General features: G+C 42.4%; 2 protein-coding genes and 3 pseudogenes across 14 annotated transcripts; 4 read left to right on the top strand and 1 right to left on the bottom strand.

The window, feature by feature from the left end:
* Positions 1-48,007: 48,007 nt before the first annotated feature.
* Positions 48,008-48,889, top strand: LOC108585351 (annotated as a pseudogene). Its single transcript, XR_002521416.2, has one exon. The product of XR_002521416.2 is annotated as a peptidyl-prolyl cis-trans isomerase A pseudogene (transcript).
* A 4,483-nt stretch (positions 48,890-53,372) lies between these two features.
* Positions 53,373-82,239, bottom strand: RIOK1 (RIO kinase 1). 2 transcript variants are annotated; one of them, XM_021936976.2, is made up of 18 exons: positions 81,943-82,058; positions 79,038-79,127; positions 78,705-78,906; positions 76,852-76,942; positions 75,216-75,285; positions 73,266-73,308; positions 70,942-71,034; positions 68,306-68,418; positions 68,124-68,204; positions 66,997-67,083; positions 66,149-66,286; positions 65,678-65,781; positions 65,347-65,453; positions 60,427-60,492; positions 59,409-59,528; positions 57,939-57,992; positions 56,385-56,537; positions 53,373-53,739 (listed from the first exon to the last, which is right to left on the bottom strand). In XM_021936976.2, the coding sequence occupies exons 1-18, from the start codon at positions 82,011-82,013 to the stop codon at positions 53,629-53,631; spliced, it is 1,794 nt and encodes a 597-aa protein (XP_021792668.2). In that variant the 5' UTR covers positions 82,014-82,058; the 3' UTR covers positions 53,373-53,628. The 2 variants fall into 2 exon arrangements, with proteins under 2 accessions (XP_021792668.2, XP_003897068.2); XM_003897019.5 differs by lacking the exon at positions 79,038-79,127 and having other exon boundaries at positions 81,943-82,239.
* Positions 82,240-82,613: 374 nt separating this feature from the next.
* Positions 82,614-143,289, top strand: CAGE1 (cancer antigen 1). 10 transcript variants are annotated; one of them, XM_031666894.1, is made up of 14 exons: positions 82,614-82,763; positions 85,140-85,357; positions 86,465-86,552; positions 93,286-93,689; positions 98,147-99,205; positions 102,256-102,405; positions 103,505-103,549; positions 106,453-106,533; positions 106,761-106,868; positions 116,478-116,582; positions 117,499-117,569; positions 138,212-138,280; positions 140,102-140,141; positions 143,048-143,289. In XM_031666894.1, exons 1-14 carry the CDS (start codon positions 82,751-82,753, stop codon positions 143,087-143,089), a joined length of 2,493 nt encoding a protein of 830 aa, XP_031522754.1. In that variant the 5' UTR covers positions 82,614-82,750; the 3' UTR covers positions 143,090-143,289. The 10 variants fall into 10 exon arrangements, 8 of the variants coding, with proteins under 8 accessions (XP_031522754.1, XP_031522751.1, XP_031522756.1 ...); XM_031666891.1 differs by having other exon boundaries at positions 103,505-103,615; XM_031666892.1 differs by having other exon boundaries at positions 82,734-82,844; positions 103,505-103,615.
* LOC103883441 lies at positions 129,085-131,499 on the top strand (annotated as a pseudogene).
* On the top strand, positions 132,243-133,179 carry LOC101008240 (annotated as a pseudogene). The gene has a single exon (XR_160504.5). The product of XR_160504.5 is annotated as a 40S ribosomal protein S3 pseudogene (transcript).
* Positions 143,290-144,179: the final 890 nt, after the last annotated feature.

The raw sequence follows: 144,179 nt of genomic DNA, 5'->3' as shown, positions 1-144,179 counted from the left end.
GTTGCAAGTGATCTGCTCTCATGAATGGATTAATGCCATTATTGAGAGAGTGGGTTCACTTATTCCTGTTCTCTCTCTCTCTCTCTTTGCCCTGCCACTGTTCACTATGGGATGACACAGCTAGAAGATCCCTGGCCGGGCACAATGGTTCACACCTGTAATCCTAGCACTTTGGGAGGTGGAGGCGGGTGGATCACTTGAGCCCAGGAGTTTAAGACCAACTTTAGCAACATGGTGAAACTTCGTCTCTACCAAAAATACAAAAATTAGCCAGTCTCATAACTCAGTCTCTAAATAAGTAGATAGGTAGATAGCTGACAGATAGATAGATAGATTTTTTTTTTTTTTTTTTTTTTGAGATGGAATCTCCCTCTATTGCCCAGGCTAGAGTACAGTGGCATGATCTCAGATTCAAATGATTCTTCTGCCTCAGCCTCCTGAGTAGCTGGGATTAGAGGCATGTGCCACCAAGCCTGGCTAATTTTTGTATTTTTGTATTTTTTTTTTTAAGTACTGATGGGGTTTCGCCATGTTGGCCAGGCTGGTATCGAATTCCTGACCTCAGGTGATCTGCCCGCCTTGGCCTCCCAAAGTGCTGGATTACAGGCATAGGCCACCACGCCTGGCCCAAGAGATAGATTTTTTTTTTTTTTTTTTAAAGAAGAAGATCTTGAAAGATGCTAGCCCCTCAATCTTGGACTTCCAAGCCTCCAGAACTCTGAGGAGAGAAATTTCTGTTCCATATAAATTACCCAGTCTGTGGTATTTTGTTATAGTGGCACAGAACAGACTAAGAAAACCAGAACTGCCAAGTAAGTGTCTGCCCTGGGAAGGCAGGGACCTTGTTTCTCTTTTTTACCTTTGTATTCCCAGCACCCAGCACAGCACAGTGCTAGCACATAGCAGATGCTCAGGCAAAAACATGAAGCAAATGTCAAATAAGTGAATGAATAAAGGAATGAGCAAATGCATGTTCTCCCTTTTGCCCTTTTTGTCTCTTGCCAGGATAAAACAGATTCCTAACAGACCTCCCCATTCCCCTGTCCAATTTATTTTCCACATTTGGGTTAGAATGATCATTCTGAAAAAAAAAAAAAAATGTAATCATGACATGCCCTGGTATAAAACCGACGTCTGTGCATTTCTAACAAGATAAATTACAGACTTGGCATAGGTTCAAGGCCCTCCATGAATGAGCTCCTGTCCACCTCTTCTCTTACCCTCCCACCCCACACTAACACTCAACTCCAGCGCTACTGAGTGATTCTTTTTTTTTTTTTTTTTTTGAGACAGAGTCTCGCTCTGCCGCCCAGGCTGGAGTGCAGTGGCCAGATCTCAGCTCACTGCAAGCTCCACCTCCCGGGTTCCTGCCATTCTCCTGCCTCAGCCTCCCGAGTAGCTGGGACTACAGGCGCCCGCCACCTCGCCCGGCTAGTTTTCTGTATTTTTTTTTTTTTTAGTAGAGACGGGGTTTCACCGTGTCAGCCAGGATGGTCTCGATCTCCTGACCTCGTGATCCGCCCGTCTCGGCCTCCCAAAGTGCTGGGATTACAGACTTGAGCCACCGCGCCCGGCCTACTGAGTGATTCTTGATTCTTCCCACAAATTGGCTCTCTCGGCACTGAGACGTTGCACATGCTCCTCCTCCTTTTCTCCTCCACCTGGCCCACTCACTGATCTTCAGGACTCAGTTTAGGAGTCATGTCTCGCGAGGAGCCACCTCTGAGCTCTCAGTTCCCTGGCGAACAGAAGTAGGTCCCTCTCTATGGCTCCTATTGCCCCACATGCCTTCAATAGGCCTCCAGTCATAGCACTCATCAGCCTGTAGATGCCCAGCCTGAGATTCAGTTTCATTGCTCTTGAGAGTTCAAAGGCAAAGTCTTTCTTCTTCTTCTTCTTCTTTTTTTTTTTTTTTTTTTACATTTTCTTTTGCTTTTTTATTTCTTTTCACATTCAAAAAAGTGGAGAGCTGGGTAGCCCTCGCAATACCTTCAGTCTCTCTCTCACTTCCCCTAACCCTACTGGGAAAGTTTCTCAGGCCTTCAGGCAGGCAGGAACTGCAGCATTTATCTGGTTATCTTTTACTGACTAATAATCTTTGTTTATTTTCCTGGTGAATTTTTTTCATTTATGGACATACCTGTATACATTTCTACCATTATATTTTGCCCCACCTTTCAGGGTTTTGTTTGTTTGTTTGTTTTTTGTTTTTTTTGAGACGGAGTCTCCCTCTGTCACCCACACGGAATGCAGTGGCACCATCTCAGCTCACTGCAACCTCTGCCTCCCAGGTTCAAGCGATTCTCCTGTCTCAGCCTCCTGAGTAGCTGGGACTACAGGCATGCACCACCACACCCGGCTGATTTTTGTATTTTTAGTAGAGACGAGGTTTCACTATGTTGGCCAGGCTGTTCTCAAACTCCTGACCTCAGGTGATCCAGCTGCCTTGGCCTCCCAAAGTGCTGGGATTACAGGCGTGAGCCATGGCACGTGGCCTTTTGATTGTTTTTCCTCTTTTGAACTGGGGTTTTTCCTCCCACCCCACTCTTCCGTTGCAATTCTGGAAATTCTTGGTTACCAGATACTGCCAGGGCAGGTATCAGCTCCTATAGATGCTTATTCCAATGCAGTCCCATTTTCACGTGGCTTCTAGAGCAAAAAATACTACCTTAACTTCCCCGTAAGCCATGAAGAGCAAAGTCTTTCAATCCCAGCACAGTGGCTTGAGTGAGAAGAGTAACAGAAGAAGTGACATTGTTAACAAAGAGTATTTTCCAAGGGTTTTGAGGGCAATTGGGATTGCGGATAGCAGTCCTGTGTTAATATCTCAGCAGCCACATTACACTGAATGTCTGTGGTGAGAGAGAACCGGACAGGCACCGGCAACAGGGAGGAGGGGTGGCGCCCTGCTAGACTCAAGATGAGGCTAACCATGAATGAAGAATAATAATTAACTTCACTTTCTGCACTTTAACCTTCATCCTACCTTTAAAGTATAACTAGGAAATTATACACATTTTACTATATTGTTTATTCTAGCAGTCAAAATTTGGGGACTAGATTGTTTTTCAAAGAATAATTCTATTTTTAAACATTGGTATTTAAGAGAAACCAGACATGGCCAGGTGCGGTGGCTCACACCTGTAATCCCAGGACTTTGGGAAGCTGGGGCAGGTGGATCACTTGAGGCCAGGAGTTTGAGACCAGCCTGGGTAACATGGCAAAACCCTATCCCTGCCAAAAATACAAAAGTAAACTGGCTGTGGTGGAACGCACCATGGGCCCAGCTACTCAAGAGGCTGAGGCACGAGAATTGCTTGAACCCAGGAGGCAGAGGATGCAGTGAGTCGAGCTTGTGCCATTGCAACTCAGCCTGGGCAACACAGCAAGACGCTGCCTCAAAAAAAAAAGAAACAAAGAACCCAGACACTTCTCAATAACATTCATTAGGATGGCTACTAGCAAGATCCAAAACAAAGCAAACAGAAAATAACAAGTTTTGATGAGGATATGAAAAAATTGGAACTAAAACAGTATAGTGATTCCTCAAAAAATTAAAGATAGAATTATCACAAAGTCAGGAGATTGAGACCATCCTGGCCAACATAGTGAAACCCCATCCCTACTAAAATACAAAAAATTAGCCAGGTGTGGTGGTGCACGCCTGTAGTCCCAGCTACTTGGGAAGCTGAACCAGGAGAATCACTTGAATCCAGGAGGCGGAGGTTGCAGTGAGCCGAGATCACACCACTGCGCTCCAGCCTGGCAACATAGAGAGACTCCGTCTCAAAAAAAAAAAAGAATTATCAGGCCAGGCATGGTGGCTCATGCCTGTAACCCTGACACTTTGGGAGGTCAAGGCAGGAGGATCACTTGAGGCCAGGAGTTCAAGATCAGCCTGGACAACATAGCAAGATCCTATTCCTTAAAAAAAAAAAAATAGCTGGGTATGGTGGGATGCACCTGTAGTCCCAGCCACTTGGGAGGCTGAGACAGAAGGATCCCTTGAGCACAGGTCAAGGCTGCAAGGAGCCAGGATGGTGTTATTGCACAATCAAGCCCGTGTATGAAAGTGTGAGACCCTATCTTAAAAAAACACAAAAAAATTACCTTTTGATTTAGCAATTTCATTTCTGGGTATAAACCCCACACAATTGAAAGCAGGGACTGGAACACACACTTGCAGGGACTGGAACACACACTTGCTATACACCATGTTCATGCAGCATTATTCATGGTAGCTAAAATGTGGAAGTAACCAAGGGTCTACCAACAGAAAAATGGATAAACAAAACATGGTACACATGTATCATGGAATATGAAGTCACTGGCCTTACAAAGGAAGGTAATTCTGACACATTATTACATGTATGAACCTTGAGGATATATGATGAGTGAAACAAGCCAACTGCAAAGTACCATAGGATTCCACTTATAGGAGGTACCCAGAGTAGGCAAATTCACAGAAACAGAAAGTAAAAGGGTGGTTACCAAGGGCCGTGGGGAGGGGAATGCAGTTTCAGTTTGGGAAGATGAAGTTATGGAGACGGATGGTGGTGACGGTTGCACCACAAGGTACATGTACTTTGTATTACTGTACTGTACACCTAAAAATGGCTAAGATGGTAAATTTATGTTATGTGTATATTCTGCAAAAGAACAAGAACCCAGAACTGGTTCCCCTTGTGAAGCAAGTGATGGATGGAAACTCAGGGGATTCCAACATTTAAGGTTCAGGCAGAGGAAGAGGACTCTGTAAAAGAGGCTGGGAAGGGGCAGTTAGAGGTACAAGGAAGACTCAGAGCAAGAAACCATGCACTCTAAAGATCTCCAAAGAAGAGGGTAAGGTCAAGTGTGTCAAATGCCTTGGAGAGGTTCGGCGAGATAAGGATTGAGAAGTGGCCATAGAGTTTGGCAAGGATAGTTTCAGCAGACAGATGAGGGGGGCAGTGGGCCGACTGCAGTAGGAGTGGGTGGAGCCGTGGGAGGTGGGGAAGAGACTTCAAGTCAATGAAGTGAGGAGGCCAAAGCCATCCTTGATGGTAGAGAAGTGTCGAAGCCAGCCAGGGGTGGGTCAATGGAAAGACAGACTGAGTCCATGGCTGCAGGAGGAGAATGCTAGTAGTTAAAAAGGTGAGACCCAGCTAGGGGAACAGAAATGTTTAGGGGTTAAAGACGAGTGCTTCTGGCTGGTAAAGGATCCTGAACCACCGAGCGCATTCATTTCTGTTGCCCTTATTAATCTTAAGCATTGATTATATTCACCTAGACAGGAAGCAAGAGTTCTCTAAGTGTTATTTAAGTGACCGGTGAACAGGAATTATTGAGCACTTACTTTGGGCCATGTGCTGGAGTTACAAATGTAAATAGGTGCCTACTCTTGAGTATCTCATATCCTTTGAAATACCTGCATCGAAAAAGGCAGAGTAGGCCAGGTGCGGTGGATCACACCCATAATCCCAGCACTTTGGGAGGCCGAGGCGGGCAGATCACCTGAGATCGGGAGTTCAAAACCAGTCTGATCAGCATAGAGAAACCCTGTCTCTGCTAAAAATACAAAATTAGCTGGGCATGGTGGTGTATGCCTGTAATCCCAGCTACTCAGGAGGCTGAGGCAGGAGAATCACTTGAACTCAGGAGACGGAGGTTATGGTGAGCCAAGATCATACCATTGCACTCCAGCCTGGGCAACAAGAGTGAAACTCCATCTCAAAAAAAAGACAGAGTAAACCTGGATTAATTTCCAAAGCATAAAAAACAGTAAGGAATGAATAATACTAATTTTATAATCTGAGAAAAGATGCTATTTTTCTAATGCAAAAGAAAATATCAAAAAGAGGCACAATACCGGGAATGGTGGCTCATGCCTGTAATCCCAGCACCTTGGGAGGACAAGGCAGGAGGACTGCCTGAGCCCAGGAGTTACAGGCCATCCTGGACCACAGCAAGACCTTGTCTCTACAAAATATAAAAAAAAAAATTAGTTGGGCATGATGACATGCACCTGTGGTCCCAGCTACTCGGGAGGCTGAGGTGGGAAGATCACTTGAGCCCAGGAGTTTGAGGTTATAGTGAGCCTGTGATAGGTTTTGCTCTGGGAGCTGCACATTTGCAACCACTTCCTCAATAGTGTCATTCACAGACATTTTATTTTGTGCTTGTGTCTAAAAATTACTTTGAGAGTCATAGTCATTTACTCACCTCCATCGCTACGTGTTGACACATGTGTGACAGCCAATCTGCTGTTTAATAATGTCTTTCTGCAATTACCCCTCCCACAGTGCGGCTGGGGGACGTGGATACGCGGTCCCCCCTCACAGCAGAACAGGGACGTGGGAAACTCGTGCTCTTTTCAGTCATGGGTGGGAGTGCCCGGGCTCTGACTCATCCATGCACCAAGCTGCTTTATCTCGTCCTCCCTCGCCCTACGTCCTCCCCATCCCTTCCTCTGTAGAAGAGAGGAGCTGAGATAAAAGTGGGCACACTTCTCCCCAGCTGTGAGGAAGCTGCGGAATTAGGAGCCCGCCTGGAACTCACAGCGCGACCCTGATAAGCTTCGCGCATGCGCCATGACGTTCATCCCAGATTTTCGGAGCCCTTTAGAAGCACTAACTTAAGAATCCTCCTGCAGGCCCTAGGAAGTGATCTGGGCTTGTCAAAGTGGAGAAAACTGTGACGCAATGGGGCCCAAGGTCATGATGAGTATCTTGCAAGGGGATGCTCCTCCAAGAACTCAGGACTTACGCGTTGTTTTTTAACCCTTCCATCCTCATCCTTCTTCCTGTTATTTTCTGGAATTCAGCTCATATTTTCAATGAGTACGGGAAACAGAGTAACAATTCAGTACAACATATCCATAAACAGCAACCCACTCATTCCAGACAGCCCAGACAATCTATGTTCCAGCGGCTTCTAGCAAAGCTTTTCCTCCTTAACTCTGCCAGGAGTATCTGATCTCTCAGGTTTAATTTCTTACAGTGCCAGCACCCTTTTGGAAGGCCATTGACTCACGTTGTAAGATTCAGTGTTTCTCAGACTTAAATGTGCATAAAAGTCACTTGGGATCTTATTAAGCTGCAGCACCTGATCCAATAGATCTGGGTGGGGCCTGAGGTTCTGGATGTGGAAGAATCTCTCAGAGACTGCTGCTAGTCCACGGACTACAATTTGAGTGGCAAGGAGCTGGATCTAGGAATCCACCTGTAGACCATACCCCTCTTGATAAATGACATCTGGAGCCTCACAGTTCCTCCCTCACTTTCAGCTTTCTGAAAGCTTAATTATTCTGCACCTTAAATTATTCCAAGTTTAATCCTTTGACTCTTTTGAGTCTTGCAAACCACGCTAATGTTAGCATATCACAGCACTGTATAGAGGTAAGAAAATCATGTTTGTTTAAAAGCCTGTACTGGCCGGGCGCAGTGGCTCAAGCCTGTAATCCCAGCACTTTGGGAGGCCGACACGGGTGGATCACGAGGTCAGGAGATCGAGACCATCCTGGTGAAACCCCGTCCCTACTAAAAAATACAAAAAACTAACCGGGCGAGGTGGCGGGCGCCTGTAGTCCCAGCTACTCAGGAGGCTGAGGCAGGAGAATGGCGTGAACCCGGGAGGTGGAGCTTGCAGTGAGCTGAGATCCGGCCACTGCACTCCAGCCTGGGTGACAGAGCAAGACTCCATTTCAAAAAAAAAAAAAAAAAGAAGCCTGTACTAACTTGGGAACCAGTATTTAACTTGGGAAACAATATTATCTCTGATTGCACTCCACACAATTAATAGACATGCTCCTTTGAGGAGTAGCACCAGGTATAATTGTTTGCTAAGCAACATTCCAATGCAATAGACTGAAAAAAGAACAAAATTAGGAGGTAATTTGGGAGTGAAGAGAAAAATTATCTTTCAAAACAACCATCCAGTGTATCCAAGTACATAGTCCAGGTATCTAAGAGGTTTTACAATATCGTTACAGTGTCCAACATGACCTTTCACCTCCACTGTGTTGTTTATTGGCCCCGCAGTTGTCATGGCAACACTGATAACCAGCTTCTCAATGCCCAAGGAATGCCAGAGTCATCAAAGCAATCTCATTTTTTTAAGTCTTCCAGCCTGTCACTCTATAAACTAAGAGGCAGTTGAGGCTCGGAGGCACACTTTCTAAATAAGAGGGTAAATGGCAAAACAGGAACCTCCCCTGACTAAAGACCTCAAGGCCCAGAACAGGAGACCATTACCAAAGGAGGAGCCTCGGTTGTGCCCCTCTGGCTCAGATACCACCTGTGTAGCCTCTAGGATAAGGACAACGTTTGCATCCAGCAGCATCTTACTGCCCACCAGCACTTCCTGAGATGAATCTACATGGGGAGGACCACGGAGACAGGGTTATCAACTCATCCATCATGTTCCACCCCAAGGTAGGTGGAAGAGGAGGAGGAGGCTGAGGGGTGAGTAAGCAGCTCTCTTGGCTCTGGTTTCATCTGTACAGCAGAATTTCATTCTCTGCACTAACTCCTACAGCCCGATAATATAAAACTTCACTTAGTTCTTTAGTATTGGGAAATATTTCACCTGTACAGAAAAGTGCAGCTAATATTGCAAATATGTCTGTGTCAGCTTTATCAAACATGAATTTTGTTTAAAAGAAACAAACCTGTATGGGTATTGTTAATATTCTCTGGGTCTCCCTTCCAATCCTCTTTCTCTTCCTCTTTCCAGAGCTAACTACTATCTTGACTTTACTATTTATCATTCCCATGCATATTTTATGCTATTGCTTCATATGTTATATGATAATAAAAATGTGTTATTGTTTTGCATGACTTTATAGAAACAGTATCACATTGTATGCATCCACTTGCAAACTTGATTTTTTTTCACTCAACGTTATGTTAGTGAGATGTATCCATGGTAATACATGTAACTCTAGTTCATTTTTTTTTTTTTTTTGAGAGGGAGTCTCGCTCTGTCACCCAAGCTGGAGTGCAGTGGCACAGTCTCCGCTCACTGCAGCCTCTGCCTCCCTGCAACCTCTGCCTCCCGGGTTCAAGGGATTCTCCTGCCTCAGCCTCCCAAGTAGCTGGGATTACAGGCGCCCGCTACCATGCCCGGCTAACTTTTGTATTTTTAGTGGAGATGGGGTTTCACCATGTTTGCCAGGCTGATCTCGAACTCCTGACCTCAAGTGATCCACCCTCCTCAGCTTCCCAAAGTGCTGGGGTTACAGGTGTGACCCATCGCACCTCGCTGAGTCCATTCATTTTTATTTGCTGAACAGTAATCCATTATATGAAGGAAAATGATTGACTTATTCATTCTCCTATTCAAGGGCATTTAAATTTCTTATTCTTTGGAGTCAATTTGCAAACCACGCTAATGTTAGCACATCAGAGCACTGTATAGAGGGAAGAAAGTCATACTTGTTTAAAAACCTATGCAAACTAAGGAGGCAGTATTATCTCTGATTGCACCGCACATAATTAATAGGCATGCTCTAATGGATAAGTTATTGCTTAAATTTTTCACTCTTCCAAATAACGTGTTCATGAACATACTTGTAAATGTCTCCCTGTGCCCATGTCCCCAAGTTTCTTACCTAGGAGTGGAATTGTTGGGACACAAAGTAGGCATATCTTTAACTCAACTAGATGCCATTCTTCCTGGAGTTCTCAGTGTTCCTAAAACTTCTGGACCTTTTAAAGTCCAATTAATTTGCTCTTCCAACATGCACCAACTCACACTTCCACCAGCAGTAGTGAGAGTAACTATCTCCTATCTCTCCAGATCGTCACCAACACTTAGAATAGTCAGACTTTTTATTTTCTGGTAGTCTAGTGGAAAGCAAATGCCATCCCCTACCCCTTTTATAAATTTATGTTTTTTATTTTATTTTGTCTTTCTTTTTTTTTTTTTTCGAAGCAGAGTCTCACTCTGTTGCCCAGACTGGAGTGCAGTGGAATGAACACGGCTCACTGCAGCCTCAGCCTCCCAGGCTCAAGCAATTGTCTCAAAGTAGCTGGAACTACAGATGCACACCACCACATCCAGCTAATTTTTGTGTTTTTTATAGAGACAGGGTTTCACCATGTTGCCCAGACTGGTCTAGAACTCCTGAGCTCAAGCGATCTGCTTTCCTCAGCCTCCCCAATGTGTTGGGATTGTAAGCATGATGCACTGTGTCCAGCGTATTTATTTCTTTATTTTTAATTTTTGCAGCTTTATACTTTGTCAAGGCATACTTGACAAATAAAAATTGTCTATATTTAAGTTATACAACATGATATATATGGTAAAATGATTACCACTATGAAGCTAATTAATATATCCATCAACTCAAACGGTGATCCTTGTGTGTATGGTGAGAACACTTAAGATCTATTCTCACAAATTTCAAGTATACAATACAGTATTATTAACGATGTCAGCATGCTGTATATATGGTTTCCATCCTCCACTTTTTAAAAACAGCTTTATTGAGATATAATTTATATACCATACAATTTACCCATCGAAGGTGTATAATCAGTGACTTTTCATATGTTCACAGAGTTATGCGTCCATCACCACAATTAATTGTAGAATATTTTCATTACCCCCAAAAGGAATTTCATTCCTCTTAGCTGCCACCTGCAATTCCTCTCCTCTCCTGAAGCCTCCCCTGCCTTAGGCAACCACTGATCCACTTCCTATTGCTATAGATTTGCCTATTCTGGACTTTTGATATAAGTAGAATTATATTTTCAGTTTCTTCACAAATTCCTATAACCTGAAATGTAACACATCACACATCTTTTTTTAAACATTAGGAAATATTTCAGTATTTTATTGGTACCTATATTAATTTGAATTTGCATTTCCCTAATTGCTAGCTAAGTCTAGCAATGTTTTCAAATGTTTATTGGCCATTTGGAATTCCTTTTTTTTTTTTTGGAGACAGGGTCTCACTCTATCACCCAGGCTGGAGTGCAGTGGCACAATCTTGGTTCTCTGCAACCTCTGCCTCCCAGGCTAAAGTGATCCTCCCACCTCAGCCTCCTGAGTTGCTGGGACTGCAGGCCCACACCACCACACCGGGCTAGTTTTTGTATTTTTAGTAGAAGTAGGATCTCGCCATGTTGGCCAAGCTGGTCTCGAACTTCTTACCTCAGGTGATCCACCTGCCTCAGCCTCCCAAAGTGCTGGGATTCCAGGCATGAGCCACCACGCCCGGCCTCCTCTTCTATAAAGTGCCAATTTACATTCTTTTATCCAATTTTTGATAGGATTGCTCACCTTCTCCTTATTTGTAGGAATTAGCTAATTAATCATATATGAATCCTTTTTGGTTATATATGTTGCAGTTCTTGTTGGAAGGCCATCCTCCCTGGAGCTCTCAGTGTTCCTGAAACTTCTGGACCTTTCTGAGAAACAGAGAGTGACATGCTAAAAAGATAAAGAATGCCTCCTTTTCCCCAGAACCATTTGCTTGCATTCCAAAGGATTGCAAAACCCCAGAGACCTTCCTCTCCTTTCCCCAGAATGGATTTGTGTTTACCTTGGAGATCAAAGGCTTTCTCTCTGCCTCCAGAGTGGGTGAGAGGCCCAGATGCGCCAGCAGCATCTGGCTGTGCTCTAAGATGCATCCTTTCCAAGCTCTTGCCTGTGGTATGGAGGCCTGTATGTGCAGGGTACCTCTGGGTCACACTGTGCTGCCCTGTGGGAAATTGAGGGATGGGGAATTGGCAATCGGACTGCTAGTCAAGCAAATAATTGGTCTGTTTTCTGATCCAGAAACCTTGTGTTTCCAGATGGGATAAATCAATGAATATAGATATAAAAACCAAACAGATGTCTTCTCCTAGTCCATAGCTTGTCTTTTCCCATTGTTTGTGTTGTCTTTTTTAAATTGTGGTGGCAAAATATACATACATAAAATTTACCATCTTAACTTTTTCTTTTCTTTTTTTTTTTTTTTTGAGACTCACTCTGTTGCCCAGGTTGGACTGTAGTGGTACCATCTTGGCTCACTGCAACCTCCACCTCCTGTGTTCAAGTGATTCTCGTGCCTCAACCTTCTGAGTAGCTGCGATTACAGGCCCACACCAGCACATCTGGCTAATTTTTGTTTTTTTAGTAGAGACAAGGTTTCACCATGTTGGCCAAGCTGGTCTTGAACTCCTGACTTCAGGTGATCCGCCCGCCTCAGCCTTCCAAAGTGCTGGGATTACAGGTGTGAGCCACCGCACCCGGCCTTAACTATTTTTAACTGCACAGTTCAGTGGCATTATGTACATTCACAATTTTGTGCAACTAACACTACCATCCATCTCCCGAATTTTTTCTTCTTCACAAATGGAAACTGTCCCCATTAAACACTAACGCCCCTTTCTCTCCTCCCCACAGTCCCCTGGCAACCATCATTTTACTTTCTCTCTCTATGAGTTTGACTACTCTAAGGATCTGATTGAAGTGGAATGACAGTATTTGTCCTTTTGTGTCTGGCTTATTTCACTAAGCGCAGTGTCCTCAAGGTTCAACCATGTCGTGGCATGTGTCAGAATTTCCTTGCTTTTTAAAAAATTGTGGTAAAATATACATCACATAAAATTTATGTCTCAATCATTTTGAAATGTACATTTCAGGGGCATTAAGTCCATTCACACTGTGGTGCTACCATCCCCACCGGCTATCCACGGAACTCTTTTTCACGTCGCAAAACTGAAACTGTAACATTAAATGATAACTCCCCATTCTCCCTTCCCCCCAGTTCATTTCTTTTTAAGGCAGAATAATTTTATTTTTATTTTATTTTTTTAGAAATAGAGTCCCTCTGTTGCCCAAGCTGGGGTGCAGTGGTGCGATCATAGCTCACTGCAGCCTTGATCTTCCCCGGTTCAAGCAGTCTTCCTACCACGTCTGCCAGGTAGCTGGGACTACAGGCAGGCACCACCACACCTGGATTTTTTTTTTTTTTTTAGACAGCGTCTCACTCTATCACCTGGGCTGGAGTGCAGTGACACGATCTCAGCTCACTACAACCTCTGCCTCCTGGGTTCAAGCGATTCTCTTGTCTCAGTCTCCTGAGTAACTGGGATTACAGGTGCCTGCCACCACTCCCGGCTAGTTTTTGTATTTTTAGTAGAGACGGGGTTTCACTATGTTACACAGGCTGGTCTCAAACTTCTCACCTCAAGTGATCCACCTGCCTTGGCCTCCCAAAGTGTTGAGATTACAGGCGTGAGCCACCACGCCCGGCCTAATTAATTTTTTTTTAATTTTTTTTGTAGAGACAGGGGTCTCCCTATGTTGCCTAGACTGGTCTCAAACTCCTGGGCTCAAGCATTCCTCCTGCTCGTCCTTCCAAAGTGCTGGGATTACAGGTGTGGGCCACTGCGCCCAGCCCCAAAGCTGAATATTGTATCTATTGTACGCGTCTAGCACATTTCATTTATCCGTTTATCTACTACTAGACAGACATGCGGGCAGCTTCCACTTTTTGGCTATTGGGAATAATGCTGCTATAAAAATTGGCATACAGTATCTGTTTGAATTTCTGCTGTCTTGTTGGGGTGTATTGGTGTGATCACAGTTTACTGCAACCTCTGCTTCCTGGGCTCAAGTGATCCTCCTCAGCCTTGTTTATGCTGTCTTTTGACAAAGAATAATAATAATAATAATAAAATAAAATAATATTAACACATTTACTTTTTCTACCCTTTCCTTGATGGTCTGTGCTTTTTATGCCCCATAAAACATCATTTTTAAATGTACTACGCTTGCTTGGATGGCCTGCCTGGTCTCTGGTTCCCACTGCCCCATAGTCATAATGCTGAGACTATTTACCCCCAACTCAGGACCTAGACCAATGCTGGCTGAATCACAGCATTGCTCTCACAGCCATCAGCCCATTGGCAAACACAGAGCTCGTTAGCGAGTGGCTAGTAACACTCAAGCCTCATGTCCTGGGTCCACTAATCAGCCTCTTCTGTCAGCATTCCTTGGGTCCAACCCCAGCTGAGTAACTCCGATGTCAGGCCCGGTTCCTCTTAGCTGAGCCTCTGTGTTCTCAGGGGTTCTTCTAATGAATGGAGTCTTGTACCTGAACTCAGTCCCAGGATTGAGTGTGGTTGTTTCCTGTGCCTGGACCCCCATAAGCCCTGTTCAGATCATAATTATCTGCATTCCACTCACCTACCAGGACTTTCTCCAACTGCTTGTGCCAGAAATCTTTCCTAAGCCTACTTCCTGGGTCAGTGAGGGTTAGGTGACCAGAGTCCTGGGGTCACAGCCTCCTCCCCATGCTGTTTAGACTATAACGAGAGGTGCCAACATTCCTCAGGTGCACAAAATAATCATAGTCATTCCACAGTTTGTATACCATGTACTATGTGCCAAGCACTGCTTGGATGCAGACAGATAACACCCACACCCTCATGGTGCTTACAGCATGGTTGATGCTAAAATAATTAATTGGGAGGTCATTAGGGTGAGGATGCTCCAGCACCCTGGGTTCCTACCTAGCAAACTGAAACCTAGCTCCCTGTAAATGGTCATATTCTAGGCATCAGAAACTGCTAACTAACCTCTGACAAGATTTTACACAGAAATGTATTCTTTGCCTTGCTTCCATGTTCACCCTGTAAAAGCCTTCCCCTAGTACCTCTTTGGGGGAAGCCCCAAATTACTTGTGGTCTTGGAACTGCCAGATTCATGAATTACTATTTGCCAAATAAACTCCCTTTCTTTTTTTTTTGAGACAGAGTTTCGCTCTGTGCCAGGCTGGAGTGCAGTGGCACAATCTCGGCTCACTGCAGCCTTTGCCTCCTGGGTTCAAGTGATTCTCCTGCCTCAGCCTCCCAAGTAGCTGGGATTACCAGGCGCCTGCCACTGCACCCAGCTAATTTTTGTATTTTTAGTAGAGATGGGGTTTCACCATGTTGACCAAGATGGCCTTGATCTCTTGATCTCGTGATCCACCTGCCTCGGCCTCACAAAGTGCTGGGATTATATCCATGAGCCACCATGCCCGGCCCAAATGAACTCTTTAATATTTTAGTGTGCTTCAGTTCACCTTTTAACATGGAAGATCAGACAATAAATAAGTAAACAAAGGAAATTGTTGCAATATAGGCTAAGACTCTAATGGTTCTAAACAGGGTGTTAGGCTAGCGAATAACTTAGCCATGGAGATGCTGAGTCTAAGGTGTTTGGGGAATGCCTCTTTGAGGAGAAGATATGAGATCTGAGAGCTAAATGTGGGGAAGGAGCTGGAGGAGGAGCGTGCTAGGCAGAGGCTGACAGGAACTGCAAAGGCTTTTCAAAGCCAGCTGGAGAGTCAATGTGCTGCTGCCTGGGCTGAACCACAGCTCCCAAGCCTATGCCAAGGAGCCCCAGTTCACCGGCAGTGCAGCCAGCTTTGCGATCTCCACGGCACTGCCTCCTTGTTTGAAATCCCCTCCTCTCCACCTGGCCCTCCCAAGATCTCATCTCCAAGGTGGACCTCAGCCAAGCTGCTGTGACCATTGCTGTTTCCAAGATACTAATTTGACAAGATTTTAGGAGTGAACAGAGGATCAGCCTTGAAGATGCAAATGTAAATAAGCAAAAAATTGAAAGCAGGCCCAAGGCAGTGGCTCATGCCTTAACCCTAGCACTTTGGGAGGCCAAGGCAGGAGGATCGCTTGAAACCAAGTGTTGGAAACCGGCCTCGGCAACATAGTGAGACCCCATCCCTACAAAATAAGAAAAACTAGCTGAGCGTGGCAGTGTGCCCCTGTGGTCCCAGCTACTCAGGAGGCTGAGGCAGGAGGATCACTTGAGCCCATGATCACACGACTGCACTCCAGCCTGGGCAACAGAGCAAGATGACCCTGTCTCAAAAAAGAAAAGAAAATTAAAAGGAGAGTCTTGAAGACATATTTGTCCACTGATGTTCACAGCAGCATTCTTCACAGTAGCCAAAAGATGAAAACAAGCCAAGTGTTACACATGGATAGTTACTATATTCAAAATGTAATATTGAAATGCTTCAGACTATAAAAGGAAGGAAATTCTTTTTTTTTTTTTTTTGAGATGGAGTCTCGCTCTGTTGCCAGGCTGGAGTGCAGTGGCGCAATCTTGGCTCACTGCAACCTCCAACTCCCTGGTTCAAGTGATTCTCCTGCCTCAGCCTCCTACATAGCTGGGATTACAGGCACACACCACCACACCCAGCTAATTTTTATATTTTTAGTAGAGACGGAGTTTCACCATGTTGGCCAGGATGGTCTCAATCTCCTGACTTCATGATCTGCCCACCTCGGCCTCTCAAAGTGCAGGGATTACAGGCGTGAGCCACCATGCCGGCAGGAAATTCTTACAGTCTACAACATGGATGAATCTTGGAGAACATTGTGCTCAGTGAAATAAGTCAATCACAAAAGGACAAATACTGCATGATTCTACTTATATGAAGTTCCTAGAACAGTCAGATTCATAGAGGCAGAAAGTAGAATTGGTGTTTTCAGGGGCCAAGGGGAGGAGGAATGGGGAGCTATTGTTTAATGGGTACACAGTTTCACTTTTGGAAGATGAAAAAGTTCTGGCAATGGAGGGTTTTGATGGTTGTACGGCAGTGTGAACATACTCAATGCCACTGTCTTGTGAGAACCGCAAAAACTCTCAGCCTGAAAAACTTCATCTAAACCTCTCTCAAGAGCCTTGAGCAGACTCTCACATTGCTTCTAGCAGCCTACAGCCTGACCTCTGGGAAAATCCAGCCCCGCTTGAGTTCCTGTCTGGAAAAACTCAAGGCTGACAACTGATCTGACTGTTCCAGGCACCTAATGATAGACCTCTGACCTCCCTTTCTTAGTGCATTTACTTAGAAAAAAAAGAAAAGTTTACAATTGTAAATCTTTCCTCTTTCTCTCTCTCTCTCTTTTTTTTTTTTTTTTTTTTTTTTTGAGACAGAGTTTCTCTCTTGTTGCCCAGGCTGGAGTGCAATGGCATGATCTCAGCTCACTGCAAACTCTTCCTCCCAGATTCAAGCAATTCTCCTGCCTCAGCCTCCCAAGTAGCTGGGATTAGAGACGCCTGCCACCACACCCAGCCAATTTTGTACTTTTTGTAGAGATGGGGTTTCACCATGTTGGTCAGGCTGATCTTGAACTCCTGACCTCAGGTTATCCACCTGCCTTGGCCTCCCAAAGTGCTGGGATTACAGGCATGAGCCACCATGCCCAGCCTGACAGTACCCTCTTTTAACATTGCCATCTGCAGATGGATGGCGTAGGTGTGAACCAGCTCAGTGGACCTGCTGCCTTTTTGCAAGGACAGAGGGCCAGTGTGACAGCTTTCTGTATCCCAAGCTCTTGTCCAGTGTACTGGAAGAATCAGGTCACACATGGACTTGAAAGATGAATGCAGGGGTTTTACTGAGTGCTGGAGGTGGCCTTCAGTGGGATGGATGGGGAGCTGGAAGGGGGATGGGGTGGGAAGATGATCTTCCCCTGGAATTTGGCCACCCAGCAGCCAGTCTCCTCTCCGACCATCCACAGCCGAACTCCTCTCGGCATTCAGATGCACCTTCTCTTCTCTCTGCCGCACCATTCTGCGTTTGTCTGCTAGTCTCCTTGTCTGCTTCTGGAGCCTGGGGTCTGGGATTATATAGGTACAGGATAGGGGGTGTGGCAGGTCAAAAGAAAGCTTTTGGACACAAAAACAGGAATGCCTGTCCTCACTTAGGGCAGCAGGTATCTAGGCTTCAGGATGGGACTTCCCACCCTGTCCCCCTTCCAGTTCCCCATCCGTCTCACTGACAGCCACCTCCACCACTCAATAAAACCCCTGCATTCCTCCTTCAAGTCCATGTGTGACCTGATTCTTCTAGTGCACTGGACAAGAGCTTGGGATACAGAAAGCTGTCACACTGACCCTCTGTTCTTGCTAGGGAATCTCCCTCTTCTACCCAGTATTTCTCTGTCTCCTGTCTGTATCACTACTACTCAATTAGGTAGCATTTCAGAGCTTTGAAATTAGGAGTGGCTGGATGCGGTGGCTCATACCTATAATCCCAGCACTTTGGGAAGCCAAGGAGGGTGGACTCCTTGAGCTCAGGAGTTGGAGACCAGCCTGGGGAACATGACAAAACCTTGTCTCTACAAAAAGTACAAAAATTAGCCAGTTGTGGTGATGCATGCCTGTAGTGCCAGCTACTCGGGAGACTGAGGTGGGAGGATTACTTGAGCCTGGGAGGTTGAGGGAGGCTACACAGTGAGCCTGTCATCCAGCCTGGGTGACAGAGTGAGACCCTGCCACCAAAAAAAAAAAACCAATTTTTTTATTTTTTTATTTTTTTTTTTAGTGCAATGGTATGATCTTGGCTCACTGCAACCTCTACCTCCTGTTTCAAGCAATTCTCCTGCCTCAGCCTGCTGCGTAGCTGGGATTACAAGCACCCGCCACCACGCCCAGCTAATTTTTGTATTTTTAGTAGAGATGGAGTTTTTCCATGTTGGCCAGGCTAGCCTCGAACTCCTGACTCCTAGTGATCAGCCTGCCTCGGCCTCCCAAAGTGCTGGGATTACAGGCATGAGCCACCACGCCTGGCCAGCAAGAAAAGAAATTTGGGGTACTGCTATACTCCTGGCACATTTGCACCCAACCATGGGTGATGCCAGAGGCACAAGGGCTTTGGGTGATTGAGATTCATCCCAACTGTAATTTCTACAGAGATTGTGTTGTTCTATTGCTGTATAACAAATTACCCCAAAACCGAACAGCTTGAAACAACAATAAACACTTATTAGCTCACACAATTCCTGTGGATCAGGAAGTTTGGAATGGCTTGTGTAAGCAGTTCTCGCTCAGGGTGGTTCGTGAGGTTGCAGTCAAGAATCAACCAGGGCTGCTGTCATCTAAAAGCTTGGCTAGGGCTGGAGGACCTACTTCTGAGATGGCTCAGTGGTATGGCTACAGGCAGGAGGCCTCAGTTCCTCACATGTGAACCTCCTCGTAAGGCTGCTTGAGTGTCCTCACAACATGGCTGCTGACTTATCCCAGAGCAAGTGGTTTGAGAGAGCAAGGAAGAAGCTGCAATGCCTTTGTGACCTGGTCTGGGAAGCCACACATCCTCACTTCTGCATACTCTACTCGTTGGCAGTGAGTTACCAAGTCCAAGCCAAACACAAGGGGAATTAAGCTCCACCTATTAAAGAAAAGAGTATCAAAGAATATGCAGACACCACAGGGACCAGTTTCTTTCTCATGCTAAGAGAGAAGAGGGAGGGAAAACAGGGGAGGAGGAGGTGCTAACACTGACAGTGCTGAAGGTGGGAGGACAAATAGAGCCACCAGTGAGACTGGTATCCAAACCACCAGCCCTGCAATTATGCTTTAGTCTGGTGAGATACTTAGATGCTTGATTTCAAGATCAGGAGGGAATCAGAAAAAAATCAGTAGGTGGTAGTCTTCTTTATAGAAGAAAATTGGGAACATATCAGAAGGTCTTATAGGATAAAGCTATTCAATCAAAGACCTAATGAAATGCTCCAAAGAAGACACCCAGAGAACCAGTGTCTGGGGATCATGAACACACAATTATTAAATACTGGTTAGTATTTGAAAAATTTAAAAGCAAGGAATTTTGTTTTTTGTTTTTTGTTTTGTTTTTTTTTTTTTTGAGACAGTTTTGCTCTGTTGCCCAGGCTGGAGTGCAGTGGTGCAATCTCAGCCCATGGCTCACTGCAGCCTCCACCTCCTGGGTTCAAGCAATTCCCATGCCTTAGCCTCTTCAGTAGCTAGGATTACAGGTGTGTGTTACCACACCCAGCTAATTTTTTGTAGAGATAGAGTTTCACTATGTTGCCCAAGCTTGTCTTGAACTCCTGGGCTCAAGTGATCCACCCACAGCAGCCTCCCACAGTGCTGCAATTACAGGTGTGAGCCAACTGAGACACATTTATTCATCATTTAGTTTGGCAGGGTGAAAATGCTAACAACATATTGACAGCATCTAGGGACAGGCACATTCATCCATTGCTGGTGGGAGTGTAAACCCACACTTATATCTATGAAAGGAGACTGGAAAATATCCACCAAAACTACAAGTGCACATACCTTTTAATCACAATCCCACTTCTAAGAATTTAAGCCTATATATAACCTCCGTATGGGTGAAATCATATATGAAGGATATTATTCACTGATAGCTCATAGAAAAGGCTCTTCACTTCAGAATCTCTGTCAACTTCTCTCATAACAAGACTGGGCCAGTTAAGCTGGGCATGGTGGCTCATGCCTGTAATCCCAGCACTTTGGGAGAATGAGGCAGGAGGATCACTTGAACTTGGAAGTTAGAGACCAGGCTGGGCAACAAGGAGACCCCAGTCTCTACAAATAATTTTTTAAAAATTAGCCAGGCATTGTGGCCTGTGCCAGAGGTCCCAGTCACTTGAGAGTCTGAGGTAGGAGGATGACCTGAGCCTGGGAGGCAAATGAGAGAGTTCCCTGGTCCCCCCTCACAGGGCATGTGACAGGGGTGCAGCTCTCTGTTCGACTGCCCACAGCAAGCTCAAACTCCTTGCAGGAGGGGGAGCATGCAGATGGGCAGGTGCAGGAGCCAGAGCGAGCACTTTGGGCTCCAGCCCTGCAGTAGTGTAGTGTCTAGGGGTAGGTGCCTGCAACCCCAGTGTTGCAATGCTCTTTTAGTTCTGCCATCCACAGACAGCTTAAGTATTAACCAGTTCAGGGCCCCTCTGCCTTTCTGCAAGGGCAGAGGACCAGTGTGACAGCTTTCTGTATCCCAGGTTCTTGTTTAGCATCCCAGGAGAATTGAGTCACACATGGACTTGAAGGATAAATGTAGGACTTTTACTGAGTGGTGGAAGTGGCTCTCAGTGGGATGGATGGGGAGCTGGAGAGGGGATGGAGTGGGAAGATGATCTTCCCCTGGAGTTTGGCAGTCTGGCAGCCAAACTCCTCTCGACGTTCAGATGTTCCTTCTCTTCTCTCTTTATCTGCTCCATTGTTTTGCTGTTCATCTGCTTGTCTCCTCATTGCCTTGTCTCTCTCTGGAGCCTGGAGTTTGGGTTTTATATGGGTACAGGATAGGGAGTGTGATGGGCCAAAAGGCAACTTTTGGGGTGCAAAAACAGAAATGCCTGTTTCCCATTTAGGGCCATGGGTATCCAGGCTTGAGGGTGGGGCCTCTGCTGGGGAACTGTCCTTTTCTACCCAGTATTTCCCTGTCTCCTGTCCATAGTAGGAGGTTGAGGTCACAGTGAGCCATGATGATCACACCACTACACTCCAGCCTAGCCAACAGAGAGAGACTCTGTCTCCAAAAAAAAAAAAAGAAGAAGAAGAAGAAGAAGAGTGGGTCAGTTAAACAAATGACACATGTAATCCAAAGGTACTTGTTTGGACAAATGGCAGAGATCTGCATGCACTGATATGAGCAAGGTTTCAACCAAATGTGTTAGCTAGTGAAATAAGCAAGGTACAGAACCATGTGAATGTCACTATTTATTTAAAAAAGAGCAAGGGAAGAATATTTGTGTGTACTTATTTGCTTGTGTACACAAAATCTGTGAAAGTCACACAAGAAACTGGTAATATTGCTTACTTTTTGAGTAGCTTCGGAATGATGAGGATGGGAGAAAGAATTTTCACTTTATATCCTTTTGTATCTTTTGAATTTTGAATCATGTGACTGTAATACTATTTCTAGGAAGAAAAAAAATTAAATACAAACAAAATGAGTAGAGCCAAAGTTGAAAAGTATAGTCACACAAACACAAAATTTTTTTAAAGTTGAAATAGTAGTCACATAACATAAAATTCACCCTTTTAAAGTGTATAGTTCAGTGGCTTTTCGTGTACAGACACAGGTGTATACAACCATCATCACTGTGTAATTCCAGAACATTTCCATCACCCCAAAGGGAAACCCTAAACCCCTTAGCAGTCACTTGCCATTCCCTCTTCCCTCTAGTCCCTGCCAACCACCAGTTTGTCCTCTGTATCTATGGATTTGCCCATTCTGGACATTTCATAAAACGAGAATCATACAATATGTCATCTTTTGTGGCTGACTTCTTTCACTCAGCATAATGTTTTCAAGATTCAGCTATGTTGTTGCATGTTGCAAAAGAACTTACTCATTTTTAAGGCTGAATAATCATCTGTTGTTTGAATACTCACATCCATTTATTAGCTGATGGACATCGGAGTTGTTTCTACTTTTCAGCTATCAAGAATAATGTTTCATCCGGGCACGGTGGCTCATGCCTGTATTCATGGCACTTTGGGAGACTGAGGCAGATCATTTAAGGTCAGGAGTTCGAGACCAGCCTGGCCAACTGGTGAAACCTGTCTCTACTAAAAATACAAAAATTAGCCGGGCATGGTGGTGCATGCCTGTAATCCCACCTACTCAGAAGGCTGAGGCAGGAGAATTGCGTGAACCCAGGAGGTGGAGGTTGCAGTGAGCCGAGACTGCGCCACTGCACTCCAGCCTCGGTGACAAAGCAAGACTCCATCTCAAAAAAAAAAAAAAAAAAAGAAAGCAAAGAGTCAAAGTTTTGCTTAAGGCAAATCTTTTCTTTCCTGTTCCAAACACCTTTCACCCACCCTCCTCGGGTCCTCCCGTCTTTTCCTTTCTCCTTCTGCTGCTGCTGCTGCTGTCCTCAGATGCCCCTTCTCTCTCCCAGTCCTTCTCTCCTCTCCCTCCTACAGAACACCTTCCTTTCTTCCTTTACCATGCATTTTTTCATTCTCTCCTCTGTTTGCCAAGATGCACAATCATCATTGCCAAATTAAGTCATCCTGGAAAAAATTAAACAGCTGGCCCACCCAAGCTTTATTTAAACCATCATTTTTGCCATGAGCTCTTTGCCTGCAGGCCAAGAGGTTTGTTGAAACCCGTCCTGCCCCCAGTCTTGGGGAAGTGTGAAGCTGTGGTATTTTTCAAGCCCTGGCTTACTGAGCACTCAATCTCGCTCTTTTTTTTTTTTTTTTTTTTAAAGACTAGTTGAAGCTGGTCAAGTGAAGCACTGGGAGTGGAGAACCAAGACTCTCTTAACAGAGATTAGGGTCAGCAGCAACTGGACAATGTTTAGCTCCTGATAAGTTCTGGAGAAGGTGCCGGGCACAGTGGCTCATGCCTGTAATCCTAGCACTTTGGGAGGCTGAGGCGGGTGGATCACAAGGTCAGGAGTTCAAGACCAGCCTGACCAACATGGTGAAACCCCATCTCTACTAAAAATACAAAAATTAGCCGGGTGTGGTGGTGCATACCTGTAATCCCAGCTACTCAGGAGACTGAAGCAGGAGAATCATTTGAACCTGGAAGGCAGAGGACTGCATCTCAAAAAAAAAAAAAAAAAAAAAAATCTGGAGGAGCAGATCTAGGAAAAGTCACACACATGTGCAGACACACAACACACACATACACCTGTACACACATGCGCCCTCCTGAGGAATCTCTGCTGGGAGTCTCTCCTGGGAGTCAGAGTAAACAAAACCAAATCATTAACACAAAAGATAAGGGCTCCCAGTCTTTCATTCCCATCTGATTTCCAAAGAGAATTTCACTCACAGGGGGAGAGAAGCCTGAATTTACAAGAAAGGCATCCTTAGGAGTGAAAAGTCAGTTTCAGATCAGTTCTTGTTCAGAATATGAGGCCATTCTACTATGGCCTGAATGAAACTCATGTGGGTTTTTAAATTATAGGCAGTAGCTGGGCGTGGTGGCTCATACTTGTAATTCCAACACCTTGGGAGGCCAAGGCAGGAGGATTGCTTGAGACCAGAAGTTGGAGACCAGCCTGGCCAACGTAGTGAAACCTTATCTCTATAAATAATTAAAAAGTTAGCTGAGCATGGTGGTGCGCACTTGTGATCCCATCTACTTAGCAGGCTAAGGTGGGAGGATCACACAGTTGAGGCTGCAGTAAGCCATGATTGTGCCACTGCACTTTAGCCTGGGCAACAGAGCAAGATCCTGTCTCAAAACTAACAAAAAAATAAATTATACATGTCATTGCCCTATCAGTGGCTAAAATATTCTTTTTTTATTTTTTGTTTGATTTATTTTTATTTTATATATATATTTTGAGACAGAGTATTGCTCTTGTCACCCAGGCTGGAGTGCAATGGCATAATATGGGCTCACTGAAACCTCCGCCTTGAGAGTTCAAGCAATTCTCCTGCCTCAGCCTCCCGACTAGCTGGAATTACAGGTGCCCACCACTATGCCCAGCTAATTTTTGTATTTTTAGTAGAGACGGGGTTTCGCCATATCGGCCAGGCTGGTCTCAAACTCCTGACCTCAAGTGATCCACCCGCCTTGGCCTCCCAAAGTGCTGGGATTACAGGTGTGTGTCACTGTGCCCAGCCAGTGGCTAAAATATTCTTTAATGGAAGATAGACACATTTTTTTAAACTGCATCTTTTGCTTTGGGAGTGGCAGTGTCATCTCCCCTGCATTATTGGGACAGTCCTAATTGGCCTCTGCTCCTCTCATCTAACCCAGTCCAGTCCACTTCTACACAGCGGTGCAAGCTGACCTTCCCCCCGCATTGCCCTGTCAATCCCCTGCTTCAGAGCACTCTGTGACTCTCTGGTACCAACAGGACAAAGTCCCAATTCTCAGCCTGGTGTGTGGACAGACAGGACCCCGGCTGTCTTTTCACTGTCCTCCCACACACACCTGACTCCAACTCAACAGGCGGACTCACTTTCATCTGGACACTGCAAGCGCATGCTAGCCCCACACTCTACTCTGTCTAGCAGGCTCTTCATTTCCTCATTCAACAAACATTTATAAAGTCCTCACTATGCACCAGGAGGCAGACTTCACAATGAGACAGCTCATGAGGGCGGCCGACGAGGAATCAGGCAGCTGTGACCCCCATGAGAAGCGGTAAGGGGCTGGGGCCTGGACAGCAGAGTTGGGGATTGGACAGAGAAAGGTAACTTCAGTTACACTTGCCAAGCACTTTCTGACAACTCTGTTAGTTAGGAATAGATATTGGCAGTCTGAAAAGTAGACAGAGAGCCAGCGAGTGATCAAGGTCTGAGGCAGGAAAACAGGGTCTGGAGGCGGGGAACGTAAGGCCGACTCACACTTCAGCTGTGACAGGGAATATCCTCTCGGTAGTAAATGACTTTGTAACATTACTTCAACCTCTTCATTTACATAGAGCATGCCCCAAGTCCTCTAGAGGGTATTTAAACTCCCAAAAATTCTGTAACGGGGCCTTTGAGCCCCTATGCTCGGGCCACTCCCACACTGCGGAGTGTACTTTCATTTTCAATAAACCTCCTTCATTCCTTCCTTGCTTTGTTTGTGTGTTTTGTCCAATTCTTTGTTCAAGATGCCAAGAACCTGGACACCCTCCACCGGTGACAGGTCTATATGCCACAGCGCACCTCACGAGGCCACCTCCATGCAGAATCTTCCCGGATCACGGCAACCCTAAGTAACCACTTCTGGGGAACAGTGGCTCTTCGTTCTGTTTCCTTTGGCCAGGAACGGCAGGTAGCCTTGCTTGCAGTGTTTCTAAACCTTTGCATGCGTGTTCCATCTTGCTCCCCAGCTGGACATGTTCCTTTGGGCAGGGCATAGTTTCATCCACACTAATTTGTACAGAGTAGGCAGTCAATAAAAATATCTGCTGAATGAATAGTCAATGAATGTACTCACAGCACCTGGCTATCCATCCAAAGCCATCCATCCAAGAAATAACTACAACCCAGGGTAATTAGTCTTTCTCACTTCCCAGGACTGCTGGTTAGATCACTTCATTTGTGTCCATAATAAGAATTGAGTTCTTCAGATGAAAAACACTAAATCTTTCTGGCTGAAGAAGGAAAGGCTTCAGCAGGGGTCCGCAGCCCCCGGACATGGACCAGTATCTGTGTGGCCTATTGGGAACTGGGCTGCACAGCAGGAGGTGAGCAGAGGGTGAGCAAGCATTACCGCCAGGTGCTCCACCTCCTGTCAGAACAGCGGTGGCATTAGTCTTATAGGAGCACAAGCCCTATTGTGAACTGCGCGTGTGAGGGATCTAGGTTGCGTGCTCCTTATGAGATGCCTGATGATCTGAGGTGGTACAGTGTCATCCTGAAACCATCCCCACCCTCCCATCCATGGAAAAACTGCCTTCCACCAAACTGCTCCCTGGTGCCCACAAAGGCTGGAGACGGCTGGCTTACAGAATGTATTTTACCCAGTAATAGGGGCCTCCATAAATCTTTTTAATGTGTGTATAATGTCTTCTTTAAACTCAAAATATAAGCAGCGGAGAGCCCAGAATGAGGGAGAAAAACTCATTTTTCCTCTCAAGGTATCTTTGTCTTCTTGCAGTGTCTAAAATGATCTCTGAGCACTGCATATGCTTCAAAAACTCAGAAGAAAAATCAGAAGAAATGTACAAAGTAATGCACAGCTCTGAGTTGGCCCCTTCCTGCAGGGTGGGGCGGGCGGCTCCCCCAACTCGTTCTCCAGGACACCAGAGGATGGAGGAGTGTCTCACTCAGCAATTAGGGCTCCCCGAGCCACACCCAGGCCCCCAGCACCCTCCCGCCTTTGTTTCTGGGATAAAATGCTGCTGAGCACTGACGAAATCTGCAAAGAGATTAAAAATAATTGAGGGAGATCTTCAGTTTTGCTCCCCTCGCCTTTCCCTCGGGGCCGCGGCTGCCTGCTCCCAGGAGGTGCTGTGCAGGGTGGGAGGTGGCTTTCAGGAAGGGCAGAGGGCCTGGGTGACCACACTCTTCTTCTTTAAGGCTGTCCTCCTCCCCAGTCTGGGGACACCGTGTTGTCCTTTTCCTCCCAACTCTCCTCCTGGCCAGTTTTCTGACCCTACCACTTTCTCCCACCCACTCCCATGCTCACGGTCCTACCTACCTTGAAGGTTGACAACGTCATTCTCTTCCTTCTGACTCCTCACCCTCTGTCTGGGTGACTCACTTATTCCTGTGATGTCCAGTAGCATCCCTGTAAGGGTGACCCCAAATCTTCACATCCATTCCCACATTTGCCCGCTGATAGCCAGACTCATTGTTCCCCAAAGGATCTCATTCTGTCTCCAGTTCTGACCCTCTGCTGATTTCCCATCTTGATCACTGCCTACCCAGTTACTGTCCCAGTGGAAACCTGGGCGCCATGTGACCGCTCTGCTCCCCTCTCTACAGCTACACAACTGCCGTGTGCTGTCGGGTCTTATTCTTTCCACCCAGCTCCCACGGCCGTGGCTCCTGTCCCCACTTTCTCACAAGCTTCCCGTGGGGCTTCCCTGCCTCCAATCTCTCTGTCAGTCCAATTTCCACATTTTGGTTAAAGGGATATTTCTAAAATGCCAGTCTGATTATGTTCTCCCTACTCAAATTCCTTCAGTGGAATCGTACTGCCCAGAGCAGTGATTTCTAAGTCTGATTTATACATCTGGGAGCTTTAAAAAAAAAAAAGAGAGAGACATTCCATGGGCCCTGAGTCAGGATCTCCAGGGAGTCTTAGGAGGTCATTCCTGCTGTGGAGTGGATTTTGAAAATCCCTTGCCTGAACAATCATCTTCAGATCCCTTCAAAGGCCCCTTTCCCACCACGCATCCTACTGTTCAGCCACACTGAGGGATTTCATCTCCCCACTGTCTGCAGGAGCTGTTGTGCTATCTGATGTCCCCTCCAACCGAAGGCTTCCCTGCTGCCCTCAGGCAAGATCAATTCCATCCTCCTTTGGGCTTCTTTTGTAGCTCAAGTCAAGAAAACTTCTGCTGTACCTCTCCTCACGCTGGCCCTGTATTGCAGTATTTAAAAAGACGTCTCTCGGCCGGACATGGTGGCTCATGCCTGTAATCCCAGCACTTTGGGAGGACAAAGTGGGTGGATCACTTGAAGTCAGGAAGGAGTTCAAGACCTGCCTGGCCAACATGGAGAAACCCTGTCTCTACTAAAAATACAAAAATTAGCAGTGCGTGGTGACACGCGCCTGTGATCCCAGATACTGGGGAGGCTGAGGCAGGAGAATTGCTTGCACCTGGGAGGCGGAGGTTGCAGTGAGCCCGGATGGTGCCATTGCACTCCAGCCTGGGCAACAGAGTGAGACTCCCTCTCAAAAAATAAATAAATAAATAAATAAAGTAAATAAAAAGATATTTCTCTAGCCAGATTACAGACGCTCCCCAAGGGAAGTCTTTTTTTTTTTTTTTTTTTTTTTTTTTTGAGACAGAGTCTTGCTCTGTCACCCAGGTTGGAGTGTAGGGGCGCGATCTTGGCTCACTGCAAGCTCCGCCTCCCGGGTTCACACCATTCTCCTGCCTCAGCCTCCATAAGAGCTGGGACTACAGGCGCCCACCATCACGCCCAGCTCATTTTCTTGTTTTTTGTATTTTTAGTAGACATGGGGCTTCACCGTGTTAGCCAGGATGGTCTCGATCTCCTGACCTCGTGATCTGCCCGCCTCAGCCTCCTAAAGTGCTGGGATTACAGGCGTGAGCCACCGAACCTGGCTTTTTTTTTTTTTTTTTTTTTTTTTGTGACAGTGTTTCACTCTTGTTGCCCAGGCTGGAGTGCAATGGCACAATCTCGGCTCACTGCAACCTCTGCCTCCCAGATTCAAGAGATTCTCCTGCCTCAGCCTTCCAGGTAGCTGGGATTACAGGCATGTGCCACCACACCTGGCTAATTTTTTGTATTTAGTAGAGATGGGGTTTCACCATGTTGGTCAGGCTGGTCTTGAACTCCTGACCTCAAGTGATCCACCCGCCTTGGCCTCCCAAAGTCTGGGATTACAGGCGTGCACCACTGCGCCCGGCCGGGAAGTCCTAAATATCTTTGTGGCCTTCCCCTGTTCAGCAACACTGGCACATAATTGGTCCTCAATGAATATGTATTAAACGCATGACTGGATGAAGTTAAATATGAGAACGCGCATTATTTCCACATATGGAATTTTATAAAGATGGAATAATATAAAGAGCTAGAAACAACCGTTACAGTTTCTGAAGTTTGAAAATTTCTGAAGTCCCAGAAATTTTCCATTTTCTGCTGAAAATCTAAAATCTCCCTATCATTGCTATAAGCCTGTTTGTCCCAAGATTCTCAACTAAAACCACCAGACAGATGCAGACAAGGAAGATTTTAAAGACAATAATAAACTGAGCCAGGTGCAGTGACTCATGCCTGTAATCCCAACACTGTGGGAGACCAAGACAGGAGGATTACTTGAGCCCAGGTGTTCCAGACCAGCCTGGGTAACATAGGGAGACCCCGTCTCTAAAAAACATTAAAAAAAAAAATTATCCAGGCATAGTAGCACATGTCTATAGTCCCAGCTACTCAGGAGGCTGAGGTGGGAGGATCGGTTGAGTCTGGGAGGCTGAGGCTACAGTGAGTCTAGATCTCACCACTGCACTCTAGTCTGGGTGACAGAGTGAGAACCTGTCTCAAAATCAATCAATCGATTGATCAAAAGTCTCTCTGTTTTTTATTATCATCATGGGCTGGAAATTCTAAACAATGTCAGAGATAAAATGCTTCCAATCCTTCTGCTCACCAGGTAAACCTGTCCTCTTGTGATTCCTTTTATCAATTGTCATGAAGTGAGGACCTGTACGATCTTTAAACTTTATCAATGAGAGAGAGAGAGAGATTGATTAGAAAAAGCTATCGATGACTGAATATACTTTCTCCTTTACCTTCCTTGGCCTGCCTGACAAGATTATTTCAAGAATATAGAGATAAAAGAATGAGGCATTTATTTAAATATAATTTTTTTTAAATTTCCTTTTTTCTTAAGAGCACACACCAATGAAATAAGATTTCTAGTCATTTTTTCAGTGTCTGTATATCCTTAACAACAATAAACAATTCTGTTACTTTATAGTTCAGGGGAAAGCTAGGTAACGAACAGATACACATCTGTAGTTCAGGGGAAAGATAGGTGACGAACGCACACACACACCTAATTTTCTCTCCTGAATTGCTAAAAACAAAACAAACAAAAGCCCACAGGGACAGGGAGAACTGGAGAGGAGATAACACTGCGGAAAAAGATGGACCAGTGGCAGGGGACATAGCTGACCTGAGAAAAGCTGAATGCCAAACACAAGGGGAAAGCTGAGACTTACACCCCAGAATGCTGAAAGCCTCTGGGGAAGTGGTAGCACCAGGTATCCCTGGAACTAGGTGGGGAGGAAGTGTGACTGGGTTCCTGAGGAGGAGCTGTTAAAGATGCTTTTAAATCCCAGGATCCTTTCCCAACTCCCTGACCGGCCCTTTCCCACTGCAGCACAAGCCTGGGGACGGATGTATTCTCAGGGGAGGGGAAAGGAGAAGGTCTCTGCATTGGCGACCAGGGGCGCAGCTGCGGGGGAGGAGCCGAGACTCAGTGGGGAGGGTGGTGTGAACGTTTACACCCTAAACAATGGAGCAGTAAAAGCCCCTGCACGCAGCAGCCAGGTTCTCATCTCCAAGCACTACACCATGAATACCCAGCCTGTCTTGCCCAAAAGAAAGACCTAGAAAGGTGGACTTTGAGGGTTCCCCATCAGAGGGCTCATCCCGATCACCCTACAATGGAGCCCTCAGTCAACACGCCGCGCTGTGCTCTGAGAGCTCCTAGTCCCAATTCTTAATCATGATTAATCACTTAGTCCCAATTCTTAATCATGACTGTGCCACCAAGGATTAAGAGATATTCCACCGAAGTCTCTAACATCAAGGAGACCCAAAGAAGGGGGAAAAGAAACTTGGGGAAACGGGACCCTGCAGGGAAAAGATAACTTCCAGAACCCCGGTGAGTATCAATAAGGGAAACTGACCTGTCTCTAGCTGGAGACTCAAAACCGAGTCAGGACAGCATGTTTTTAAAGCCATATGACAGCAATATAGAGAAAAGAGAGTGTATTCATTAAAGAAGAATGCAGTGAGGTTTTTTTGTTTTGGTTTGGTTTTTGTTTCGTTTTGAGACGGATTCTCTCCCTGTCCCTAGGCTGGAGTGTTGTGGCCCAGTCTTGGCTCACTGCAACCTCTGCCTCCCGGGTTCAAGCGATTCTCCTGCCTCAGCCTCCCAAGTAGCTGGGATTACAGGCACACGCCCCCACACCCAACTAATTTTTGTATTTTTAGTAGAAACGGGGTTTCACCATGTTGACCGGGATGGTCTCGATCTCCTGACCTCGTGATCTGCCCGCCTCAGCCTCCCACAGTGCCCGGATGACAGGCGTGAGCCACCGCGCCCCGGCCCACAATGAGTTTTTTTAAAGTAGCATTCAAGAGAACAAAGAAAGATCTGCTGGACATTAAAAATTTTCAGAAATGGAAAGTTCAAGGTAAAATTGGAAATCTCCCAGAGTAAAATGACAAGGAGATGAAAAATAAGTCAAGGAACTGGAGACTTGATGGAGATGAAGAGAATCCCCGTGTGACAGGGAAGGGAGCCCCCCAGTGATTGCTGGACACTGGTGTGGGAGCAACAAGCCCAGAGGGTCTGCGTGGAGACCAAACTGGGAGGATATGTGATGAAAATGAACCTATTGGGACAGGACCCAGACAATGAGCAGAGAGTTTGGAATTGAATTAGCCACAGTCACAAAGAAAAGTAAGCAATTATTTTTAAAAAAGGATAGTTGTTAATTTGGGGAAAAACTAATAGCTAAGCACAAAAGAAAAAAGTAGTTGCAATATTACAAGATTGGCTCTGAACACAGATAGTCACACTGACACAAATATTGGAAACTGATGTGAAAACTCCAAGCTACCCGGGAGACTGAGGCAGAAGGATGGCTTGAACTCCGGAGTTCAGATCCACTCTGGGCAACATAGTGAGACTCCATCTCTAACAAAAAGTAATAAAAGTTAAAACATAACTGTTTGGGGATGACAGGCAAGAGGACAGAAGTGAAAATACGTGGAGAATGAAGAACTAAATCTTCAACTTTCAAAGAAGAAAATAACTAATGTTTTAAACCGAAAAATAAAGCAATACAAGCTTGTTAATTAAAGTTATCCAGGTAAATACCAAAAGAATCAGTCAAAAGAACATAACTGACACTAACAAAGGAGAAATTGGGGAAGTGGGTATAGAGGAAGTGGTCTTCCACTTGGGAAAAAATGACTTTTTTTTTTTAAAACTTAATAATTTGATTGACTTTGAAAACTAAGGGCTTGGCATGGTGGCTCACGTCTGTAATCCCAGCACTTGGGAGGCCAAGGCAGGCAGATGACTTGAGCCCAGAAGTTTGAGACCAGCCTGAGCAACACAGTGAGACCCCATCTCTACAAAAAATACAAAAATGAAGTGGATGTGGTGGTGTGCACCTGCAGTCCCAGCTACCTGGGAGGCTGATGTGGGAAGACTGAGCCCAGGAGGCAGAGATCGCAGTGAGCTGAGATCGAGCCACTGTACTCCAGTCTGGGTGACAGAGTGAGATCCTGTCTCAAACTTTTTAAAAACGAAAAATAGGTACATACATATACATTTGACAAAAAGTGAAACAAAGCAATATTGGATGTTTTTGCAAGTGGAAAAAATGTTTATTCTAAACTAAAGTAACTTACTAATATAAAGTTTAGACCTTTTTTTAACAATAAAGGAATAGAATCCCCTGGCTATCATTATAGTAGGCTAACACTAAAATGAACGAAATTTCTCATCCAAAACAGGTAGAATTCTTTAATTTCCGTAAGAAATTCACAACTCATCTTTGAAGCAATATTAATTACATGAAACATAGGAAGTTTAAATCATGCAAGTATACATCCTTTCTACCAATGCTTTCTATAGAAGTAAAAAACAAGACCGGGCGTGGTGGCTCATGCCTGTAATCTTAGCACTTTGGGATGCCGAGGTGGGTGGATCATGAGGTCAGGAGTTCAAGACCAGCCTAGCCAACATGGTGAAACCCTGTCTCTACTAAAAATACAAAAAAAAAAAATAGCCAGGCATGGTGGCACACACCTCTAATCCCAGCTACTCTGGAGGCTGAGGCAGGAGAATTGCTTAAACTCAGGAGGTGGAGGTTGCGTTGAGCCAAGATCATGCCACTGCACTCTAGCCTGAGCGACAGAGCAAGATTCCGTCTTGGAAAAAAAAAAAAAAAAAGAAGTGAAAAACATCTTTACAAAGGCCAGTTTCCCATATTTCAATATAGATATAAAATTCAAATGGCTTTTAGAAGTTTTCAAATTTGTAGGAAAACTCTCCACACCCAAAAAATCTTCTTGTCCAAATCAAGGTAAAAACTAATTTTCAGAATCTGAGAGTCAGAAGGGCCAGGCCCTCTGACTTATGAAAGTTTCTCATCTAGGATTTGGGGCATGCTGAGTCCTCGGCCAGGCCTTTATTGTGGAAACCCATAGCACATTCACCAGCCAGGCCACAACACATATGGAACTAAAGCCTACTCCCTCCCCTTTTCTCTTTTCTTTAAATGAGCAGATTGTTCTCAAGACTTCCATCTTTCTTTTTTTCTTTTCTTTCTTTTTTTTTTTTTTAAGACAGAGTTTTGCTCTTGTTGCCCAGGCTGGAGTACAATGGTGCAATCTCAGCTCACTACAGCTTCCGCCTCCCAGGTTCAAGTGATTCTCCTGCCTCAGTCTCCCAAGTAGCTGGGATTGCAGGCATGCACCACCATGCCCGGCTAATTTTGTATTTTCAGTAGAGATAGGGTTTCTCCATGTTAGTCAGGCTGGTCTCGAACTCCTGACTTCAGGTTATCCATGCACCTCAACCTCCCAAAATGCTGGGATTATAGGCGTGAGCCACTGTGCCCAGTCAGACTTCCATCTTAAACTGGGTTTGGAGTTTATTGTCTCCTCTCCTCACGGTTTTTCCTAGCTCAGACATCTGGTCAAAATATACCCTCTCTCAGTCATATTGTGGCTGCCTGTCCTTTTCTTTTCTTTCTTTTTTCTTTTCTTTTTTCCTTCCTTTCTGTCTCAGCCTCCCAAGTAGCTAGGATTACAGACACCTGCCATCATGCCTGGCTAATTTTTGTATTTTCGTAGAGACAGGGTTTCACCATGCTGGCCAGGCTGGTCCTGAACTCCTGACCTCAGGTGATCTGCCCACCTTGGCCTCCCAAAGTGCTAGGATTACAGCATGAGCCACTGTGCCCGGCCTCTTTATTGCTTTTTATTCTATTTTCTCCTCCAATTGTGTGTTTTCAAATAGCCTGTCTTTAGCTCACTGATTCTTTGCTCAACTTGATCCAGTCTGCTGTTGAGAGCCTCTAATGAATTTTTAAATTCAGCAAATGTATTTCTTAGTTCCAATATTTCTGTTTGATTTTGTCTGTTGTTATTTCAATCTCTTTGTTAAACTTCTCTGATGAATTTCTGAATTGCTTTTCTGTATTATCTTGGAGATCACTGAGTTTCCTTAAAACTACTATTTGACTTATTGGTCAGAGAGCTCATGTGTGACCATCCTGTTGGGGTCAATTACCAGTTCTTTGGTTTGTCCATTTGGGAGGATCATTGTTCCGTTTGCCATTGTTTCTTCTGGGTGTATGTCTGTCTTTGCATTGAAAGATTATGTATTCCAGTCTTCTCTAGCTTGTTTGGGTTTTTATTGAATATATTTGCTTAGAAGTTCTTCACTGCTAGGCCACTGCCTGCTTTTCGGCCCTGGGTAGCACCTTAAAGCCCAGGTTCACTTTGACTCTAGTAACTGATCGGTATGCTGCCCTTCCTGGCTAGGAGTTTGTGCCCAGGGGACCTATAAGCTGAACCCCTTACAGTGTGGTGCTGCTAAATAGTCACTCTGATTTGGTGCCTCCTTTGGTTGAGTTACAGAACAGAATTTCCAGGGTGAGGATGGTAGTCCTACCTCTTCCCTTTGTCTCTGCCTGTTCTCAGAGCTATTTCTCCCTTTAGGTACTCGTTATGCTTCCTGTGGGTTAAGGAAGGAATGGGTCTCCTGCCGGGGAACCCAAGATGGTAGGGGAGCTGTTTGTTGACCTTGATCTTCCTTACTCCAGCGTAGAAACAGTGAGTTAGGGGGAAATTTTCCACACACTTGCTGCCAGGTAAAATGAGGGGAGGGGTGTCACAGATGTGGAAATCTGATTATCTTACTATCCTCTCAGGTTTTTTTTTTTTTTTTTACCTCTTTGTGGCCCTGATAACTGTCTTATCTTCATATTTCAGTTCTCGGATATTTCTGGTGACAATCTCGGTGCAAGTCAGGGTTTACTGTTACTTGCAACCAGAAGCACACCAATTGATGCACTCTTCCATCCATGCAGAGCAGGTTCTCTATGATCCACCTCTGGCATGTAGCTCAGCTTTTCACCCTCCCACTCCCCGCCTAAACCTATCCATCCCTCAGTCTGGCTCTGGTCCTACCAGTTCCACCCAACCACTCCAATCCAGGCAATTTGCTCCTTTCTCTGTATATCTATGGCATGTACCTCTGGGTCACACAATTTAGCACTTAAACCTCACATTCTTTCCAAATCATTTGTGTGTGAGTGTGAACATGTGAGTGTGTGTGTGTATATGTGTGCGCACATGTGTGTTATTGCATAAGAAACAGCAACATTAAGGATAGGAGATAACCTATAACCCTTGTATATTCCCCAATAGCATTCTGTTGATAGGCTTAGAATAATATTCAGTGTAGATAAATAATACCGTGAATGAACTATATGGTTACTTTTGATTTTCATCAACTTTCTATTTGCTAGGGAAGAAGTTTTATTTTATTTTGATAGGAAGATGGATGTTGGGAAAAGAATCTAAGCCACATAAGTCTATGTTTAACGTAAACATTTACTCCTACCTTCCAAACCTCTGTTGCAACCTTCAACCAGCCTCCATGTGGTAAAAGTCTCTTTATGAATGCAGCATGAGGCCAGGCGCAGTGGCTCGCGCCTTTAATCCCAGCACTTTGGAAGGCTGAGGTGGGCAAATCGCTTGAGCTCTGGAGTCTGAGACCAGCCTGGGCAACATGGCAAAACCCCATCTCTACCAAAAAAAAAAAAAAATTAACCAGATGTGGTGGTGTGCACCTGTAGTCCTGCTACTTAGAGGGCTGAAGTGAGAAGATCCCTTGTGCCTGGGAAGTTGAGGCTGCAGTAAGCCATGTTTGCACTACTGCGTTCCAGCTTGGGTGACAAAGTAAGACTGTCTCAAAAAAGATGCGACTCTGTTTCAAAAAAAAAAAAAAATGCAGCATAGAAGCTACATGAAAAGAGCCCAAGGAAGGAAAGAGATCATTAGCCCATTTATGCCTAGTGTTCCATTATTGGAATGCTAAGCTTATGGGAGTTATTTATATTCTACTGCCCAAGGTCATCGCTAAGGTCTGATTTTTCACACACAAAAATTTGCAACAACCTCCGGCATAAATGGGCTAACTGGGTGGCATTTCATTCAGCTGTTCACATTTTCTATTAAAAAAAAAAAAATTCAGGCTAGGTGCGGTGGCTCATGCCTGTAATCCTACCACTTTGGGAGGCCAAGGCAGGTGGATTGCTTGAGCTCAGGAGTTCCAGACCAGCCTGGGCAACGTGGTGAAACCCCATCTCTACTAAAAACACAAAAAATTAGCCGGGCATGGTGGCGTGCGCCTGTAATCTCAGCTACTCAGGAGACTGAGGCACGAGAATTGCTTGAACCTGGGAGGCAGAGGTTGCAGTAAGCCGAGATAGCACCATTGCACTCAAGCCTAAGAGACAGAACGAGACTGTCTCAAACAAAACAAACAAACAAACAAACAAATAAGTAAATAAATAAATAAATCAGAGCAGACTCATGGGAGGCCGAGAGGCTTTGCAGTTCTGCGGCTTGTGGGTGCAGGAAGCAGCCCCAGAGCAGCACTGGCCACTCCCGGGGAAGGACAGACTGTTGACTTCCACACTAGGGCAGGATGCTGACAGTCGAGGCTACCACTTTTCAATTTCCCCTCCTCTTCTTGAAATTGTGTGTGACACAGAAAGGCCCTAATAGGCCATCAGAAAGTGGATCCCATTTCCACATCTAGGGCGCAGATCAGATGACAGTCCTGCTCCTAAGCTGGGAAATCACCAAAGGAGCTCCTCTGGGCCTTCCTTGTCCTGCTTCCAGGTGTTAACTGAGGAAGCAACGTTGAGAGCAGCCCTTCAAGAGTACGGGTCATCAAACCCAAGAGCTGCCTGATTCTCAGCTGCCCTCCCAGGGGCAACCCAAGCTGTGAGGTCTGGCCTCTCGGTCCATCCACAGTTTCCACTCTGTGAACATCTGCAAGCACTGGCCATCCACATTCCTAAAAGCCACGGGGTTCCGATGGCTCCAGCATCCACCCCCGTTTCCACACGCTGCGCAGCCTTCTTTCCTATCTGTTAGTATTTGCAGACACTTTGTTTTCCATCTAGCACAGTCGGTGTGGGCGTTGCCTCCACACCCCTGCAGCTCCAGTGGGCAGCAGTTGAGCCTCCCACAGCACAGCCAGCCCTACCTGCACCCAGCCTCCACCCGCAGGATCCAGAGCCCCCATAATGTGCCGAATATAATCTTTCTCCCCTTCAAAACAACATAGTTCTAGGAAACAAGTGCTGGGCTTGCTGGGATGCTGACAGTGGCTGGCACAAAGCCCATACCAAAAGGGGTGAGGCCCCTTTAAAGTGACCCTGCGACCAGGGAGAGCCCGCCGAGGCTGGGGGTGGGGTTCCCTTTGGCTTGAAGATAGAAGCAGCTGAAATTTCAAACCCAAAATACAATCATGCAGCGATCTTTTCTGGACCTGCCTTCTCGTAGGGGCTTGTTTTTTCTTCAATGCAAAAATATTTTCCCATTGTTAACCTATTTGAAATTTTTTGTTTGTTTGTTTCCAGAACTGCCTTGTCTGCAGCAAGCCCATCTAGTCAGAGGGCTGGATTTTTGTCTCTGTGACACCTCTGGAAACTTTACCTCTCTGGAAAGCCGGCCCCAGAGATTCTTCTCTTTGTTCCCCACCCGCTGCCTCCAGAGGCAGGAGAGAATGTAAGCCCTCTCGGCCACCCCAGGACTCAGAACCGCTCCCAAGGTCACGGTATTTTAGAGAGATGCTGGGAGAGCAATCCAGCGAGTGCCTCAGGACTCCCGGCTGATTCTGTGGTCAAGATACTTTCTTCTCCGGCCACAGACTGAAGGCAGCAAGCACGGGTGTACCTGTTCAGAAACCACCGCTGCGAAGACGCTGCTGGAGATCCTAACCCGAGCCGGCTTTCCAGCCGAGCCGCAGCTCCGGGCTCTCCACACTGCAGCAAGCTGGGCAACTAGATGCTCCACGAGGCTGCCACGAACAGAAAACAAACGGAACAAAACAAACATAAGCACCCAAAACGACAACCTGGCTCTCCTCCAGAATCCAAATGACCCCTTGGCTTACATGCCAGAGGAAATCTGGGTTCTCAAATGGCGCGGGGTCGGGAGCTCGGCAGGTGCCACAGACCCCGCCCTGCTGTCCCGCCCTCTGGGACTCAGGCTGCCCGGTGTGGGCCGCAGCTCCGTTCCCAGCTCCACCTGAGCCCACAAGCTGTGTAGTGTGGTCCCATGTCCCAAACAGGGCGTGGCTTCCTGACGCGATGAGGAGGCCCTGAAAGCGAACCAGTTCCCCCCTCACCCCCGCCTCCCGGCTTAGGCCAGGGCAGGGCTGGCCCAGGTAAAACTGTGAAGTCAGTAAGTTTGGCTTTTGCGCTTCTCCACCCTCTGTTTTCTGGACTTCTCTCTGGACTTCCCACCACGCCCCTTCCACTGCCCTCCACCCATCACCGTTTGCTCTACGCATATGAGCCATTTACAATGTAGTGTGAACTGATCTGCCACTGGGGTCAAAGCCCTCATCTGCTCTTGAGACATATTCCCAGGAGCCGCGTGGGAGGTGAGGAGCATTTCCACGGTGATCCCCCTTCCTTCTCCACGGGCTGTGCTAAGGATGGAAAGACCACTTTGCCCTGGAGTTGCTGTTTTTAAATCCAAAGGAGCCCGTTCGTCCAAGAACACTCACTTCCTCATTTTGGAAGAGGGTAACAGAACGACACAATGACACCGGAAGTGAATTTGTATTAGACTCCGAGAATTCGCAGGGGAAGCCAGCATTAATTGAGTGCTTCCTAGTGTCAAGCTTTGAGCTTTCACTGGCAGCACATTCACCTTCCTCACCGTCCTCATTTCAGATGAGGGAGTGTGTTCAGAAAGTTGGATTTGCCCACGTTCACCCAGTTAGTGGATACCGCAGGAAGCGGCATCCAGCCTCCGCACTGTGGAGGTGGGCGGACCCAGGCCAGGTGCGAAATGTCAGATGACTTCCCCAAGCTCACTGACCCTGCGCTCAGCAGCTCAGGAAATTCAGCTAAGCACCAGCTAGGGCAGCCTATTTGGTTTTGGCTATAGCACCTTCTCCCTTCCTCTAAATGGCTTTGATCTTTTTACTGATAGTAGTGAGAATGTTACTTAATGAAGACTAGTCAAAAATTCTGTTTTTTTGGTGCTTGGGTTGTATTGTTTTTCTTTTTCTTTCTTTCTTTTCTTTTCTTTTTTTTTTTTGAAACAGCATCTCACTCACCCAGGCTGGAGTACCATTACGGCTCACTGCAGCCTCAACCTCCCAGACTCAAGAGATCCTCCCACCATAGCCCCTGAATAGCTGAGACCATAGTCGCGTGCCACCACACCTGGCTAATTTTTTTTTTAGTTTTATTTTAATAGAGATGAGGTATTCTGTGTTGCCCAGGCTGGTTTTGAACTCCTGAGCTCAAGCAATCCTCTTGCCTCAGCCTCCCAAAGTGCTGGGATTACAGGTGTAAGCCACCGTACCTGGCCTTAAAAATTATTAATAGGCAAGGTATACATTATTTTTAAACAATTAAAAAGGAGTAGCAGATCCTGGGCTAGAATCAGCTCCTCTTAACTCAAATCTGGGACTTTTCAATTACAGCACATGACTGCCTACTAACACCTGCATAAGTATTAACGAAACTGTAGGCTGGGCGCGGTGATTCACACCTGCAACCCCAGCACGTTGGGAGGCTGAGGCAGGTGGATCACCTGAGACCAGGAGTTCAAGACCAGCCTGGCTAACATGGTGAAATCCCGTTTCTACTAAAAATAGAAAAAAATTAGCTGGGCGTGGTGGCACATGCCTGTAATCCCAGTTACTTGGGAGGCTGAGGCAGGAGGATTGCTTGAACCTGGGAGGCAGAGGTTGCAGTGAGCCGAGATTGCACGTTTGCACTCCAGCCTGGATGACAAGATTGAGACTCCATCTCAAGAAAAACAAAAACAACAACAAAAAAACTGTAAATGAATGGGTACCTATATGGTCCTATAGCAGCCTCCATGCACTATTATCCCTTAAAATATGCTTCTCTAGTACATTCAACATTGTCCAAGTCTAACAAAAAATGCCGTAGCCCTTATCCTTCATTTTATATGGAACCGCACCTGTTAGGAACCAAATGAGAAAAGTAAACAGTATTTATTTCTATTAACGTGTATTGTGTGCTAAATGACACACCTGCATTATATCTCATTTAATCCTGACTGCAATATAATGGATACCATTGTCCTCCAATGGACAAAAATCTTGCCATACTCTTTTTAGGAGCAACAAAATATACAATACAATTATGATCATCCTGATGTGCCTCAAGAAAACTACAGGTTAAATGTGGGGAACTACTTTCTGCATCATTACTTGATGGGAGTTTAAAACTTCAAAAATAACAGAAATTTATTATGAACTGGAGTGAAAAATTCACATGAATTTTGTTTTAAGCTGATAGAAGAGATAAGATGTGGTGTTGATAGATCAGTAGGGTGACTATAGTTAATGTTAATTGATTGATTATTTCAAAATTAGCTAGAATAATGCAAATGTTCCTAGGGTAAAGAAAGTAAAATTTTTTTTTGTTTTTTTGAAACAGAGTCTCTCTCTGTTCCCCAGGCTAGAGTACAGTGGCACGATCTAGGCTCACTGCAACCTCCACCTCCTGGGTTCAAGCAATTCTCTTGCCTCAGCCTCCTGAGTAGCTAGGATTACAGGTGTGTGCCACTGTGCCCGGCCAATTTTTTTTTCTTTTTTTTCTTTTTGTATTTTTAGTAGAGATGGGGTTTCACCATGTTAGCTGGGCTGGTCTTGAACTCCTGACCTCTAGTGAGCTGCCCTCCTCAGCCTCCCAAAGTGCTGGGATTACATGCGTGAGCCACTGCACCTGGCCTAAGATAAAGATAAAGATTTAAGGTGATAAATATCCCAATTGCCTTGATTTGACTATATGAATATATCAAACTATCACATGTACCAAAAAAAGTACATCTAATATGTATCAATTTAAAAAATAAATTAAAACGATTTAACAGGAATTTAATATGAAGTGGAATGAAAAATTCACATGGACTTTTTTTAAAGCTGAAACAAGAGATTTGAAAGAAATGTCATGCCTCGAGGTGGAGTAGAAGTAGCTCAGTGATGTTCTTCCATCTTTGGCAGAAAAGTTTGAGGAACAAACTAATAAGCTAACAAAATATTGTTGGGAAAAAAAAACAGGTATTTTATGTCTCCTTTTATGTATTCTCAAGAAGTCTCATTTTCCCCCATACTCTGTATATCAACTGTATTTAAACCAATTGGAATGGCAATTTTAACTTTTTGTTGTTTTTGTTCTTCAGGATTAATATCCCTGAATATGAAATTTTAAAGAATCTTTGTGTGTGAGACCGGGTCTCACTCTGTCGCCCACTGCTCACGAAGCCTCAACTTCCTGGGCTCAAATGATCCTCCCACCTCAGCCTCCTAAGTAGCTGGGACTACAGGCATTCACTACCACACCCAGCTAATTTGTAAATTTTTGGTAGAGGTGGTGTGTCTCTGTTACCTAGTCTGGTCTTGAACTCTTTGCCTCAAGAGATCCTCAGCCTCCCAAAGTGTTGGGATTACAGGTGTGAACCACAGCATCCAGCCAAAAAAAGTATCTTATATAAGTTTAACTTGGACAGATTCTGGGGGGAAGTTCCTTCCTCTGTATGTTGTTTTATCCTGTATATCACATATCCACTAACAGAATTTAAATTTCCTATCTCACCAAAAGGTGGGTGAAATTAATGTAAATATTTGACCCAATATGTGCAAAATATTACCATTTCAACATGTACCCAACATTTAAAAGTTATTCTATACATGTTTCTTTCATACTGTCTTCATAACCCAGTGTGTATTTTACACTTACAATCCAAACTAGCCACATGCAAACGCTCAGTAGTCACATGTGGCTCTTGACTCCCTACTGAAGAGGGCAGCTCTGTACCTGCCAGAGGCTTTATCCGTTCAATATCTTCATTTTATAGATAAGAAAGCTGAGGCCCAGAAAGATGACGTGAGCCTCAGCAAGTTCATTAGCATGCACACTCTCAGTCTAAGGCCCTTTAGACATCTATTTTTGTTATTGTTATTCTTTTGTTAAAGCATGTGTTTTATTTTATTTATTATTATTATTATTTTTTGAGACAGAGTTTCACTCTTGTTGCCCAGGCTGGAGTGCAGTGGTGCCATCTTGGCTCACTGCAACCTCCGCCTCCTGGGTTCAAGTGATTCTCCTGCCTCAGCCTCCTAAGTAGCTGGGATTATAGGCATGTGCCACCACACCTGGCTAATTTTGTATTTTTAGTAGAGACGGGATTACACCATGTTGGTTAGGCTGGTCTCAAACTCCTGACCTCAGGCGATCCGCCCGCCTCAACCTCCCAAAGTGCTGGGATTGCAGGTGTGAGTCACTGCACCCAGCTTATTTTAAAGTAAACCAAATCCTGATTGGATGAACGACAACTTCTGAAAAATGTTACTGAGGAGTTAGTTCCTCAGGAGTTCTTTAATGAGGATTAATTATAAAATCAGCCACCAAACAGGCCGGGCGTGGTGGCTCACGCCTGTAATCCCAACACTTTAGGAGGCCGAGGTGGGCGGATCACCTGAGGTCAGGAGTTTGAGACCAGCCTGGCCAACATGGTAAAACCCCGTTTCTACTAAAAATACAAAAATTAGCCGGGCGTGGTGTCAGGCGCCTGAAATCCCAGCTACTCAGGAGGCCGAGGCAAGAGAATCGCTTGAAGCCGGGAGGCAGAGGTTGCAGTGAGCCGAGACCGTGCTGTCGCCCTCCAGCTTGGGAGACAAGAGTGAGACTTCGTCTCAAAAAAATAAATAAATAAAAAATTAAAAATAGGCCGAGACAGGCGGATCACGAGGTCAGCAGATAGAGACCATCCTGGCTAACACGGTGAAACCCCGTTTCTACTAAAAAATACAAAAACTAGCCGGGCGAGGTGGCGGGCGCCTGTAGTCCCAGCTACTCGGGAGGCTGAGGCAGGAGAATGGCGTAAACCCGGGAGGCGGAGCTTGCAGTGAGCTGAGATCCGGCCACCGCACTCCAGCCTGGGCGACAGAGCGAGACTCGGTCTCAAAAAAATAAAAAAATAAAAAATAAAAAATAAAAAATAAAAAATCAGCCACCAAACATGCCCCCACTATCATCAGGGTCTGCTGATGTAATCCTTCTTTGAGGGGAATGCCTGCTGTCCTGCACAGTCTACAGTTCTGGCCCTCAGCAGCCTCTCCGCTTGCTTGAGTACAAGGTAATAATGGGAACCCAAGAGCACACCTCCCTCTAGAGGAGCAAACATTATTGCAAGACCAATGAACAATTCCTATCGCAAAATTAAAACAGCACAGAGTAAAAGTTGCCTTATGAGATTATGATTCATAGAAAAAGCGTACCTGATCTGTGTGATCATCGGCATTTTCAACCATTTATTTATTTATTTATTTATTTATTTATTTATTTATTTAGAGACAGAGTCTCGCTCTGTCACCCAGGCTGGAGTGCAGTGGCCCGATCTCGGCTCACTGCAAGCTCCGCCTCCCGGGTTCACGCCATTCTTCTGCCTCAGCCTCCCAAGTAGCTGGGACTACAGGCACCCGCCCCCACGCCCGGCTAATTTTTTGTATTTTTAGTGGAGACCGGGTTTCACCTTGTTAGCCAGGATGGTCTCGATCTCCTGACCTCGTGATCCACCCGCCTCGGCCTCCCAAAGTACTGGGGTTACAGGCATGAGCCACCGCGCCTGGCTATTTTATTTTTAGTGAACGAGTCCTTTCAGGAGTTGTAATTCCAACCTGGCCGTTCCAAATCATTTGTTATTTTTTTAATAACAGAATTTTAAAGAAGAAATGTTATGACCATCTAGACCAAGTTGGACTAGATAACCCAATTCTCTCAATTTACAGACGAGCAATTTCACCCGAAAGGAAAGAGGCTTGCCCAGTTCCATGGCATGTTACCAGTAACAGCCAAGAGAGGGACCTTGGACTAAAGCCAGCAACCCCATTTCCCTTGAGCAAGGTTGACAATGTCTACATGCAGAGGCAGCAGGAGACAACCTCCCAACATTGCTGTCATGTTGGTACTATTTAAGGAAAATTAGATTCGGCAAGACTAAGTACCCACTAACAATCACACCAGTCCCGTGGGGCCGGGGCAGTATTTCACGCCCTGTTGGAGGAAAGGATCATGGCAGTGTCACTGTGGGAATTTGTCAGGCTGTCAAGTAGGCAGAGGTCTTGTTTAAACTCAGGGCCATCTCTTGGAATCAATAGCTCTTTAAATTTTTCAGCTATAACATTTGGGAAGAGATGACGACGTGTGAACACATGACTTGATTTCATAAAGCCTCCGGGCCGGGCGCGGGGGCTCACGCCTGTAACCTCAGCACTTTGGGAGGCTGAGGCGGGCGGATCATGAGGTTAGGAGATCGAGACAATCCCGGCTCACACAGTGAAACCCCGTCTCTACTAAAAATACAAAAAAAATTAGCCGGGCGTGGTGGCGGGCACCTGTAGTCCCAGCTACTTGGAAGGCTGAGGCAGGAGAATGGCGTGAATCCAGGAGGCGGAGCTTACAGTGAGCAGAGATTGCACCACTGCACTCCAGCCTGGGCAACAGAGCGAGACTCCGTCTCAAAAAAAAAAAAAAGGCCTCCCATTTCCCCATTTTGTTTTCTTTTTCTCTTCTTTTGCTCACTGCAACCTCTGCCTCCTGGGTTCAAGTGATTCTCCCCCCTCAGCCTCCTGAGTAGCTGGGATTACAGGCCCCTGCCATGATGTCAGGCTAATTTTTGTATTTTTGTAGAGACGGGGTTTCACCATGTTGGCCAGGCTGGTCTTGAACTCCTGACCTCAGATGATCCACCTGCCTCGGCCTCCCAAAGTGCTGGGATTACAGGCGTGAGCCACCGTGCCCAGCCCCATTTTCTCATATATTGTGGTGAGTTAGGATTAACTCATTAGGCAATCTTTTTGGCTGAGCACTTTGGATGATAGTCAAATGGTCTCACATGGTGAAGACTAAAATAGCAACATTCCTCGATTATCTTAGTCTAATTGAATCGTAGTCTAATCAGTTCCATTGGCTTGAGTGCCTCCCGCACCAAGGGTCAATGACAAAACAGGCTCTGCTGCAGGGCGTAGCACCTGAGCCCACAGACCCGACTCCAGCTGCCATTGGAAAACATGGCCGCTGGTCACAGGGATGGCATGATTAGAAGGTGCAGATCAACCCACATCGACTCATTTTTATGAATGTGAGGGGTGTGATCCATGGATGGAATAGCCTGATATTTGTTTAGGAAACACAACATATTATTCAGTTAAGTCTTTATTGGGCATTGACTGTGTTTCAGGCACTATTCTAGGAGCAGGGATACAAAAGAAAACAAAGACAGAAATCCCTGCCCTTGTGGAGCTTACACTGTAGACAGAGGTGGAAGGTGAGGAAAGAGACACGGTATGTATAAGTAAATTCAACATGTGAGATTAGTTTGTTAGAAGAGCTGTAGAAAAATAATGCCAGTGATCTGACAAGACATGTGGGGCCTTCGGCAAGTAGGCAGGATGGCAATTGCAAATAGAGTGGTTAGGACAGGTCTCACAGAAGTGGTATAGTTTTTTTTTTTTGAGATGGAGTCTTGCTCTGTCGCCCACGCTGGAGTGCAGTGGTGCGATCTCAGTTCACTGCAAGCTCTGCCTCCCGGGTTCACGCCATTCTCCTGCCTCAGCCTCCCGAGTAGCTGGGACTACAGGTGCCCGCCATCACGCCCGGCTAATTTTTTTTTTTTTTTGTATTTTTAGTAGAGATGGAGTTTCACCGTGTTTGCCAGGATGGTCTCAATCTCTTGACCTCGTGATCCGCCTGCCTCAGCCTCCAAAGTGCTGGGATTACAGGCGTGAGCCACTGCACCCGGCCTTATTTTATTTTTTTTGAGACAGAGTCTCACTCTATCGCCCAGGCTGGAGTGCAGTGGTACGATCTCGGCTCACTGCAACCTCTGCCTCCCAGGTTCAAGCGATTCTCCTGCCTCAGCCTCCCCAGTAGTTGGGATTACAGGTGCACACCACCACACCTGACTAATTTTTGTATTTTTAGTAGAGACAGGGTTTTGCCATGTTGGCCAGGCTGGTCTCGAACTCCTGACCTCAGGTGATCCACTCTCCTTGGCCTCCCAAAGTGCTGGGATTACAGGCATGAGCCACCGTGCCTGGCTGATACTGTCTTTTAAAACAAGGATCAGGTTGGCAAAATGAATTATATCTGCATTTGTTCAATATACAAGTTCTCTTACTGTACCCACTAATAGGATATAAATTTCAGAACCAAAAGGGCATTTCATGACACCAAGCTAGGTCATTACTGGCATTATAATTCTGCCTAGACCTATTTTCTTAGCCCACATGGTTAAACCTGATGCCTAGGCAAAAGAAGTTACCTAAAAGTAGTAAGTAAAATAACAAATATAGAGACACTTGTATAATATAGCACTACTATGTGATAAGCCATATTGAGTGCTCAATATACTTTAACACATTTTTAGAAAATGTTTTATTGGCTGGGTGTGGTGGATGTAATCCCAGCACTTTGGGAGGCCGAGGCAGGAGGATTGCTTGAGCCCAGACAGTTGAGGGAGGCTGAGGCAGGAAGATCACTTGAGCCCAGGAGGTTGAGGGTGCAGTGAGCTAAGAAGGTGCCACTGCACTCCAGCCAGGGCAAGAGAGTGAAATGCTCTTAAAATTTGTTTTTAAAAACCTTTTTGTTAGAGAAATTTTTATATACAAAAAGAGTGAGAACAGTATTATGAATCCCCACATATCCATTACCCAGCTTTAGCAATTATTAACATTCTGCAAATCTTGCTTCATCTACTGCCACTTTTCTTTAGAGACAGGGTGGAGTATTTTAAAACAATCCCAGACATCCTATTCATAAAGACTTCATAGATACTTGGAGGGAACACATTTTTTAAAAATGTAACCACAATATCACTATCATATCCAATAAAATGGATAATTCCTTACTACCATCTAATATATATTTCATTTTTAACTTTCCTTATTTTTAAAACACCACCCCAATTTTTTTACAATTGGTTTGATTTCATCAGGATCCAAATGCAGTACACAGCATGGGGATATGTGGTCTGAAACCACTTGTGCTTCTTTTTTTTTTTTTTTTTGAGATGAAGTCTCACTCTGTTGCCCAAACTGGAGTGCAGTGGCGCGATCTCGGCTCACTGCAACCTCCACCTCCTGGGTTCAAGGGAGTCTCCTGCCTCAGCCTCCTGAGTAGCTGGGATTACAGGCATGCACCACTATGCCCGGCTAATTTTGTATTTTTAGTAGAGAAGGGGTTTCTCCATGTTGGTCAGACTGGTCTTGAATTCCTGACCTCGTGATCTGCCAGCCTCGGCCTCCCAAAGTGCTGGGATTACAGGCGTGAGCCACCGCGTCTGGCCTTCCCTTTTTTTTCCCCCCCTTAGGGACTCTTCCTTATTCCAGATTTGGTTGTGTCCTCATAGTATCATTTATCCTGTTCCTGTGTCCTGTATTTCCTGTAAACACCTAGTTATATCTAGTGGCCACATAGTTCAGGTTCAGTGTTTTTAGGGGCAGGTGAAGTATTTTGTAGATGGTTCTATATACTTCCTTTTACATCACAACAGGAGCACCTACCGGGCTGGCTGCTCCACTTTTAATGACAAAGCAAAGGGTTCGGGTACTATCAGCCTGATCCATCCATTGCGAAGTTCCCCACCAGCTCTTCTCAGCATCCTTCACAATAATCTATGAGGGAGGTACTGCTATTACTTCCACAGTGGTTACAGCATTTGCCTTCTTAATGGTGTCAGGGTCTGAGACCCTGATGCACCCAACCCCACAGTGGGAGCTGCACCTGAGGTCCAATAAAAAATAGACCCCTCTTTAGCTTTTCAGACGCCGCTGCCAAGGAAAACCCTGTACTATTAGCCATGGTCAACCCCACTGTGTTCTCTGACATTGCCGTCGACGGCGAGCCCTGGGGCCACGTCTCCTTTGAGCTGTTTGCAGACAAGTTTCCAAAGACAGCAGAAAATTTTCGTGCTCTGAGCACTGGAGAGAAAGGATTTCGTTATAAGGGTTCCTGCTTTCACAGAATTATTCCAGGGTTTATGTGTCAGGGTGGTGACTTCACACGCCATAACGGCACTGGTGGCAAGTCCATCTATGGGGAGAAATTTGAAGAGGAGAACTCCATCCTAAAGCATACAGATCCTGGCATCTTGTCCATGGCAAATGCTGGACCCAACACAAACGGTTCCCAGTTTTTCATCTGCACTGCCAAGACCGAGTGGTTGGATGGCAAGCATGTGGTCTTTGACAAAGTGAAAGAAGGCATGAATATTGTGGAGGCCATGGAGCGCTTTGGGTCCAGGAATGGCAAGACCAGCAAGATCACCACTGCTGACTGTGGACAACTCTAATAAGTTTGACTTGTGTTTTATCTTCGCCCCCAGACCGTTCCTTCTGTAGCTGAGGAGAGCACCCTCCACCCCATTTGCTCACAGTATCCTTGAATCTTTGTGCTCTCACTGCAGTTCCCTTTGGAACTGTCCCATGTTTTCCTTGTTCCCTCCCATGCCTAGCTGGATTGCAGAGTTTAGTTAAGTTTATAATTATGAAATAAAAACTAAATAACAACAACAACAAAAAAATAGACCCCCTCTTCTCACCTTTCTGATTCCTGAAACACTCCCATAGTGCTCATGGTAACATACCATAAAAAACCAACCAACCAAACAAAAAAGCCCTTTATTCCCAACTTCTCTTCTGAGGGTTCCCTCCTCCTCACTGCATCTACACTCTGGCTCTCCTCTTGGGCACCTCTTCCCTGCTGCCCTCTTCTGCCCTGTGTCATCAGACGCCACTCACTTCCCCTCCATCACGGGCATGGGTGATGTCCCCTCCTGTAGCGCACTACCCCTCACTCTGAACATTTTCAGCTTGTCTCCGATACTCTCAACCATGCCCATCAGAACTCGAATGACTCTCCACAATTCTGCCTCGGTCCTTGCCCTTCTAGCCTTCGTGCTTTATCTGCTACCCTACCACAGCCACTCACGCCTGTGGCTGTATCCTAGACACCGCCAGCAAGGGCAACCTCTATACTACAACTTCCAACACCCCATTCTCTCACCGCAGCCTCTCCAACTTAGCATTCTAGCATCCTGACTCCAACAATGTTTTGGCCCCAAAGTCACTACTTTTTCACTGCCAAGTTATATGACTTATGCCAGATACATACTGTACAGAATTGGTAATGGCTACAAGTTCACCCAAAGATGACAAAAGTTAATCAGCCTTTAAACAAACCCAAACATAGCACCAATAAAAGGCAATGGAAACCTGTCTCCAAGATCTGGAGATGGCTCTGCTTTATGCCAGAAGAAACTCATCATTCTGAAAGAGAAAAAAAAAAAAAAAAAAAAAAGGAATCAAAAAGGATTTTGTGGCAGTGAGGCTACTCTAGCTGTAAGGGCCACCTCCTCACGATCATGACCAGCCAGTAACCAAAGCAGGACGTGCAGTCACACAGAAAAAGAAGCAAGCTGAAAACCAAAGTCAAGATTTCCACAAATGCAGTCAATATTCTCCAAATTCAGAGGATTCTACAACACCATCAACTGGGACTAAGATCTCTGGAAGGCATAGATGCAAGATAGTAATTCTTTCCTTACAAAACTGGCTTTAATGATTTCACACCAATATTATGGTTTCCCCTGAAACACTTAAAAGCCTTCATGTCCAAGGCAACACAAACCCAAAGTGTATGAAAGTTAAACACTCCAACCAAAATGCAGGGAATGTGACACCCTAATCCCATTTAGGAGACAGAATGTGGGGAGTTCTTGGTTTTGATCCCTGTACCTGAAATCTTCATGGGAAACTATACTTAAGGAGAATGTGCTCACGCTGCCAATTCTTTTAGCTCTTCCATCAAACAAGTAAACCTCAGAAATCAAAGTAAAGCTCTGAACACTCAAGGTCTTTATTTACGATGTGTATAGACCACTAGAAATTAGAGAGCTTATCAAGTTTTTGAAAATGAAAAGGATTTTTCAGAGATAGCATTCAGAGCCTGACATTTGAGATGTCCTTAAATTTCATTTTTACCTGCATCTGGAAGAACTTTTATTTAATCTCTTCCTTTTCTGAGCCAAAAGGTTAATGAAATCAGTCACAAAACAGGATGGGCCCACAGCCAAGAAACAAGCTGCTGGCACAGAATTAAACAGAATACTCATGAAAACGAAAGATCTCAAACAACTCTTAGTGCCAAGCTATAAAGTTTTTCAACATCTTGGATGTGTCTTCATCAAGTTCGCAGTAAAGCTGAAGAAAACCTGATGTTAGCCAAGAACCATGGATTCATACTTGATTAGACAGACCTGGGCAAAGATCTGCCACCATTCTCATTTCTCCACTAAAAGACCACATTCAAATGGTGGTGCTGGCCTGGAGTGGGGGTTCACGCCTATAATCCCAGCATTTTGGGAGACGAGGCGGGTGGATCACCTAAGGTCAGGAGTTTGAGACCGGCCTGGCCAACATGGTGAAACCCTGTCTCTACTAAAAATACAAAAATTAGCCAGGTGTGGTGGCGGGCACCTATAATCCCAGCTACTCGGGAGGCTGAGGCAGGAAAATCACTTGAACCTGGGAGGTGAAAGTTGCAGTGAGGTGAGATCGTGCCACTGTGCTCCAGCCTGGGTGACAGAGCGAGACTCCATCTCAAAACAAAACCAAAAAACAAAAAACAAAACAACAACAACAAAAAAAACAAAAAAGAAATGGTGGTACTTTCAGGCTGAGAAACATTCTATTCCTAAACAGATTTACCAAAGGAAGAATGAGTGACAGCAGCATAGGAAAGAGCTGTCATTTTGTGCTTCAAAGAAGTTATCTAGATTTCTCATAGTAAACTTTTAGAAACATCTGCATTATTTTGATGAATGAGAATCATCAACAACATATGAAATCAGATATAACTACAACCAACAAAATACTGTCCCCAGCTTTGGGCCAAGAGACCCAAACTTCACCTTTCCAAATAGAAAGTAACTGTACAACCAATAATCCATTAACCTAAAACCTGCCAAACAATCAAAGCTCAATTGTTATCAAAGTCAGCAAGCAGCCCTGCTAGTTGTCTGCCTAAGATTAGGCTCCTTCTAAGCCTTCTGATGAGGACGATAATTTCAGACAAGGTTGGCAAGAATACGATGAGTGGCTGTTTAAACCAGCCACAGCCTTACGACCCAGAATCCAAACAAGGATACAGCCGTATCAGCGAGAGGGGTATCAAAAAAGCTTTTCCCAGGTTAGAATCTTCATGACCAACTCTTGATGTTTTACAAGTCACTTCCTCCCAGTAGCAATGTAAGAGAATGAACTGCCCCACAATCCTGCCATCGCTACATCTGGCCAAGTGGCACTGATTCCAAGCTTGGAAACTGCGTGACTCAGCAAAAGATAGCGCTGAGGAGCTTGACCTCCTGAGGCAAACATACCATGTCAGAGAGTAAGACCGAAACAAACACAAGAACTGGAAGATCCTGAAGATAAACTCCCCAGAGGTGTGCAGGATTCCTGTCTGCTTTTGCGTTTTCTTTCGTTGTGCTAACTGTAGACTATTTCACAGGGATTATTTCTGTGTTTCACTGAAATTATATTTCACATGTTGAACTTTAAAGTCAAAATAAACACAATAAAGAGCTCAAATGATTTCCCCCAATAACCCAGTCAAATAAGCAGGACTGAACTTCAGTTTCAGTGAAAACTAGGGGTTGGTTTTTGGAAATTATGTCTAAATGCAATGACTACAATAGTCACTTCTAACATAAAATGTACCATTAAAAAAACTATATTGGTAATTTCTTTTAGTATCTGTGCTATGTTGCAGTGTAAGATTTTATCTTACCCTCCTACCCTCCCCAAACCTGCTCCCACCCACAGTCTTTCCCATCACAGTAAGTGGCAGCTCCAGTCATCTCACTTGCTGCTCAGGTCAGAAACCCTGAAGTCACCCTTCACTCCTCGCAATCTCATCTCTTCCCTTAGAATGTGCAACCGCTTCTCTCATGTCAGCCACCATCCTATACCAAGCCATCAGCATCTCTTGCTTGGGTTTACTTCAATGAACATACCCACTGGTCTCCTACCCTTGTTTCCTGGTCGATTCTCCACAGAGGCCAGAGTAATCCTTTTAAAACAGAAGTCAGATCGTATCACTCCCTGCCAAAACCCTCCCACAGCCGTACACTATCTGATTGCATCGACTACTTTCTCCCTTGATGATGTCTCAGCTCTGTTTCTGGAAGATGTCACGTACACTCCTGCCTCAGGGCTTTGCAACTGTTGGTTGCTCTGCCTGGCATGTTCCTCCTTCCTGCTATGCACACGATTCACCTTCTTCAAGTATTTGCTCCAATGTCGGCCCGCAGTAAGGCCTTTCCAGGAACCCTATTTTAAACTGCAAACTCCTGCAAAATAGGCGCCCTCTCATCTCTGCATTATTTCTCTCCATAGAATTTATCATCTGCTGATACACCACTTTTTACTTATTTTGGTTAATGTCTTATCTTCCTATCAAAATGTAAACTACTCAAAGGTAGTAATTTTTGCCTAGTTTGTTTTCTGCTGTATCCCCAGCAACTAAAATACTCAAATTTTTGATGAATGAATGAATATGCCAAATGATTGAATGTAAAAAACTTGATGAACTGAGAGGTCCTAGCTCCAAAAAGAACATTAAAGATGAAGTGTAAGAGCATTACAAATGATCACCAATATACACAAGGGCAGAGTTGCAGTGAATGATTAAATCAACAGCCAGCTGAATTGTGAGTGAAATTCCCTTTACATAAACATGGCCTTATAATCAGATGACCTCAGATGGGTCTCTGGTGTGTACAAAGAAAGCAAAACCAATTTTCCCATGAGTGCCTCTGGACACTCACGTAAGAGTTATAGATATTGACATTTAAATATTTATCATGCTTCTGAAAACATATTTGTAAGAGAAAAACATATAAAAATAAAAATGTACAAAGTTCTTTATTAAAATAATAGCTTAAATAAATCCTCTGTCAACACCAGAGTCAGGGACTGGATCTAGACTCTAGAGCTTAGAGTTTTTTACATAATTACATGAAAACACTGAATCCGTCTTCACAGACAGACATGATGACAATTTGGTTAAAATCAATAAGCCATCTTCCAGACGCAGCTTAGAGTTCAGGCGAGAAAAGTAACTGATGACAATGACTGTACATAATATGGTTCTCGTTCTATTTGCCTTTTTTCGTCTTGGCTGTCTTCTCCTTTCTTTTTTTCACATGTTTAGGAATTTTGTTTTTTCTTTTCTCTCTCTGGGCTTCCTTGACCATCTTTTTTCTTTCCTGTAAAAAGCAAACAAAAAAGCCAAATTTCATTCATTTGGAGTATGCATTTTTTTTGTTTTTTTGTTTTTTAGACAGGGTCTTGCTCTGTCGCCCAGGCTGGAGTGCAATGGTATGATCATGGTTCACTTCAGCCTCCACCTCCTGGGCTCAAGCAATCCTCCCACCTCAGCCTCCTGGGTAGCTGGGACAACAGGCGCACACCACCACACCTGGCTAGGTTTTTTGGGGTATTTTTTGGTAGAGATGGGGCTTCACCAGATTGCTCAGGCTGGTCTCGAACTCCTGGGCTCAAGTGATCCATCCACCTCAATCTCCAAAAATGCTGAGATTACAGGCATGAGCCACTGCACCCACCTGCAGTATTCTTCTTATTATTATAACTAAATAAAATATACACACAGAAGAATAAAAGTGAGTGTAATGTAAAACAAAGAAAAGAAAATGATTATGGGTTGGTGGAGAACTTGGGGTGAAAATTGTCTTTGAGCTTGTTCTTTTTAGAGACAGGGACTCACTCTGTCACCCAGGCGGGAGGGCAGTAGCAGGATCATTGTGCACTGCAGCCTCAAGCTCCTGGGCTCAAGCAACCTTCTTGCCTCAACCTCCCTAGTAGCTGAGACTACAGGCATGAGCCACCATAACTGGCCTTGAGCTTCCTTAATAGAAATGTGAAGACAGCCAAACAGAAATATCCCTAAGAATGCTATTAAATGTTTGCAAATACTTTTCTTTACAAGTTCCATATTCTAACAGAAACAGACATTGGAAAGAGACAAAATATGTGTTTCTAGTAGACATACGAGAAAATATGCTAGCAGCTGAGTATGTCCCTCAGAAGTCTTGGGACCCACATTGTATATGGTTTAAAGGATTAGACTAAGATGGAACAATAATAGTTACATAGCATTCGGTCAGCAGTGTCTCTTATGTCTATGGCTAGGAATTAAAGAAATACAAGAGTCCCTTCTTATCCATGGGGGATATATGTTCCAAGACCCCCAGTGGATGCTTAAAACAGTGGATAGTGCCAAACCCTATATATACTATGTTTCTTCCTATATATACATACCTATGATGAGGTTTAATTTATAAATTAGGCACAGTAAGAGATAATAACTAATAATAGAATAGTAACAATATACTATAATAAAAGTTATTTGAATGTGGTCTTTCTCACTCTCAAAATATCCCACAGTATCATACTCATGTGACAGTAGCTTATTCATTGGCAGATGCAGCCTCTCTGGTAATTTTTCTGTTTTTTAGTCCAAACCTATTCCTGAATCTGTTTAACTATTCCTTACAGTAAATGGCCTGGTGTCACTCATTTCAGGGGAACTCTTGCTGAAACCTTTGAAACCTTCGTATAGGCTCAATGCTTTCCGGTGCAACATGGTGCCGTCAACTGGAAGATGTTTTTGTTTACATCTTTCACCCACAAATGTAATGCCTTTTCCATCTTAACTAAGCACTTATCACATACTATGGCCCTAACTTTTGCAGTTTGGGGTGAGATAGCAAAACCAGCACAAACATCTTTTTCCTTCTCCACAGTGTCACGGATAAAAGATTCTCATCATAGATCTCAGCAACTTCAGCATATGATTCTTTTCCTTTTCTTATTTTTTTTTTTGAGACAGAATCTCACTCTGTCACCCAGGCTGGTGTGCAGTGGCATGATCAGCTCACTAGAACCTCAAACTTCTGGGCTCAAGGGATCCTCTTGCCTTAACCTCCCAAGTATCTGGGACTACAGGTACTCATCACCAATGTTTTAACAGACAGGGTATCACTCTGTTGCCCAGACTGGTCTGGAGTGATCTGCCCTCCTTGGCCTCCGAAAGTGCTAGGATTACAGGCATGAGTTCCTTGCTAAGTCAAGAATGGTCACCTTTCCACTTAAAGGAAGACCTTTATGGCTTCTCTAAAGCACACCTGAACTTCCAACATCACTACTCTTGTAATTTATGGACATTATTAAGCAAAGTAAGGGTTACTTGCACACAAGCACCACAACATCACAGCAGCTGAACCGACAGCCAAGAAGACTACTAAATGACTAATGGGTGGGGAGTGTCGACAGTGTGAAGACGCTGGACCACGTGGTGATTCACATCCCAGGCAGGATGGAGGAGGACAGCATGAATTTCATCACACTACTTAGGACAGTGAGCAATTCAAAACTTATAAATTGTTTATTTCCGGAATTTTCCATTTAATATTTGCAAACCAAGGCTGACTGCTGGGAACTGAAACAGTAGAAAGTGAAAGCATGGAAGCGGGGACTATTATACAGTCTTTCAGATTCCAGAAACATCAAGCTGGGCTATAAGTCCCCCTGAAATGGCTCTTCAGTATTTACCCTGAGTCGACTCTAACATCACTTGTACTTCATACGAAATGTACTGAATTTAGTGCGTGCTCTCTCTAGGCAATGCCCAAGGTGCTCCGATGAGCAGTCCAATCTTGAGATAACGTTACCACCAAAAGTCAAGTTCACACTTAGGTATTAAAACTGTAATTAGAGGTACTTATCAATAATGTTTTCAGCCATCACAATCTAGCTAGATCCTTGAGCAAAGAGAAACAAGAGCCGCTGTGCTCCCACACTAAAGAAAAGGGGAATGTATCTCATTGCTTACTTTTTTATCAACGTCAGGGCCCGTGGTGTGTTTCTTGGGGCGGGCATGGTCTCCCTGCTCTTCAGAGTCTGTGTCAGAGCACTCAGAGCTTCCAGTATCTTCTGAATCAGAACAAGTCCTTTCCTCCACTTGATTTTCTAGGAGTGCAGGGACCTTGAAATTATTAAAGAACCATGTTATTCTAAACCATGTAATTCTAAACAACACATAAACCAAGTTATGTGTTGTTGTTAAATGTGTTAATGCCAGAATTCAGATTTTAGGCTCGCAAATACATGTTAAAAACTAACATCCTGTACTGAAACATTAAAACACCAGAATGAACATCAGGAGGGAAATATGAAAGTAGCCACTCCAGGTAAGGCTCAAGAACATACCCAAATGAAGGAACCAGGGTTTTACTGCGTGACCTAGACCAACGACAAAACCGTTCTGCTTCTTTCAGCTGATCAGGGGCATTTAGTTGGGACTGGGAAAGAGGCGAAATATACATAGAGGTAGAAAATAAAGATTTATACGGATAACTTCACAGCTGTTTTCCTGTGAACCACATTTCTAGCAATAAACTAATCCAATTGAGAGGGAAAACAATATTCAAAGAAGAGAAATTTTCACTGCTTCCTGAAATTTAGCAGTTGTCTAATACAGTGCTTCCCAGCAGTTTTTAAGAGTGAGGTTTCCTTTTTATAAGGAAAAAAACAGATCTTTAGAAGTCAATTGTACAAGATTTTCTAGCTTGCTGCAATAAAATCTTCATGCTCTGGAATCCAAAGCATAACTTCCTTATGACACCTGTTATTATAACTCAGAAATGCAAAATACCAGAATTCCCCTGGTATTTTGCATTTCTGAGTTATAATAACCATAATTCAATTCTTGGTATTCAATTGTAATACCATATAATATAATTGAATGGTATTCAATTATAATACCATAATTCAATTCTTTCCACAGAAAAGACATGATTTTAAGAAAGCAAACTGTGATCCTTTAAGTCTTCAATTAGGAAGATTTGAAGAAATAAAGACTGCTTTTATGACTGCCTAAGTTAGAATTACTTAATCCCTGTCCTTCTAAAATGTAAAACAAAACAAGATTATTTTAAGAAAAAAGAACATTACAGGAATCCAGCACAGCAGGATTGCTGAACTCATGACATTGTTCTTTAACAAGTAATATCCTGGTAGGAGACCACATTCCACAGTTTTCCTAAGCTGGTTGTAAAAACCATCAAGCAGCACAATGGCTATCATTAATAACTCCACAAATGACAACTAGAATACAAAAAGATAAATACCTCATCTGCAATTACAGAACAATTCAGAGACAGAAAGAAAAATAATTTCCAAATTTCAGTGCTATGTTTAGAAAGAACATAAAAATGGCATTTCTGAAGATGTCCACAGACTTTGAAAGCAACTATAAAATTTTAACAATATAAAATAGCATTTAGTTCTAATGATATTAAATAATGAAAACAAATAATATGACTAGAGTTTTATATCCTTTATAAGTGTTTTCACATAAACAAACAGTAATACATGTTCTTCATACCTTCTGAACTCCTGACAAATCTTTCTTCAATCCAGTGACAGTTTGGTATAGAATCTTATAACCAAAAGGAAAAAAAAATAAGGATCAACATAAAACTAGACAATGAAATATGTATATTGTACTACTAAGAACAATGTGGGTTAAATAACATCTCCTATGATTATACAAAGGTATCTAAAATTAATCTCACTGTAACACAGAAAGTTTATATTATTTCTGTCTACCAGATCCACTGGCCAAATCCAACCAGCCACCTCATAGTTGTTTTTTTTTTTTGAGACAGAGTCTTGCTTTGTCGCCCAGGCTGGAGTGCAGTGACATGATCTGGGCTCACTGCAACCTCTGCCACCAGGGTTCAGGAGTTTCTCCTGTCTCAGCCTCCTGAGCAGCTGGGATTACAGGCGCCCGCCACAATGCCCAGCTAATTTTTGTATTTTTAGTAGAGACGAGGTTTTACCATGTTGGCCAGGCTGGTCTCGAACTCCTGACTTCAGCTGATCCACCCACATCGGCCTCCCAAAGTGCTGGGATTACAGGCGTTAGCCTCCGTACCAAGCCTTTTTTTTTTTTTTTTGAGAGACAGTCCTGCTCTATAGCCCAGGCTAAAGTTCAATGGTGCAATCTCAGCTCACTGCAGCCTCCGCCTCCCACGTTCAAGTGATTCTCATGCCTCAGCCTCCCCAGTAGCTGGGATTACAGGAGCACGCCACCATGCCTGGCTAATTTTTGTAGTTTTAGTAGAGACGGGGTTTCACCATATTGGCCAGGTTGGTCTCGAACTCCTGATCTCAAGTGATCTGCCCACCTCGGCCTCCCAAAGGGCTGGGATTACAGGTGTAAGCCACTGCGCCCAGCCTACCTGGTAGTTTTTACAGATAAACATTTGCCATCAATTTGAAGATAGCAAACACAAAATTTGAGCCCCAATTAAGCCAAATATTATCTGCCCCACATCGAATAACTGCACTCTTCTTTAGTATACTTGTATTACACAAGTGTATTCAATTATTATTAAAGTATTTCTAATTTCACGAATACAAATTGAGGGTGAAGTTTTTTCTCTCTTGTTACATAAGGACCTACGGAATCACCTTAATTCTGTTTCTTGGCTTACAAAGCCTAAAATATTTACTATCTGGCCCTTTACCAAAAAGAAATTTTTCCTGAATGATGTATGTTAAAGAAATATATGTTAATGGACCTCATATAATAACCATTAATAGCCTAAACTTGTATCTGAATCTTGTTTCTACAATTATAACTTGTTGGACTCATTCAAATGTGTTACCTCCTCTCATAAATTCCAATGAATTCCCTTTACATTCAATGTGCACACAAGTTAACACAGTTAGTCATCTTATTAGAAGCCAACATCCAAGATTAGGGGAACTTAAAAGGCCCGAATAGGTTTGGGACAGTCCCCTACTACTTTTGAAGAGCTGCTTGCTACACACCAACCAATCTACTTACATTATCTTGTTGGGCATTCACGGCCATGTCCTCTTCCTTCAATTTCATAATTAGGTCCATATCCCTCTCATAATGTTTTACTTCATTTAAGGTTCTAGGAATATATGCCCGCTTAAAAACCTAACAGAGAGGAAAAGCAAAATCAAAACTGTTATTCATATACTTCTCACATTCACACAGCATACTCCTTCATCAGGTTACAGGGGAATCTATATATTCATTCATCCCCAACGCTGATGCTTAGCCAAGCTGTCTGCACACACTGGTGTCCCATCTGCGATGTGGTGTCCCAAAAGTAACACTACTAATGATAGAACACTAAATTTTGCATATGACTTATTTTAAGGAGGGGGAAAAAAACAACATTAGAGCTGATTCAAGGTTATCCTTAGAATAACACTTCTCCTTCATTTGTGTTCCAAAAAGCTTTTCTGAGCAGGAGGGAAAGGGGTGGAATTACAGTTGGCAAGCGCTGACTGGCTCTGCCTTACAAAACATACCCAGCTGCTGCAGTGAAAAAGGTGGAGAGCTGCCGACAAACACAGGGCACCTCAGAGTCAACCATTAAGAGTTGTGAGAATTTTTTAAAAAGGCTACTATGGCTCCCTCACAAAAAAACACCCTGACTCATTTTTATCAAAGCATAATATTTAAAATCTACAACATTTCTAGAATCAATACTTAACTCATTTAAAAACTCACATTTGCAAACTAAAAACAGGCTTTTCCTTCTTGACTCCTACATTCTAACAGGCTCTTAAAAATTTTTCTCCATCTAGGACAATGGGCTAACAGGTTGCTGAGTGGACCAATACAGTGAAATGTAAACTATCCAACTTGGCTCACTTAAATCATTTACCATAATACATCTCAAGGAAATATTACCATCATTTGAAAAAGCTGCTTATGTATTTAAATCAAGTTTATGCTCTAGCAACATAAAACAAACAAACAAACAAACAAAAAAACCTCAAAACACAAGTGTTTCCAAAGGCTGTGAACAGATAATAAATTCTACCTCTTCATCCACATGATCTTGGCTAGACCTTTCTTCCTTGGTCCTTTGAGATGCTATTTCCATGGCCTTGGAAAGAAAATAAAAATGACTTTCTTTTACATTCCAACTGCAGAAAACATATCCATGTTCCAGTTTTGGTATAAACTTGTTGCAGTCTTTATAAGTATCACCTCCTCACACTTATGAAAGCATTTAGTGAGTTCTAATGGTATAAGTTACCTTTCTAGCACAGACCTCACCAAAAAGGCTGCCATCAACCCAAAAGTAACAATAAATCAAGCTCTTCTAGTCTGGGGAATCCCTAGCTTCCCCTTTTTCAAAAGTTATGGTACTTTTACTAAATTTAAATAATTAGTTTTTGCATTTAGTAAAAGCTTTAGCATTTACTAAAGGAATACAGAGACCTAAAGAATGAAAGAACCATTCCTTAAATCCTTAGCAGTGGGCAAAGGGAATTGCAAAGAAGGCTGGCTGGCTGTAAATCCTGAATATACAACTCTATTGCTGCTGCAGTATAAACCACCAAAGAAGCTCTCTGAGCAAACAATGACTGAAACGAGGGTGACAAAGATTCCAAAGGGTTCTTTTGGTTTGTAAAACTGAGTGTCTGTTCTCTTCTCTATATAGAAGAAAGGAAAAAATTGTGGGAGCAGAGTTTTTTTTTTAAAGTTTAGACATGAAAATCAGTGCTTACCGGGGCGCGGTGGCTCACGCCTCTAATCTCAGCACTCTGGGAGGCTGAGGCCGGCAGATCACCTGAGATCAAGAGTTTATGACCAGCCTGGGCAATATAGTGAAACCCCATCTCTACTAAAAATACAAAAATTAGGCCAGGTGCAGTGGCTCACGCCTGTAATCCCAGCACTTTGGGGAGGCTGAGGCGGGCAGACCACGAGGTCGGGAGTTTGAGACCAGCCTGGCCAACATGGTGAAACCCCGTCTCTACTAAAAAATACAAAAATTAGCCAGGCATGCTGGCACGCACCTGTAATCCCAGTTATTCGGGAGGCTGAGGCAGGAGAATCGCTTGAACCCAGGAAGTGGAGGTTGTGGTGAGCCATGATCGTGCCACTGCACTCCAGCCTGGGTTACAGAGTGAGACTCCATCTCAAAACACACACATACACACACATACACACACAATTAGCCAGGAGTGGTGGTGGGCTCCTGTAATCTCAGCTACTGGGGAGGCTGAGGCAGAAGAACTGCTTTAACCCAGGAGATGGAGATTGTAGTGAACCGAAATTGCACACTGCACTCTAGCCTGGGTGACAAGAGTGAAACTTCATCAAAAAAAAAAAAAAGAGGCCGGGCACAGTGGCTCACACTTATGATCCCGGCACTTTGGGAGGCCGAGGTGGGTGGATCACCTGAGGTCGGGAGTTCAAGACCAGCCTGACCAACATGGAGAAACCCCATCTCTACAGAAAATACAAAATTAGCTGGGCATGGTGGCACATGCCTGTAATCCCGGCTACTCGGGAGGCTGAGGCAGGAAAATCGCTTGAACCCAGGAGGCGGAGGTTGTGGTGAGCGGAGATTGCCCCATTGCACTCCAGCCTGGGCAACAAGAGGGAAACTCCATTTCCAAAAAAAAGAAAAACAAGTTGAGGAATAAAAATGACACACTTATTTATTCCATTAAAGATGTGATTGCCTACTATGGGCCAGATATTGGGTACTTGGCAATACATGAAACTCCTGTCTCATAAAAGTTCACAATTGAGGGTGACAGAATTAAGAACTTAGTAAGTGATACAATGTGACTACTTCTATTATAGTTATATGAGACTATACCTATGAAAACAATTTCTGCTGAAATCCCCCTCCAAAGAGCTTTCTAACCGGAATTTTAAAGTTCACAAGGCAGAGCAAAGTTGAGCAAAGGCAGAAATGGGAAGGTATTACAAGGAAATGGAAAAAGAGGAAAAGACAGGATAAAACCTGAAAACCTGGCCAGGCACGGCGACTTACGCCTGTAATCCCAGCACTTTGGGAGGCCGAGGCAGGTGGATCACCTGAGGTCAGGAGTTTGAGACTGGCCATGGCCAACATGGTGAAACCCTGTCTCTACAAAAATACAAAAATTAGGTGGGCTTGATGGGAGATGCCTGTAATCCCAGTACTCAGGAGGCTGAGGTGGGAGAATCACTTGAATCCAGGAGGTGGAGGTTGCAGTGAGCTGAGATTGCGCCCCTACACTCCAGCCTGGGCAACAGAATGAGACACCGTCCCAAAAACAAACACACCTGAAAACCTATGGAGGGGCATACATGCCATGTGTTCACAACTGTGATTCAGAGACAAACATACAAATAGATCAACTGGATCGCATCAAAATTTAAAACTTCTGTGCATCAAAGTTTGTAATCAACAGAGTGAAAAGACAAGTCAAAGAATGGGAATAAATATTTGCAAATCACCTATCTGACATATCCAGAAAATACAACTACAACTCAACAAAAAAAACCCGAACCCGATTAAAAAAAGACATGGGGTTGGACACTGTGGCTCATGCCTATAACCCCAGAACTTTGAGAGGCCGAGAGAGGAAAAAGTACTTAAGCCCAGGAGTTTAAGACCAGACTGAACACAGTGAGACCCTGTCCCAACAAAATGAAAAAGAAAAAGAAAAACTGGCTGGGTGTCATGGTGTGCGCCCATAGTCTCAGCAGGCTGAGGCAGCTGAGGCAGGGGAACTGCTTGAGTCTAGAAGGTTGAGGCTGTAGTGAGCCAGGATTGTACCACTGTACTACAGATTGGGTGACAGAGAGACCCTGTCTCTAAAATAAAAAAATAAAAAGACATTTCTCCAAAGAAAATATATAAATGGCCAAGAAGCACATGAAAAGATGCTCAACATCACTAGTAATCAGGGAATCACAAACCAAAACCATAATAACATACACCTCACACTCATTAGGGGGTCTCTCATTGTCAAAACAAAATAAGAAACAAAATAATAGGTATTGGTGAGGATGTGGAGATTAATAAGTGCTGGTGAGGATGTGGAGCGATTAACACCCTTGAGCACTGCTGGTGATAATGTAAAATGGTGCAGCCGCTATAGTAAACAGTATGGTGGGTTCCTTAGAAACTTGAAAATAGAAATACCACTTGATCCAGCAACTCTACCTCTGGGTGTATATTCAGAAGAACTAAAAGCAGGGTCTTGAAGAGATATTTATACATCCATGTTCATAGCAGCATTATTCAGAATAGCCAGAAGGTATAAGCAACCTGTATGTCCATCCACAGATGAAAGGATAAACAAAATGTAGTATATACATACACTGGACTATTATTCAGCCTTAAAAGAAGAAATCCTAGGCTGGGCACGGTAGGCTCATGTCTCTAATCCCAGCACTTCGGGAGGCCGAGGCAGGCAGATCACTAGAGACCGGGAGTTCAAGACCAGCCTAGCCAACATGGTGAAACCCCATCTCTACCAAAAGTACAGAAATCAGCTGGGTGTAGTGGCTTGCACCTGTAGTCCCAGCTACTCGGGGAGGCCAAGGTGGTAGAATCGCTTGAACCCGAAGGTGGAGGTTGCAGTGAGCCAAGATCGCACCGCTGCACTCCAGCCTGGGTAACAGAGTGAGACCCTGTCTCAAACAAAAAAAGAAGAAGAAATCCTGTCACATGCTACAACATGGATGAACCTTGAAGATATCATACTAAGTGATATAAGTCAAACACAAAAAGACAAATACTATATGATTCCACTTATAAGAGGTACCTAGAGTAGGTGAATTCACAAAGACAGAAAGTAGAATGGTGATTGCTGGAGGATGGGAAGTTGTTACTTAATGGGTACAGAGTATCCCTCTGGGATGATGCAACAGGTGTGGAGACAGATTGTGGTGATAGTTTGTACAACAATGTGAATGTACTTAATGCCACTGAACCATACATTCAAATGGTTAAAGCAATACATTTTTATATTATGTCTTTTACCAGAATTCTAAAAAATTATATATTCAGAAAAGCCTCTGAGGCCGGAAGTTGTGGCTCACACCTGTAATCCCAGCACTTTGGGAGGCTGAGGTAGGTGGATCACCTGAGGCCAAGATTTCAAAACTAGCCTGGGTAACATGATGAAACCCTGTCTCTACAAAAAATACAAAAATTAGCTGGGTGTGGTGGCATGTGTCCATAGTCCCAGGTACTCAGAGGCTGAGCTGGGAGGATCACTTGACCCTGCGGGGCAGAGGTTGCAGTGAGCCAAGATTTTGCCACCATGTTCCAGCCTGCGTCACAGAGCGGAATCCTGTCTCAAAAAAAAAAAAAAAGGAAGAAAAGAAAAAAGAAAAAGAAAGAAAAAGAAAGGCCTCTGAGAAACAAGGGAAAAGAATTAATGACCAAAAAACTGACAGTTTTCTTACTAAACTTTCACAAACTTTGACAGTCTATGTAATCTTGCCAGATAATTAAAGTAAAAAAACCTTGGCTATCAAGTTGACTCAGGAGAGGAAAGGGAAAAAAAAAAAAAACCTGGCTTTACCATTGGCTGTTGGCTGTTTTGCTATATTTTTGATTCTTCATCTGTTAAGTAAGAAGGAAAAGGTGTCAGGAAGCTGTCAAAATGAATAAACTACACTATGCAATCTGGGTCCCTCAGAAGTGTCAAGCAAATGCAATTACTGGTTAGCATCCCAAATCCAAAAATCAAAAATCTAAAATACTCCAAAATCCAAAACTTTTTGAGCACCAACATGATGTTCAAATGAAATGCCAAATGGAGCAGTGACGATTTTGGATTTTGGTATTTCGGATGCTCAACTAGGGTAAGTACAAGGCAAATATTTCAAAATTGGAAAAAATTCAAAATCTGAAACACTTCTGGTCCCAAGCACTTGAGGTAAGAGATACTGAACCTGTACTGCTATTTTTTATTCCTCCTTCCTCTCCCTGTCTTACCTTTGAGAGGTAAGCATCCATGTTCTCATGTGTAATGGATGGATCTGTGACAAATTCAAAGAGCTCCCGCACAGTCATGACGGCAACACTGTGCTTCAGAAAGAAATCTGTCAGAAGGAAAAACGTTGATAGCTTTTATGAGGAAAAAGGTTAGTATTCCAACTACCTTATAGAGAAACAAGGAGATAAAACTACATACCATCTCCCCACAAATGGTTTAAGCGTCACTGCACCAAACAATTTAGTGAGAACATTTTATGCCAACAGCTTAACTGAGTACAAAACCAAAACACACCAACGAGCTGTTTCGAAAATTCCCGTTTCTACTCACCATTGACGTTGGCGCAATCCTTTCTCAAGAACTCCAAGGCATGTGGGTGGTCGTGCTCCACGGACTGAGAAACGTCAATGATATACACGCCTCCAGCGTGGTACCTACGGCCAGAGAGACAGAAGCTGTGGGATGGTACTACTTTACTGTTTTTTGTTTAAAATAAATTCTACTCTTAAGAGCAAGGGAAGTAATTCACAAAATGACCAAGGTAGATAAGATGAGGCCATCCTGACTAACAGATGGAAGCTGGGAGAATTTCCAAAGTCCATTCACTGTTAATGATCCAAGCGGTCAATTCTGTGACTAAGGTCACTGAAAAAAGGAATCCTATCTTATGCCATTTGGAAGCCAACAATAAAACTTCAGATGTTAGTGTGACTTCTTGGAGTGGGATTTTGTTTGTCATTTATCATTTTGAAGGACACAAAACAACTTACAGGCAGTTCTTAAGAGACAAAATACACTCACAGCATGTTAAATTCACTGAGATCTGCGTGGACGAGTCTGGCATCCTGATACATTCTTCTCATGTATTGAATGACCTGCAGGTACAACTCCCGAGCCTTGGACTCTGATAACTGGACGTTTTTCAAGAGCGGTGCAGGCCTTGAATGAAAAGAAAACGAACTAAGACAAAATGACCAAGAACAGCCGGGCGCGGTGGCTCAAGCCTGTAGTCCCAGCACTTTGGGAGGCCGAGACGGGCGGATCACGAGGTCAGGAGATCGAGACCATCCTGGCTAACACAGTGAAACCCCGTCTCTACTAAAACATACAAAAAAACTAGCCGGGCGTGGTGGCGGCGCCTGTAGTCCCAGCTACTCGGGAGGCTGAGGCAGGAGAATGGCGTGAACCCGGGAGGCGGAGCTTGTAGTGAGCCGAGATCCGGCCACTGCACTCCAGCCTGGGCAACAGAGCGAGACGCCATCTCAAAAAGAAAAAAAAAATGACCAAGAACAAGTTTTCTTGCTTCTTACTATACTGTTACATGCCTTTCTCTTCTACAACTCATCATGTGAGCTGCATGTGGGACAATCTGCCTCACTGCAGATAAACCAAGAAGGTACCAGCAAATAGATGCTTTCCCAACACACTGTCTAAGACCACCCTCCAACATAGGACTAACTTGCTCCTCATTCTGAAGCATTTTCAGACTTGAAAAGCTAGAATACATTGATAACATGTATTCACTAATATAGTGGGAAAGATTCATAAAAGAAGTTATTCAAATGGGAAATATTCACATAGTGGATAAACTCAAAGAACTTAAAAATACAGTTCTCAGAATGCAATTATTAGGGCTTCCACATACTTACACGTCATCTTTACCAATGAAACTCATGACAAGAACATGACTTCTTAGCATTATTGGTTCTGGACACGGTATCTCTGCTGTGTTTAGCCTGTGACATTGTAACAAATAAAAGGACAGCTGAAAAGTTGAAAAGGCATCTAAATAAATTACAACTGCAGGTCACAAAATTAATATGGCTGTTAAGAAATAGCACCAAGGCCTCTCAACTGTATTATAATATTTCATAAACTCTAAGATAATGTTAACTGGCACCATTATGTACCACTGAGAATGACAAAACACTAGCAACTCGACTATTACATCCCATAACCTATAATAGCCAAAGCAATTCCAGAGATGTTAAACTGAAAAAAAATGTGCATCTTACAATGGAGGAAATAAAGGAGATATGTCCACAATGTGAGTTGATTAGCCCGAAAAATGCTTAATAAAAATAGTTGGACTCACACCTAATAGCTTGTTGAACACAAAAGACTTTCAAAACGAGTAGTACTTACTCAATACTACACTATCCAATGTGTCACCTGTGTACAGCATATAAAAAGTTATAAGACATTTTTTAAAACTCCATAATTTTCAGAAAACTTGATCTCAACTAGATGAGGCCTTTACCTGATAAAAAGGTCTTAGTGCAAACAAAGAATATATAAAAGTGTCCAAAACTGGACTGAAATAAGAAAAGGAAGCCACGACAAACAAAGAGTTCGCGACCTAACAAGATTAGCCCAAAACTGCAATACCTATGAAACATGACAGAGCATTATAACCACCTGATTGTGTCACTTTCCTGCTAAAATCCTTTAACAGTTCCTTATTGTCCTCAGTATAAATTGCAAATGTTTTCAATGGCTTACGAGGCCTTCCAAATGACCTAGCTTTGTGGAATAAATATGAATTGTGGCAGTATTCTTCTGCAATGGATTCTCAGAATAGAAAACAACAGAATAGGAAACAATCTCTATTTGTCCAGAAATGTGTTTCTTGTGCTTACTTCAGCAGACCTAATAGAAATGAAGGCCCTAACAAGTCCCTGCATTCGGGCAGAACCACACTGGGATCTGCTGGGAGGAAGGGCTGATGTTCATGTGCAGGGCACAGGACAGACATACACACATCCCAGACAGTCACCTGATTAAGTTCCTCATTTCTTTTTCTGCCCAAGTTTTCACCATTTTCCTAGGGTTTCCTTTACAATAGCCATGACGAAATCTTGAATAAGAAAAATATTTATTATTTTAATTATTCCATTATTGTCTTAATGTTTTAGTAAACAGAAATCAAACCAACTGGAGGGAAAAATCTGAACTTACCTGAATTCCCCACTTACATATTTATCCCGATCTTTGAACACCAAAATAGAAGTTTTATAAATTTTGATTGCTCTGCTCTCTCCATTTGCTGTGCTAGCATGGTATACATTAGCCTATTTTAAGTCAAAAACAAAGAAAATGAAGTTTACGTTAAATAACTACTTTTTCAATATATTTGATTCTAACCTCAAAAGTCAAGTGAACTGAAATAACATGCATTAAGGAATACCACTGTCTTCTGAAGATGTGAATTAAAATAGAAAACATTACATCAAAAGGACAGTAAATATAGCTCCAATATACAAATACAGTCATGTACCACATAACATTTTAGTCACTGACAGGTGGCTGACTGTATTTATGAGACGATCCCATAAGATTATAACAGGTATTTTTACTGTACTTTTTATATGTCTAGATAAATATTTACCATTGTGCTGCAATTACTCCAGTATTCAGTACAGAAACCTGTTATACAGATTGGGAACTACCATATAGCCTGAGAGTGCAACAGGCTATACTATCTAGGTTTGTGTAAGTACACTCTATAATGTTCTTTATATAATGACAAATTTGCCTGATGGATTTCTCAGAAAGAATTCCCTTCATTAAGCAATGCAAGACTGTACAGTAAAATCCAATTTAAATATAGGTGAGAAGTGGTTTCAAACTTTTTTATATCTCAAGTATATGCAAAATAATTAAAGACCTTTTTTTTATCATACTTTAAGTTCTAGGGTACACGTGCACAACGTGCAGGTTTGTTACATATGTATCCATGTGCTATGTTGTGGGCTGCACCCATTAACTCGTCATTTACATTAGGTATATCTCCTAATGCTATCCCTCCCCTGTCTCCCCACCCCACGACAGGCCCTAGTGTGTGATGTTCCCCTTCCTGTGTCCAAGTGTTCTCATTGTTTAATTCCCACCTATGAGTGAGAACATGCGGTGTTTGGTTTTCTGTCCTTGCGATAGTCTGCTGAGAATGATGGTTTCCAGCTTCATCCATGTCCCTACAAAGGACATGAACTCATCCTTTTTTATGGCTGCATAGTATTTCATGGTGTATCTGTGCCACATTTTCTTAATTCAGTCTATCACTGATGGACATTTGGGTTGGTTCCAAGTCTTTGCTATTGTGAATAGTGCCACAATAAACATACATGTGCATGTATCTTTATAGCAGCATGATTTATAATCCTTTGGGTATATACCCAGTAATGGGATGGCTGGGTCACAAATGGTATTTCTAGTTCTAGATCCTTGAGGAATCGTCACACTGTCTTCCACAATGGTTGAATTAGTTTACAATCCCACCAACAGTGTAAAAGTGTTCCTATTTCTCCAAATCCTCTCCAGCACCTGTTGTTTCCTGACTTTTTAATGACTGCCATTCTAACTGGTGTGAGATGGTATCTCATTGTGGTTTTGATTTGCATTCATCTGATGGCCAGTGATGATGAGCATTTTTTCATGTGTCTGTTGGTTGCATAAATGTCTTCTTTTGAGAAGTGTCTGTTCATATCCTTCACCCACTTTTTGATGGGGTTGTTTGACTTTTTCTTGTAAATTTGTTTAAGTTCTTTGTAGATTCTGGATATTAGCCCTTTGTCAGACGGGTAGATTGCAAAAATTTTCTCCCATTCTGTAGGTTGCCTGTTCACTCTGATGGTAGTTTCTTTTGCTGTGCAGAAGCTCTTTAATTTAATTAGGTCCCATTTGTCAATTTTGCCTTTTATTGCCATAAAGACATTCTTAAATCCAGTGATTCAGGCCAGGCACAGAGGCTCATGCCTGTAATACCAGCACTTTGGGATGCCAAGGCGGGTGAATCCTTTAGGCCAAAAATTTGAGACCAGCCTGGTCAACATGGCAAAACCCTGCCTCTACTACAAATACAAAAATTAGCTGGGTGTGGTGGTGCATGCCGGTAGTCCCAGCTACTCGGGACGCTGAGGCAGGAAAATTGCTAGTACCTGAGAGGCAGAGGTTGCAGTGAGCTGAGAACATGCCACTATACTCTAGCCTAGGAGACTGTCTAAAAAAAAAAAAAAAAAAAAAAAAAGACTCTGTTAAGGCTCTGTTTAAAAAAAATTAAAAATCCAGTGATTTATAAGTTGAATTTTACTGAGAATTGCTTCCAGCAGAATGGGTTTTACACTTTCAAGGGTCTGCAGACCCTTGCCATTATAGATGAGTAAGTCACAGTAAGAGTTTCCTTCAAGCCAGAGTAATCAATTTTGAGTCAAAAGGATTTCAAAGTCTTCTCTAACAAACAGAAGGCAGTATATCCATATGTAAAGAAAAAAAATAAGAAAGACTTGCTGACTCATAGAAACATACCATAAACCCCTGGCCCCATGAGTAATTTATTTTATTAGAACTCAAGCCTGTAATAATCTGACCATCTCCCTTACTACTGGGCACAACTAGTTAGACTCCATGACACAGTGCAGCAGTGGTAGTGAAAGGGCATAGTTATATGTACAATTTCCTCTCTAACCATAAATATTAATGTGTATGACTTTGTTTTTCTTTCTTCTTAAAGGCATAATGTAGTACTAAGTGCCATAGTTTCATTTGGTATCTGAAATAAGAAAACTAAATATTCAATCATCCAAAGAAGAGCTCACTTCTTTTCCTGTGCTAATGCAGCCATTTATCTCTGTTATGATTCCTCTAGTCAACATCTTGAACAAAATCATTCTTGTTCTGGGATCCAACACCTAAAAAGAAATGCAAAAATTAAAAAGTTCCAAAAGACAGTACCAAATTTTCCTCATTAAAATCTGTGACAATTAATAAACAGCAGAGCTTAACTGTATTATGCTATCCTGGTTGACTAAATGAGAGTCACTATTTGGCGCTTTTATTCACTCTAATTGTTAATCAGTAAAATGTCAGGTAAAGGCCAAAGGAACCAAAGGGAACCAACTAACAGGTTCATCCATGGAATTCAAAGGCTACCAAGTCCACGGGAAACAGAAATGAACTCTAGGCTATTAGCTAATAGAAATATAATGCAGACTACATAAATAGTATTACATGTTCTAGTCACTACACTGGGTAAAAAGAATCAGATGAAATTATCTTAATATATTTTATTTAACTCAAAATATCTAAAACACTATCGTTTCAACCTGTATCAATATAAAAAGTCATCAGTGAGATAGTCCTTGTTTCTGACACTAAGTCTGCAAACTCCGGTGTGTCTTTTGCATTTACAGCACATTCAATTCACACTAGCCACTTCTCAAGTGCCCAGTGGCTACTGCCATGGACAAGCAGCTTTAAATCAAGGGTCAGCACTCTCCGGCCCAGGGACCAAATCAGGCCACAGCTTATTTTTCCTTAGCCTGCAAGCTAAGAATGGGTTTTACACTTTTAAAGGATTGCTTTGAAAAAAAAACAAAAAAACAACAAAAAACAGAAATTCTATGTGAGTCACAATGCTCGCATCTATTTACTAGCTGGCCCTTTCAAGAGTCTGCAGACCCCTGCCGTTATAGATGAGTAAATCACGGCAAGAGTCTGCTTCAAGCCAGAGTAATCAATCTTGAGTAAAAAGGATTTCAAAGCCTTCTCTAACAAACAGAAGGCAGTGAACTTAAAGGCTGTTCTTGCTCATCTCTGAAACTAGAGCAGCCAAATATTTGTATGCAATTTCTAAGGATACCAACCAATAACTCCTTGTGGCTCAGGCAGGCCCTCTAGCCCCCATGGGGTGAGACAGTATTATAAACTAGCCAAACTCAACTATACTTTAGGGTCCACCTTCAATGAAGTGGCTGGGGTCACACTAGAAACCTAAGGTTAATATAAACAAAACCACCTGGGAAGACTACAGGACTAAAAGCCAAATCACAACCATTGCAACTACAGAAGAACGAAAAGGCACTAGTTTCCATTCCTTCTCTACTGCACAGGTAAGCAAAGAGGGGAAGTCAGCTGGCTGAGTATGGGCCTCTAGGTACAGAACTGAGCTTCTGCAAAGTTGGTAGTCAGACAAGTAAGGGGCATAGGAAGAAGTAATAAACTAAATGGCTTAAGAACAAAACAAGGAAAGAGATGATAAATGTATACACAAGCATATATTTTACACAGACAGCTGAAGACTCAAGCTGTGTACTCTATCATTCAAAATTAATTTTGAAAGAGAAAAAGAATGTCCTGCCAAAAATAACCCTAAACTTATGTAGGGTCTTTGAAACTTAAGGTTATCTCATTTTTCTGAGGTGAACCATACTTTGTTTTCAATTACAGAAATAAATCACAAAATAAACTAGAAGACAATGAAGACACAGACCCCAGACCCGGCTTCTGTCTAACGGTGGAATTCAGAACATGTGTTTGTGTATATGGGGGCGGGGGTTGGGGGTGGAGAGGAGTGATAGGTGGCAGAGGCAAATGTTTTGACTCTTTTTATCACTTTCTTCACATCAAAAATCTGGGCCAAGGCTAATATTCAATCACATTCTTCTGAATGTGGGAAAATTAGGGGTCAATTTTTCCCCATTCTTGAATACAAAGAATAAAACAAGCATAATTTCTAAACAAAGGATTCCTAATTGGAAATCTGAAGACCTTATCTGCCCCTCTCTCTTTTACACCCACACTTTCTGCTTTGTGGCAGATACCCTACCTATCTTCTGGGAAAGCTCACAAGATTCCTGCAGACCTTTTCTAAAAGATTGCTGGTCTGATAATCTCTCCAAGAAGGGAAAGCATTGCATGGTGGCTCTGCAAGGCCACTGAAGGACTACGACCCTAATTCATCCAATAGTCTTATAAAAGCAAAATATGTCTCTAAACTCGAAACTATAAGAAGGAGTAACTGTATATAGGACTAATTTTAGGTAACATTAGCATTAAGCAAAAAGGATAAAAACAAACTACAATTCAAAGAGAAAAGAAATGCTAATTAAAAAGAAGAGTTTGCAACACATTTAAATTGTACCTGTTCTACAGTTGCTCTGTCTGCCTTATCTTTGATGCGATACCTAACCAAAAACAAAAACATATAGTTGACACATTCAAAATTCAGTGAGAAGCCAAAATAAAAAGCTTCTAAATATAGATAATTTCATGAAAATTCCTAAGTAGTTTCTTTAAATAACAGATTTTATGATATGATTGTATATTTTTCACTACTCAGTGAAACTTTCTTCATTTCCCCTGAATATGCAAAATTCAATTCTGTATTTTGGCAAAAGGAGTACGTATGCAGTAAAAAGAAAAATCTATTCCTATGTCAGAAGCATCAAAGAGCCGTCTGGGTAAAGTGAACAATGCTGAAAAAGAGAAAACACTGAGTATATTTATACTGTCCTTCAAATCTTTAATGATTCTATTAGCATGAATTAAAGTCTTGTCTTCTTTTCTTTAAAGAGACAGCATCTCACTATGTTGCCCAGGCTAGACATAGACTCCTTGGCTCAAGTATTCTTCCTGCCTCAGCCTCCACATAGAGTTAGTCATTTACAAGGTTTTCTCTTTAGAGTCATTTTCTAAGAAGACACAAGTTTTTGTTTGTTTGTTTGTTTTGAGATGGAGTCTTGCTCTGTTGCCCAGGCTGAAGTGCACTGGCACAATCTTGGCTCGCTACAAGCTCCATCTCCCGGGTTCACGCCATTCTCCTGCCCCAGCCTCCCAAGCAGCTGGGACTACTGGTGCCTGCCACCATGCCCGGCGAATTTTTCATATTTTTAGTAGAGACGGGGTTTCACGTTGTTAGCCAGGATGGTCTCGATCTCCTGACCTTGTGATCCACCCACCTTGGCCTCCCAAAGTGCTGGGATTACAGGCGTGAGTTACTGCACCCGGCAGATTTTTTGTTTTTTGAAAATAATTTCACGACAGTCTTCAAATGCAGACTCTTGATTTGCTTCTGCTCATACACTGAGTGACTCCACCTAGCACACTAACCTAAACTAATAAAGGTTTAAACACAAAGATTCAAACAGATACCAGTGAAATAACAAATGACTATGGTGTATCTCAAAAAGCTGATACCTCTTGGACATAGCAATAAATCGGAAGGAAGTTGGCTTTTAAGTTCAATTCTCATAGTTAGTTGTATGATCTTAGTGTCTTTTTCTATAATATAGTGTTAATACTTTAGAGTTAGTAGCATATAAGAGAAGTGAGCCAGATCTTAAATAATTGGCTTTGAGAACAGAAGTGTAAACAGAAACAGTTCTCAGTTATATCATTAGTTAATAGTCTTCCCTTAAATTTTTAAAAATACTTCATGGGAAAGAATAATTCTTCATAAATTTTAAGGGAACATTTTTGCACATTTTACTTTAAACCGAAATCTACAAACACTGTTCCCCTCATGAGAACACATTTGTAAATGTCATGAGATTATAGTTTTACTATGTATTTCTTAAAATTCATTAATTTTTATTTTATGTATTTATTTTTGAGATGGAGTCTCGCTCTGTGGCCCACGCTGGAGTGCAATGGCACAATCTTGGCTCATTGCAACCTCCACCTCCCAGGTTCAAGCGATTCTCATGCCTCAGCCTCCCGAGTAGCTGGGATTACAGGCGTGCACCAACACGTCTGACTAATTTTTGTATTTTTTGTAGAGACATGGTTTCACCATGTTGGCCAGGTTGCTCTCAAACTCCTGGCCTCAAGTGATCACCCCAACTCGGCCTTCTGAAGTGATGGGATTACAGGCATGAGCCACCAAACCCAGCCAAGATCCATCAATATTTTTAATTCACAAAGGCATAGGCTATCCTCATTTAAGCTAAGGAAAACACACACACACACACCCCAAAATAATGATTGGTTTAAGTATACAAATGAACAACTTTTGTAAACGAATTATGATCAAGGTGCTGCTTAATCTAGACTAGTCCCTATCACCCATGCTTATTATTAAAATATTACTTACATATCTGCTTCCTTTTGTCTAGACTTTTCGGTGACTTTATTTATGACAGAATCAGTAACATTTAGCTTATCTAAAATACAAGAAACCCACAATGTAAACAATACGTAAGACAAAAAGACATTAACAGAGTTGCTGAACAGGGTATTTCTCCCCCTTCCTTCTTTTCTATACTTTATAAATATTTTATTGTAGACAGAATACAGTTTAGTAATGAAAACAATGTCATGTTTTTAAAAGTAGGCACTAAACTGTGTTTCCTTGATAAGTGTTGTCACTTTCATCACTACAGCTGTAATATTTGAGCCACAGAATTCTAGATGCAGAAATTCTTCAAAAATACTAATTTGCATAATAAATTTTAGACAATTGCTAGTATTTCACATGACTAATATAACTGCCTGAATTTCAAGTTTAATTCTAAAAACTTGTTTCACTTCAAGTTACAAGTCTATGATAGGCAAAGAAGGCCCTAAAATACTTATATTAATTTAGCATGTACTGACAGCTTATATGAGACACTGTGCTGGGTTTAGAGTGAAGATCTACAAGAATAGAAAGACGGCCTTCCTTCCTTCCGTCCCTCCATCCCTCTCCTGCATTTGCTAAGAGGTGGTGATTCAAATCAACATTCTGATGCCTGGCATTGAACAGGTCACTAAATAATTAACACCTACATTAAAAACCTCTAGTGAAACAAAATGTAACTATATTCAATACCCCAGTATTTTTAACATCCTACTATGAGATAACCCTATTACAAAATCTCAAACAGGTTGGGCGCAGTGGCTCACACCTGTAATCCCAACACTTTGGGAGGCCGAGGCGGGCAGATCACTTGAGCTGCTCAGGAGTTCAAAACCAGCCTGATCAACATGGAGAAACCCCGTCTCTACAGAAAATAGAAATTAGCCAGGTGTGGTGGTGTGCACCTGCGGTCCTAGCTACTTGGGAGGCTAAGGTGGGAGGACTGCCTGAACCCCAGAAATCGAGGTTGCAGTGAGCCAAGATCGTGCCACTGCACTCTAGCCTGGGTGACAGAGTGAGACCCTGTCTCAAAAAAACACCTAAAACAGAACAGACGATAACTTAAATGGGTTTTTGTAACATTACATTCCTATGGCAAAGGGAAAACAACCAAAATAGCATAAGTTTAAGTCTTTTCCTAAGGTTATGTTTTTAAATTACTAAGATTTTAATGTTCTGTAAACACTATTGAGTCAGTAACACTTGAATACATTCATTTCTTTTTTCTTTTCTTTTTTTTTTGAGATGGAGTTTTGCTCTTATTGTCCAGGCTGGAGTGCAATGGCGCAATCTTGGCTCATCGCAACCTCCACCTCCCAGGTTCAAGTGATTCTCCTGCCTCAACCTCCCAAGTAGCTGGGATTACAGGCATGCGCCACCACGCCCAGCTAATTTTGTATTTTTAGTAGAGATAGGGTTTCACTATGTTGGTCAGGCTGGTCTCAAACTCCTGATCTCAGGTGATCCACCCACCTCAGCCTCCCAAAGTGCTGGGATTACAGGCGTGAGCCACCATGGTAAGCCTTCATTTCTTAATCTAATAAAATTATACAACACTTCATGGTTTTAGAAAAATGTCCTCTTAGCCCAATGATGTATTTTGTAAACTCACCTAAATTAATTTTATTCTCAAATTTCCGTAAGACCTTGTCTGCTGGAGTAGACATTTTGGCTGAACTGCTGTCGGAGGTCTGTCGATTTGCCTAGAAGAGAATTCCAGAGTCTAAGGCACTAGTTGAAATACAAACCTAAGATTCATCATCACATTTCCTTAGTTCATAGTTAGCTATTCAAGCATCAATACTTAGAGGAGTATCTTCAGGAAAGGTAAGAGTCAATCAAATTGGCTCAAAAAAATTTTTAAAGAGTTTTTGAAACAGAAGGTTAAAATTAATGACTAAAAGAGTCTGCATAATCCATTTTTTAAAACTTCTCTATGATTCCTCTTATTATAAGTAACAGATTAAAATTAAATGTAGTTTTCTAATTTGACTGGTTTATAGACTTAAAATTTGAGAATGTTCATTTACCTCTAAAGTTTATAATAAAGAGCTAAGACCAACATTAAGCTGGTTCAGAATTTCATTTTGGGCCCAATGTCTCAAGAAAGGGAAATATTAAGTACGAGGCTTAGCACTTAGACTGGTGCCATGCACAAACTTAAATAATGAAATCGCTCAAAGCTTCATTATGAATCAATGAAGGAGTCACCAAAACAAGACGATATGAAGATGTCAAATCTCTTGTTACTCACAATGTGGTTATTTTAAAATGCATACATTCTGGTCCATGATACAGCCATTTTATTGTTGCTGGTTTTTAGAGACAGAGTCTCGCTCTGTTGCCCAGGCTGGAGCGTCGTGGCATGATCTAGGATCACTGCAACCTCTGCCTCCTGGGTTCAGGCGATTCTCCACCCTCGGCCTCCCAAGTAGCTGGGATTACAGGTGCCCACCACCATGCCTGGCTGATTTTTGTGTTTTTAGTAGAGACAGGGTTTCACCATGTTGGCCAGACTGGTCTCAAACTCCTGACCTCAGGTGATCCCTGCCACTTGGCCTCCCAAAGTGCTGGGATTACAGGTGTGAGCCACTGCACGTAGCCAATACAGCTGTTTCAATAGTCAAAGGAAGACTGTCGGATTAACCTTTATGCTCCAGGAAGATGTACCATGTTAATCCTATGGCCTTCCAAACGCCTCACACACTTGGTACTTCCAGTATGAGAAGCAGCTGTACGTGGTTTGGTCACTTGCTTTTTGTACATGGTAAATAATCATAAACCTATTCCTATCTCATTAATACAGTCTTCCATTACAACATCTTTTATGGCTGTATAATGCCTCCTTGTGCGAATCAGTCCCATAGCAGGTTTAATCCGGTTCAAGGTTGTTTCCAACGTTCCTCTACCGTAAACAACCTTGGAGGATCATTCTCGTAACTAAGTCTTGGCACACTCACAGAATTGCTAAGTCGAAGTTTTTGGAAGCTTTAAAAGTTTCTATCACGTACCAGCTTATCCTGCAAGTAAGTGCACCTATTTACTCGACCATCAACAATATGTTTTGTCTTTAACAGTTTCATAGGTGAAAAAATGGCATCTCTACAAATTTAATCTGCATTTCTGTAGTTACTTATGAGGCTGAACTTTTTTTACCATGTTTCTTAACTATTTGTAGTAAACTGCCAATTCGTGCCCTTTCCCATGAAGATTTTAAGCTCACAATCTTATGAAACCTTAAATAACTCTTCTTACATTTACAGATTCTAGAAAGAATCCACACCCAAGAAATTAACAGAAATATAGAAAGGATGAAAAGTGAAAATCAGTAAAGGCTGAGGCTACAGGACAGCATAACACGAAGAAAATCTTTTAGTTATTCAATTTCAGAATCACAAAACAGCCTTTTAAAAAAGAAGACCTAAGCAGACTACATAAAGATGTGCAGGATCCTTTATAAAATACCTGCGGGTTGCTTCCTCCATTCCAGACATAACCCTTAGTGACTTTTCCAACTCCTTCATCCCAGTCCCAATCGTCATCATCATCATAACCGTCCTCCTCCTCATCTTCTATTTCACCTTCACCATTCTCATTCACATTGTCTTGAAGGTTTTCAAACAGAATGTCATCCTTCTCTTTGACTGTCTTCAAGTTTCTGTTTTCACTAGAAATAACAATGTTTTATTATTTCATAACAATATTTCCACATACCCTAACTGATCTCACATATTTATGATGTAAGATATTAAAATATTGATAAATCTAGAATAGATTATATATTTATATACAATACACCTTCTGATAAGCTCCATCTCCTTAAAACCATGTTCTCCTGTTTTCCAGTTCTGTTGCAGTTGTTTGCTCATTCTCCATGCCCAAATCCTACTATTGAAGAAGCACATCAAGTGTTAAATCTGCTTCTGCCTTGGTGAACTTAGAAATTACATTGTTATCTTCTCTATTGAATACACAACTCAGACCAGTATACCAGACTTGACTCTAGGAAAATGATTCACAGAGCTGCTTTAAGAGAGAGGAAAATCTTTCTGTAAAAGAAGAAAAAAGAGAGGGGCAGAAAAGGCTGGTGCAATGGCTCACACCTTTGATCCCAGCTACTTGGGAGGCTGAGGTCATAGGATTGCTTGAGCCCAGGGGTTCACGGCTGCAGTGAGCCATGATTGTGCCACTGTACTCCAGCTTGGGCAACCCTGTCTCTAAAAAAAAATTGTAATTAAAAAAAAAAAAAAAGCTTTCTGACAAAAAATTTCGGAATAAGTCTAAGGCAGCCTTACTTTGAACTCAATAACACTTTGCAACAAAAGAAGTTACATCAAGATTTGTGTCCCACAAAGAAATCCAAATCAACCCTGTTCATGATGGGAAAAAACGGTGAATACAGGGGCCAGGCACTACAAATGAGTGAAGTAGGCTGCATGATAGAAGCCGGGACTGGCAAACTGGGAGAAGAGATCCAAGGTAAAGGGAGCACAACTAGTAAGGGCTTTTTTTTTTGTTTGTTTTTTGCCATATTAGAATTCAGGCCTAGTGTTACCAGATCTTAAGTTTTCAAGAGAAGCTATAAGTCTGGATTTCTGTGTAAAATCTATCCCTTCATTGGCATAGTCAATTTTTACAAATAACTGTGCATACCAAACAAAACATATCTGCAGGCCAAATTCAACAGAGGCCAAATTCAGTTTTTACCTCTCACGTACAGAATAAGGACAGAAACCATAAAAAAGCAGCTGGTAATAGGAGATACCACCTGAAAAACATACATAACTTTAAGCAAAGTCAGATTATTAATCCAGTTTATTAATTAGCCATGGCTCTGAGGGCTCCCCATGGACATGTGGAGGAAGAGAACAGATAATCATCAAACACTTGCTATTTACCAGGACTTCATACATGTGCTCCATAGATTGATACATAATTGCCCAGAGTGGCATGTTGAAGTTATAACTTTGCCAGATAGCTCTTCATTGTGGGGGAGTGTCTTCTGCATTGTAGGATGTTTAGCAGCATATCTCTGGCCTCTACCTAACAGATGCCACTAATGCACCACCACCCCCAGTTGTGACAAATAAAAACGTCTCCAGAAATTGCCAAAAGTCCCCTGGGTAGAAGTCGGGTTGGCAACATCTTCCCTGATGGAAAATCACTGGTGTATCCTTACAATACCCTGGGGTGAATGGTAAATTAGTGTCCTCTCATTACCATTAACTACCCACCAGCTGTGCTGGCTGTGTTTCTTCTGCTGCTTAACTTCTTCCCTAAGGCTTTTTGAACACTTCTCTGTAACCATAAAACTGGAATGCCCTTCCTCTTTCTCTGGCTAACCCCTACTCATCCATCAGGTATCAGCTCACTATCACTTGCTCAAGGAAGTCTTCCCTATTTTTCACCCACATCTCCTTTGCACTACTTACCCAATTCGAATACAAATAGTCTAATTATTTAATAATATCGGTATCCCCTGCTAGGGTGCAAGCTCTGTGTCATTCAGGAGGGTGTTTACCAATGCCTCCCTACGACCTAAGACTAGATCTGACACACAGAAAGCAGTCAACATACATATATTTATTAAAAACATCCCCAATAATTAATAAAATCTACATGTAATGAATCCTTACTGTAAACATAAAGTATAAACTGTTTTCTTGGAATTCCAAAATTAACTCCAATATGTTTCATTTTGCTTTTAGGCAGGAGTTATCCTTCATTCCTCTTTCCCCAGACCCCACGTCCAATCTACCACCAAACCCTGCCACTTCTACCTCCAGACATATCTTCAGGATCTGAGCTCTAGTCCCCACCATCTTTGAATCTGATTACCTTATTACTTTTAAACTGGTCTCTCCGTTCCACTCCCACCCTCCATGAACATCATCTACATAGAAGAATGATTCCTTTAAATCACTAAATAATGTCATTCTTCTGCTAAAATCCCTCCTATGGCTTTCCGTAAGACCCAGATTAATATCTGAACTTTTCGCCATCACTTGTAAGGGTCTCCATGATCTGGCCCCCCTTCTTACTTCTCTATCATCACCCTACCAATCTTCTCAACTACCTCCACTGTGCTTCAGGCACTCTGGCCTCGGGGCCTTTGCTCTTGCTGTCCCTTCTGTGTGAAATGCTGTTCCCTCTGCTCTTGCCAAGATTAGCTCCTCGTCATTCAAATCTGGACTTAACCTTTCCCTACCCATTCAGTCAGCACTTGGTATATTAAACGATTTGCATAGTCTACATCATTATTTGGTTTTTAAATGGTGTGCCCTCTCTTTCACGTAGAAGGTAAAGTTCCATGACAGCAGGAAGTTGGTTCGTCTTGTTCATCACCATCTCCGGCGCCCAGGACAGAACGTGGTACATATTAAGTGCTTAGTATTTGTTGAACGCTAAATGTGGTTAAAACGTAAAAACCCAGGTGTCCTAATCACTATCCCCAACTCTGCCTTCCAGTGACGCTAACCGACCTGAAAACCGCAGACTCCCTTGACAAGCGGCTTTCACTAACTGCCGCGTGAACGGGGAGAAAGACCCAGTGGGGATGCAGAAACAGGCAAAAGGTTGTCAAGAGAGACGCTGAGTGATGAACCACTAGTCTCCCTCTAAACTACAAACAAGAATCCACGCCCCAAGGGGGCGGACAAGGTGAGAGCAGTAACCAGAGCCAGGGCACTGTACGGCCGCCTACCTGTCAGAGGAGTCCGCGTCGTCGAACTGCCCGGGGACCACCCGGCTCATAAGAAAACGCCGGTAGTCCATGGCTGCAGGGCGCCGCCGGAGGCCGCCGCTCTGCGCTGGGACAGGAACGGCTCAGACGGATGTACCCACGGCCGATCCAACGGCCTCGGCGTGGATCTCCGCCTTGCAAAGCATTCAGAAGCCAACAGTGGCCACCACGTGCGACGGGAAAACCGGACCAACAGATCCACCACCCTGACACCCTGCCACCCCAACCGGAAGCCCCGCCCCGCCTCGCCCGGAAGTCTGGCTTGAGCGGAAGTCCTGCCCCTGCGCCGGGCTGAGAGTCCGGCGCTCGCTCTGAATGCCGGGTGGTATTATTGGCTTGTGGGTGTTTTGTGCTCCCGGGCAGGCGTGTTGAGTAACTGGCCCGGCGAGGCCCGTGCTGGCTGTTTCTTCTCGGAGTTTTGGGGTTTTTTCCCCACTTTGTGTTTACTGCGGCAGGAGGCGCCAGCTAGCCCGCAGGCTGTTCGGCCTAGGGGGTCGTAACCTCCTAACTTCACCACTCTCTGGGAAGACAGACCCGAGGCCGTCCCCCGCCGCACCCACAGTGGTTCGGAACTCGCGGGCTGCGCCGGTCCCCGCGGAGATCCCCGGGCGCGGGCGGACGTCACACAGGGGCGTTCCAACTCTCCGGGAGCTCCATTGCGAGTTTGTGAGAGTCCTCGGTGGAGGAGGTTGGAAAGCGTTCTCCCTCCCACAAAACCCGGTGCAGAGGGAGGGAGCGCCAGGTCCGTAGCGTGGGTCCAAGAAACTCTATGGATCCTGGAAGTGAGCACACTTTTGTGTCTTAAAAAGTTTGGTGTCTCGTTTTGAGGTGAAAAATGAATGAGATAAGTGCTTTTTAAAAAGGTAAAGTTTGTCGTACAACTGAAAAAGCTTTTAAACAAGATTATAGTTTTTGCCAGTAACGCCCGTGACACCTCTTTCAACTCCTATCCTAAAACAGCTTTAGAATGTCTGGGACATCTATTCAAACATTTGATAAATATGTTAAAAATCCAACATAAACCTGTAAGGACAAATCAAAGATGGAAAAAATAGCCTAACTTTAAATTAAAAAGGGAAACTGGCAGATTGTGCAGTGCCATATGAGGGATGAACAAAGTTGTAGAAATGTAATCGGAAGTGCTGGGTTCACAAACAAGAAAACTTAAGAAACAAGTCCTTTGCGCTGTTTTGCATTGAGAAAACAAAGCAAGAATTTTTCAGATCTCACCACAATCCAGGCAGCATTATTTGAAAGACAAGGGAAAGGTGAGCAAGAAGTTGGGCCTTTCACTGATCTTGACTAGTCTGCTTGGCTTACTTTTTTGTCTTTTACCGAGTGATGACATAGGTTTGATAACAACTGATTTTCAATAAACTATTCATTCAGACATTCAATAAAAGAATCCAGGCAGAGGCCGGGCGCTGTGGCTCAAACCTGTAATCCCAGCACTTTGGGAGGCCAAGACGGGCGGATCACGAGGTCAGGAGATCGAGACCATCCTGGCTAACACAGTGAAACCCCGTCTCTACTAAAAAAATACAAAAAATAGCCGGGCGAAGTGGCGGGCGCCTGTAGTCCCTGCGACTCGGGAGACTGAGGCAGGAGAATGGCGTAAACCCGGGAGGCGGAGCTTGCAGTGAGCTGAGATCCGGCCACTGCACTCCAGCCTGGGCGACAGCGCGAGACTCCGTCACAAAAAAAAAAAAAAAGAATCCAGGCAGATGAGTAATGACTATAAATTGAGAGAGCTTGATAGAAATAAATCATTAGAATGCAGGTTTTATTCAATCAATGTTTGCTGTGTAGACAGCACCGGTCCATTTGCAGTAGGGGATATTGGAAAGCCGTAAGTCTACTCCTCTTAAGACATTTATGATCTGTAAATACAAACACTAACACCCTTGAAACAGTGGTGAAGCTCTAAAACAGTAAACGAAATCACCAAGTACTGAATTGTAAGAGATTTAGAGGCTGAAGACATTGAAGCAATTTTGAAAATAGATAAATGGGTAGACCGGAAGGTTTTAGGAGAGAAGCACGTGCCAGGGCAGATGACTGAAGCTTAATTCATAAGGAACATTATCTGTTTGCAGGGAAATGAGCCTGATCTGAGTAGAGCAGGGGAGTACTGGGTAGGTAATGTCACTCCAGGCTATGCATGGCCTGGAAGGACAAGAAGAATTTATAGACTCAATGTGAGTGGCCATCCTTTCCACTCCAGCCCCGGAGAGGCCTGAGGAAGTCAGGAGAATGTGGACCAGTGTGGCAACATGGGATGGAAAGAAAGCACAGGTTACTGAAAGACTTTTTTCTTTTTTTGAGACGGAGTCTCGCTCTGTCACCCAGGCTGGAGTGCGCTGGCATCATCTCGGCTCACTGCAAGCTCTGCCTCCCGGGTTTGCGCCATTCTCCTGCCTCTGCCTCCCGAGTAGCTGGAAATACAGGCGCCCGCCACCAGGCCCGGCGAATTTTTTTTTTTTTTTTTTTTTTGTATTTTTAGTAGAGACGGAGTTTCACCGTGTTAGCCAGGATGATCTCGATCTCCTGACCTTGTGATCCGCCCGCCTTGGTCTCCCAAAGTACTGGGATTACAGGCGTAAGCCACCACGCCTGGCCCTGAAAGCCTTTTTTAAAGGAGACATGGACGAGACTTGGTATCTGAATAGCCATGGATGATGAGGTAGAGGGATGCCACGACAACTCCAATTTGCAAACACAAGTACCTGAGGGAATAGGCGCAGTATGGGAAAGTGAAGAGGGAAAACTGAGTTACAATGCTGTTTTTGACTTGGTAGTGAGCTGTTCAAGTGGCAGGTATCAAGTAAATAGAAATCCAGCATTTTGTGGAAACTAATAGGTCTCTGATAATATTTGTAAATATCCTTTGATTAAATAACATAGCGATCCCTTCGCCTTCTAGGTCCAAAGCCGCCTAGGGAATTATTGGATAGTAGCCAATATTATTTGTTTTTCTCGAAACCAGTATTTACTACCATATCAAACTATGGTATACTCAGACTAAAATTTTTAGTTTTTCTAATAACTTGACAAATGACATTTCAAACAAGGGCAGTGAACTTTGCTACTTAATGAGAAGAATAGGGAAAAAGCTTTTTGTTTGCACCTACTAATAGACACAATTTTTTTTTTTAAAGAAGCCTTCCATTATTCAACAGTTATGAACAAGGACTATCAAATATTTTGGCCATCACCTTCAGATCCTGTACGTTTTGAAGTGGATACTTCTCATGAAAAAGTAGAAAGCATATCAGAATCGGATACCATGAATGTCAGCAATCTTTCTCAAGGCATAATGCTTTCAGATTCTCCCATCTGTATGGAAACCACCAGTACCACTTGTGACTTGCCTCAGGTATGCATTGCTTATAAGTTCTGGGAGGCTCAGATGTATTCAGAATTCAATTTCTTCAAAAATGTAAGGAACAATAAAACAATCTTCAGTGGACACAGAAAGGAAGGGAATACATGGTCTGGTTTTCCCAGTTTCACTAGCGTAAGATACATTTTGACCAGCCTGGGCAACATGGTGGGACCCCATTTCTGCTAAAACTATAAAAATTAGCCAGGCATGGAAGCGAGCACCTGTAATCCCAGTTACTCTGGAGGCTGAGACAGGAGAATCACTTGAATGCGGGAGGTGGAGGTTACAGTGAGCCAAGATCGCGCCACTGCACTCCAGCCTGGGCGAAAGAGCGAGGTACATTTTTACACAGCTTTAAAACTGATCCTTTCTAGCCTCATGAAGTCCCAGGAGTGCAGCCAGGGGACATGACCACAACAATTCAGGCACAGAGGCAGGACAAGAGCCCAAGGAACCTGGCTTGTAGTCTAATGCATCTTCCACTTATGTCAGTATGCAAATAATTCAGTTGTCATTCATAATGACATTGACAGCACCCTGCATGTAAATGACAACTTTCCTATCTTCATGAAAATGCCTAGCTCCTTTTATTACAAAATAAAAGATTGTAATGTCCCAATATCTTCATGAATGTTGTTCTAAACATTTGATAGTCAGTGACATCTGATTCCACTAAATAGGAATTTATAAAAATACGTCACAGATATATGCCTGTTTTATATATCTTCAGTGTTAAAAGACTAGAATAACAACCATCTTAATGCTGTTTAGACTAGATTTAATAAACATCAAAGAATTATCAATACATAAATATGCTATCATGTATCCCTAAGTTTATAGTCACATGATTTGACTAACCAAAAAACCAAAATATTAAAATAGCAAGCTATTTGTTACATTGTTGTTTAATATTGGGACTCTGTTAGCATAGTTTTACTAAAAGGGAGCCAAATATATGCTGGGGAAAGATACCAGAAAGCACATTCTATCTGTGTAATGAAATATTCTAATAGCAGAATTACATAACAATGTGCAAATACCTTTAGAAGAAGCTTATGATGTTTGCTTGAAGTATTAATGCCTTTTTTATTAATACAGAATGAAATAAAGAATTTTGAAAGGGAAAATGAGTATGAATCCACACTTTGTGAAGATGCTTATGGCACACTAGACAATTTATTAAATGGTAAGTATCTATTTGTTAGCAATATGCAAAAGAGAGAAACTTTTTTTTGTGTTCTGTGATAATAACAATAGCCGGGTATTGTGCTAAGCACTTTATATATATCATCACACTTAATCCACAATCTTATTGAAATAAGGCTTTTAAAAAATTGAAATAAGGGCTGTTTTTATCTTCATTTTACAGATAAGGAAAAAAAGACTCAGAGAGTAACTTGCCCAGGATTGTGTAGCTTTAAATGAATGAGCCGTAATCAAGTCCCAGTCTCAGACACAAAAATTTTCTACTATACAAGTATCTTTAAATGTGTATTGAGGTTGGGTGTGGTAGATCATACCTATAATCCCAGTGCTTTGGAAGGCCAAGGTGGGAGGATTGCTTGAGCCAGGAAGTCCACGGCTGTTATGAGCTATGATCATGTCACTGCACTCAAGTGGGCAACAGAAGGAGAACCTGTCTCTTACAAAAAAAAAGAAAAAGGGCCAGGCACAGTGGCTCATGCCTGTAATCTCAGCACTTTGGGAGGCCTAGGCAAGTGGATCACCTGAGGTTGGGAGTTCAAGACCAGCCTGACCAACATGGAGAAACCCTGTCTCTACTAAAAATACAAAATTAGCCGGGCATAGTGGTGCATGCCTGTAATCCCAGCTACTCAGGAGGCTGAGGCAGGAGACTCCCTTGAACCCAGGAGGTGGAGGTTGCAGTGAGCTGAGATCGCGCCATTGCGCTCCAGCCTGGGCAACAAGAGCGAAACTCCATCTCAAAAACAAAACAAAACAAAACAAAAAGCAACAGGTACAGTGGCTCACACCTGTAATCCCAGCTCTTTGGGGGATCAAGGCAGAAGGATTGCTTGAGTTCACTAGTTTGAGATCAGATTGGGCAACATGACCCCGCCTCTACTAAAAATACAAAAACTTAGCCAGGTGTCGTAGTCCTAGCCACTTTGGAGGCCTAGATGGGAGAATTACCTGAGCCCAGGAGGCTGAGACTGCAGTGAGCTGAGATCACGCCACTGCACTGCAGCGTGGACAACCACAATGAGACCCTCTCTCAAAAAAAAAAAAAAAAAAGAGAACTGTGTGTTGATGTAACTCCAAATCTGTTATTCTAATCCTAAATTGATACATGAAAGCTATGTGGGATTTAATCATATAATGAGATACTTTGATCATGTTTTTGGTTTTGTTTTTGAAATGGATCTCACTGTGCTGCCCAGGCTGGTCTCAAATACCTGGGCTCAAGTGAGTCTCCTGCCTCGGTGTCCCAAAGTATTGGGATTACAGCTGTGAGCCACCACACTGGGCCCTACATTGATCATGTTTATTAAAGCAAATCTAAATGCTGTATACAAATGTCTTTATTTTTAATACTTGTAAGTAATACTAAAATGAAAAGATTTGACAAGGCTTATTGAAATTATGGAATTTAATACCTGCAGGTACAAGAAAAATAAGTACTGCCAAGGCGGGCGGATCACGAGGTCAGGAGATCGAGACCATCCTGGCTAGCATGGTGAAACCCTGTCTCTACTAAAAATACAAAAAATTAGCCGGGCATGGTGGCGAGCACCTGTAGTCCCAGCTACTCGGGAGGCTGAGGCAGGAGAATGGCGTGAACCCGGGAGGCAGAGCTTGCAGTGAGCCAAGATGGTACCACTGCACTCCAGCCTGGGCGACAGAGCGAGACTCAGTCTCAAAAAAAAAAGAAAGAAAGAAAGAAAGAGAGAGACAGGGAAAGAAAGAAAGAAAGAAAAGTGCTATAAGCATTAGAAAGGAAGAGAAGTAATGAAGTAATTATCATTATTTGCAAATATGTACTTTTCTACATAGAAAAGTCATAAGTACCTACAGATGAGCTATTAGAACTAATAAAGTTTAGAAGAAAGCTAGATATAAAATTAATATTAAAAAACCAATAGCATTCCAATGTACTAGCAACAACAGATGTAAAACAGTAATTATTAAAAACTTACTATTATCAGTAGCAGCACAAACTAAGGTACCTAAGAATAAATCTAACAAAAAGTGTAAGATTTCCATTAAAAAATATTATAAAACTTTCCTGGAGGCCATAATAAATAATTAAATGTTTCATGTTCAGATTGTAAAGATGTCAGTTTTCCTAAAGTCTATTAATTAATGCAATTTCGTGTATCCTACCTTAATCCTAACATTCCCATTCAGAAGTGAAAAAGTTAAAAAAAATACCCAACACAATTATGAAAAAGAAGATGTGGAGACTTATCCTGCTAGATTACAAGAGTTATTAGTTATAGTAATTAAAATGATGTATTATAGGCAGAAGGGTAACAAACCAGTAGAATAAATACAAGACAAAGTAGACCCATTTATGTATGAGGACACATGGTATTTGATAGAGGTGTCATTATAAACCAGTGGGGGATTTCATTTGGTTGTGCTGGAACAGTTGGCTCTCTCAATGTAGGAAATGATTAGAACCTTACCTCACACCAAATACAAAATAAAGTGCACATGGATAAAGGCCTACATGTGAACTGCAAAGTTCTAACTTATAAAAGAAGTGTAGAAAATGCTGTATTAGTCTGTTTTCACCCTGCCATAAAGAACTCCCCAAGACTGGGTAATTTATAAAGAAAAGAGGTTTAATTGGATCACAGTTCCACATGCCTTGGGAGGCCTCAGGAAACAGAATCATGGCAGAAGACAAACAGGAAGCAAGGCATGTCTTAAATGACGACAGGAGGAGCAGGGGAACTGCCAAACACTTTAAAACCATCAGATCTTGTGAGAACTCACTATCGCAAGAACAGCATGGGGAAAACCGTCCCCATGATTTAATTGCCTCCCACTAGATCCCTCCCTCAACACATGGGGATTATAACTGGAGATGAGATTTGGGTGGGAACACAGAGCCAAACCATATCAAACGCCTTTGTGACAACAGAAAAGATTTCTTTTTCTTTTCTTTTCTTTTTTTTTTGAGATGGAGTCTTGCTCTGTCACCCAGGCTGGAGTACAGTGGAGCGATCTCGGCTCACTGCAACCTCCACCTTCCAGGTTCAAACTATTCTCCTGCCTCAGCCTCCTGAGTAATGAGACTACAGGCGCCTGCCACTATGTCTGGCTAATTTTTTTGTATTTTTGTAGAAACAGCGTTTCACCATGTTGGCCAGGCTGGTCTTGAATCCGTGACCTTCTGATCTGCCTGCCTCAGCCTCCCAAGGTGCTGGGATTACAGGCATGAGCCACCACGCTCCGCCTAAGATTTCTTAAGACATGAGAAATGCAGGGTCAGGCACGGTAGCTCATGCCTGTAATCCCAGCACTTTGGGAGGATGAGGCAAGCGGATCAGGAGGTCAGGAGTTCAAACCCAGCCTGGCCAATATGGTGAAACCCCGCTTCTACTAAAAATACAAAAATTAGCTGGGCATAGTACGCATGCCAGTAGTCCCAGCTACTTGAAACGGTGAAACAGGAGAATCACTTGAATCCAGGAGGCGAAGGTTGCAGTGAACTGAGATCGCGCCACTGACTTCAACCTGGGTGATAGAGTGAGACTCCGTCTCACAAAAAAGACATGAGAATTGCAATCCGTAATTGGTGCATTGACTACATTAAGAAAACGTCTGTATAGCCAAAGTATAATAAAGTAAAAAGCATGGACTGAAGATACATGCAATATAATTGACAAAAGATTTGGTATCTAAACTACAAGTCACTTAGAAAAAGGCACATAACGGCTGGGCGCGGTGGCTCATGCCTGTAATCCCAGCACTTTGGGAGGCCAAGATGGGCGGATCACGAGATCAGGAGATCAAGACCATCCTGGCTAACACGGTGAAACCCCGTCTCTACTAAAAATACAAAAATTAGCCGCGTGTGGTGGTGGGCACCTGTAGTCCCAGCTACTCGGGAGGCTGAGAAAGGAGAATGGCGTGAACCTGGGAGGCAGAGCTTGCAGTGAGATGAGATAGCGCCACTGCACTCCAGCCTGAGTGACAGAGCCAGACTCCGTCTCAACAAAAAAAAAAAAAGAAAAGAAAAAGTCACATAACTCAGATAACTCAGGCCGGGCATGGTGGCTCACACCTGGAATCCCAGCACTTTGGGAGGCCGAGGTGGGCAGATCACATGAGGTCAGGAGTTCAAGACCAGCCTGGCCAACATGGTAGAATCCCATCTCTACTAAAAATACAAAAATTAGCCGGGCATGGTGGTGCATGCTTGTAATCCCAGCTACTTGGGAGGCTGAGGCATGAGAATTGCTTGACCCCAGGAGGAGGTCGCAATGAGCCGAGATCGTGCCACAGCACTCCTGCCTGGGTGACAGAGACTCTGTCTCAAAAAAAAAAAAAAAATCACATAATAGAAAAACAGGCAAAGTATATGTATTAGTAGTTTGCTAGGGCTGCCATAACGAAACACCACAAACTGGGCTGTGTAAACAACAGAAATTAATTTTCTCATTCTTAGAGGCTGGCAGTCCAAGATTAAGGTGCCAGCATGGTTGCTTTCTCCTGAGGCCTCTCTCTCTGGCTTGCAGATGGCCAGTTTCTTGCAGTGTCTTACATGACCTTTTGTCTTTGTGTGTACGCCTTCCTGCTGTCTCTTCCTCCTCTTACAAGGACACTGGTCATACTGGATTAGGGCCTACCCTTGTGACCTCTTTTAAGCTCAATTACCTTTTTAAAGGCCATATCTACAAGTAAGAGTCATATTTTAAGGTACTGGGGATGAGAGCTTCAGCATATGAATTTTAGGGGCACACAGTTGGGCCCATAACAGTATACAACAAGCAGATCACAGAAACGGAAACCTGTGAGACCATTAAATACATGAAAGGATGTACATTAAGAAGATCACAGTAAAATGCCATTTCATACATATGAATTTGACGTGTTTTGGAGGGATGTGTAGAGCAAAGGAACCCTGAGGCTACTGGTAGAAGCATAAATTGGTACAAACACTTTGGAGAGTAATTTTGCAATATCTAGTAAAGTTGAAGATATGTATTTTCTATAATCCAGCAATTTCACTTCGAGGTGTATCCTCAGAGCCTAGACAAAAATTTTTACGTTGGCATAGAAGGAAACATGTTCACTGCAATGCCGTTTTTAAGGGCAAAATTAGAAGCAACTTAAATAGCCAACAAGAAAGGAATAAAGCATAGTCTTTCAGTATAATGAACTACATATGTGTGTATTTATATGGCTAAGCCTCGAAAGCAAAATTTTGTGTGAAATAAAGACTTTTTTTTTTTTTTTTGAGACAGAGTCTTGCACTGTCACCCAGGCTGGAGTGCGGTGGCGTGATCTTGGCTTAATGCAACCTCCGTCTCCCAGGTTCAAGTGGTTCTCCTGCCTGAGCCTCCCAAGTAGCTGGGATTATAGGCGTGCACCACCACGCCCTGCTAATTTTTGTATTTTTAGTAGAGACAGGGTTTCACCATGTTGGCCAGGCTGATCTCGAACTCCTGACCTCAGGTGATCCACCCACCTCAGCCTCCCAAAGTGCTAAGATTACAGGTATAAACCACTGGGTCCAAGACTTTTATGTGGATATAGATATAGTGATACGCTATTTATGTAAAATATAAAAGCACATAAAACAATACTATATATTAATCATTCACCTAAAGTGTTGCAGGGTATTTTGGAGTTTGAGGGAAACAGTGACACTGGACATCTATCAGACCCCCACAATCTGTTAGCTGTAGTTTTCACTATAAACCCATATTATAGTCCTTCCTGTGATGTCTTATTTGTAAAGGTAGGTTTTTGGAGGTTGCTATAATAAAAAGCAAGTCCTGCATGAAAATCATTGTGGTATAGGAAGTGAGAGTGGTGGTCTCCAATCTGATTCCACAGTTTGAGGTGCTGTATGATGCCTAACAGTGTACATCCAAGTAGTAAAGTGTGGTTGTTTAAGAATAAAATATTATATTTTTCTTTTAGTTTATGTGTATTTTCAAACAGCTAATAACTTAGGACAAATACTAGTTTGAACTTAATTATTTACTAAATGGAACTTAAATATTCCTTTGGTCCAGAGGTACTGTGAAAAAAAGTACTGAGACATTAAGGGTGTCACAAAATGAAGAAATCTGGGAACTTTATTCTTTGGGAATGATTATGTTGATAATGATTATGTTGATTTTTATTTGCTTCTGATTTTAAAAAACATTACACCTGCATAATTTGTCATATTGAAAAATAGTACAGCATAACATTTAGAAGTAGTAGTCTAGAATCTCAGCAGCACTGCTTAGCAGCTCTGTGACCTTAGACAAGTGACTTTAACATCTCTTGTACTTCAGTTTCCTTATCTGTAAAATAGGGATGATAACAGTACTGACATCAAGGGATTTTTGTGAGATTAAGCAAGTTTATATGTGTTTTCTATTATACTATCCCTGTCCTTTTGAAAGATTTTGTAATTTAAAACATCTTGAAATTACAGTACAACAAAATAATTTTGAAGATATCTTGAAATTTATTGTAATTGTATTTGACCAGAATTACATATAACAAACTTTTTTGTAGCAGTCATTTGGGGACTTCTTTCCCCCATGTAAAGTTTTGTTTTGTTTGCTAGCATAAAACCATGCTAAAATTCACACAGTAAATAAGGTTGAAATAATACTTAATTTGTAAGTGGCTACAGCAGTTTATTTGATAAATATAAATATAACTGTTACCATCCAAGTTCATGGTCTACTCATTTTTATTTCCTTCTTTCTCTTTCTTATGAGACAACAACATTGAAAATTACTCAAAGAATGTACTAACTCAGCCAGTTGACACCATCAGCATATCTTCCTTGAGACAATTTGACACCGTTTGCAAATTTCACTGTGTAGAAGCATTTGATGATGAAATAACAGAGAAACCAGAATTTCAAAGTCAAGTGTATAATTATGCAAAAGGCAACAATATAAAGCAAGACTCATTTAAGGAAGAAAATCCGATGGAAACTAGTGTTTCTGCAAGTACAGACCAACTTAGTAACGAGTCTTTTAGACAGCCTCCTCCTAGAAGCCCGCCTCTAATCCACTGCAGTGGAGAGACCCTGAAATTTCCAGAAAAATCACTGGCTAAAAGTACTGCCAAGGAATCTGCCCTCAACCCTAGCCAAACTCCAAGCTTCGTGTATAAGGAAAGTGTACACAATAATATTGTAAAACCATTTATAAAGAGAATAGTTCTAACCTAGTTCATCTGAGAGTTAATTATAAAGCAGAGGAAGTACGATTGTGATGGTCAGTAAAGCCTGTGGAGTATTAAAGGATTCGTTAAAAAAAATTATATATATATATAAAATCTGAGACTTTTCCAAGCAGTGCTAAATCAGCAGGGACTTTGCTTCTCCGGGGAAAATGCATTCTGAGATCTTAGCCAATTCACAAATAAATTTTTTCTGGTAAAGAAAAATAATCCTCAAGTCCATACTTGAGGATTAGCTCTACCAAATGGTAATTTGTCTAAGGCTCAGGACTCTGTCTTACCCTCTTATGCACCACAGCGTCTATATGGTTCCTTGAATGTAATAAGCTTTTTTTACTATAATTTTTTTCATCGAAAGCAAGTGTATTAGAGAAGTAAAGAAACAAAAGAATGGCTGCCGTGTAGACAGAGCAGCCTGAATATAATAAGCTTTTATATTTGTTGAATCAAACTGGCTGGCAGTAGCAGAGTTTACAGTAATGGAAAGGTTAAGAAGAGGAAGGAGTGCTGAAGCACTAATTAATTTTTCAAGAAAAACAAGATTTCTCTGTCATATTGGACTTCTATTGACAAGCAAAAAATACTAATTTTTCTACTAAAGTGAAAATATTAGTTTATCATTTGGTTTATTGATTCCGAGCACACATGTAGTATCCTCAGTGCACTGAAGATACCGACAGTATACATTCTGTGTACTTTCTGAACAAAAAAATTAAAAATACTAGGAATTGGTATGGGAAAATAGATAAAATTCACGAATAGTATAAGTAATACCTTTTCTCTCTTTTCTTGTTGTTTTGTTTTGTTTTTGATACGGAGTCTCACTCTGTTGCCCAGGCTGGAGTGCAGTGGCACCATCTTGGCTCACTGCAACCTCTGCTTCCTGGATTCAAACGATTCTCCTACTGCAGCCTCCTGCGTAGCTGGGATTACAGGCAAGTGCCACCACACCTGGCTAATTTTTTTTGTATTTTTAGTAGAGACGGAGTTTCACCATGTTGGCCAGGCTGGTCTTGAACTACTGACCTCAAATGATCCACCCGCCTTGGCCTCCCAAAGTGCTGGGATTACAGGTGTGAGCTACTGCACCTGGCCAATAATACCTTTTCAATGTGAGTTTGATGGGAAATACTATGACTATAATGCCTTATTTACAAGTATGAGCATTTTCATTTTTTTGAAAGTAGTTGACAGTACTTAAAAGAACTTTCTTTGTCCATGTTGATTTCTGGAAAACAACATTTTAAAAATCAGCCTAAATAGGGTTTCTCAAGATTGTTCTTTCCTCTTTCCATTGCATTTAGCTATTTTTCATTCAGTCAAAAGATACTTTTAGGCATCTATTACATGCCAGGTCTGTACTACGTATTAGGTAATGGTTAGAAAACAGACAAAAAGATGCAGTTCTTGTCCTCATGAAAACAACATCCTACTAGAGGAGGTAGTCATTAATCAAATAATCACACAAATAAATGTGAACTTGCAACTATGATAAGATCAATAAGTTATGTGAATAAAGTTACATACAAAGTATATGTAGAGCATGTTATATAAAGTTACTATATATGCTATGATGCCATATAAAGTTACGTATAAACTTGCAACTATGGTAAGTGCTGCAAATATAAGTAGGATGGGCATCTATGATTAGGATACCACCCTGATCAGGGAGTCTGGGGAAGGCATCCCTGAAGAAATGGTCATTGAGCTGAGCTGTAAAGGATGAGTAGGAGTGAATTAGGCAGCTAGGGGTAGGAGAACATGCCATACAGAAGGAATAACGTCTGCAAATCCTGTGGCTGCAGGAAGCGTGGTACCTACTGGGACCTGAAGGAAGCCCTGAGTACAGGAAGATCAGAGTTGGAGGAAGGAGGAGGGGTATAGCAGATGAAGACAGGTGGTGCAGGCCAGCTACTGCTTTAGTTCATTTCATACTGCTGCAACTATATCACAGACTGGGCAATTTATAATGAATAGAAATTTATCTGGCTCACGGTTCTGGAGGCTAGGTCCATGGTGCCAACATCACACAAGGGTCTCTGTGCTGTCATTTCATGATGGGAGGTGGAGGGGCAAAAGAGGGTGAGATCAAGGGAGCAAGTGGAGGCTGAACTCACTTTTATTTATTTATTTATTTATTTATTTATTTATTTATTTATTTTGAGATGGATTCTCGCTCTGTCACCCAGGATGCAGTACAGTGGCACCATCTTGGCTCACTGCCACCTCCGCCTCCTGGGTTCAAGCGATTCTCCTGCTTCACCCTTCTGAGTAGCTGGGATTGCAGGCATGTGCCACCACGCCCAGCTAATTTTTTGTATTTTTAGTAGAGATGGCATTTCACAGTGTTAGCCAGGATGGTCTCAATCTCCTGACTTTGTGATCCACCCGCCTCGGCCTCCCAAAGTGCTGAGATTACAGGTGTGAGCCACCACGCAGCCCCCAACTCACTTTTGTAATAAATCCACTTATGATAACTAACACACTCCTGCGATAACAACATTTAGTCATTTTTATTCACCTCTTACTAGGCCCCATCTTCCAACACTGTTGCATTGGGGATTAAGCTTCTGGCACATGAACTTTAGGGAATGCATTTAAACCATAGTAGATATCAAGAGCAAGATATTAGGGCCTTGTAGGTCTCAGTAATGATAGTTATCTTTATCCCAGAACCATGAAAAACCATTAAGATGCAAGGTTCTGCAGAAGGATGAGCTCAAAAAACAAAATACAGAAGTCCTTGTCTCTAAATTCCAGAGAATTATACAGCACACCACTCCCTTTTACTGGGTTTTTATTTATTTATTTTTTACATACGAGGTCTTGCTCTGTTACTCAGATTGGAGAGCAGTGTGACCATGGCCCACAAGAAATCCTCCTGCCTCAGCTTCCGAAGGAGCTAGGACTACAGGCACGTGCCCCCACACCTGACTGATTTTTAAAATATTTTTTTGGAGAGATAGGGTCTCACTATGTTACCCAGGCTGGTCTCGAACTCCTGACCTCAAGGAATCCTCTCACCTTGGGCTCCCAAAGTGTTAGGATTACAGGTATGAGCCACTGTGCCTGGCCTGGGGTTTGCTTTTTGTTTGTTTGTTGTTTTTTGAGATGAAGTCTCACTCTGTTGCCCAGGCTGGAGTGCAGTGGCATGATCTCGGCTCACTGCAGCCTCTGCCTCCAGGGTTCAAGCAATTCTCCTGCCTCAGCCTCCTGAGTAGCTGGGACTACAGGTGTGCACCGCCACAACCGGCTAATTTTTGTATTTTTAGTAGAGATAGGGTTTCACCATGTTGGCCAGGATGGTCTTGATCTCCTGACCTCATGATCCGCCCACCTCAACCTCCCAAAGTGCTGGGATTACAAGCATGAGCCACTGCACCCGGCCCTGGGTTTTTAATGTCATATTCATTTCACCATTTCTTACTACAATGTACTGTCTTTTTTATTTTTATTTGTTTATTTTATTATTACTATTTTTTGAGACAGAGTCTCGCTCTGTCGCCCGGGCTGGAGTGCAGTGGTGCAATCTCAGCTCACTGCAACTTCCGCCTCCTATGTTCAAGTGATTCTCCTGCCTCACTCAGCTTCCTGAGTAGCTGGGATTACAGGCATGTGCCACCACGCTTGGCTAATTTTTGTATTTTGGGCAGAGATGGGTTTTACCACGTTGGCCAGGCTGGTCTCAAACTCCTGACCACAAGTGATCTACCCACCTCGGCCTCCCAAAGTGCTGGGATTACAGGCGTGAGCTACCTTGCCCGGCCTACTGTCCTTTTGTAACCTCCCCAAAACCTGTACTGTCAGCATAAAGTCAATCATGAGGCATGTTCTTCTGCCATTCTAATGTTCCTAAGAGTCACAGAATAATTAGAAAACAGTCTAAATGTGGAAAAAAAATATTCAAAAGAGAAGAGACCTTCCCTAAAAATCCAAACTTTTGGCCCAATAATAAAATGTAAAAAAAAAAAAAAAAAGAAAAGAGAGAGACCTTGCAGTCTATAAGGTAATTGATAGATTTATTTGTCTGAATTCATTTGAAGTCAAAGCATCTTATATGTGTGCAGGGAAGTTTGCATAATAGGAAATGGTAAGAGGACAAAAGTTTAATTTTCCTTTAGTCAAAGTAAATGGGATATATATCTGTCATATACCTACTGCCTGTGCTCTGCTGTGCTGTTAGGTGCTGTACAAACATTTAGCAATTAATACATAGGTATTAACTTTTGTTAATAGGCATTATTACTGGAAGTAGGTACTATCGTTACTTTATAGTGGAGGAAACCAAACAGGGGATCTACTAACAGAATTCAAGGCCAGCCCTATCTGACTTGAAAGTTCATGATCTTTCTATGCATTCACATTTACTTTGTTTATTATAATTTACAGACTGCAGTTCCTTCGAAAGAAATACAGAATTATGGGGAGATTCCTGAGATGTCAGTCAGTTATGCAAAGGAAGTCACAGCAGAGGGTGTGGAGAGGCCAGAAATTGTCTCAACTTGGTCTTCGGCGGGCATCTCCTGGAGGAGTAAAGCATCTCGGGAGAACTGTGAGATGCCTGACATGGAGCAAAGTGCTGAAAGCTTACAACCTGTTCAAGAGGACATGGCTTTAAATGAAATCTTGAAGAAATTAAAACATACTAACAGAAAGCAGGAGGCGCGAATCCAAGAACTCCAGTGTAGTAACCTGTATTTAGAGAAGAGAGTTAAAGAACTACAGATGAAGACTACCAAACAGAAAGTGTTCATTGATGTCATCGATAAGCTAAAGGAGAATGTTGAAGAATTAATTGAAGACAAATACAAAATAATCCTAGAGAAAAATGATACTAAAAAGACATTGCAGAATTTGCAAGAGATTTTAGCTAACACCCAAAAACAAATTCAGGAATCCAGGAATGACAAGGAAATGTTACAGCTTCAATTTAAGAAGATCAAGGCTAATTATGTGCGTTTACAGGAAAGATACATGACTGAAATGCAACAAAAAAATAAATCTGTAAGTCAGTATTTAGAGATGGACAAAACCTTAAGCAAGAAAGAGGAAGAGGTCAAGAGACTACAACAACTCAGAAAAGAGCAGGAAAAGGTCACAGCTTCTGCTCTGGACTTGTTGAAACGGGAAAAAGAGACCCAAGAGCAAGAGTTCTTGTCTTTACAGGAGGAATTCCGGAAACGTGACAAGGCAAACCTGGAAGAAAGGCAGAAACTGAAATCTCGACTTGAGAAATTGCTCACTCAGGTTAAAAATTTGCAATTTATGTCTGAAAATGAAAGAGCTAAGAATATAAAACTTCAGCAGCAAATCAACGAAGTAAAAAATGAGAATAAAAAACTTAAACAGCAGGTTGCAAGGAGTGAAGAGCAAAATTATGTCCCTAAATCTGAGACAGCTCAGTTAAAGGAGCAATTAGAGGAAGTCATGAAGTCAGATATTACCAAGGTATTGATACACATTCTAAATCTCTAATGCAGATTTTCAAGAGTTTCTAGTGGTCTGGTGATGCATATTTAGATGTGGCACTTACTTATATTTGTTTGCAGAAATAATTATTAAGGAAAGAAACAGATCTCGGCACTTTGGGAGGCTGAAGCAGGAAGATCTCTTGAGGCTTGGAGTTTGACACCAGCTTAGGCAGCATAGTGAGACCCCATCTCTACAAAACATTTTTTATATCAGCCAATCTGCCATGCATGGTGATGTGCGCCTGTAGTCCTATCTATTCGGGAGGCTGAGACGGGCGAATTGCATGAACTCAGGAGTTTGAAGCTGCAATGAGCTATGACTGTGCCAGTGCACTCCAGCTTGGGTGACAGAGCAAGATTCTGTCTCAAAAAAAAAAAAAAAGAAGAAGAAAGAAAAACAAAAAACAGATATGGAAAGGAAAATACACCACAAGTTTGGAGAAGTTTCTTTTGGTTCATGAGTGTTCAAAGAACAGCTATTCCTGCCTTCTTGTGATTATTTTGGTAGAGGTGGCAGTTAACCTGGGAATTTTGTGGGTACTCATTGCCAGTAATCAACAGCATCTCCCAGCAGTTACCTTTTTTTTTTTTTTTTTTTTTGAGACAGTATTGCTCTGTTGCCCAGGCTATAGTGCAGTGACGCTGTCGTGGCTCACTGCAACCTCTGCCTCACCAGGTTCAAGTGATTCTCTTGCCTCAGCCTCCCGAGTAACTGGGATTACAGGCATGCGCCACCATGCCCTGCTAATTTTGTATTTTTAGTAGAGATGGGGTTTCACCAAGTTGACCAGGCTTGTCTCAAATTCATGACCTCAAGTGATCCACCTGCCTCAGCCTCTCAAAGTGCTGGAATTACAGGTGTGAGCCACCATGTCCAGCGCCAGGGTTCCTTTGAGAAAAGATTTTCTAAGTCATCTCTCAATCCTATTCATCAACAAAACAAAATAATACAATTGCATGTTTGGTTTACAAGGCAAAACAAACCTATATCATATGCTAGTTTTATGCATTTAAGAACAGCATCAGAACCATATCAATATGTTTGGAGAAGCTGTAATCCTTTATTATATGTAGTTCAAAAGGCTTTTTTTGGCAGCCAAGAACCTGGAAACACACTGCAGAAGTGATAATTTTCACAAGACAGAGCACATTTATTTCCGTTGTGTAGGCCTGTCTTAAAGTATATATAGTAAACTCTTATTAACTGATTACTTAGAAAGAAGGCAAATCTGAACTAGAAAAATGTGTAAGTTAATTTTTTGTATTTGTTTTATTTATTTATTTATTTAGACAGACTCTCACTCTGTTGCCCACTCTGGAGTGCAGTGGTGCGATCCCCTCTCACTGTAACCTCTGCCTCCCAGGTTCAAGCGATTCTCCTACCTCAGCCTCCCGAGTAGCTGGGATTATAGGTACACACCACCACGCCCAGATAACTTTTTTTTGTAGGTTTGGTAGAGACAGCGTTTCACCATGTTGGCCAGCCTGGTCTCGAACTCCCAATCTCAGGTGATCCACCCTCCTCGGCCTCCCAAAGTGCTAGGATTACAAGCGTGAGCCACTACACCCGGCCTACTTTTGTATTTGTTTTAACAACTTGAACTGAGCTAATGTTACCTTAAGATGTCGTTAGTGGACCCTCTTTTATGAATCTGTAATCATTTTAATTTTTCTTTACAAGTAAATGATTTTACTGTTTTTAAGGATTCTTAGGAAAATATTCTTTTCCTAAATTAAAAAAAAATTCTAAGATCTAAGAAAAAAGGATTATCTAAGCTAGTGATTTTCAAACTTGAACATTCTTCAAAATTCCCTGAAACGCTTGTTAAAACACATATTGCTGGCCCTACCCTAGAGTTTCTGATTCAGTAATTCTGGGGTGGGGCCTGAGAAGGTGCATTTCTAGCAAGATCCCAGCTGTTGATGCTGCTGGTCCTGGAGTCACCCTTTGAGAACCACTGACCTAAGCCATCTTAACTGGAGCTCCTAACCAAATCATGATGCATTTTGAATGGGTAAGCTCTAAATGAGTTAGTTTAATTGTACAGAAATTTAGCATGGTATATCATTTTCTTCTTGAGCCTTTTTTTAAAGTTCCTTATTTTATTTTGATTAATCAATTTCTCTAACACTCTGAATTCATACTTACTCTGCTTATAGTTTTGCTTTTCATGAACTCTAGTTCTGTTTTCTCAAAGTATGGCCTGGGAGTATCTGTGAAGTCAAAAGTATTTTTATAGTAATATTAAGACATTATCGCCTTTTTTAGTCTCATTTTTTCACAAGTGTACCGTGGAGTTTTCCAGAAGCCACACGATGTGTGATGATGTAATTGCTCTCATGGCTGATGGAATGTGTGAAGCAAATATGAGAATCCAGCTATCTTCAATTAAGCCAGCATTAAAAATATTTGGAAAAAATGCAGAACAGTGCCATTCTTTTCACAAATGTTTTGTTTTGAAAAATGTGGTAATTGTTCTATTTAAAAATTGTTATTAGTTGGGCACAGTGGTTCACACTTGCAATCCCAGCACTTGGGAGGTTAAGGCAAGAACAGTACTTGAGCCCAGTAGTTCAACACCAGCCTGGGCAACATGGTGAGACCCCCATCTCTACAAAAAATATGAAAAATTAGCCAAATGTGGTGGCATGCACCTGTGGTTTCAGCTACTGGGGAGGCTGAGGTGGGAGGATTGTGTGAGCCTAGGCATTTGAGGCTGCAGCGAGCCGTGTTCACACTACTGCCCTCCAGCTTGTGTGACAGACTGAGACCCTGGCTCAAAAATAAATAAATAAATAAATTGTTATTTATGTTTATACATAATGGATTTATTGCTACTTTAAAAAAATTAGTAAACAAATATTTTAAAATATTCTCAGTTTTAATTTCTAAAGGGATCCTAAGATCAAGAAGTTTGAGAACTATCAACCAAGGTTTTTAAGAGTGGCATTTTATACAGCATTTTACTTAAAAGATATTTCAGGTTCTTCGTCATTTTTTGACAAATCTGAATTACATGCATGTAGGATACAAAAACGACACATTCTAATCTGCTCCTGGATTGCTCACCTTGTGAAGAAGAGAGCCTGAATCCTGCAGATATAGAAAGATCTTCTCAACTGGCCTCCAAAATGCACAGTCTTCTGGCTCTGATGGTGGGACTTCTCAAGTGCCAGGTAATAAAACATATATTAGATATTTTAGTAGGGGAGGAATAAATAATAGGGTTGGACTAAAAGAGAGGCAATAAAAGGAATTAAGTTGTGGAAGAAGAAAATGAAGAATTGAAGATAAAATACAGACCCCTAAGCCATCCATCCAGCCCTTCTTTGCCCCATGTCTTCTTTCTGCTTATCTTTCTTGAACACCTAATCCTCACAAGTGTACAGAAAGATAAAATGTAATAAGATAAAAAGAACTCCTTTATTAAGTACGTCCCATATTTTAGGAATGCCTTCCCAGAGCAGTAGTCTTGTGCTCTGGTCAGTCTGTGCCTAGTGATTAGTGATTATTCACATTAATGAGCTGTTTGCCCAATCTGAAATACCACTTTTGGTTAGGAGCCGGGGAAGGGCAGTCCAATGAAAAGTGAAGTTGCTGTCAGAGGAGTTCAGATGCTGGCTTATCATTTCCTAGCTGTGTGACTTGACCAAGTAACCTAACCTCCACTTCAGTTTCTTTATCTTTAAGATGGGGAAATGATGCTTCTGTCCTGGGAGCTTATAAACACTGCATTTAATGAAAAAAACAATTAAGGGACATGCACAGCCAGGTGGCTCACGCCTGTAATCCCAGCACTTTGGGAGGCCGAGGCAGGCGGATCACCTGAGGTCAGGAGTTCAAGACCAGCCTAGCCAATATCGTGAAACCCCATCTCTACTAAAAATACAAATATTAGCTGGGCATGGTGGTGGGTGCCTATAATCCCGTCTACTTGGGCGGTTGAGGCAGGAGAATCACTTGAACCCTGGGGGGAGAGGTTGCATGAGCAAAGATCGCGCCACTAAACTCCAGCCTAGGCAAAAGAGCAAAACTCTGGCTCAAAAAAAAAAAAAAATTAAAATTAAAATTAAAAGAATGAAGTCTTTCCGTACTAACCCTTTATTAGATGCCTTCTGATGAGTAATTGAGGAATAGAGTGCAATATGATTTTACCTCTTTTGATTTGCTTACTTATTGAAAGGAGATTTATTTTTGTTTCATATACATGTTTTTTACTTCCTTTTAGCTTTAGTAAAAACTTTTTCATCTAGCTTCTGAAACTCTTATCCTTAGGACGTCACCAATTCTGATGCCGAACATTTCAAAGAGAGTGAGAAGGTTAGTGATATAATGCTGCAAAAATTGAAGAGCCTCCATCTTAAAAAGAAAAATTTAGATAAAGAGGTACTATATTTATTCTTCATCTAAAATGTATATTATTTTTAGCGAAAAAGTAGTTAAAAGGTAGTGAGGAAGTAACTTTTAAAGGTGGAATGATTTAAAAAATTATTTTGGGGGACTAGATTAGTTTTACTGTACCCCTCACTAAAGAGAGAAAATGTTCAACATTTGACTTGTTTTATTGCTTGTCTATACTGGAAAACCTACAAAAAATTTAGTATGATAATTTTTTTCATTTTTGCATGGCACTCCTGATTCCTGAAGGGTCATTTATTTTGATTTTCCTGTAGCGATTTCAAACTTCATCCTTTGGAATAATAGAAACATTTAAAACAATTTTATTTCTCAGGTGGGTGAAGGGTGAGTGCAGAGATTCTTGAATTTTGTTTAGTTACTCTTTTCTTTAATTTTTTTTTTTTTTTTTAGACAGAGTCTTGCTCTGTTGCTCAGGCTGGAGTGCAGCGGCATGATCTTGGCTCACTGCAGCCTCCGCCTCCCAGATTCAAGCTATTCTCCTGCCTCAGCCTCCCAAGTAGCTGGGATTACAGGCGTGTGCCACCACGCCCAGCTAATTTTTGTATTTTTAGTAGAGATGGGGTTTCACCATGTTGGCCAGGCCGAATTTAATGAAATGCGACCATTGAACTCCTGACCTCAGGTGATCCACCTGCCTTAGCCTACCAAAGTGCTGGGATTATGGGCGTGAGCCACCGCACCCGGCCTCAAGTATGCTTTTCTAGGCGTTGCGGAATAGAGATTGAAGGATAAAATGAAGAGAATCAAATAGGGAAGGTGATAACAGGATGTCAAATTGTACCATTTTGAATCTGAGAGGAATGCAGAAATGACAACTTTTTCCGGCTAAGGAATCAAAATATATTCAGACCTGGAATCTTGGATCATAACAAATTCAGTTCTGTAGCACTTCTCTGAACTGATGTCTCGCGGATATCCTGAAGAATCTGTCTGCCTCGTAGCCAGCCTGTAAAGGACAGGACCAAGGTATGAGCACAGCCACGCAGAGAAACAACTGGCATCCACTTCTCTAAACAGCTTTCAAAAATAAGCCCAACTGAGGATATTACAAAAATACAATTTCAGGCTGGGCACAGTTGCTCATGCCTGTAATCCCAGCATTTTGGGAGGCTAAGGCAGGCAGATGGCCTGAGCCCAGGAGTTTGAGATCAGCCTGGGCAACATGGGGAAACTCTGTCTCTACAAAAAATACAAAAATTAGCCAGGCGTGGTGGCACACACCTGTGTCCCAGCTATTCTGGAGGCTGAGGTGCAAGGATCACCTGAGCCCAGAGAGGTTGAAGCAGTGGTGAGGCAAGTCTCAAAACCCTGTCTCAAAACAAACAAACAACAACAACAAAAAGCAAAACAACAAAACAAAAAACCAAAAATACTTCTTTCAGATATTTATGTTCTTTTGGTTAATTTCTATGTAATTACTGAAGTATTGACAGGTGATATGATGTCTGCAGTTTGATTCAGTGAAGGGGGATGGACGGAAGAGGGCAGTGATTGAGGATACAAATGACATTGACCATTAGCTGTTAATTATTGAAGCTGAATGATAGTTACATGGGGTTCATTAAAGTTTCTTCTCTATTTTAAATATTGGAAAATGTTCACAATAAAGAATAAAAAATATTTTGTGCACCACACTTCACTAGTTTGAATATCAGATATTAAAATTATTATTATACTGAAGGAACAAATAAGAAATGATTATAAATTACACCCAGATTTGGCTATTTTTTTTTCTTTAAGAAAAAATTTCAATAGCCTGACTGTAACAACAACTGTCTGTTAGGATAACTCCTTGGAGACTCCAAGACCACCCCCAGGTTTGATGATTAGCTAAAGGACTGTGAGTTGTCCTCATAGCTATGACTTACCACAGCAAAGGATACAACGCAAAATCAGCCAAGGGAAAAGCAACAGGGGCATCGTCTAGAGGAAGCAAAACTCAGGCTTCCAAGAGTCCTCATGGAGTCACACGGGCTGCATTTCATTCCCCCAGCAATGAGTTACAACCACAGGTGTGGGAGTGTCATCTACCAGTCAGGCTTCTTAGAGACCCAGTGCCCGGGGTTTTTATTGGGAGCAGTTCACACAAGCACCCTCTGCCTAGTACGTGCCAAAATTCCAGATCCCTGGAAGGAAAGTAGATGCTCAGCTTAAGTCCCATGCTTTGGGCAAGTAGGTTAAGCACCATAAGCCATTTACATCAGAGAACGGTGGAAAACTTCCCACAGTCCAACTTTCCAAATGCCAGTCACAGGGCAGCCTTGACCGCAGGCCTCTCTAAGCCTCTCAGTCTTGGACCTGCTGTGTGAATTATTTTCCTCACGAGAGCTGTAAAAATATATTTTTTGTATGTTTTTTGAAGACTGTTAGACTGTGCATGGTTTGATTTTTATTTTATTTTATTTTATTATTATTATTATTATTTTTTTTTTTTTTTTTTTTGAGACAGAGTGTCGCTCTGACACCAAGGCTGGAGTGCAATGGCGCCATCTTGGCTCACTGCAACCTCTGCCTCCTCGGTTCAAGCAATTCTCCTGCCTCAGTCTCCTGAGTAGCTGGGATTACAGGTGCCCACCACTATGCCCGGCTAATTTTGGTATTTTTTAGTAGAGACAGGGTTTCACCATGTTAGTCAGGCTGGTCTTGAACTCCTGACCTCAGGTGATCCACCCGCCTCGGCCTCCCAAAGTGCTGGTATTATAGATGTGAGCCACCACGCCCGGCCCGGTTTGATTATTTTATTATAAATATTAGAGTGTAGTTGTATTTCCTCTCTAAAATACAGAATGTTTTCCTTTTCTTAGCTACTGAAACATAAAGATAGAATCACAACCTTTAGAGATTTAATTGCTAAGGAAAAAGCATTTCAAGATCATGCTATTAAGGTGAGCTTAATATTTACTATGTACTATCTTTAACATAAAAATATACATTTTCAGATATTTATGCTCTTTTGGTAAATTTGTTGAAGTCCTTCTAGTTCTAAGTTCTACACTTTTATTATTTCAGCCACTGATAATCTCTTTGATTTTTAAACCAATAAGTATTTATTGTCAAGTATTCCAAGGAGTATGAAATGATTGAAAGTGAGAACAAATATATTTAACCTCAGGTCACAGACTGTGATTCAGATGAAGCCAAGAGTATCAGAGATGTACCTACCTTTCTGGGAGCCAAACTGGATAAGTACCACAGTCTAAATGAGGAGCTTGATTTCTTGGTAAGAAAGACCTTTTGTTACCTTGCTATTATTTTTATACACAACATTATTTTACTAACAAGTTTAAGAAATTGTCCTTCAAAAAACTGGCTTATTAAAATGGTCACATACTGACATCATGGCATTATTATTTACCCACAAGAATATAGAATTTAAGTTTGCATTTTTGGGTTTTGAAATTTTAAATATTGTCCCGCCTCAGCCGGGCGCGGTGGCTCAAGCCTGTAATCCCAGCACTTTGGGAGGCTGAGACGGGCGGATCACGAGGTCAGGAGATCGAGACCATCCTGGCTAACACGGTGAAACCCCGTCTCTACTTAAAATACAAAAAAATTAGCCGGGCGAGGTGGCGGCGCCTGTAGTCCCAGCTACTCGGGAGGCTGAGGCAGGAGAATGGCGCGAACCCGGGAGGCGGAGCTTGCAGTGAGCGGAGATCGCGCCACTGCACTCCAGCCTGGGCGACAGAGCGAGACTCTGTCTCAAAAAAAAAAAATTAAAAAAATAAATAAATAAATATTGTCCCGCCTCGTTTCTGTTAAGACTAATCAGATTTATCTCCTTCCAAATGCAGAAATTAAAAGAAAAAGTGCTGTTTTTTCATAGTAGATGAAGTACACTAATACTGTTGCATATGCTACAGTAATAGCTGTGTACAACAACCATGGTTAAGGTGTGCTTTAGGCAATAACACTCATAATGTACTTTAGATGGTATTGTAAAGATAAAGGCAGATAAAATAGGAAAAATATGTTAAAAGAAAATGAAAATGTGATCTTAGAATCTAGATAGTTATAGAGCAATTTCGGAACTCAGTTGGATCTCACTAAAATGAAAACGTCTAATTAACATAAGGAATTTTTAGAGGAGTTAATTAGATAAGTCTACCATCATATTTTTTAAATGGTTCAAAGCAGCATTCTATACCAAATTCATTACATACAACTCACCTTTAATAGAAAAGAAACTGTCTAATAACATGAAGTTTCAAAGCTTTCCTCTTTTCTAATTTTTTTTTTTTTCCATTTAAGAAGTAATTATTGGCTGGGTGCAGTGGCTCACGCCTGTAATCCCAGCACTTTGGGAGGCCGAGGAAGGTGAATCATGAGGTCAGGAGTTCAAGACCAGCCTGGCCAAGACGGTGAAACCCTATCTCTACTAAAAATACAAAAAATTAGCCGGGTGCGGTGGCAGGCATCTGTAATCCCAGCTACTTGGGAGGCTGAGGCAGGAGAATCGCTTGAACTCAGAGGGCGGAGGTTGCAGTGAGCTGAGATCACACCACTGCACTCTAGCCTAAAAAATAGTAATTATTATTGACTTCTCAGAAAAGATTAAACAAGCTAATCACTAAGGAGCTAGAAAGCGAAACAAAACATAAACCCTGCTACTAAGGAGTCTAGAAAAAAAGATAAGATACATAAATAACTGTTTATCAGGAGGAAGGGGAAAGTTTTTAGAGAAGAGGTACAATGACTGGCATCTAACACAGTGGATACTTGTCTGAGGACTAGAAGAGGTTATTTCTAAGTGCAGGTTATGAAGGAGATGGCAGTTGGGTCTTAAAGACCAGTAAAATTTGGGCATAGGGAACCAAGAGGACAGCATACAATACATTCTGTTGTCCATTAGCAGTACCTATGCTTCAGTCCCTGGTGATACAAAGATGATGATGAGAGTGACCAGTAGTGCTCCCGGCAGTGGGAACTGGAATGAGAACAAGGTCACAAATGGCAGAGTGTCAAACACACCATATCACCTTTAAAATGCACTGTGGGCTTTGCTGTACAAACCCTATCTCAGAGTATCCAAATAATTGATGAGGGAGAGTTCTTTATTGAAGAATGTAAGCTATTAAAAGCTGAAGAAAAGATAAGTTTAGAAAAATTATATTTTGCACTCCTGAATAGATTAAGGAATGTAAGCAGCTATCATAATGGCTGCTAAAACCTTTAGGTTCAAGATTGATAAGGAGTTTTTAATGAATGAGTCATATTGACCAAAATTTGAACCCTCTGATGAATCTCAACCCCACTAATGGTGAGACAGGCAGACCTGTGCCCCTTGACATGGTGCAGAGGAAGTACACAACACCATCTACAAGGCTTCTTACCAAAACTGCTGAATCCAAAAGCTAGCGTATAGACCTAACTACCAGCAGACAGGAACTACAGTGGGTAAAGAAATGTACTTGATCATACCATAATGACAAATCCTGAATGCGGAGGACTCTAATAAATAAATAATTGGCACAAGAGAAGGGAAGGAGAGGGGAATAACTGTTATAGACTAAGAGAGGCTAGAGACTTAAAGGACAAATCAGCCAGAGGCAGTGTATGAAACTCAACCAACCACTATAAAAAGACATTTGTGAGATAATAGAAAATTGAACTCAGCATATTAGATAATATTACAAAATTCTTGTTGATATTGTTAATTTTAATAGATGTGATAGTGGTATCATTGTGTTTTTAAAAGCCCTTCTCTGTTAGTATTACATTTGCTTGTTTGTTTTTAGAGATGGAGCCTCGCTCTGTTGCCAGGCTGAAGTGCAGTGGCACTTCAACCTCTGCCCCCGGGATTCAAGGGATTCTCCTGCCTCAGCCTCCTAAGTAGCTGGGATTACAAGCGCCCACTGCCATGCCCAGCTAATTTTTGTATTTTTAGTAGAGACAGTGTTTTGCCATATTGGCCAGGCTAGTCATGAACTCCTGAGCTCAGGTGATCCACCCACCTCAGCCTCTCAAAGTACTGGGGTTACAGGTGTGAGCCACCACACCCATCCTGTTAGTATTATATTTTGAAAAGTATTTATGAATGAATTAATATGATGACAAGGTTTGCTTTAAAGTACTCCAGGAGAACAAAAAGGTGGCATAGTAGGGGTAGGAGCAGAGTTGGAGAAAGATAAAACAGTAATGGAAAATGTTGGTAATTGTTGAAGTTATGTGATGGAAACATGGAGGTCCATTATGTTATTCTTTAGACTTGCATGAAAGTTTTCAAGATAAAAAGGGTTTTGTTTTTATTGTTTGGAAGTGCAGAATGTACTCCAGAAGATTCACACCTCATTCTCTAAGGAACTCTGGGCCAGCAAGGTGTGGCCGCTGGAGTGCAGGGTGATGCTCATGCTTCCCCTGGCACATCGTCGTGTGCTTCCCTCATGTCCTTCTGACGCCTTGCTGTTGGCTCCTCTTCACAGTTCTGACCCTGCCATCTGCTCCATTTACAGCCTGTCCTCCTCCATCCTGAGACAGGGTCCTTGACTTCAGCTTTGCCTTCCTGCTGGCTCGAGCATCCTGGGTGTTTAACTGTCAAGTGCAAAATGTCTCCTGGTCCAGGAAGACCTTGATACAGTCAGAGATTTGATCACTGGGAACAAGGCAAAAGTCCATTTAATGGTATTGATGTTCAGATTTCAAATAGGCTTATAGTAAGTTCCTCCTAGATCCCATCTTCAGTAAAATAGATACCTTTTAATACAAATGAGATATCCTGTCACTAGTATTATCGAGTAGTTAAAATTTACAAACCAAAATCTGTCCTAAAACATACCACTTCAATATGGCAATCATATATTACATAAAACATTTACCTAATTTATTATTTTGGTAGCCTTTAAAATTAATAGTTTGTTAAATTGTAAAGAAGTCACAAGAATAAGAAAGTAATAGGCAAAGTGGAAAATTACTGCTCTAGGAAAAATTTTCCAAGTGAGCCAAAAGAAAACAATCAAAACCCAGTACCTTGCGGTCCACTTGAACGACAGAAGGTACCTGCCAGTATCTGAATTTGGCACGGTGTTACCTTGAGTATACTTTATAGTTTGCCGGCCTCTCTGCCACTGACCAGCCTCCTGAGGAAGAGACTAGAGTCATCACTAGAACTTGGGTCACACAGGTGGGAAGGCTGTCCTGCCGGATGGAATCTTAAATTCTTAGTTTACATAGATGTCAACTTTACCATCTGTTTTCTTGTTCTCTCAAGCATCCTGGCATTTTACAGTAGTCCTTCTGATACTCTGACCCTCTCCCTCACCTTCCTGGTTCTGATTTTCCTAATTTCCTTTCTAAAGCAAGAGTGGGAAACAATATTTGCACCATAGATCCTTGCTGAAGGATATCACATCAATCTATTTCCTGACCAGCTCTTGGCAAGAGCTTAAGAGCTCTTGTATCTCTGAAGGATAATCTTTGCAGTTCTTTTGTTCCTCTAGTAGTAATCCTCAGTTTAGAAAAAATACATTTTACCTCTTGATGGAATACTTATATGTACACACACACAGCTAAAACATTGGGTTTTAAAATTCTTTTTTGTTCTGTTCCATTTCTTTTTTTATGTTGGTCATAAATTCATTTTACCACTTAGTAAAGAGTCATATCCTGAATCATGTTCATGATCTGAAAGCTGCTGCTTGGAACATGCTATCTCGGCCCTCACAGAATTGCTTTTACTGAGCCGTGCTCTGATGTTAGACCCTCAACAATCCGAGGAAACATCCTTCTCATTTGCTACGGAGACGTGGTTGTTTCACTTGGGTGAGAACTTCCTTAGAGATCTCGGGCGCACTAGGACAAGCTTCTCCTTTAGAAGCAGGTATATTTTCATCACATAAATAATGACAACCAGATTCATCATTATTTATGTAACTGACCAGATTTCCATTTCGTTTTAGCTATGAAGAAGTTCATTAATAAATATGGCACTGGAGTGTAGGTCTTAGTTACCTTCGTATCTGCATGTTGTTCCTCACCTGCTCTATATATTCTGGCTTAATGTTTAGTTTCTGATTGATATTGTATTTGTTTGTTTGTTTTTCGAGACAGAGTCTTGCTCTGTCATCCAGGCTGGAGTGCAGTGGCATGATCTTGGCTCACTGCAACCTCCACCTCCTGGGTTCGAGTGATTCTCCTGCCTCAGCCTCCCAAGTAGCTGAGAATACAGGCATGCACCACCCCACCCGGCTAATTTTTTGGTATTTTTTAGTAGAGACGGGGTTTCACCATGTTAGACAGGCTGGTCTTGAACTCCTGACCTCAGGTGATTCGCCCACCTTGGCCTCCCAAAATGCTGGGATTACAGCCATGAGCCGTCGCGCCCAGCCAGGTTTATATTGTATTGTATGTACACAACCTCAAAACCTTTATGTGGAGAATTGGAAACTCAATCAGTCAATTTTCTTCCCATATCTCAATCTGCAAGCCTATTAATAATGATGGCTGATTTATCCACTGTTCATGGTGAATGTTATGTGTACCTTGACATACTTTCCCTCTAAGTTGACACTACCAGAATGTAAGACAACCCTATATGAGGAAAGTGTGTTAATGCAAGTAAAAGCCTCTTAGCAAACCTTGAATTACAACCTAGATAGAGCTAAATACCCTGGCTTCACCATATAGCCAGGTCACCTGCACCTCAAATCATGGAGGGCCTCAGTGAACCTCATAAAAGGTGTGTGGTAGCAGGATAATGGCACCCCCAAAAATTCCACACCATAGTCCCCAGAACATGGCAGAATGGACTTTGCAGATGTGATTAAATCAAGGGCCTTGAGATTCAGGGGTAGATTATCCTGGATTGTCAGGGTGGGTCCAATGTAATCATGAGTTCTTAAAAGTAGAGGACCTTTCCCAGACATGTCAGAGGGAGATATGACTACTAAAGAATATTCAAAGCTATAACACTTGCTGGCTCTGAAGATGAAGAGAGGGGACCTAAGCCAAAGATGTGGGCAGTGTTTAGAAGCTGGAAAGTCTCCCCTAAGGCCTCCAGAAAGGAGCACAGCCCTGTTGACACTTTGACTTTAGCCCAGTGAGACCTATGCCAGACTTCCCACCTACAGAACTATAAGATAATCACTTTGTGTTGTGTGAAGTCACTAAGTTTGTGGTAATTTGTTAGAGCAGCAACAGAAAGTGAATACAAGATGTATTGACCTCAGTTTTTTAGTGATTTGGATTTCACTGCCTCATAATACATTGAAGCAAATTAATATATTATTAACTTGGAACTGTGTCCACGAATTTGGGATACAGAGAGGAGCAAACCCAGGATATGTTTGGAGGGCTCATGACTGAGCAGTCTTACCTGGACCGAGTGAACCTCATCTTGGCTTCTCTGCCTCTCGCTGGCTGTCATCCATGCTGCCCAGGGAGCAGCTCTCCAAGAGGACTTCCTCCTCTGCTATGTCAAATGTCTGTTGCTGTGAACATGACCCAACATGGGTGTCCAGCCTCTGCCTAGCTCACCCCTGCCCTTAGAGCCTGCATCTTCAAGGCAGTCAGTGAGGCCCATCACAACTTCTGTGGGTCTGTGTCTGCGCTCTGTGCTGCAGCACACAGGGGCAGGCCACTCAGGAAAGGAGGTGCTGAAGAGGTGGGAGAGATACTTAACATCATTAAGATGTAAATTAGGCCGGACAAGGTGGCTCACACCTGTAATCTCAGCACTTTGGGAGGCCGAGGTGGGTGGATCACCTGAGGTCAGGAGTTTGAGACCACCCTGACCAAGATGGTGAAACCCCATCTCTACTAAAAAATACAAAATTAACTGGGCATGGTGGCACATGCCTGTAATCCCAGCTACTTGGGAGGCCAAAGCAGGAGAATCGCTTGAACCTGGGAGGTGGAGGTTGCAGTGAGCCGAGATCATGCCACTGCACTCCAGCCTGGGCAGCAAGAGCGAAACTCCATCTCAAAAAGAAAAAAAAAAAAAAAGATGCAAATTAAAACCACAAAGAATACCACTGCACCCCTTTTAGAATGTCTAAAATTAAAAAGACTGACCGTACCAAGGCTTGGAGAGAATGTGGAGCAAATACAACTCTCATTCGCTGCTGGTTGGGATGTAAAATGGTCCAACCATTTTGGAAAACATTTTGGCAATAGCTTTAAAAGTTAAACACACACCTACCATTATTCTACTGCTAGTTTTCTTTTTTTTTTTTTTTTGGTTGTCGTTTTTAAGAGACAGGGTATCTCTCTCTCACCCAGGCTGAAGTGTAGTAGCGCAATCCTGGCTCACTGCAGCCTCCCACCTCAGCCTCCAGAATATCTGGGACTACAGGTGTACATCACCAGCCCTAGCTAATTAAAAAAACTTTTTTTTTTTTTTGTAGAGCTGGAGTCTTGCTTTGTTGCCTAGGCCAGCCTCAAACTCCTGAGCTCAAGCAATCCTCCCGCCTCCGTCTCCCAAAGCACTAGGATTATAGGCATGAGACACTGTGCCTGGCCTACTCCCAGATATTTACCCAAGAGAAATGAAAGCTTATGTTCATACAAATATGTATGAGGTCTTTGTAGCTTTATTTATAATAAACAGCCCAAATCAGAAAGCAACCCAAATGTCTGTCTACAGGTGAATGGGTAAATCCATTGTATATATTCATTCAGTGAAAATACTACTCAGTCATAAAAAAAGGATGAACTACTGAAACACATGCAACATAGAAGAACCTCAAAATAAATATACCAAGTGAAAAGAACTAGACAAAAAAAGAGTAAATACCATTTGGTTCCATTATATAACATTCTAGAATATACAAAGTAATCTATGATGACAGAAAGCGGATCAGTGGTTGCCTGGGACTGGCAGAGTGTGTGGTGGTCAAGGAAGGCAGATGGGCAGGAGGGAGGGGTTGCTGAGTGGCAAGAGGAAACTTCGGTTGTGGAGGGTGCTGGGTAGGCTCATTATCTTGATGATGGTGATGGTTTTGGAAGCATATTTGATATATATATATATATATATATATATATATAAAAACTTACCTAACTGCAGCCTGGCCAACATGGTGAAACCCCGCCTCTACTAAAAATATGAAAATTAGCCAGGTGTGGTGGCGTGCACCTGTGGTCCCTGCTACTAGGGAGGCTGAGGCAGGAGAATCACTTGAAGCCTGGAGGCAGAGGTTGCAGTGAGCAGAGATTGCGCCACTGCACTCCAGCCTGGGTGACAAAGCGATACTCCATCTCAAAAACAAAAACAAACAACAACAACAACAACAAAACCTTACAAAACCGTACACCTTAAATATGTGTTATTAATCATATGTCACTTACACCCTTGTAGCAGTTAAAATTTGTACTTTAGCAGACACTTACAATGTTGTATTTCTTTTCATGATACTCTAAAAACCCGGCTTCTCCAGAGCAATTCCTTTATCTCTAAAATAAATATTATTCTGTAAGGAAGCTTTTGCTATTCTTTCTTTAATCTGAGGCTAGCAAATTTTTTAAAAATCAATCTGCAGACTTAAAAGGGTTGTTATTTTGATCTTGAGAGCTATTAAATAATTCAAAGTGTGCCATGAAATCTATGATGAAAAATAGAAACTGAGAAGTAATTCCACATTGCTTCAGTCAAGTGTCATGAAGCAGAGTGGAACACCCCCTCCAGGACGTAGTGAGGAGATGCAATGAAAAGTGTTAATAGCTGAGAAATATGGATTCTAGCATTTTCTACTTCAAAAATCTTTTAAATTATCTTCACTTTGGTTCCAACTGTTAAATTGAAGTAATAACAACTGGATTAAGTACCTTAAATAATGTATGTTGTTAGAGAAGTGGGACCACTGATTTGATATTGTCCTCATTACTTTATTCATATAAGAGAAAGTAAGTTGCTGTTTCTGCTGCAAATTTGCTCTGTTATCGATTCCTCTAGGGTTCTTCACTACAGACACATAAGTGTATTTAAAACATTAGGCCGGGCGTGGTGGCTCACGCCTGTAATCTCAGCACTTTGAGAGGCCGAGGGGTGTGGATCACCTGAGCTCAGGAGTTCAAGACCAGCCTGAACGTGGTGAAACCCCATCTCTACTAAAAATACAAAAATTAGCTGGGCATGGTGGCGCACACCTGTAATCCTGTCTACTCAGGAGGCAAGAGAGTTGCTGGGAGGTAGAGGTTGCAGTGAGCTGAGATAGCACCACTGTACTCCAGCCTGGGCAACAGAGTGAGACTTCATCTCAAATGAATAAATAAAATAAAAAATAAAACATTAGATGATTAAAAGTCATCTAACATTGTTATTTCATGTTTATAGTTTTTCTTCTATAGCTGCTTTGAAAATTAAGGTAACTGCTAGGGAAACTTGTGAATACCATTTCCTGATAATTAATTTTAGATGTCACATAATTTTTCATTTTTAATGGCTTTCTTGCAAATAAAAATTGGACCACAGGTCAGAAAATGGAATACATTAAGCTGAACCTTTTTAAAAACTTGCAGTCATTTATGCAAGGGAGAGTATTTCTCAAACCTGAAAACATCAGTGCTTTACTTCATGTAGAGTCAAATATGCCTGTGCATTGGCTATATAAGGAAAGATGATAAGGGGCTGATAAATATTTGTGTGTACCAATAGGTGTTCAGTTGTTTGCAATGCTGTTTTATAGTATAAAGAGAAAAGGTAAAACCCCATTATAATTTTTGTTTACCTGTTCTAAGTGCAGTCTAACCATTATCTGGTTCATAGCCTCTCATGCTTCACCTATGGTTTAGAAGAATATTGGAATAAAGTATTGTTCACTTTTCTTGTTTGTTCTTGGCATCCATATATAGCTTTCATGGCAGGTTCCAGGTTAGTGTTTTTACTGATGTTTCTCCATAGATCACAAAACTGGGATGTCTCCTAGAGTCAAAAGAAAGCCACTGCAACAGACTCATTGAAGAAAATGACAAGTATCAAAGACATTTAGGCAGCTTAATAAAGAAGGTACACTTTTTTTTTCCTTTGTTTTTTGAGATAAGATCTCACTCTGTCACCCAGGCTGAAGTACAGTGCAGTGCTAACTACAGCCTCAATCCCCTGGGCTCAAGCAAGCCTCCTACCTCAGTCTCTTTAGTAGCTGGGATTATAGGCATGTGCCACCACTCCTGGCCAATTTTTAAAATTTTTTTGTAGAGATGTGGCCTCACTATGTTGCATAGGCTGTTCTCAACCAACCTCCTGGTCTCAAGCAATCCTTCTGCCTCGGCCTCCCAAAGTCCTGGGATTGCAGACCTGAGACACTGCTCCTGGCCTGGTACAAATTGTCTTACAGAAATATTTGTGCCTTTGAAAAACTATGCCAGATATTAATAGGATTTTAGAGCTAAAAAGGGTCTATGGGATGATGTAGCACATTTATATTAATCCCTTTTACTTCATAATGACATTATAAAACACCCCCATTATCCTTTTAGCTGAAAACTATCAAAGATTGTTGTGTGCGTCTCTCCATTCTGCTGTTGGCAATTTAAAATCTTAGTATTGCTACTTCGCTTTCAGGATAATTCTAAATCTTGCCAACTTAGTGTTCTAGTTTACCTTATTAAAACTGCATTAACTTTAACCAAATGAACTACAACCCTTAGTTGATGCATATAGTGCTTATTTGGAAGACAACTGGATTATAGTTGACTCACTACTGTTGTCCATTTTTTGGCACTTCACGTTTCCTTCATAATGAATAGGCATGTTATAATTATTTTTTTTTCATATTCCTGATTTCAAAATGTAAGGAATCTGTTTTGCCTATTGTGAAAGTTTCATTAATAGTCAAATAATTAAATTTCAATTTGTAGTAATAAAAAAGGAAAAAATAAAAATTCTGAATGAAAAATAATTGGTTTAGCTTATTTTTTTCAAGGTTACATCGTATGAAGAAATCATTGCATGTGCTGACCAAAGGCTCGCAATATCCCACTCCCAGATTGCACAGTAAGTTGAAAAAATGAATCCTTAATTTTGTGAATATTTACTAATACCTTAGCCTTTGGATTCTAAATTCTTTTTTTCAGACTCCTAGAAAGAAGAAAAATGTGCAGTTTTATGAATTAAGTTCATTCTTTATTAATAGAGGTAGACTGCTTAATGTCTGGACTACTTCAACAGTTAAGCAACCAGATTTTCATCTTCCTTTCTCAGAGCTCCCCTTGATTTAAAGGGTTGATGAAGGAATTAATAAGAAACATTCAACAATTTTAGAGGATATTTTCATAGTATTCAAGTAAAATCTTGCAGTGCTTAGAAATTACTCACAAAAGGATATTGAATGCACACCAAATTAAACATATTCATACATATATCAATAAGGAAATAAATTATCTCATGAGAATGGGATTCAGCATGAAACACTGCAAAATTTGTGTTCCTAAACTCTGCATAGTTCTTATTTGTTCATTATACTCGTTTCTAATATGCTGCTTCTTCCATCCTTCCCCCAATTTCATTTAGGCTGTGCCGGCTATCACTGGAGCTTAACAAAAGGTCTAATTTTATAGAGACAGATCCCCCCAAATATGAGCTTTCTATAAGCCTGCCTCACCCAAAATAATTTAAAGTGCATGCATTTGTATCTTAGAAAGTTTGCTTTTGGTTTTCACAATTGTTATAAGCAGAACAAATGTCAAAAAAGTTTCCCATTTTTTCAAACTAATGCAGGCAAGTTTTAAATTTGAAGAGGGGAGAGGATGTTGTATACTCAGGAAATGTAAAACTTGATTCCTCTTCAGCTTATAACCACGGAAATTCAGCCAGTGCTCAATCATCATAGGCTAATGAAATATCAAAATTTAAAAACTAAAATTTTTAAAATAGTATCAGACTATCATTTTGGTCTTACTGCTTTGCCTCAGTTATTTTTATTTTTTAATTTTATTTTTTATTTATTTTCTTTCCATAGGTTGTTGGGGTATAGGTGATATTTGGTTAGATAAGTTCTTTAGTGGTGATTTGTGAGATTTTGTTGCACCCATCACCCAATCAGTATACACTGCACCATATTTGTAGTCTTTTATCCCTCGTCCTCCTTCCACCCTTCCTCCCAAGTCCCCAGAGTCCCTTATATGATTCTTATGGCTTTGCGTCCTCATAGCTTAGCTCCCACATATCAGTGAGAACATACGATGTTTGGTTTTCCATTCCTGAGTCCTTCACTTAGAATAATAGTCTCCAGTCTCATCCAGGTCACTGCAAATACCATTAATTCATTCCTTTTTATGGCTGAGTAGTACTCCATCATATAGATGTGTGCGTGTATACATATATATAATAAAAGTTTCTTTATCCACTCGTTGATTGATGGCATTTGAGTTGGTCTCACAATTTTGCACTTGTGAGTTGTGCTGCTGTAAACATGAGTGTGCAAGTATCTTTTTCATACAATGACTTCTTTTCTTCTGAGTAGATACCCAGTAGTAGGATTGCTGGATCAAATGGTAGTTCTACTTTTAGCTCTTTAAGGATTCATCTCCACACTGTTTTCTGTGATGGCTTTTTACATTCTAGTTTACATTCCCACCAGCAGTGTAGAAGTGTTCCCTGATCATCGCATCCATGCCAACATCTACTGTTTTTTTATTTTCTTATTATGGCTGTTCTTGCAGGAGTAAGGTGGTATTGCATTATAGTTTTGATTTGCATTTCCCTGATCATTAGTGATGTTGAGCATCTTTTCATATGTTTGTTGGCCATTTGTATATCTTCTTTTGAGAATTTTCTATTCATGTCGTTAGCCCACTTTTTGATGGGATTGTTTATTTTTTTCTTACTGATTTGTTTGAGTTCCTTGTAGATTCTGGATATTTGTCCTGTGTCAGATGTATAGAGTGTGAAGATTTTCTCCCACTCTGTGGGTTGTCTGTTGACTCTGCTGACTATTCCTTTTGCCATGCAAAAGCTCTTTAGTTTAATTAAGTCTGAACTATTTATCTTTGTTTTTATTGCATTTGCTTTTGGGTTCTTGGTCATGAAATCCTTGCCTAAGCCAATGTCTAGAAGGGTTTCTCCAATGTTATCTTCTAGAATTTTTACGGTTTCAGCTCTTAGATTTAAGTCCTTAATCCATCTTGAGTTGACTTTTGTAAAAGGTGAGAGATGAAGATCCAGTTTTATTCTCCTAGATGCAGCTAGCCAGTTATCCCAGCACCATGTGTTGAAAAGGGTGTCCTTTCCCCACTTTGTTTTTGTTTGCTTTGTTAAAGATCAGTTGGCTGTTTAAGTATTTGCATTTATTTCTGGGTTCTCTATTCTGTTTCATTGGTCTGTTTGCCTATTTTTATGCAAGTACCATGCTGTTTTGGTGACCATAGCCTTATAGTATAGTTTGAAATCAGGTAGTTTGATGCCTCCAGATTTATTCTTTTTGCTTAGTCTTGCTTTGGCTATGCAGGCTCCTTTTTGGTTCCATATGAATTTTAGAATTGTTTTTTCTAATTCTGTGAAGAATGATGGTAGTGTTTTGATGGGGATTGTATTGAATTTGTAGTTTGCTTTTGGCAGTATGGTCATTTTCATAATATTGATTCTACCCATCCATGAGCATGGGATGTGTTTTCATTTGTTTGTCATCTGCGGTTTCTTTCAGCAGTGTTTTGTAGTTTTCTCTGTAGAGGTCTTTCGACTCCTTGGTTAGGTTTTTTTTTTTTTTTTTTTTTTTTTTTTCTTTTTTTTTTTTTTTTTTTTTCTGCAGCTATTGTAAAAGGGCTTGAGTTCTTGATTTGATTCTCCACTTGGTTGCTGTTGGTGTATAGAAGAGCTACTGATTTGTGTACATGTATTTTGTATCAGGAAACTTTGCTGAATCCTTTCTTTCTTTCTTTTTTTTTTTAGACAGAGTCTCGCTCTGTCGCCCAGGCTGGAGTGCAGTGGTGCCATCTCAGCTCACTGCAAGCCCCGCCTCCCAGGTTCACGCTATTTTCCTGCCTCAGCCTCCTGAGTAGCTGGGACTACAGGCACCCACCACCATGCCTGGCTAATTTTTTGTATTATTTTAATAGAGACAGGGTTTTACCTTGTTAACCAGGATGGTCTCGATCTCCTGATCTTGTGATCCACCTGCCTCGGCCTCCCAAAGTGCTGGGATTACAGGTGTGAGCCACTCTGCGCCCGGCAGACCTGCTGAATTCTTTTATCAGTTCTAGGAGCTTTCTGAAGGGGTCATTAGGGTTTTCAAGATAAATGATCATATCATCAGCAAATAGTGACAGTTTGACTTCCTCTTTGCCAATTTGGATGCCCTTTATTTCTTTCTCTCATCTGATTGCTCTGGCTAGGACTTCCAGTACTATGTTGAAGAGGAGTGGTGAGAGTGGGCATCCTTGTCTTGTTACAGTCCTCAGAGGGAATGCTTTCAACTTTTCTGCATTCAGCATTACGTTGGCTGTGGGTTCGTCATAGATGGCTTTTATTACATTGAGGTATGTCCCTTGTATGCCAATTTTGCTGAGAGCTTTCATCATAAAGGATGCTGGATTTTGTCAAATGCTTTTTCTGCATCTATTGAGATGATCACATAATTTTTGTTTTAAATCCTTTTTATGTAATGTATCACATTTATTGACTTGCATATATGAAACCACACCTGCATCCCTGGTGTGAAACCCACTTGATCATAGTGGATTATCTTTTTGATATGTTGTTGGACTCTGTTAGCTAGTATTTTGTTAAGGAGTTTAGCGTCTGTGTTCATCAGGGATATCAGTCTGTAGTTTTCTTTTTTGATTATGTTCCTTCGTGGTTTTGGTATTAGGGTGATACTGGCTTCACAGAATGAATTACGGAGGGTTTTCTCTTTATCTTGTGGAATAGCGTCAAAAGGATTGGTACCAATTCTTCTTTGAATGTCTGGTAGAATTTTACTGTGAATCCATCTGGTCCTGGACTTTTTTTGTCAGTAGTTGTTTAATTACCATTTCAGTCTTGTTGCTTTTTATTGGTCTGTTCAGGGTATCTAATTCTTCATGATTTAAGCTAGGAAGGTTGTATTTTTCCAGGAATTTATCCATCTCTTGTAGGTTTTCTAATTTATGTGTGTAAAGGTGTTCATAGTAGCATTGAATGATCTTTTGTATTTCAGTGGTGTCAGTTGTAATATCTCCTGTTTCATTTCTTAATGAGCTTATTTGGATTTTCTCTCTTCTTTTCTTGGTTAGTCTTGCTAATGGTCTATCAATTTTATTTATCTTTTCAAAGAACCAGCTTTTTGTTTCATTTATCTTTGTATTGTATTTTTTGTTTCAATTTAATTTAGTTCTCTGGTCTTTGTTATTTCCTTTCTTCTGCTAGGTTTGAGTTTAGTTTGTTCTTATTTCTCTACTTCCTTGAGATATGACCTTAGACTGTCAGTTTGTGCTCTTCCCGTCTTTTTGATGTAGGTGCTTAGGGCTATAAACTTTCCTCTTATTCCTGCCGTTGCTGTATGCCAAAGGTTTTGATAGGTTCTATCATTATTGTAGTTCAGTTCAAAGGATTTTTAAATTTTCTTATTGATTTTGTTTTTGACCCAATGCTCATTCAGGAGCAGGTTATTTAATTTACATGTATTTGCATGGTTTTGAAGGTTCCTTTTGGAGTTGATTTCCAGTTTTATTCCACTGTGGTCTGAGAGGGTGCTTGATATAATTTCAATTTTCTTAAATTCATTGAGGCTCGTTTTATGGCCTATGATATGGTCTATTTTGGAGAAAATTCCATGTGTTGTTGAATAGAATGTGTATTCTGCAGTTGTTGGATGAAATGTTCTGTATATATCTGTTAAGTCCATTTGTTTGAAGGTATAGTTTAAATCTATTGTTTCTTTGTTGACTTTCTGTCCTGATGACCTGTCTAGTACTGTCAGTGGAGTATTGAAGTCCCCCACTATTATTGTGTTACCGTCTATCTCATTTCTTAGGTCTATTAGTAATTGTTTCATAAATTTGGGAGCTCCAGTGTTCGGTGTATATATGTTTAGGATTGTGATATTGTCCTGTTGGACAAGGCTTTTTACCATTATATAATATCCCTGTTTGTCTCTTTTAAATGCTGTTGCTTTAAAGCTTGTTTTGTCTGATATAAGAATAGCTACCCCTGCTCACTTTTGGGTCCATTTGCATGCAATGCCTTTTTCCACCCCTTTAAGTTTATGTGAGTCCTTATGTGTTAGGTGAGTCTCCTGAAGGCAGCAGACAGTGGTTGGTGAGTCCTTTTTTCTTCTTTTCTTTTCTTTTCTTTTTTTTTGAGACAAGAGTTTCACTCTTGTCACCCAGGCTGGAGTACAATGGTGTGATCTTGGTTCACTGCAACCTCGGCCCTCGGGCTCAAGTGAATCTTCTACCTCAGCCTCCCAAGTAGCTGGGATTACAGGTGTGCACCACCACATCTGGCTAATTCTGTATTTTAGTAAAGATGGAGTTTCACTATGTTGGCCAGGCTGGTCTCAAACTCCTGACCTCAGGTGGTCCACCCGCCTTGGCCTCCCAAAGTGCTGAGATTACAGGCATGAGTCGCTGCACCTGGCCAGTGAGTTCTTATCCGTTCTGTGGTTCTATATCTCTTAAGTGGAGTGTTTAGGCCATTTATATTCAATGTTAGTATTAAGATGTGAGGTACCATTGCTTTCATCATGCTATTTGTTGCCTGTGTACCTTGGTTTTTTTATTTTTTGTTTTTGTTTTTTAAATTGTATTTTTGTTTTATAGGTCCTGTGTGATTTATGCTTTAAAGAAGTTCTGTTTTGATGTGTTTCCAGGATTTGTTTCAAGATTTAGAGCTCCTTTTAGCAGTTCTTGTAGTGGTGGCTTGGTAATGGGGAATTCTCTCAGCATTTGTTTGTCTGAAAAAGACTGTATCTTTCCTTCATATATGATGCTTAGTTTCACTACATACAAAATTCCTAGCTGATAATTGTTTGGTTTGGGGAGGCTGAAGATACCCCAATCCCATCTAGCTTGTAGGTTTTCTGCTGAGAAATCTGCTGTTAATCTGATAGGTTTCCTTTATAGGCTACCTGGTGCTTTTGTCTCACAGCCCTTAAGATTCTTTCCTTCATCTTAACTTTAGATAACCTGATGACAGTGTGCCTAGGCGATGATCTTTTTGCGATGAATTTCCCAGGTGTTCTTTGTGCTTCTTGTATGTGGATGTTTAAGACTATAGCAAGGCGGGGGAAGTTTTCCTCGATTATTCCCTAAATATGTTTTCCATACTTTTAGATTTCTCTTCTTCCTCAGGAACACCAATTATTCTTAGATTTGGTCATTTAACATAATCCCAGACTTCTTGGAGGCTTTGTTCATATTTTCTTATGATTTTTTTCTTTGTCTTTGTTGGACTGGGTTAATTCAAAGACCTTGTCTTCTAGCTCTGAATTTCTTTCTTCTACTTGTTCAATTCCATTGCTGAGACTTTCCAGAGTGTTCTGCATTTCTATAAGTGTGTTCAATGTTTCCTAAAGTTTTTATTTTTTTCTTTATACTATCTATTTCCTTGAATATTTCTCCCTTCCTTTCTTGTATCGTCTGTTGGATTTCCTTGAATTGGGCTTCACCTTTTCTCCGGTGCCTCCCTGATTAGCTTAATAACTAACCTCCTGAATTCTTTTTCAGGCAAATCAGGGATTTCTTCTTGGTTTGGATCCATTGCTGGTGAGCTAGTGTGATTTTGGGGCATGTTAAAGAGCCTTGTTTTGTCATATTACCAGAGTTGGTTTTCTGGTTCCTTTTCATTTGGGTAGGACCTGTCAGAGGGAAGGCCTAGGGCTGAAGGCTGTTGTTCAGATTCTTTTGTCCCATGGGGTGTTCCCTTGATGTTGTAGCAGGAAAAGCCGCAGACAAAACCCCTCAGACAATGAGTTAAAGAAGGAAGTGGGGGAGAAAAGAAGAAGGAAGGGGTTTATTTGGCCGGGAGCATCGGCGAGACTCCTGTCTCAAGAGCCGAGCTCCCCAGTTGAGCAATTCCTGTCCCTTTTATGGGCTCACAACTCTAAGGGGGTCCATGTGAGAGGGTCGTGATCAATTGAGCAAGCAGGCGGTACGTGACTGGGGGTTGCATACACCGGTAATTAGAACGAACAGAATAGGACAGGGATCTTCACAGTGCTTTTTTATGCAAATAACCGATTAGGTCAGGGGTCGATCTTTAACTACCAGGTCCAAGGTGTAGTGCCAGGCTGTCTGCTTGTGGATTTCATTTCTTCCTTTTAGTTTTTACTTCTTCTTTCTTTGGAGGCAGAAATTGAGCATAAGACAATATGAGGGGTGGTCTCCTCCCTTAATGTGGTACTCTCCCCGTTTCCCTGTGGATGTGGCTTCTTGTGGGCCTAGCTGCAGTGATTGTTATCTCTCTTTGGGGTCTAGCCGCTCAGCAAGTCTACCTGGCTCTGGGCTGCTACTGGGGGTTGTCTGCACAGAGTCCTGTGATGTGAACCATCTATGGATATCAGCTGTGGATATCAGCACCTGTTCTGGTGGACATGGCAGGGGGTGAAATGGACTCTGTGACAGTTCTTAGCTTGGGTGGTTTAATGTTTTATTTTTGTGCTGGTTGGCCTCCTGCGGGGAGGCGGCGCTTTCCAGAGAGCATCAGCTGTGGTAGTATGGAGAGGAACCAGTGGTGGGTAGGGCCCTAGAACTCCCAAGAATATATGCCCTCTGTCTTCAGCTACCAGGGGTGGATAGGGAAAGCCCATCAGGTAGGGGCAGGGCTAGGTATGTCTGAGCTCAGACTCTCCTTGGGCAGGTCTTGCTGCAGCTGCTGTGGGGGATAGGGGTGAGATTCCTAGGTCACTGGAGTTGTGTACCTAGGAGGATTATGGCTGCCTCTGCTGAGTCATGCAAATTGTTAGGGAAGTGGGGGAAAGCCTGCAGTCACAGGCCTCACCCAACTCCCACACAATCGATCCAAAGGGCCTGTCTCACTCTCACCATGGCCGCTCTAACAGTCCCAAGTCTGTTTCCAGGCAGTGGGTAGCAGGGCTTGAGAACTTCCCCAGGCTACCCACCTCCCAGCTGTGAAAGAACAGGGCTTTGGTTCTTTTCCCTCCTGTGGAGTCTGCAAGCCAGATTCCCACCCTCTCCCATGTTCTGGCCAGGAGGCTCCTTGCTCAATTCAAATTGTTACAAAGTTCAGCTAGAGACTTCCTTCTCCCTGTGGCATTTTCCCCCCGGCCTCTGGCTGCCCTGCTAAAGGGTCCCTGTGGAGCCAGGCAAGAATGGCCTGCTTGGGGACCCAGTGAACTCCCAGGGCCTTTCCCACTGCTTCCTCTACCCCTGTATTTCACTTGGCTCTCTAGATTGACTCAGCTCCAGGTAAGGTCGGAAACTTCTCTCGCAAACTAGACCTTCATTTTCTTCAGTGCGAGTGTGTGTTCGGGAGCAGAGGCTCTCCCTTTCCCAGTTCCACAGTTTGGGCACCCATAGGATTTGGGGTGTCTCCCGGCTCCTGCAGGAGCAGTCTGCTTCCTTCAGAGGGTCCGTTGGTCCTCTCAGGATTCCTGATTTGTTCTTGCAGTCATTCTGGAGCTAAAATTCATGATGCGAGCCTCCACACACTACTCTGTCAGACCCAGTCAGAGCTGCAATCTTGTCCTGCCTCCCATCTGCCATTATGATTGTCCCAGTTATTTTTACATTAAAAAATTTAAATGTTCTACGGGGCTTGGGTGGAAAGAAAAAAAAAATTTGATGTATATTTCAGTTGAGTGGTTGACCCAATTTGTGTTGAAGAAGAGACCATAGGTCAAAATCTGAATTTAGGCTTTATCATAAGCATTGTCAACTGTGACTGCTTATTAGAATTTTCTTTCTTTCTTTTTTTTTTTTTTTGAGACAGTGTCTTGCTGTCTTGCCCAGGCTGGATTGCAGTGGCACAATCTCGGCTGGAGTCAGTAGCACAATGTCTGCCTCCCAGGCTCAAGTGATTCTCCTGCCTCAACCTCCTAAATAGCTGGGACCACAGGTGTGCACTACCACCCTGGCCTTTTTTTTTCTTTTTCTTTCTTTCTTTTTGTTTTTTTTAGTAGAGACAGGATTTTGCAATGTTGGCCAGGCTGGTCTCTCACTCCTAGCCTTAAGTGATCCATTCACCTCCCTCCAGTGATCCATTCACCTCAGCCCCCCAAAGTGTGGGGGATTACAGGTATGAGCCACTGTGCTCAGCCAACTTTTTTGTTTTTTGAGACAGGGTCTGACTCTGTTGCCCAGGCTGGAGTGCAGTGGTGCAGTCTTGGTTCACCGCAATCACCAGCTCCTGAGCTCAAATGATCCTCCCAACTCAGCCTCCCAAGTAGCTGGGACTACAGGCATGCACCACCATACCTGACTTTTTAAAAAATTTATTTATTTATTTTAGAAACGGGGTCTCGCTGTGTTGTCCAGGCTGGTCTTGAACTCCTGGACTCAATCAATCCTACCACCTTGGCATCCCAAAGTGCTGGAATTATAGGCATGAACCACTGCACCCAGCCCTGATTTATTTTTTAAAAAATCAAATCTAGTCTGTTATATCCATGAAGAACAGTATTTTTGTTTAATTATAGTGAATTAGCTTTAGTCTCATTAAAAGGTATACACTGCTTCAAAAATCATCAGGCTGTTCTGCCTATGGAGTAGCCATTCTTTTATTCCTTTACTTTCTTGATAAACTTGCCCTCACTTTATAGATGCAACTAAAATTAAAAAAAAAAATTATCAAATACATCATCAGAACAATGTTCTTTTAAATTGGTGCTAGTCTATTGATTCTGCTAAAATTTAATAGAGTTTGAGGTATTGTTCTTCAAATGCATTCATAGGTTATACTGTAATTTTTCAATGCATAGGCCTTGGACTTTAGAAACAGCTATTTACTACAAAAGCTATTGGTGACATTTTATTTTTCTAAAAGACTAAAATAAAACTACTTGGCGAAGTCCACTCTGTATATGCAACCAGAGTGATCTTTCTGAAATATAAATATGAGTATGCCATTTTGTATCTTAAAAAAACTTTAGTAGTTTTCCATCACCTTAGGTAAAAGCAAAAATCCTTACCATGGCCTACAGTCTTCTTCCTGATCAAGCTCCTCCCTGCTTCTCTGATCTCATCTTACCATTCCCTGACTTGCTTTTGCCACACTAGAGATATTATACTTTTTCAAATGTACCATATTCCCTTTGCCTCCAAGTTTTAGCATGTTGTTCTACCTGGAATGTTCAGGCTGTCTTCACCCCCATTATCTTGTACTATCTTCATATCTGCTGAAATGCCATTTCCTTAGAGATACATTCACTGCCCTCTGAGTCTGAATTGATAGCTTTTCCACAATGCTAGAGATTTAAGTAGCCATGCATCTCTCCTTCCTGAATACCACTTTCTCTCTAACACTTTTGTCCAGATCTGTCTGTTTCAGATGTAGAAGTCCCTGCTCCAAACATTCCTGGTTCTGGAACACCTTCCTACAAAATGTGAGACTTGTTCTATCTATCTTAGTCCCCATCACAACCAGGTGAGAGGTGGATCCTCTCATAAAAATGTCCCAGTGGCTTCCCATTTTATCAAGCCCTGCTACCTTGTTATTCAAGGTGATCTTCTATTCCATTCCTACCCATCATGTGATCCCCGATCATAATCTGTAGTGTTTGAAGTCACTCATCAAAGTCTTCTGCATTAACTTATTTACTATTCACCATCCACAGAATGCCAACAGAGTCCTAGAAGAATACTTCCAGTGCCATATCTCCTACAGACAACACTGAATTCATAAATGACAGCTCACTGCCCTGTCACAGCAACTGTGATTTCTACCCACATGAAGCCACTGTAAATGCTTTTCCATGCAAAACCATATCAAAAATCACAGAAAATTTCAGTGTAAATCCACAATTTTTCTTTCAAAGTTTCATGATAGTTTGAGTACAGGATGATCAAAAAGTTTGATTGGATTGAACATTCTTTTAAAAATCCATGCGATTTTATACCTTGATCACAGAGAATAAGGTGAACATTTGTTTACACCCAAAACTTGTAAATCCCACAAAAAGCTGCATTTCAGTATATAGTAAAAATATTAGTACTGCCCTTATTTGTAGTCACAATCCCATTGTGTTTCTTTGACTGTTTTTTCTTTTTCTTTTTTTGAGTCTCACACTGTTGCCTGGGCTGGAGTGCAATGGTACCATTTCAGCTCACTGCAACCTCCGCCTCCTGGGTTCACGTGATTCTCCTGCCTCAGCCTCCCAAGTAACTGGGATTACAGGCACCCACCACCACGCCCAGCTAATTTTTTTTGTACTTTTAGTAGAGACGGGGTTTCACCAAAGCAAACAAAAACATAAAGTGGGGAAAGGACACCCTATTCAACAAATGGTGCTAGGATAATTGTCAAGCCACATTTAGAAGAATGAAACTAGATCCTCATCTCTCACCTTATACAAAAATCAACTCAAGATGGATCAAGGACTTACATCTAAGACCTGAAACCATAAAAATTCTAGAAGATAGCATCGGAAAACCCTTCTAGACATTGGCTTAGGCAAAGACTTCATGGCCAAGAACCCAAAAGCAAATGCAACAAAAACAATGATTAATACATTCAATGAGGAGAAGGGTGACAGAGGAGAAGGGCGACAGAGCAGGTCCCTGAGCACTGACAATCATGGACAGTTTCCTCAGTCAGGCTTTAGGCTGGAGAGAAGATAAGTGAAAACAGAGACAGAGGTGCCAGCCAGCCTTCAGGGGCCACTACAGATACCCGGAGTATGAGTCATCAGTCGGACACCCTTCCTGTGCCCTCTGGCCAGACGAGAGGCCAGGTCCTCAGAGACCAGAGCATCTATACCCAGCTGTTGGAGATGATGCTGCACTTGCGGCAGACCATGAGGGATTACTTCGAGTACAACTGACAGCAGGCAGGGCCTGCCGCTGGAAGAACGGAGGCACGCTCAGGCCGTCTGTGAGCAGGAAGCCCTCTGGGTCGCTTAATGTGCCAGATGATCCAGCTTCTATAGTCTGGGGTCACGAGTGGCCTGGAGCTCCAAGTGCGTTTTCCTTCCCAGGACTCTAGGGGTGATGTCAGATATGGGCAGGGGGCCCAATTTCCCGGGCAGCCTGATCTAGTTCCCCAACTGAGTGGTTGTGAAGCTGCCTTCGTCAGCCGTGACCTGTCCAACTGTGGGATTGACATCTCTGTCTTCTATCAGTCGAGCTTCCAGGACTACAGTGCCTATCATAAAGACAAATATCATAAAGACAAGAACACCTTAGGCTTTGTCAACCTTGGCACCAGTGAGAACAAGCTCTGCATTGATCTGATGATTGAAAGATTACAAGAAAGTAACATGAACTGGCTGGGCGCGGTGGCTCAAGCCTGTAATCCCAGCACTTTGGGAGGCCGAGGCAGGCGGATCACAAGGTCAGGAGATCGAGACCATCCTGGCTAACACCGTGAAACCCCATCTCTACTAAAATAATACAAAAAACTAGCCAGGCGTGGTGGTGGGCGCCTGTAGTCCCAGCTACTCAGGAGGCTGAGGCAGGAGAATGGCATGAACCCAGGGGGCGGAGCTTGCAGTGAGCCGAGATCGTGCCACTGCACTCCAGCCTGGGGCACAGAGCAAGACTCCGCCTCAAAAAAAAAAAAGAAAGTTACTCTCAGGTTGAGTTGATTCCTGTCCACCTGGAGAGTGAGATCACTGTTACAAACATCCATCCTTTCCACCTCACTGTGGACAAGTTAGAGGAAGCCCTGCTTGAAGCTAGGGTTGAGGGGAAAAAGGTCCAAGGCCTTGTGCTAATCAATCCTCAGAATCCTCTGGGTGACATCTACTCCTCAGACTTGCGATGGAATACCTGGGTTTTGCCAAGAGGTATAACCTACATGTGATCATAGATGAGATTTACGTGCTGTCTGTGTTTTTGATGAATCCATCACATTCCACAGTGTCCTGAGCATGAAAAGTTTGCCTGATCACAACAGGACCCATGTGATCTGGGACACCAGGAAGGATTTTGGCATTTCTGCCTTCCACTTTGGTGCTCTGTTGACACCCACAACAAGGAGATGTCTTCCGCTGTGAGCACCTTTGGCTACCTCCGCAGTATCTCTGGCATCGCCCGGCACAAGCTGTGTCAGCTGCTCCAGAACACAGAATGGATTGACAGAGCGTACCTGCCCGCCAATAACTACCGGCTCTGGGAAGCTCACAAGTACATCACTGCCAAACTGAAGGCATTGGAGATCCCCTTTCACAACTGCAGCTCTGGCCTCTGTGTCTGGATCAACTTGAAAAAGTACATGGATCCCTGTGCATCTGAAGAGGAACAGCTCCTCTCGCTGCTTCCTGGACAACAAGCTGTTATCCCGTGGCAAAGCCTGCATGTATAAGGAGCCAGGCCGGTTCCACCTCATCTTTGCAGATGAGCTCCCCCGGCTAAAAATGGCCATGCATCAGTTATGTGGTGTGCTGCAGGAACAGAAGCAGGCTTTGAGAGTGAAGCAGTTGGAGGATGCATTGACGGAGTAGACTGTCTGCCTCCCAATGAGCAGCTCCAGCCCATCACTTGCTCAGGGACCCCCTAATGTCAGCCTCTGGTCCAGAAGGCTGGGGTGTATTTTCGTCAGTGCTGTGACTAAGAAAATGGTGGGCTCCTGCAGGAAGATCTCATTTGACCCAGTCATCACCCTCCTTAAGCTGAGTGCCTGCTGTCTTTGGAAGTTTTGCATCTTTTTAGTCTTTGCTAGCCATTATATATGCAAAATGTTTTTATTGGGGTTGGGGTGGGAAGGCCTGGAGGCACCTAGAGAAATAAGGGAAGCTCCCTGGGCCCCTATTTAGATGGTTTATTTTTATATTCAGTATCGAATAAATTCTATATTCTCTTAAAAAAAACTGATAAATAGGTGGAACTTAATTAAACTAAAAAGTTTCTGCACAGCAAAAGAAATAATCAGCAAAGTAAACAGACAACCCACAGAGTGGGAGAAAATCTTCACACTCTGTACATCTGACAAAGGACTAATATACAGAATCTACAAGGAACTCAAACAAATTAACAAGAAAGAAAAATCGCATCAAAAAGTGGGCTAAGCACATGAATAGACAATTCTCAAAAGAAGATATGGAAATGACCAACAAACATATGAAAAAATGCTCAACATCACTAATGATCAGGGAAATGCAAATCAAAACCACAATGTGATACCACCTTACTCCTGCAAGAATGGCCATAATCAAAAAATTAAAAAAAAACAGATGTTGTCAAGGATGCGGTGAAAAGGGAACACTTCTACACTGCTGGTGGAATTGTAAACTAGTATAACCACTATGGAAAACAGTGTGGAGAGTCTTTAAAGAACTAAAAGTAGAACTACCGTTTGATCCAGCAATCCTACTACTGGGTATCTACCCAGAGGACAAGAAGTCATTATTCAAAAAAGATACTTGCATATGCATGTTTTTAGCAGCACAATTTGAAATTACAAAAATATGGAACCAGCCCAGATGCCCATCAATCATTGAGTGGATAAAGAAATTGTGGGGTATATATATACCAGGGAATACTATTCAGCCATAAAAAGGAATGAAATAATGGCATTTGCAGCAACCTAGATGGAATTGGAGACCATTATTCTAAGTGACGTAGCCCAGGAATGGAAAACCAAACATCATATGTTCTCACTCATAAGTGGGAGCTAAGCTATGAGGACACAAAGGCATAAGAATGATACAGTGCCTTTCCTTTCGGCGGAGCATGGCGGCAAGATGGCCATGCAAATTTCGAAGAAGTAGTTTGTCACTGATGGCATCTTCTAAGCTGAACTGAATGAGTTTCTTACTCAGGAACTGGCTGAAGATGGCTACTCTGGAGTTGAGGTGCGAGTTACACCAGCCAAGACAGAAATCATTACCTTAGTCACCAGAACACAGAATGTTCTTGGTGAGAAGGGCTGCGGGACTCGGGAACTGACTGCTGTAGTTCAGAAGAGGTTTGGCTTTCCAGAGGGCAGTGTAGAGCTTTATGCTGAAAAGGTGGCCGCTAGGGGCCTGTGTGCCATTGCCCAGGCAGAGTGTCTGCATTACAAACCCTAGGAGGGCTTGCCGTGCAGAGGGCCTGCTATGCTGTGTTGTGGTTCGTCATGGAGAGTGGGGCTAAAGGCTGCGAGGTCGTGGTGTCTGGGAAACTCTGAGGACAGAGGGCTAAATCCATGAAGTTTGTGGATGGCCTGATGATCCATAGCAGAGACCCTGTTAACTACTACATTGACACTGCTGTGCGCCACGTGTTGCTCAGACAGGGTGTGCTGGGCATCAAGGTGAAGATCATGCTGCCCTGGGACCCAACTGGTAAAACTGGCCCTAAGAAGCCCCTGCCTGACCACGTGAGCATCATGGAACACAAAGATGAGATATTGCCCACCACTCCCATCTCAGAACAGAAGGGTGGGGAGCCAGAGCCACCTGTCGTGCCCCAACCAGTCCCCACAGCGTAACAGGGTCTCATTGGCAGCTGTATTCTGGAGTCTGGATGTTGCTCTGTAAAGACCTTTAATAAAATATTGTACAAAGACAAAGAAAAAAAAAAAGAATGATACAGTGGACTTTGGGGACTTGGGGGAAAGGGTGGAAGGGGGTGAGGAATAAAAGACTACAAATTGGGTACAGTATATACTGCTAAAAATATCAGGTAAAAGTAAATGGCGAATCCATGTTCTAATCCCTAGAATCTGTGAATGTTACCTTATATAGCAAAAAAGGGCCAGCTTTATATATAATAACAGTTGTATCCATCATTGTTAGCATATTTAAAAAATTAAAAAAGAAAAAGCATATGATAATTTCGACAGATGGAAAAACCGTTTGACAAAATCCAACATCATTCTTCATGAGAAAACCTAAACAACCTAGGAAAAGAAAGGAACTTTCTCAATTAGGACAAAGAGCACCTACAAAAGCTTACTAACGTTATACTTAATGATGAAAGACTAAATGCTTTCTTATCATCAGGAACAAGACATTCCAGTACATTCACATTGTACTGGAAGTTCTGTCCAGTACAATCAGGCAAGAAAAATAAAATTCATCCAGACTGGACATGAAGCAAAACTGCATGTATTCACAAACACATGATCATCTATGTAGAGAATCTGATGGAATCTACAAAAAAGTTACCAGGACTATTAAGATTAGCAAGGTTGCAGGATCCAATATCAATATGTAAAAGTCAGTTGTCTTTTTATATACTAGCAACAGACAATCAGAAATTAAAAAGCATTTCTGATAGCTCCAAAAATATAAACTACATAAGGATAAATTTGGCAAAAGTATGTAAAAGACTCATACACTAAAAATTACAACACATTATTGAGAGAAAGTAAAGAAGAGTTAAATAAATGGAGAGGTATAGCTCTTTCATGGGTCCATTTTGTTAAGATTTTCCCCAAGTTCATTTATTGATTCAGTGCAATTCCAATTTTAAATAAACTTAACAAGCTGATTCTAAATTCATATGGAAATTCAAAAGGCATAGAATAGCCAAAAGAACTCTGATAAAGAAGGATAAAATGGGAGGGAAACTCTGATTCTAAGACTTTTTATAGAGCTACAATAATCAAAACAGTGTAGCATTGGTGTAAAAATATAAAAATCAATGGAACGGACCAGGGAATGCAGACATGGACCCATACATATATGGACAAGTGATTTTTGACAAAGATACAAAGGCAACAAAGTGGAAAAAGGATAACCTTCTCAACAAATGGTGCTGGAATCATTGCCCATTTTCAAAAAAATTAACTTTGATTTATACACTTCACTACATACAAAGTAAACTCAAAATGGATAGTATACCCAAAGATAAAGGCTAAAACCTTAAAACATCTAGAAGGAAACAGAAAATTGCTATGACTTTGGGTTAGGCAACAATTTCTTAGACATGTCACTAAAAGTATGATTCATTAGAGAAAATTTTGATAAATTTGACTTCATCAAAATTTAAAAATGCTCTTCTTTTTTTTGCTGTTTGTTTGTTTTGTTGTTGTTGTTGTTGTTGTTTTGAGACGGAGTCTCACTCTGTCACCATGCTGGAGGGCAGTGACACAATCTCAGCTCACTGCAACCTTCACCTCCCGGGTTCAAGTGATTCTGCTGCCTCAGTCTCTCAAGTAGCTGGGACTACAGGCGCACGCCACAACACCAGGCTAATTTTTTTGTTGTTGTATTTTTAGTAGAGATGGGGTTTCACCATGTTGGCCAGGCTGGTCTTGAACTCCTGACCTCGTGATCCGCCCACCTCAACCTCCCAAAGTGCTGGGAGTACAGGTGTGAGCCACCTCACCCAGCCTAAAACTACTCTTCTAAAGACACTGTTAACAGATCAAAGACAAGCCATAGTCTGGAAGAACATATCTGCAAATCATGTATCTGCTAAAGAACTTCTATCCAGATGTAATGAACTCTCAAAACTCAGTCATAAGAAAACAAATAACCCAATAAAAAATGGACAAAGATTTTAGTAGAGATTCCACCAAGAAAATACATGTATGGCAAAAAAGCACATGAAATATATTCATGTCAGCTGGGCACAGTGGCTCATGCCTGTAATCCCAGCACTTTGGGAGGCCAAGGTGAGAGGATCACTTGAGTCCAGGAGTTCAAGACCAGACTGGCTAATACGGCAAAACCTCATGTCTACTAAAAATACAAAAATTAGTCAATCATGGTGGCGCACACCTGTAATCCCAGCTACTTGGGAAGCTGAGGCATGAGAATCACTTGAACCAGGGAGGCAGAGGTTGCAGTGAGCTGAGATTGCGCCACTGCACTCCAGTCTTGGTGACAGATCGAGACTCTGTCTTAAAAGAAAAACAAGAAAGAAATACAGTCGTGTCATTAAATGCAAATCAAAGCACTCATTATACTCCATTCAGTGGTGCTGCTTTGCTTGCCTAGCTCTCAGCAGAGTTCTCTCATGGCCTCTATGGAGGACATGACTTCCTCCAAAATAAACCAAGGACTCCATTTAGGTAGGCTTAGATTATAGCTATTTGCCCGCAGCTCTACACACAGGAGCACAGTGTCAATATATTCCACTGTTGCCTTGTTGCACACTTGGAAATACTTTTCACTTTCTTTCCTTAGGTATCTCCCTCCTTCAGGAGTTGGACTCATTCTTTTCAATTCTAGAAATACAGAAGATTTATTCCATGCTATTTCTCTGATAATTAAGCATGATAGACTCAGGCTTTTGGTTTACACAGAGTTGTTTCACATTATCTTCTATTCCTGGGTTTGACAACTTCTCTTTATCCCTTTAAAACAAAAGCCTGATATCTCTGAAAGAAAGAGTATAGGTTTCAAAATGACAACTTACAAGTTATATTCTGGGGCATTTGTGTTTTGTCCATATAATGTTTAAAGTATTTTTAAAATTAATTGCCAAAATTGAAAAGGGAAGATATTCTGTAAAAATCTAGATTTCTATCTCCTCTTTAAAAACAAGAGTAGGCTGAGCATGGTGGCTCATGCCTACAATCCCAGCACTTTGGGAGGCTGAGGCAGGAAGATATTTTGAGGCCAGGAGTTCAAGACCAGCCTAGGCAACATAGCGAGACTCTTGTCTCTACAAAATATTAAAACAATTAGTCAGGTGTGGTGGCATGCACCTGCAGTCCTAGCTAACTCAGGAGGCTGAGATGAGAGGATTGCTTCAGCCCGCAAGTTTGAGGCTGCAGTGAGCTGTGATTGCACCACTACATTCCAGACTGAGTGACAGGGTGAGACTCTGTCTCTCAATAATAAAAATTTAAAAATAAGTAAGACAGGAAGATCTAATCATGGCTGCAGCATTCTCACATGGCAACATTTGGCAAGAGCTAAGTAGCAACTTCTTTTAGGCAGGGCCTAGGGGTGTATGCGCTTTGGTTTGTCTGAATCACCATTTAGCTGGCTTTGCTCATTTCACATACCTGCCTGACCCTTCTATAGGCATTTGAGTTTAGACCTCTGCGGTAGAATTTCATCTCCTCTCAGGGCCTATTTATCCTCTACAGTAGGCTGAGGAATGGCCCAAAGACATGCAAGTTCTAATCATGAGAAACTGTGACTGTTACCTTATATAGCAAAAGAGCCTTGCAGATGTGATTACATCTTGAGTTGCGGAGATTATTTTGGATTATCTGAGTGGGCCCTAAATGCAATCCCAAGGGTACTTATAAGACAGGGGAGGCAGAGAGAGATTTGGTGACAGAAGAAGAAGAGTCAACCTGACAGTGGAAATGGGGAGAAAAGGTGGTGTGATGTGGGGCCAAGCCCCCTCAGGAATAAGAACAGCCTCCAGATGCTGGATGAGGCCAGGCAAAGGATTCTCCTCTCGAACTTCTAGAGGCTGCACATCCCTGCCAATACCTTGATTTCAGGCCAGTGAAGCTTCTTTTGGACTTCTGACCTCCAGAAGAAAATAAATGTATGTGTTTTAAGCCACAGAATTTGTGTTGATTTGTTGCAGCAGCCACGGGAAGCTCATACAACCTCCCTGGATAGAAAAATAGGTTTGTGATGGTCCTGTAATGCTGTCACATATTTTTGCATGTTAAGCTGTTTCTAGCTCAGGGTTTTTTGTCTTTTCTTTTCTTTTCTTTCTTTCTTTCTTTCTTTCTTTTTTTTTTTTTTTTTTTCTTTTTTGAGACAGAGTCTAGCTCTGTCGCGGGCTGAAGTGCAGTGGCATGATTTTGACTCACTGCAACCGCCACCTCCTGGGCTCAAGAAATCCTCCCAGCTCAGTCTCCCATGTAGCTGGGATCACAGGCATGTGCCACCATGCCTAGCTAGTTTTTGTGTTTTTGTAGAGACAGAATTTCGCCACGTTGCCCAGGCTGGTCATGAACTCCTGGGCTCAAGAGATTCACCTGCCTTAACCTCCCAAAGTGCTGGGGTTACAGGTGTGAACCACCACGCCTAGCCAGGAGTTTTGTTTTTAACATGTTACCCTCAGGATCATATTGGATTTACTCAGATAGAAGGATCAGTATGAGTGAACCACTGTGTAAGCAAATGGGAGAATATCTGAATGCTACTTTATATATTTGCTACTGTCTACTTTCCTTCTTCACCACTGGAACCTATAAAGGGAAAAACTGATAGAATAATTTTGAGTTGCTAGGAAAGAATCCCAAGTTTCTATATGGTTAGGTGGTTGGATAGTGTATAGATAATTAGATTACCTTTTTTTTTTTTTTTTTTTTTGAGACGGAGTCTCACTGTCACCCAGGCTGGAGTGCAGTGGCCGGATCTCAGCTCACTGCAAGCTCCGCCTCCCGGGTTTACGCCATTCTCCTGCCTCAGCCTCCCAAGTAGCTGGGACTACAGACGCCCGCCACCTCGCCCGGCTAGTTTTTGGTATTTTTTAGTAGACACGGGGTTTCACCGTGTTAGCCAGGATGGTCTCTATCTCCTGACCTCGTGATTCGCCCGTCTTGCCCTCCCAAAGTGCTGGGATTACAGGCTTGAGCCACCACGCCCGGCCTTAGATTACCTATTTTTATCTACTAAAATCCTCTAGTGAATCTAACAAAATCATGGTCTAGAAAAGTCAGTTTTAGTCACAAAATTCAATTGTTTCTTCTTTCAGTTTGGAAAAGAGAAATAAACATTTAGAGGATTTAATTAGAAAGCCCAGAGAAAAAGCCAGAAAACCAAGGTAAGTTTCCCTCTCTTTTTTAAATTAATATCTTTAAAATATAGATAATACAGCTGGGGGTGGTGGCTCACACCTGTAATCCCAGCACTTTGGGAGGCCAAGGGGGGTGGATCACCTGAGGTCAAGAGTTTGAGACCAGCATGGCCAACATGGTGAAACCCCGTCTCTACTAAAAATACAAAAATTAGCTGGGCATGGTGGCACGTGCCTGTAATCCCAGCTACTAGGGGGCTGAGGCAGGAGAATCGCTTGAACCTGGGAGGTGGAGGTTGCAGTGAGCCAAGATTGTGCCGCTGCACTCCAGCCTGGGCAACACAGTGGGACTCAGTCTCAAAAAAATAGATAGATAGATAGATAGATAGATAGATAGATAGATATTTAAAAAAAAACTATTTCTTATCTCAATTTAAGGTAAACAAGATATATTATATGAAAGTGCTTCATGTTTTGCCTAGCATAAAGTAGTTGCTTGATTAATGTTTTTTGTAGAACCTGAAATGGAAAGCCAGATTCCCTGCTCTCATGGAATGTACAGTCACTCTAAGGAAGAAACTATAAAGATTATGGGCTAAGATTTTTGTCTACAACGAAACTACTTGCCCTGCTCTGTATTTTATCACCAGATTTTCTTACACTAACATTAAGCCTTACAGTCTGCTCTTTTAGAAGAGGCTCAATATCTGATGCTACAAGGTGTATGCACAAACCCTGTGGGGTTGATTAAGAACACAGCAGTATGGGCAGGGCACAGTGGCTCATGCCTGTAATCCTAGCACTTTGGGAGGCTGAGGCCGGTGAATCACTTGAGGTCAAGAGTTCAAGACCAAACCCCATCTCTACTAAAAATACAAAAATTAGCCAGGCATGGTGGTGGGCACCTGTAATCCCAGCTACTCGGGGGTGAGATGGGCAGAAGAGCTCTCAAAACCCTTTCCAGCCAAGAAAGACATTTGTTAGAAAACTCCAGACCTACATCAGCTTTCAGCCACCACCCTCTGTGAAGCCTGTGATGATTGGCCCAATTGATCTCGGTATATTCGGCATGCAAACAAGCTTCAGCTTACCTCTGCAGCCTCTCAAAATTATGGCATTGCTTTTGCCAGTTCTCTTCACTAGTGGAAATAGCGGGACATAAGGATATAAAAGCAAGTATCTTAATAGCCTCAGATGTTTTATTTTTGCCTCTAGTTCTTCATGACTTTCAAGTAAATTCATTAAGTTTTCAAGTCAGTCAGAATCGTATCTTAAGTAAATCTATGGGAATGTTAAATGTAGTGAGAGTGTGCCTCATTTTTTTTTATTTTATTTATTTTTTTATTTGAGATGAAGTCTCACTCTGTCACCCAGGCTGCAGTGCAATGGCACGATCTTAGCTAACTGCAGCCTCCGCCTCCCAGGTTCAAGTAATTCTGCTGCCTTAGCCTCCTGAGTAGCTGTGGTTACAGGCACATGCCACCATGCCCAGGTAATCTTTGTATTTTTGGTAGAGACAGGGTTTCACCATGTTGGCAGAGCTGGTCTTGAACTCCTGACCTCAAGTGATCCACCCACCTTGGCCTCCCAAAGTGCTGGGATTACAGGTGTGAGCCACCATACCCCTGCCTCATTGTTTTTATTTAAATGAAGTGAGAATGATCCACATGTTATATACCAAAAAGCTTGATCTTAATCTCTGAGGGTCTCATAGTTCTATCTTAATTGATGATTTCTCCTTGAAAGTGAGGGGAAAATATGCTAAATAATGGCATACTTGCTCACCATGTTCACTATTTCAGTCCCCCCTTCCTCCTTTTTACATTATTTTCTTTCTATTTCTTACAGATCGAAAAGTTTAGAAAATCATCCAAAGTCCATGACTATGGTAGGTCACCTTGATGATCATGATAAATAATCTTACATTTCCATGTAATTTGACAATAACACAAGATTTAATAGGAGTTCCTGAAGTCACATTTCCATACTGTGCAACCTAGCCTTCCCTTCCGTCCTCAGACGAGGGTTCTTCCATCTCAGCTGGTGCTGTAATTGGAAGCCCCTCCCTCTAACCTTGTAGGGCCCCTTTACTCCATCCCCACTGCTACTGCTTCATTTCAAGCCCCTGTCATTTCTCATCTGACCTGTTGCACTCACCTCCTAATTATTGTTTCTGCCTTCAGTTTTAGTCCCCTTCATGCCATCCTCCATAGAGTAGACATATTTTGATCTTTCAAAAGCAAAATATTTTCATGCCCCTCCCTTGCATAAAGCCCTTCAGTGGTTCCCAATCACATTCTGGATCAAATATGAGCTCCTTAGCATGGTGTATAAAGTTCCCTATGATCTGGCTCTGGCCCTCCTATCCAGTCTTACCATTCACTGCTTTCTCCTTCTCATCATGCATATCAGCCATGTCTAACCGATTGCAGCTTTCTAAACATGTGATTTTCTTTTCTTTTCTTTTTAGTTAGCATATTAATTGTACATATTTATAGGATACAGGCTGGGCATGGTGGCTCACACCTGTAATCCTAGCACTTTGGGAGGCCGAGGCAGGTGGATCACTTGAGTTCAGGAGTTCAAGACCAGCCTGACCAACATGGTGAAACCTTGTCTCTATTAAAAATACAGAAAATTAGCCAGGTGTGGTGGCGTGTGCCTGTAATCCCACTTACTTGGGCAGCTGAGGCAGGAGAATAGCTTGAATCCAAGAGGCAGAAGTTGCAGTGAGCCAAGATCTCACCACCACACTCCAGCCTAGGTGACAGAGAGAGACAACTTCTAAAAATATATATATATATATATACACATGCACACACACACACACACACACACAATACAGAGTAGTATTTCCATGCATGTACACAACGTGTGATGATCAAATCAGTGTAATTAGCAAATCTATCACTCCAGACATTCATCAGTTCTTTGTTTTGGGAGGATTCAAAATCCTCTCTTCTAGCTATTTGAAAATATCTAAAAAATTGCTGTTAACTCTCGTTACCCTGCAGTGCTATAGAACACTGGGACTTATTCCTCCTATCTAGCTGTAATTTTGTATCCAGTCACTAACTTCTCCCTATCCTCCCCTCACTACCTTTCTCAGCCTCTAATAACCATGGTTCGACTCCCTACCTTTATGCATGGTATGTTATTTCTGTGCTTTCCTTTTATTGCTCATGCAGCTTCTCCTACTTGGTATGTTCTTCTCCAGCTCCTTTTTTCTCACTTACTCAGTTCCCACCTCACAAACACCTGTCATCTCAAGTTCTGCCTCCTCTCTGAAGCCTTTCCTGCTCTGTCTCCCAAAAGGAACTGACTTGCTTTCTCCCATGTGCCCACACTGTACCATTTGACATAATAGCACCTATGACACAGCATTACAGTTCTCTGCTTGCATGTCCTTTGACTTGACTAGAACTTTTGAGTACAGGAATTGTCTCATATTCATTTTGATATCCTCAACTGCCGATCTCATAAAAGGTACTGAATAGGAGTGAATGTTAGACTTGGGACCCAGGACCAATGCTACACTTGCTGGCGTGATCCCAAACAGCAGACACAGCTGCTGCCACCTCTGTCCCGTTTCAGGACGTGGATATGTTCATAAATGCCGTGGCCTATTTGTAACACAGCTTTGGGGACGAGGAGGCACTCAATAGGGCATGCCTCCATATGCTGCCATTGAGACCCAGCTTTTCTCATAGTTGAATTAAGAGGGTGCCTGCCTTAATACTATCAATTCTTTTTTTTTTTTTTTTTTTTTGAGACGGAGTTTCACTTTTGTTGCCCAGGCTGGAGTGCAATGGTGCGATCTTGGCTCACTGCAACCTCCACTTCCCGGGTTCAAGTGATTCTTCTGCCTCAGCCTCCCGAGTAGCTGGGATTACAGACATGCACCACCACGCCTGGCTAATTTTGTATTTTTGGTAGAGACAGGATTTCTCCATGTTGGTCAGGCTGGTCTCGAACTCCTGACCTCAGGTGATCCACCTGCCTCAGCCTCCCAAAGTGCTGGGATTACAGGTGTAAGCCGCCACACCCAGCCAATACTATCAATTCTTAACTATGCCATGCTGGTAAGTCACTTTTGGATTATTCAGATTATTTTTTCTACATTCTGTCAACTGCCAACCAAACCAAGGAAGATGAAACTCAGTCCACCTTGTTCTTCATGGTGTTCCTTAGTGGGAAAAAGGTTGAAAGAAACAAACAAAAATATAAGTTAAAATATAGTGTTGGAGACCAGGTGTGGTGGCTTGCACCTGTAATCCCAACACTTTGGGAAGCTGAGGTGGGTGGATCACTTGAGGTCAGGAGTTCCAGGCCAGCCTGGACAACATGGCAAAACCCCATCTCTATCAAAAATATAATCCCAGCACTTTGGGAGGCTGAGGTGGATAGATCACTTGAGGTCAGGAGTTCGAGACTAGCCTGGCCATCATGGTGAAACCCTGTCTCTACTAAAAATACAAAAATTAGCCAGGCATGGTGTTGAGCACCTCTAATCCCAGCTACTTGGGAGGCAGAGGCAGGAGAATCACTTGAACTTGGGAGGCAGAGTGAGCCGAGATTGTACCGCTGCACTCCAGCCTGGGTAACCGAGCGAGACTCTGTCTCAAAACAAACAAAAAAAATATAGTGTTCATATTATCTATGGCATTCACTTATCTATAGGCTTACTTTGCACCCCTTTTCCATATGTAATCAAAAATTGGCTGTTTAGGGGTTCTGTCACTGAATGTTAGTCTTTCCCCAAAACTTATAAAACATTTTTCCTTTCATTTTTAGATGCCAGCTGTATTTAAAGAAAATAGAAATGATTTAGATTAAACAAGCCTGAAGATTAAACAGTAATCATTTTTGTCAACCACTCCAGGAAGAGTCGCTACTACATATGCTAGCCAAATCAATCCATGCAGATGATATATTAAAATCGGTATAAATGGTAAAGTCTTACATTCCAAAAATGCGATTACTTCTAATTTCTTCCTGTGAATAATCAAATATATTCTATTTAACATAAACATACAGTGGGTTTTTTGTCAAATATTTTCACAGAATACCACTCCCATATTATCAGGCCTTTAATGATGCACAAAAATAGTCATGGATTTCACTTCAACTTTTTATTTCCTCTGCAAGACATCCTTTTTCTGTCCAGGCAGGCATATTCTTCATAATACCAACCAAATTTTAAAAGACACCAACTCTGAAATCCTTTGGAATTAAAACCCAGATAAAAAAGCCTGGGCGGCCAGGTGCAGTGGCTCACACCTGTAATCCCAGCACTTTGGGAGGCCGAGGCGAGCGGATCATAAGGTCAGGAGATCGAGACCATCCTGGCTAACCCCGTCTCTACTAAAAATACAAAAAATTAGACGAGCATGGTAGCGGGCGCCTGTAGCCCCAGCTACTTGGGAGGCTGAGGCAGGAGAATGGTGTGAACCCGGGAGGCGGAGCTTGCAGTGAGCGGAGATCGTGCCACTGCACTCCAGCCTAGGTGACAGAGCGAGACTGTGTCTCAAATAAAAAAGAAAAAAAGCCTGGGCAACATAGGAAGAGCTCATCTCTACTAAAAATCAGAAACATTAGCCAGGCATGCTGGCAAGCACTTGTCCCAGCTTACTGGGTAGCAGGGGAGGGGAGTGTGGTGTGGGGGTAAGGAGGTGGGGATGGGGAGTTGCTAAGGCAGGAGGATGGCCTCAGCCCAGAAGGATGTTGCAGTGCACCATGATCATACACCGCACTCTAGCCTAGACAACAGAGTGAAACCCTGTCTCAAAACAAAGAGAAAAACCCAGATGAAAGGAAAGGACTGGCTCTTAAGACCTAACCCTTATAATTTCCACTTTAACATAGTTTTGAGGAATTAGTTCTGAATTTAAACAAAGGAGCCAGAGATAGCTGATTTTGTGAGACG

This window comes from Papio anubis, chromosome 6, assembly GCF_008728515.1.
Source record: "Papio anubis isolate 15944 chromosome 6, Panubis1.0, whole genome shotgun sequence".
Lineage (NCBI taxonomy): Eukaryota > Metazoa > Chordata > Mammalia > Primates > Cercopithecidae > Papio > Papio anubis.
Note: the sequence above shows the minus strand (reverse complement) of the source record. Positions and strands in the feature narration are given on the sequence as shown.

Excerpts from the sequence above, each read along its gene's own strand:
- CAGE1 (XM_031666891.1), top strand. Across the intron at positions 93,690-98,146 it reads CTCCAAGCTTCGTGTATAAG|ACTGCAGTTCCTTCGAAAGA; the intron begins GAAAGTGTACAC and ends TATAATTTACAG. Across the intron at positions 103,616-106,452 it reads AGAAAAATTTAGATAAAGAG|CTACTGAAACATAAAGATAG; the intron begins GTACTATATTTA and ends TCCTTTTCTTAG.
- RIOK1 (XM_021936976.2), bottom strand. The coding sequence starts at position 82,013 with ATGGACTACCGGCGTTTTCTTATGAGCCGGGTGGTCCCCGGGCAGTTC. Across the intron at positions 65,782-66,148 it reads CTCAGTGAATTTAACATGCT|GTACCACGCTGGAGGCGTGT; the intron begins GTGAGTGTATTT and ends CTCTGGCCGTAG. Across the intron at positions 65,454-65,677 it reads GGATTGCGCCAACGTCAATG|ATTTCTTTCTGAAGCACAGT; the intron begins GTGAGTAGAAAC and ends TCCTTCTGACAG.